General features: G+C 48.9%; 7 protein-coding genes and 2 pseudogenes across 12 annotated transcripts; 6 read left to right on the top strand and 3 right to left on the bottom strand.

Annotated features, from left to right (window-relative positions):
- The first annotated feature begins 6,920 nt into the window (after nucleotides 1–6,920).
- Nucleotides 6,921–11,577, top strand: GCHFR (GTP cyclohydrolase I feedback regulator). The gene is made up of 3 exons (XM_080675841.1): nucleotides 6,921–7,468; nucleotides 9,636–9,730; nucleotides 10,990–11,577. Exons 1-3 carry the CDS (start codon nucleotides 7,433–7,435, stop codon nucleotides 11,111–11,113), a joined length of 255 nt encoding a protein of 84 aa, XP_080531967.1. The 5' UTR covers nucleotides 6,921–7,432; the 3' UTR covers nucleotides 11,114–11,577.
- On the bottom strand, nucleotides 10,545–52,614 carry DNAJC17 (DnaJ heat shock protein family (Hsp40) member C17). Of its 2 annotated transcripts, XM_080675770.1 has the most exons (12): nucleotides 52,429–52,614; nucleotides 21,487–21,556; nucleotides 21,140–21,198; nucleotides 20,829–20,916; nucleotides 19,356–19,447; nucleotides 19,016–19,112; nucleotides 18,475–18,518; nucleotides 17,964–18,038; nucleotides 17,410–17,490; nucleotides 16,796–16,906; nucleotides 11,698–11,802; nucleotides 10,545–10,662 (listed from the first exon to the last, which is right to left on the bottom strand). In XM_080675770.1, exons 1-12 carry the CDS (start codon nucleotides 52,504–52,506, stop codon nucleotides 10,573–10,575), a joined length of 990 nt encoding a protein of 329 aa, XP_080531896.1. In that variant the 5' UTR covers nucleotides 52,507–52,614; the 3' UTR covers nucleotides 10,545–10,572. The 2 variants fall into 2 exon arrangements, with proteins under 2 accessions (XP_080531896.1, XP_080531897.1); XM_080675771.1 differs by lacking the exon at nucleotides 10,545–10,662 and having other exon boundaries at nucleotides 11,622–11,802.
- LOC308252001 (uncharacterized protein C15orf62, mitochondrial) lies at nucleotides 12,689–15,985 on the top strand. The gene has a single exon (XM_080675816.1). The coding sequence runs from the start codon at nucleotides 14,057–14,059 to the stop codon at nucleotides 14,582–14,584; it is 528 nt and encodes a 175-aa protein (XP_080531942.1). The 5' UTR covers nucleotides 12,689–14,056; the 3' UTR covers nucleotides 14,585–15,985.
- LOC308254185 (TATA-binding protein-associated factor 2N-like) lies at nucleotides 42,215–45,194 on the top strand (annotated as a pseudogene). Its single transcript has 2 exons — nucleotides 42,215–42,250; nucleotides 44,110–45,194. The product of its transcript is annotated as a TATA-binding protein-associated factor 2N-like (transcript).
- Nucleotides 52,615–52,702: 88 nt separating the features above from the next.
- ZFYVE19 (zinc finger FYVE-type containing 19) lies at nucleotides 52,703–58,833 on the top strand. Its single transcript, XM_080675725.1, has 11 exons — nucleotides 52,703–52,944; nucleotides 53,962–54,083; nucleotides 54,251–54,304; nucleotides 54,690–54,808; nucleotides 54,985–55,130; nucleotides 55,463–55,571; nucleotides 57,006–57,215; nucleotides 57,609–57,688; nucleotides 57,979–58,077; nucleotides 58,211–58,338; nucleotides 58,422–58,833. The coding sequence occupies exons 1-11, from the start codon at nucleotides 52,891–52,893 to the stop codon at nucleotides 58,498–58,500; spliced, it is 1,200 nt and encodes a 399-aa protein (XP_080531851.1). The 5' UTR covers nucleotides 52,703–52,890; the 3' UTR covers nucleotides 58,501–58,833.
- An 883-nt stretch (nucleotides 58,834–59,716) lies between these two features.
- PPP1R14D (protein phosphatase 1 regulatory inhibitor subunit 14D) lies at nucleotides 59,717–70,135 on the bottom strand (the record flags this gene model as incomplete). The annotated part of the gene is made up of 4 exons (XM_080675825.1): nucleotides 59,717–60,040; nucleotides 60,229–60,261; nucleotides 60,460–60,543; nucleotides 69,881–70,135. The coding sequence occupies 4 exons, from the start codon at nucleotides 70,133–70,135 to the stop codon at nucleotides 59,975–59,977; spliced, it is 438 nt and encodes a 145-aa protein (XP_080531951.1). The 3' UTR covers nucleotides 59,717–59,974.
- A 9,355-nt stretch (nucleotides 70,136–79,490) lies between these two features.
- Nucleotides 79,491–80,089, top strand: LOC308235893 (small ribosomal subunit protein eS6-like; annotated as a pseudogene). The gene has a single exon. The product of its transcript is annotated as a small ribosomal subunit protein eS6-like (transcript).
- Nucleotides 80,090–87,847: 7,758 nt separating this feature from the next.
- SPINT1 (serine peptidase inhibitor, Kunitz type 1) lies at nucleotides 87,848–100,258 on the top strand. 3 transcript variants are annotated; one of them, XM_080675669.1, is made up of 11 exons: nucleotides 87,848–88,082; nucleotides 88,328–88,867; nucleotides 95,957–96,084; nucleotides 96,289–96,427; nucleotides 96,515–96,733; nucleotides 96,862–96,888; nucleotides 97,227–97,352; nucleotides 97,469–97,519; nucleotides 98,511–98,681; nucleotides 98,883–98,930; nucleotides 99,362–100,258. In XM_080675669.1, exons 2-11 carry the CDS (start codon nucleotides 88,411–88,413, stop codon nucleotides 99,577–99,579), a joined length of 1,584 nt encoding a protein of 527 aa, XP_080531795.1. In that variant the 5' UTR covers nucleotides 87,848–88,082; nucleotides 88,328–88,410; the 3' UTR covers nucleotides 99,580–100,258. The 3 variants fall into 3 exon arrangements, with proteins under 3 accessions (XP_080531795.1, XP_080531796.1, XP_080531794.1); XM_080675670.1 differs by having other exon boundaries at nucleotides 88,076–88,156; nucleotides 96,515–96,685; XM_080675668.1 differs by having other exon boundaries at nucleotides 88,076–88,156.
- A 12,213-nt stretch (nucleotides 100,259–112,471) lies between these two features.
- RHOV (ras homolog family member V) lies at nucleotides 112,472–114,511 on the bottom strand. The gene is made up of 3 exons (XM_080667021.1): nucleotides 114,220–114,511; nucleotides 113,989–114,047; nucleotides 112,472–113,787 (listed from the first exon to the last, which is right to left on the bottom strand). The coding sequence occupies exons 1-3, from the start codon at nucleotides 114,425–114,427 to the stop codon at nucleotides 113,344–113,346; spliced, it is 711 nt and encodes a 236-aa protein (XP_080523147.1). The 5' UTR covers nucleotides 114,428–114,511; the 3' UTR covers nucleotides 112,472–113,343.
- Nucleotides 114,512–115,696: the final 1,185 nt, after the last annotated feature.

Here is a 115,696-nt window from a genome sequence, read left to right as displayed (position 1 = left end):
AATTCATTTCCTCTGGTGGAATTAATCTCTGTATCTTTCTTTGCTTCTGAGGCTCAGTTACCTCATTACACTTGCTTCCATGATTACTTGCTTTCTGCTCTATCTTGTGGACGAAAAGGGGCCACTTACTAAACCTGGCAAGCCTGGAAGCCTGCATGGTGGCCTTACAAAGTCAGAGACCTAAAATAACTACAAAGGATGTTCTGAAATGAAAACTTGTTAGCTAAAAGCTGTTTATGGAGGCTAGTCATGTCCTAGGCCAGCACCTTCCCTGCCAAGGGCCAATCTTTACCCTAACTGAGCCTGTCTATTGTCTTTTTGCATCCACGATAACATATCGCTGGAATGTCAAAGTAATTTTCCTTTTTCTGAACCTCTCAAAGCAGACACTGCTCTGCAGAGACCACAAATCCCCTCATTGTTATTGAGTTAATTGCCGGCTGTTAACTATCCTTCACCCACCTAAGTAAAAGAAGCATGTGTCTATCGTTCTACTTTTTATCCAACCCCAAAGGTTTCCCCACTTTGCCTTCTCCTGCCTCCCTAATCTATCACCAGTGGATTTCATGTAACCCACATACTTCTCCTCTTTTGATGGTAATGTATAAAATAAGGTGCAAAACTGCCATTCTCCAGAGCATTATCTCAATCCATTGAGATTTCGCTTCCTGGCAATTGTCAACAGTTTGGCTCAAATAAACTCACAAAAATCCTCTATCGGTTTGAATGTTTCTTACATTGACAACCTCACTGGACTGCTCACTGTTCTAGGACGGAGTGCATGCCTGATTCATCTCCATGTCACCCGTGCCTAGTACAGCTCTAACGCATAAGCCATCCATAAAAGCTGAATAGAGGACGGAAGGGAAGAAGGAATGACAATACCCAGGCCTTGCCACTTTAATGAAAAGCTGTGTTGTGAAAGAACAATTTCTCCTCTATTTACAGGGGAGGAAGATCTGCCAGATAAACTGACTATGGCAGGAGGCAAGGCCAGATGGGCAGACCAAGTGAGGGAATTCATTTCCCTCTGGATATTAAAGATGTTATCTGGGCGAGGCTGCCAGGGCAATCAGCAGAGGGGTGGGAGGTTCTTGATAAAGCTCCCTATCTTACGCTGCATCTGCAGACCAGTTTTCCAAGTGTAATAAAGCCCTGGCAGCCTGAGATGTGCTGGCCTCTGTCTCCTCCCCACCCCCCACAGACCAGCCTGAGAGAGGAGAGGAGAGCAGACAGACCCCAAACTCCTATTCTGCTCTCAGAACGTGACGCCTTCATTTACCTGGCTCATCCAAGAGAGGCAACACGTCCAATGCCTTGGGACAGCAATTTTCACCCATGAGCCACAAGAATTTTTAAAACCTGCGGTACCTGCCCTAGCTGGTTTGGCTCAGTGGCTAGAGCATCGGCCTGTGGACTGAAGGGTCCCAGGCTCAATTCCGGTCAAAGGCACATGCCCGGGTTGCCAGCTCCATCCCCATTGGGTGTGTGCAGGAGGCAGCCAATCAATGATTCTCTCATCATTGATGTTTCTCTTTCTCTCTTCCTTCCTCTCTGAAATAAATAAAAAATATACATATCTATTTTTTTAAAACATGCAATACCTGACTATTTAATTAGGAGCATTGACCTCTTTTCCCTTAGATTGTCAAATACAAAATTACAACAGCCAACACAACAATAGCTGTCCAGTGTGAATGAAGCAAAATTATACCTATTTTTTTTGCCAGATCGACCAAAAATATAATATGTTATTTGGGGTGCTGCAGAATCTTAGTACTAGTTTATGTGTGTGCATGAGATAAACAAGGGTGACAGCTGCTGCCTTAGAGGTTAGACACAGGGGTAAGGCCACCATCCAAAGGCAATAGCAGGAGGGTAGCCAGATCGACCAGGTGTTCTAACTACATCCTTTTAAAGGTGATTTAGGTTCGAGAAACTTAAGGCCTTCTGAGGACCCTCCCTAATGTCACTGAGAGACCAAAGGTAGTTTCCCATTTTCCTCAACCCAGAACAGTAAATATTGCACAAGTCTACGGACAAATTTGGATTGCACTGAGAGAGACAGCCACCTCTCCCAGGGGTGCTCTGAGCAGCAGGGGAAAAACAGTGCCCAAGGTTTGGTTTGTAGTGTCAGCCCTGCAAGAATACCAATTAGGCCGAAACCGGTTTGGCTCAGTGGATAGAGCGTCGGCCTGCGGACTGAAGGGTCCCGGGTTCGATTCCGGTCAAGGGCATGTACCTTGGTTGCGGGCACATCCCCAGTAGGAGGTGTGCAGGAGGCAGCTGATCGATGTTTCTCTCTCATCGATGTTTCTAGCTCTCTATCCCTCTCCCTTCATCTCTGTAAAATATCAATAAAATATATTTAAAAAAAAAAAAGAATACCAATTAGTCCTGCAGAACTTGGGGGTTTCTCCCACTCAGCCAAGGGATACCTGCAAGGCCGAGCAGCCAGCCACAGGCCTGTGGGCAGAGAGGCAGCTCCCTCAGCCCACCAGAGCTCAGGAGGTTCTGAGGGCCAGTTCTACACACACATACACACACACACACACACACACACACACACACACACACACACACACGGCAGCAGGAGGCCATATTGCACAGTGACCAAGAACTCGCCTTCTAGAGAATAGGGTCGCTCCTTGACCCAACCAGAGCAGAGAGGAGTGGGGAGAGTTACAGAGAAGTGTTGTGCTTTAAAAAGAAGGCAGTAATACAGGACCTGGAGCTCCCTGGAGCTTCTGTGCCAGCTCTCAAAGGGATAATAGCAGCAGCATTAGGACTTTGATGTGGTTCCAAAAAGGAGGGTTTGGGCCTAAAAAAAAAAAAGTACCCAATGGATACTCTGTGGGTCCTAAAATTCTGTTGTAAATCACCCCGAGTTATTCACCACACTTGCACACGGAGCTGCACGTCGCAAAGCAAAGGTTTTGTGCAGGTACCCTTCCATCGCAGCCCGAGTACCTCCAACCCTGCCCTACTGCCCCGACCCCTAAAACCAAAAGCTTTAGATTCCTAGCTGGGAAGCAACATCTACAGGCCCCTTAGCATAGAATTAGAAACACGTGATGATTTGAAGAAACACTGCTTAGGACAGAAGAAATCACTCTCTGCCCAGGATCTCCTCGGAAAAATAAAAGTGAAGATTAGGCAACAGGAGCTAAGTCCAGGCTTGAGCGCCCCTGAGGTCAGGGGTGCAGGTGTTCTGGGGGGAGAGTGAGAGGTTTGAATCAGCCCTTCCCCCCTTACCAGGCAGATCCTGATCTCTCTCATCCACAGCTGCTAACCATGTTTGCTCCCTCTCACATCTTCTTCTTTCTCTTCTTCTTTTTTTATTTTATTATTATTATTTTAAAATATATTTTATTGATTTTTTACAGAGAGGAAGGGAGAGGGATAGAGAGTTAGAAACATCGATGAGAGAGAAACATCGATCGGCTGCCTCTTGCACACCCCCTACTGGGGACATGCCCGCAACCAAGGTACATGCCCTTGACTGGAATCGAACCCGGGACCTTTCAGTCCGCAGGCCTATGCTCTGTCCACTGAGCCAAACCGGCTAGGGCCCTCTCACATCTTCTTGAGGTGCTGGCCAACCTTCTCCCACCTCACTTGGTCGGGCCCAGCCTTAACTGCTCCCCCTCCCATAGGCAGACACTGGCTCCCAGATTGAAGGCACAGTTCTCTCCAAAGGCACCTGGGAGGTCGCTTCCAAGCAACAACTTAAAGAACTTTTTTCTTTTAAAAATCTTCAGGTTTCTTTTTTTTCCCCTTTTCTTAAAAAAATCTATATCTATATCTATATCTCTCTATCTCTATATCCTAACCAGTTTGACTCAATGGCTAGAGCTTTGGCCACAGACTGAAGGGTCCTGGGTTCAATTCTGGTCAAGGGGACGTGCCTCGGTTGCAGGATCGATCCCTGGCCCTGGTTGGGCCCAGCCCTGGTCGGGGCACATGCAGGAGGCAACCAATCGATGTGTCTCTCTCACATTAATGCTTCTCTCTCTCCCCCTCCCTCCCACTCTCTCTAAAAATCAATGGAAAAATATCCTCAGATGAGGATTAACAACATCAACAAAAATTAGATAGATACTGGTAGACAGACAGATAGATATAGATATCTATAGCTATATCGATATTGGTATATGAATAGCTCTTCATGTAAAGTACAGTTCCCCAGGTTGAGGTATGCTGTGGCCTGGCCTGCTGTCACGGCAGGATGAGTACAGCGGAGGGCAGGGTGGGGCTGGCAGGGGAGCTAACTGCAGAGGCCACCCCATAGTTCTTGCAGGGGCTGCTCCTGCCCAGCATCATTTCGTTCTTGCAGGTGAGGAACCCATAGGAGGCGATCAGCGGGCCTCCATACAGGACGCAGATGAGCCATCCTCCCGCATTCGGTAGGACACCTCATAGGTGTTCACCCACAGGGTGCGCTCTCAGGGCAGCAGCCGGGCAGCTGGGGCTGGCCGAGTCGGATCTGGCTGGCCACCTTGCTGGTGGCGGACGCGGATGCAGCGGTAGCCAGAGGCCTTGGACAGCTTCTTGGAAAACCAGGGGCATCTGTCGTGCTCTTAGTGCCTCCTGGAGAGCCGCACTGAACACCTGTCTCTGCTCGCTCAGGCAGCCCGGGTCCTCAGAGGCTGGAGAGGAAGCCTGTGGGGTGATCCCTGGGAGCATGTTTGTCCTTTCCAGCCCAGCTGGCCTGGCTCCGACCAGCCGTGCGGGGGTGCGGGGGTCTGGCACCGGTGCTGCGGCCAGGGGCAGTGAGAGGTTTCTGGGGGTCCTGCCGCTCCGCAGGATGCGCTTGCTCAGGGGCTCTTCACTTTTGCCTTCTAAACGCCTGCGTCTTCCCGTCCCATCCCTTTCCCTGCTCTTCAAGATAACCCCTACCCTGAATTAACAATTACCATTCTCTTACTTTCTTCATAATTTGACCAACTCTGTCTTTATCTCCAAACAGTATATTGCTTAGTTTTGCAAGTTTGTGAACTTTATGTAAATAGAATTGTTCTATATGTTTCCAAGGTTTGCTTTTTCACTGAGCATTTTCATTGCTATGGTTTCCATCTTATGGATTGAGGGCTTATATCATAACCGGTGGCCCAACATTTGGATTTTTGCAGTTTGAACTCTGAGGCCGCTTCTAGAGCACGGCTCCAGTCCTTGGATTTGAAAACTGCCTGCAGAACGAAGTCTTTCCGTGCTGTTTGATTTCTGTTGATAAGTAACCCAAAGGCTTTTGTTCTATAAGTAGAACACTGACAAATGCCTAAACTTCAGCTACCCGTTATTCTTGTATCACAGCCCCACTTGCTGAACACGGAGTTGGCCACTGTTGAAAGTCCAGTTGCCTCCACCAACTGAGAAATGAATGATGTAAGTTTATGGTCTTGTTTCTCCTAACAACCCATCTCTTTGATGATCAGCTGCTAGCAGCTTATATCTTTAAAAACTCTGTTCTCCTCCTCCCACCTCAGAGCGTGTCTTTGGTTCATACCTAGGGCTATGTTGTCTGATTTGCAAATCACACAGGAATAAAATTCTCTTAATTTCTTCTGGAATTTTTGTTAACAGAATCAACCAAAAACATATTCCACTTTTGATGGACATAGAACTGTTTCCAGTTTTTTGCTAGTTACAAGCAGTGTTGTTATGAATATTCTTGTACATGTATTCCCATGATGCGTGTCAGTGAGTGCTCCTGAGGTTTTTGTAAGAGAGGTTAGGCTGGGTTGTAGGGAATGCACATCTTCAGCTTTACCAGATGATGCCAAATTGTTTTCCAAGGTGCAAGGTAATTGTAATTTGCAGTCCCAACGGCAGTGTTTCCGTTTGTTAGATATCTTCACCAATACTTGATGTTTCCTTATTTTTTTGCAAATCATTAAAATAGTATTGTGGTTTAAAGTGTAGCTTAATTTGCATTTCTAGGATTTCTAATGATATTGAACATCATGCTATATGTTTACTGGCCATTTCCATTCCCTCTTTTAAAAAGTGCCTATTCTAGTCATTTGCTCAATGTTTCTTCTATTGATTTATCTTTTTCTCATTGATTTGTAGTTCTTTATATGTCCTGGGCATTCATCCTTTGACAATTTAACAAAACCTTTGTTAAGCATGAATATGTCTGTCTTATCTCTCTAGCTAGATTATTAACCCTGGGGGATAGTAGAGAGTACAGAAAATAAATTAGACCAATAAGAATCCTGTAGAATTATAACTGCCTATTTCTCTTACAGTTCTCTTCACATTTAAGAGCCCTTCAGTAAAAGTCAAGGTTTTTCAATCGCTGGCCTGGAAGGTTACAGGCTGTTTTTGTTTTGCTTTTTGTTGTTAATCCTCACTGGAAGGTATTTTTTCCATTGAGGGAGTGAGGGAGGGGGAGAGACATCCACGTGAGAGACACATGGATAGTCTGTCTGTCCCCCAATCGAACCTGCAACCCAGTAGGTTGACGGGGAATCGAACCCACAATCCTTCGGTCAGCGGGGCCGACCCTCTAACCACTGAACCGCACCAGCCAGGTACGGTTTGCTTTACTTATTTTCAAAGAACCAATCACAACAAGACAAAGAATGTTGAGTTGTCAGATTTTGCTACATCCAGATGAGGGCGTGGGTACCCGGAGGTGAACTCGCTGCCCTCTCGTTGATGACTGGTGCGGGGAAGTAGTTTCCTTTGCCCCATGCGTTGCCTTCTGATCTCTGCTTGTGCCAGTCTCTCTAGCTTCGCAGAAATCTCTCCGAATTGAAGGCCAAAACAAATTCTGTTGGTTCAAGTCCCTCCGGGCTTGGCACGTAGCCAAGCGCTCAGTTCCTTTACAGATTTACCTATAGCGCCCCAGAAATGCAAGGTCCAACCACTGTGCTAGGACTTAGGGCGGCGGAAACGCTCAGCGCACCCCAGGTGGTACTTTAGCTGTAGCCACAAGCCTCCTCTCCCTGTATTTCCTCCGCTGAACACTCTGGGGAACGTGTCTTGCGGATGGGAAGTGAGAGGCGTCCCTTGGTGAAGTGGGCCGGAGCTTGCGAGGTTTCAGCGGGGTCGCTGTTTGCTCCCTGCTCTGCTTCACTGGAACGGAGAGGGGACCAGCAGGACTTTGGGACCTGTTCCTGGAGGCGTTGCAGTAAGAGGGTGCAAGGTCAACAGACGCGTTTGGCGCCTCCATGCAGCGGGTGCCCGAGTGGCCACCCACAGCCCCGGGATAGGGGCGGGCCCTGAATCGCCGGGTGCTGGGGCGTCACGGGCGGCCGCTCCTGATTGGCTGCCGCCACGGTCACGGGCCGGGCGCTCCGAGATTGGCAGAGCCAGAGGCCGGAGCCGGAGTAGCGGGACCCGGGCGTCTGGTCGCAGTTCGAGGGGCTGCCGTCAGCACCAAATCCAAAGCCCACGTTGGGAGTCTGGCCGGGAAGCGCGCACCATGCCCTACGTGCTCATCAGCACCCAGATCCGCATGGTGAGTACCCCGCCTGGCCAGTGGAGTGGGGGCCGGCCGGGCCTCGGGGACTGCGGCCGCACTTTGGCGCCTCCCTCTTGGGCAGCGCCCGCGGTGCAGGGCCCGGAAAGTGTCCGGACACGCCCCCTCGGGCCTCAGGGAGGGAGGCTGGGGATCCGACTCTGCCCAGATCGCGGAACTCGTAGCTCTGGCCGGCTTGGCGCCTCCGAGGACGCGAAGGAGGCCAGATGCGTGCGTCCCTGTGACCCAGCGAGCTTGGGCGCTTGCGGCTGCTCCCACCTGTCCACGGGAAACCCTGGCCTCACACGTTCAACACCCACTGCCCTACAGGGAGCCGCTCCGCAGGGGATTGGGGGGGAGGGGGCGGGGATGTAGTAACCTGAGGAAAAGAGGTTTGGAAAAGGATGTGCTAAGATGCTAAAACAGCTATGCCCAGTGCCTGACCCACCCACAGCCGCTAACTGCACCCTTAAGCACTTCCAGGAAGAGTTGTCCCTAAGGCCTTAGGAAAGGAAAAGAAAAAAAACACACAAAAAAACTCTTCCTGCTCAAGAAGAATAGGGCGCCCTAGCCAGGCCTGGGGACTGAAGAGTCCCGGGTTCCTTCAGGTCAAGGGCACATACCTGGGTTGCGGGCTCCTTCCCAGCACACCCTGGTCTGGGCGTGTGCAGGAGGCAACCAATCTGTTTCTCTCACATCAGTATTTCTGTCTTTCCCTCTCTCTTCCACTCTCTCTAAAAATTAATGAAAAAATATCCTTGGGTGAGGATATTAAAAAGAAAGAAAGAAGCCCTAACCGGTTTGGCTCAGTGGATAGAGCGTCGGCCTGCGGACTGAAAGGTCCCCGGTTCCATTCTGGTCAAGGGCATGTACCTTGGTTGTGGGCACATCCCCAGTAGAGGGTGTGCAGGAGGCAGCTGATGGATGTTTCTAACACTCTCTCCCTCTCCCTTCCTCTCTGTAAAAAATCAATAAAATATATTTTTTAAAAAAAGAAAAAGAAGAAAGGGGAGAACGCCGCCCATGGTGTTAGAGGTGGGGAGACCACCATTCCGGAGTCAAAAGTCACCCTCCTCTGGGTGCAGTTTCCTAAGAAGGTGCTGGTTGCTCCAGGGGCCCCCTTTTAGCTTCAGAATTATATGACTGGGTCCCCCAGCTGGGCAGCAGGATGCTCCTCTGCCTCTTCTCACTCCCCAGGGCTGAGTGACCCATCAGAGCGTAAGCAACTCCCTGGGGGCGGGAAATGAGCAGCTCACCTCAGCATGGGTCCTGGCCATGCCCAGGGCAGTGGTCTGAGAACCAGTCACTGGAGCAGTTGTTAAATGTGGGCTCCTGGCCCCTTCCCAGACCTCTCAAAACACTCTAAGCCTGGGGCATGGGAATTCGGTGCTCCTCAGGGGGTTTTAAAAAATAGGTCAGCTGTACTGCTATATAATACACAAACCACAGAATTCACCAAGGTAAAGCGTACAATTCAACAGCATTTTTTTTTAGCATGTTCAGAGTGCAACCATCATTCTAATCAATTTTAGAACATTTCCATCACCTTAGCAGTCACTTCTCATCACTGCCCGCCCCCAGGCCCCCAGCCCCAGGTAACCACTAATCTACTTTCTGTCATAATATGTGGTCTTGTAACTGGCGTCTTTCACTTACATAAGGTTTTCAAGATTCTATATTGCAGTATGCATCAGTGCTCATTACTTTTTATTGCAAATATGATTCCATCATATGGATATGCCACATTGCATTTATCCATTCAGCAGCTGAAAAACATTTAGGTTGCTTCTACTTTTGATTATTATGAATAATACTGCTACCGACATTGCCATACAAGATCTTATGTGGACAGGCTTTCATTTCTCTGCTCTCCAGCTGATTGTGACACACATTAAACACGGTGGTGGGTGGTGCCTGGCACGTAGGTGCTAGTTCAGACAGTGCCCAGCTCCTCTTGGGAGGGGCTAGAGAAGCCTCACATTGTTTGGTTGGGTCACTGACTGGCCTCACCCTTTTCAAGAGCATTCTCAGCCCTCAAGGTCCCTCACCAACCCCTCCAACCTTTATCTAAACTGGCTCAGCACCAGCAGGCAGGGAGGAAGGAGAGGCAAGACTGGCTACCTCTACCTGGCAGCCAGCCAAGCATCCACTGTGGCTTACCTTGCAGGAGGTGGGTCCCACCATGGTGGGCGATGAGTACTCCGATCCAGAGCTGATGCAGCATTTGGGGGCCTCAAAAAGAGGCGTCCTGGGAAACAACTTGTAAGTAGTGGCATTCTTAAGTATCTTTTCCCCTGGATCCGTCCCTGTTCCCTTCACACACCACCAAGACCAGGGACAATGCCACTACCCAACCTCAGAGCTCCCTGCCTGCCTCCTGGGCTCTGTCCTCTTATAGGGTCAGTCCTGTCTGCAGCCTCACAGCCCCCCAGGCTTGCTCTGAGGCTTTCCCACTGCCCTCCCTTCATAAGAGAGCTCACTGACAAAGTCAAGTCCCAGGACAAAGTCCCAGGACAGAGTCCAGTCCCTAGAGACGGGATTATGAAAGTGCTCTATTCCTTGCTCTCCCCCCTATCTCCAAGCTGGACCTTATCGTGGCAAAGACAGGCACAGGGAAAAGGTTTCTGTCTTTAAGAGCTGGCTGATTACAAACCTAAGCCCCCAAAGCAGGGAGCAGGCAGCCTGGGTCCTACTTCCAGCTCAGCCAGCAGCCTGGTACTTGGCCACTTCCCTTGGCTTTCTTCACACTAGTTCTGAGCTTGAACAGTGAGTGCTGCTTCCTTTTCTGCCCCTCCCCGTTCATGCCCTACAGGCAGGGAGAATCCTGCGCCACAGGCTGGAACTCCTTAGAAGGGTCCCCAGAATGAGCCCCATTCAAAGGGGGCAGCTAGGAGAGGCGAGCTGGTGTCAGCCCCTTGGGTCAGGGCTGGAGGGCGGAAGCCAACCCCATCCATTTGCCATGCTGCATTGATCTGGAGATGCCCGGCTTGGAGCTTGTGCCCTTTACCTATGTGATGGCCCTTTAGAATCCGTTCACCTGAAAGAAGGAACACAAGCCTTCACTGTGCTAGGAAGAGGCGCCCAGAGTTACAAACTGTTGGGGGTCAAGCTATGGCCCCAGAACTGCGGCAGGAGGGGCAGGAGGCTGGGTGAGGCCCTGGGGAGCAGCCATTCTTCCTGAACAGTGCAGCAGCCTAGGGCAGGGGGGGAGGAGGGGTGTGTCAGCCCGGTCTTATGACACTGGGAAAGCAACTTAAGCACTCTAAGTTTTCTCATTTACAAAATGAAAACAATGATGGTGCCTTCCTCGGGCTGTTGGGAGGAATAAGATGATGCATGGAGAGTGCTTAGCAGGGGAGGGTCAGGGAATGTGCACGCAGCCCGGCACCTGGAAGACACCAGCAAGTGTCAGTCCTTGTTATGAGCATTCCTGCCCAGGTGTGGTCTTCAGCAGACACTAGCTTTGTAGGGGAAGCTCGCACTGTGACCCCCTCACGCTGCCCCTCTCCATCTGTTCGCAGTTACGAGTACTACGTCAATGATCCTCCTCGAATAGTCTTGGACAAGCTGGAACGCAGGGGCTTCCGTGTGCTGAGCATGACAGGCGTGGGCCAGACGCTGGTGTGGTGCCTGCACAAGGAGTGACCCTCACTGTGAGGAGCGGACAGGGCACCCCTTCTCTGAGTGGTTGCCTATGGGTCCTGATCCCAAGCCCTCCTCACTCACTGCCCTGCCCCTCTTCCCAAATTGTCCTTTTCCCTTGGACCAGCACCACTGGGCAGTGACTGGCCCTCTGAAACCTGCTCCCAGCTGCCCCTCCACCTTCCAGCTGGGTGAGGGTTCTGGAGGAGTCCATGTTCATGGGCAGGCTGAGGGGCTGGCAAGAGCTAGGCTGCCTTTGTCAGGAGCACTGGCCCTGACAAAGACTGGGCGGGTGGGTCCTGTGCTGCTAATCTAAGCCAATAAAGGGCTGTGATGATTGGTTGATTCTAAGCTGTGTGTGTGCAGAGACTCTCAGCAAGTGGAGCACCTCCCTGGGGTCTGTCCACTGCCAAGGGGGAGAGCCAGCCTGGGCGGAGCCTCTGAGGCAGAGCCCAGGACCCAGGGCCACACTGGACAGGCCAGCTTCCTACGCTTATATATGCAACAGAGGTAGACTTAAAAAAAAAAGTTTATTAGGGAGAGGGGCTGTGGGGTGGTAGGGCTGGATGCTACGTGAGCTGCCCCACCTTATCCTCCTGCTGCATCTGGGCGATCAGCTGCTGCCGCTCAGCTGCTTGGCGCATGCGCATCATGACGAGGCTTTCGTAGTCCCTCTCGGACACCACTGAGCCCTGGGGGACAGAGGAGGGAGAGGGAGATCAGGGCCTCGGCAGAGCTAGGCAAGAGTCAAGAAGAACGGTGCCCAGGAGGAGAAGGACCGGGAGCACCTGCAAGCCCAGTTCATCATGTCCTTCCCTCTCCAGTCCGCTCTGGTCCAGCTTTCCCAGGGGATTCACTCCCTCCATTCCTCTCAGCCCTCTACCCCAGCTTCTGCTTCTCACCAGTCTCCAGTGAAGGGAAGTTGTCAGTCAGAAACCCACTCTGCTCTGCCAGGTGGAGGCAGGAGCACTGCGCCCTCCCAGCTGCCCATCTTCCCTGTGGACCGGCTCTTGCTGAGGTCACAGGAGAAGGAAGCCCTGCCCTAGACACAGCCTCGATCAACCTCAGCCTAAAAAAGAGAAACAAGCACGAAGCTGGCTTGCCGCCTAAAAATACACACCAGGGTTCTTGGAGGGTAGGGCCTGTAGCTCTTTCTTGTATGATCTTGCCAGCAGAGTGCAGGGGATTAAAGACTGCTATATTTTAATCATCAAAAGAATAATAAACAACCACCTCAATGGGCGAAGGCTGTGGGGTGGAGAGGCGGCTCCACAGTGCCACGAGCCGAGCTGCCAGCCCCACGCCCTGATAAGGTCTGCAGCGGGGATTAAATCACTTCCTCCTTTGGGGCAGCTGAAGCCACGTGGAGTGTGAGGCCCACCTGAGTTGGCACAGAAGCAAGGCCAGGGGGCTACGCAGCGGGCAAAGGTGCGGCGCCCTGTTCTGTGGTATGCCAACCTGCTGCACGCTCATGGAGTAAGTCAGGAGGCAAGTTTAGTGGTCAGTGACACAGGGAATAAGAAGGAAGTGGCTGTGGTTAAGATGCCAGACCCTGGCCAACTGGTTTGTAGTATTGGGGGTTCGGAACAAGGAAGTGTTATTCAGACCAGATCCCCCTGCTCCTCCCCCAGCTCCACCCCTCTCTTTCTCTCTCCTGGGCTGCAGAAGCTCTGAGCAGAGTTGCCCTCCCAGCCAGGCCCACCTATCTCAGCTTGGTCAGAGCTCTGCTGACAATCCAGGCAGTCTCATGTGACCCAGCCCCCTCCACATAGGAGGGGCCTCAAGTGAGGCCCAGGCAGCCCACAGGAAGGACTGTAGCACAGGGTGCAAGGCAGAGGACCCTGCCCCTCAGCTGCTCTCTCCTGCCCTGAGGCCGTCTGGTAAATGGATGAAGGATGAGGAAACAGAGCAGCTTAGATTGGGTGTCAGGCCAAAGGGAGGGCAATTCTCCCCTCCCCAAGGAAATACTGCTCTGCTGAGAAAACTCGAGTCACCCTGGCATGCCCTGAGCCCAGCCCTGGAAGCAGCCAGCCCTTTATTGGCATGGGGCTGCTCCCTGTTAACACACCCTCTGCCTCCTTCCCCCATACCTGTGGGCTCTGCTAATGAGGGCCTGTCCCCAGGCTGAGTCACCCACACTAGCAACAGGTCTCTTCTTCCTCCACAATCGCTCCCCACGCCTGCACTCAGTTAACTCACACCTCCCTGGGCGCCTCTCCCCCAGACACACAGGGGGCTGGGGAGCTATGCCTGCTGCTACAGCCCAGGATGGTGGTGGGGAAAGGAGACAGTGTGCTGACATACAAGGCAGGGCTGCCCCAGACAAGTCCCCAGAGGAATCCTTGGTTCCCCAGTGGCCCTGGGGTGTTGGCCACGGCTGCCCCAACTCCTGCATGCGGATGCTGCAATTACCGGAGCATGAAACCTGGCTTCCCACCTGACTGAGTCAGCTGAGAACAACAACACACCTCCACGCCACACCAGCACAACTAGCAGGGCACTCATCAGAGGCAGGGAGCCACGGCAGACAGGCAGGGCCAGGGAGAGGGTGAGCTGGGGCCGTGAGGAGCTGGGGCAGAGACCGCTCCTACCACCTGAGAAGATTCATCCCTCACCCCCTGGCGCTCCTCTCACTCCGGCTCCAGTAAGTGCTGCTTCCTCCTCTCGGGGTTTTTCCATTGCCCTATCAAGTAACCAGGCCACTCTTGTCCCTCTGGAGACTCCCTGTGCCAGCAACTCGTGGCCCTCTGCTAGCCTCTTCCGGGGACGTTGTCTCACCACCCAGGTGCTGGCCTGAAGTCTGTGCTGAGCAGAAAGCTGGAGGCCTCTGCTAGTCGTCCACGTGGGCTGTCTCCCATCTCTTGTCATTCACTGCTCTGGCAGAGACCAAGTGGTCCCTAGCCACTGCTGTACTGGACTTCTAAGGTGTGCTGGCTCCCTGGCCCCATGGAGACCTGGCGGAAAGGCTCCTTCCGCAATGCCTCCTTCTTCAAGAGGCTGAGCCTGGGGCGGCCTCGAGGACTCCGGCGACAGGGCAGTGTGCTGAGTCAGGCCAGCATGGCTGGCGGGGACCATGAGGAGTACAGCAACAGAGAGGTCGTCCGGGAGCTTCGAGGGAGGCCGGATGGCCGGCGCCTGCCACTGTGGGGGGACGAGCAGCCCCGGACCACCCTTCTGGCCCCACCCAAGCCCCCTCGCCTCTACCGAGAGAGCTCCAGCTGCCCCAACATCCTGGAGCCCTCACCTGCCTACACTGCTGCCTACTCGGCTACCCTGCCCTCGGCGCTCTCCCTGGCAGACGCCCTCCACGAATACTCCGAGGAGGACCTTGTGGACACGCCCCCCTTCCAGAAGACACCTGCTCCGGACCTTAATGATCCCTTTTTCTCCTTCAAAGTGGACCTGGGGATTTCACTTCTTGAGGAAGTTCTACAGATGCTGAGGGAGCAATTTCCCACTGAGCCTGGCTTCTGAATGGGGTGAGGGTGTGCAGAGGTGTAACTGGAAGAGACGAAAGCCTGGGGACCCAGGGAAGGAAGGTAGAGTTGTGGGTTAAGAAAAAGGTGCGGGTGGGAATCCAGGGCCCTGCCTGCCCTCTGGGTCCTCAACAGTCCTCCAGGTCACCCCGGAGTGGAGGGACAGAGGTGTGGAGGCAAGCTGGAAATGTGAAGGGGCACTTGCTATCAAGAGCCCTGAAGGCAGCAGCGAGGCTGGGAAAGAGGCCACACGGCAACTCCAGGGGCCAGGCAGAGGCCAGCAGAGGGGGTGGGTGGCACAAGGGGTGAGTCAGGGAGTGGAGGAGACACAGACTGGACAGATCTACCCTCTGAAGCTACTCTCCACAGCGAGAGGTTACAGGACAGGTTTAGGCAAAAGTGGTCCAAATCAGACCTAAGGGGAAAATGAGAAGACCTGAGGGGAGAGGATGAGACAGGCTTGACTCTGTCCAGTGTAGTAGCCACTAGTTACATGTGGCTGTTTACATTTAAATAATTGAAACTAAGTAAAATTAAAAATTTAGTCCCTCAGCTGCACTAGCTGCATTTCAAATGCTCAATCGTCACACATGACCAACGGCTTCTACACTGAACAGTGGAGGGTGAACTTTATTAACATCACTGGGGGAAGTCCTACTGGGTAGTTAATAGGACCACAGTGCCCCTAGACCGTGGCCTTGAGGCAGCAGAGGCATGGGGGAGGGGAGCCCAGGGGCCTGCACAGGAAGGGAGGGGCTGGCAGAGGAGGAAGAGGGAGGCACAGAGACACACATCATGAGTAGGAGAGGGGGCATGAGAGACTCCAGCTGCCAACACAGCTGCCTGGAGCAGTCCCCAGGGCCTGAGGAAGGTGGATGCAGGGACTGCCAGCTGAAGGCACAGACACAGCGTGGGAAGGGCTGTGTGGGGAGTTCCCAGAACTATTGCTGATGGGAGCCCTTGGGATATGCAGCAACAACAGTGGCAGATTTCCCTTCATCCTTCCCCCAACGAGAACACAAGAGGACCAAACCAGGGATGGACATGGAACTCATGGCCGTTACCATGAAGAGGCACAGCTAGTCTACAGAATCCTCCACCAGGACTGGGAGCTCTCCTGGACCCTCACCGATGGGGCCTGCCACCCGGGGCCAAGCCCACTGGCTAAGGCCACATGCTGTGCTATTGCCCCACACTGTGGCTTGGCCAGACTTTAAACTAGAGCTCAGGTAGGCTGGGTCATGTGGTTCTGAGTTCCAGGCGTGAAGAGAGAGGGAAGCTTCGGCACATACTGCTTCCACAACCCAAACCCGTGGCCTCCATCTCCCCTCCTCCTGTGGATGTGCCCAGAGAAGGCTCCTCCCCGGATGCAGGAGGCAGTAAATAAAGTTCTATATAGCAGCCTATGCAATGTCATCTGGGGCTGTGAAATGCTGGGACTTAACGGTGAGGGAAGGAGCTCTCTAAAGAAGGGTCATCAGTTGGACAGTTCCTTTTCCTCCTTTGTCCATGGTCCGGGACACCTCCCAGAGCTTCGGTTCTCACGGGGGGTGGTGGGGGGTGGTGTGTGTGTGTGTGTGTGTGTGTGTGTGTGTGTGTGTGTGTGTGTGTGTGTGTGTGTGTTCCTAAATAGAAGCCTTCATGGAGCTGTGAGGACCAGTAGCCTGTGTGGAGAACACACCAGCTGAGGCCTGCTTCCTCATGAGTCGACCAGGCAGCGAGCGCCCAGTGTCGGCAGGGTCACTAGTGTTATTTCTGAGGAGGAGATAGCACTTCTTGAAAGCAGGTCCTGCCTGGGGCAGCCGCAGACACACCTGAAGAATGAGTTGGGGACGCAAGTGGAAGTAGCTGCCCTCGTCCTCTACCCCTTCCTCGCAGCACCAGGTTGTCTAAGAGCCAAATGCTTCACATCAAAACCAGGCTGCCTGCAGGCCAGGGAAACCCCCCTGGGTGAGGATGGTCTCCAGCAGGAGCCCGGGATGTGGAGGGAAAATAAGGTCTAAGACTCTTTGTAGGGTGGGCCGCTGGCACCCAGAAAGGAAAAGGGGTCGGCACGAAATCACAGTCCCCTGCTCCGGTTGGCAGACCTGCCAATCTCACTCCATCAGGATGAGCTGCATTTGCGAGCAAAGAGCCCCGAGAAGAGCCCAAACAGGAAAAGGTTCCCCAAACCCTGGGCAGGCACCCTGTGTGAGGCCTGGCTCCTTACCTGTGACAGTCCTGGGTGGCTGGGGCCGTCCTTGCCCTGGGGCCGTCCCTCCAACCAGGAAATCTTCAGAGGATTATCGACCAGGCCCACTTCATTCTGGACAGCCAGCTCCTGCCAAACACAGCCTCCAGTTAGTCCTATCACTCCGAAAATCAGCTATGGAGTGGCTCTCTCTACCCCCACAGAAAGTACCAGAACCAGCAAACTCATCCTCCAAGCAAAACTGAGCAACCTTCCCATGATGGTGTGCCGAGTAGGGTACTTGGAGAAGGGGGAAAGGCAGGGTAGGGCCCCAACCTGGAGGCGCGCCAGCTCCCGTGGCAGAGTGGAGGGGTGGAGCCAGCAGCAGGAAATGCTGTTGGTCCACGTTCTCCTTTATCCCAGAGCATTCTCCCGCCCATCCCTTCCCTCGCTATGCCTGTACTCCTCCCAGGATTCTGGAGTCAGGAGTCAAGCACCTGGGTGGGTGTGGGGGTGAAAGGGCTTGGCTCTGAGCTGCCCCAGAGATTTCCTGGGAGTGTGGATGCCTAACCGCAGGGTACCCCCAGAATTGAGTCCCTCCCTGGAATGGCAGGGCCAGCAGTGGCTCCCCCAAAGCCTCAGGCAGCACTCACCGCAGCCTTGATGGTCGCAAACTCCACCACAGCGGTGCCTGCCTTCTTACTGGAAAGCACAAGGTTGAGCACCTCTCCATACTGTGGGGACAAGGAAGGCCGTCAAGCCTGGCTGCCCGGAGGCCCCCGGGGCGTGTTCAGCTGGGGACAGCTTCTTGTTCCCAGGTTCCCAGAGGGGAGATCAGAGATAGAAGGAAAGGGTTTTTCCCAGGAATACAGGAGAGAAAGGAGAGTCGGACAAAGGGCTGGGACTTGGACTGGCAGAGTGGCAAAGCTGCCTCAATGACTGAAGATGGAGAAGGAGGCAAGGCTTTTGTGCCAGATGCCCACCTCCTCTCCCCCATACACTCAGCCAAGCCCTCTGCTTCTAAGGGTGACGGGCAGGGAAGGTGAGACAGGCTGGAGGGGAGAGGAGGGCTGTGGCCTGGAAGAAGCTAAGCTGTCCTAAGGTCCATGACAGAGAATGAGGCAGGGAGGGCGGTGAGGGAGGTTTAGGCATGGAGATCCTGGGGTTTGGACTGAGATGATGGGAGAGGGAAGTCAGCAAGGCAGACCTTTTGAAAAAGCCGCAGGAGGACATCTCTGGAGTAGCCGCCTTTTGACCCGTCCTCTCTGCACTTCCATTTTAGCTGAAAAGACAGCAGCGGGCATCACCAGCGAATACCAGCCTTCGCCTGAACACCACCAGACCCCACACCTGAGCTTTATAGTCTGAACAGACATCCTCCACTAGCAATCTAGGGAGAACCCTCCAAAATGTGTCCCCCTTGAAAACGGACAAGCAGGGTGGCCTGCTCACTGCAGCCATTCCCCAGCCCTGTGGGATGCTCTCTTCGAGGGCCTCTGGGGCGTGCTGCCTGCAACAGTCAGGGCTAAGAGCAGCCTTCCATGGCGAGCTCTAAGGGGCTGTCCTCCCCGGGCAGTGGGAAGGTAGAAGGCTGTGGAGAGTGGTGCTGGCTCCCTGAGATCCAGTGTCCCCACCAGAAGCCCTTGAGCCACAGAAAGTATCTGTTCTTGCTGAGAGGAGGTAGTGCGAGGTGACCCATGGATCCCCACAGGGCTCACCTTTAGCTTGGGAGTTCCTTTGCCTTCAGGATTTTCTGCCTTTCCTGGAAAATTTGGGGAAATTAGAAAGTAGAGTATGAGGGGGAGAGAAGTTCTCCCAAAGGAGATGCAGCCCAGGCCCAGAAGGACCTAGAAAAGGTCACTCTGACCAAGGGCAACAGCTGCCCCTTCTCAGAAGCCCCTGAAGCTACTACCCCAGGGGGGTCTGCCGGCCGCCTGCTGAAGGGCACTGAGCACTCTGCCGGCGCAGGGCTGTGAACACCTTCTGGGGGCAGGACACAGAGGTACAGACCACACAGTTCTACTAAAACTACAGCTTTTCTCCCGGTTACCTGCTCCAAAATAGAGCCAGCCCTACTTGGGACTAAGGTATATCAGTCTAGGAGATCGAGGGCAGAGGGAAAGCAAACAGGCCCAGAGAACTGGTAGGAAGGACAGGTGGCATGTGTCCACGTGGGGTGCCCCTGGGATTGCAGCAGGTAGACGTCTCCACAGAGAGCTTCCTCAGAGAGGGAGGCGGGTGAGGGTGATGGACTCTCACCTCTTAACCTCTGCTCCCGTTCCTGGCGTATCTGCTCCTGCATCAGCCTTTGCTGTTTTTCCAGCTGCCGGGAACCCTCTTCTCGCAGGCGTTCGATCTGCAGAGCAGGGGGTTGGGAGGTGACAATTCTGTGCAGATCCCATTCCAGGTTGACTCCCGCTGTAAAGGCCCCTGGGAGGTTCCACCTGTAAGCTAGGGCTCAGCAACCTGCAGGTGGGACAGATGGCCCAGATCCCACAGAAGGTGGGGAAGGCATGACCTCCCAGCCACCACACCCAGCTAGGTCCACCTCTCCCCAACTCCTGCAGATGGCCTCAGGCCCTCATGCCCAGTCACTTACCTCCTGCTCTAGTGTCCTGGTGCTCCGTCTCTCCTCCTCCTCCTCCTCACCCTGGGCCTGGGCCTGAGCCTGCCGCTCCCGGGCCTCCAGGTCTAGACACAAGGGTTGAATGACCCAATGGCTGGTCTAAGCAGTTTCTACACGGCCTCAGCTCCCCCAGCTCTGGCTGCTTCCCCAGCTTCACACAGGATGAAACCGTACAGTGACTCTGCCCCCACCCTCCATGCCCATGTGCTCCCAAGTTTATTTCCATTGAGAAAAAGTCACAGCACAGAAGTACAGGCTCCAGATGAGTGGCCAGGGTCTGGAAGAGTTAAATCAGCTCATACTGACCGAGCTGGCTGTCTCATCAGTGAACAGGGCGTGGGTAGTTGCTTATGTTAGCCACCCAGGGCCATGTGTCAGGGATGCCAGTGGGAGGAGCTGTTGGCCCCTGTTCCTGCGGTTTGGCACCACAGCCTGACTGTGATCTTGCCTTGGCTTTGATGCATTTTCCACCAAAGAGCTCAGGTTGTCACTGTCTCCTTCACTTCTCTCTCAACTCACATTTACCAAGCCTCACTGCGACCTGGCTACCGCAGCTCCCACAGGGATGGCAGATTCTGTGTGAGGACATCACCCAGGTCACAGAGCCCTTCCCACCTTCCAAGGGAAAATTGCTTGTGGCCCTGTTCCAGGCGAACTGCTGTGACAAACTCTTCTCTCGGGCTCGGGACTCAGTGCTTTCTTTTCTGAGCACTTTACTTACCTTCAATCTCCAGAATTTTTGTTTTTGATAAAGAGTTGGATGTACTGGGCTGCCATATGTACATATCAAATGTACGGGTATCAAATAGGCAAGAAGATGGAGGAAAAATCGAGTGAAGAATGTATGGACCAATCTTACTGGGGTGATGAAATTGATTTACAGTCATAATTACACCATTTGGTTAATTTACTAAAAATCACTGAATTGTACACTTGAAATGGGTGGATATTATAATATGAAAAATATACCTCAATAAAGCTGTTTAAAAAAAATGCCTGGACCTCTCTGGATCCTTCTGAGGGGACTTCGCAGAGTGAAAGCTCTGTGCAGAAATGAGGCTGGGACGAGTAAAAAGGCCCCGGATGGCATGGTGAACAAGAACAGATCTACGTGGACTGCGGGTTTAAAGCATAGCTCCAGCCAGTTCTCATCTTAGCTTCTTTGTCTACAAAAAATGGGTTTAGTAATACCCACCTCCTTTGAGCACTGTGACAATTAAAAGAAACAATAAGACATTTGCCACAGTGCCTGGCTAATAGTGAGTCTAGTCACTGCTGTTATTCTGGGTGTCCTTTAGGATCCACCCGAGGACAGGGTTCTTCCCAGAGCTGGGCCAAGAGGCTCTGAGTTGCTGGAACTGAATGAGCTCCAGGAAGGAAGGTGAGGTTGCTGCATGAAACGGCCCAGGGAAACTGCAGGCCACCCAGCACCACCATCTCACCTACCAAGCTTCACTTTCTTCCTTCTCTCATCTAGTTTCTGGGTCCTCTCTGCTGCCTGCTTCTTGGCTTTCCTGATCTTGTCATACGCGGCCTGGCAGGAGAAAGGAATGTCGAGGAGCAGTCAGCGGGGAACAAGCAGAGGGCCCAGCCACCTTCCTGTCCCCGCCCCGTCCCCCCCCCCCCCAGCCCTGGGAGGGTCGCTAGGCTGGGACAGCTGGGACTGTGCTCATGGCATAGTACAGAGGACCGAGGCTGAAATACCACACGGTGATCTCTAACCATGAGGACAATTCAGACAGAGGAGGATGTCTTACCCTGGCTGCAACGTCAGTCAGTACCTCCAAGGCCTGAGAAAGCTGGTGGAAGAGTTCAGCTAAACAAAAAGATAAAAAAACAGAGAGAAGGAAAATTAAATTAGACTTGGTGATGTTGTGCTCCCTCAGAAAAGCACCTCAAAGAAGCCACAGGCTGGCAGAAAAGCTGACATCAGATGACAGACCAGCAAGGAAGGGTGAGTACATCAGCAATGGACCTGACACCCCCAACATGAGGAGCCGGGCTGTGTGCACCAGCATTCCATAGCACTCCCCCAGGAGCACAGGTGGGAACCACATGCCCAGGTGGCCTTGCCTTCTTCTTCCCACACCCAGGAGAGTCTCACCTGCTCTGGGATTATCCGGATTTTTGTCTGGATGGCAGGAGAGGGCCTTCTGCCTATATGCCTTCTTCACCTTGAAGAGTCAGAAAACATGATCATTCACTCTTTCTCACCCATGGCAAACAGGAAAACCTTGCTAAAGCGATAAGGGAAAGCCCTATAAGAGAGGCTGCTGGCTCCCACACTGAGACAGTAACTCACAGCCACTGAGGAGATTTGCAGTGGAGGAAGCAAAGGCCGTGAGGGAGCCCAGGACCTCCTGGAGCAGAGGGGCTGGGCTTACTTCCTGCCCAGTCCCCAGTCTCATCACTTGGGATGCCAAGGGCTCCTGGCAGGGGCAGGTTCTCTGCAGCCACTTGGAAACAGGCACTCTCACACACCTTGATGGGCATGGGAACTGGGGTAACCTTTCTGGAGGGAAATTCTGCCATCAAAATTTAAAATATACTTTCCCTTTAACCCACTCCTAGGAATTTGGACTTGTAGAAGTATGCTAACATAAACATACAAGGATGCCCACTGCACCACTATTTATATTAGGCCCCAACTGGAACCAACCAAAATCTCCAACAAAAAAGAGCCATTTAAAAAGATAGATGGGAGCCCTGACTGGTTTGGCTCAGTGGATAGAGTGTGGGCCTGCGGACTGAAAGGTCCCAGGTTCGATTCCGGTCAAGGGCATGTACCTTGGTTGTGGGCACATCCCCAGTGGGAGGTGTGCAGGAGGCAGCTGATGGGTGTTTCTCTCTCATCAATGTTTCTAACTCTCTATTCCTTTCCCTTCCTCTCTGAAAAAAAAAAAAAAATCAATAAAATATGTATTTTTTAAAATAAAAATAAAAAGATAGATGGGAACCTATATGTGCTGACTAGAAAGATCTTCAAGCCCTCATCCCAAGGCAGGGAGGGGGGGAAAGCCCTGGCCAGGTAGCTCAGTCAGTTGGAGCGTCGTCCTGTATACCAAAAGGTTGTGGGTTTGATTCCGGTCAGGGCACATACCAAGGTTGTGAGTTCGATCCCTGGTGCAGGTCAGGTGCATACAGGAGACAACCGATTGATGCTTCTCTCTCATATTGGTTTCTCCCCTTCTCTCTCCCTTCCTCTCTTTCTGAAAATCTATGAGAATATGTCCTTCGATAAGGATTAACAAGAAAAAAAAAAAAGATTCTGTAACTATATGTGGTAACAAATATTAACTAGACTTACTGTGGCGATCATTTCATGATACTACATACAAATATCGAATCATGGTGCTGTATACCTCAAATATAATGTTATATGTCAATTATACCTAAATTTAAAAAAAGAAAGATCTTCAAGATAAGGTGTGTGAAAAAAAAAGGCTTAGAACCGTTATATAATATGATCACTTTGGGGTTTAAAATAAACAATCAAACAAATGAAATAAAAATAGTTCGAGATACTCTGGCATGTGCATAGCTTCTGTTTTCTTTTCAAATATATTTTTATTGATTTCAGAGAGGGAGAGAGAGAGAGAAACATCAATGATGAGAGAGAATTGTTAATTGGCTACCTCCTACACACTCCCTACTAGGAATTGATCCTGCAACCCAGGCATGTGCCCTTGACCGGAATCGAACTTGGGACCCTTCAGTCCGAAGGTCGACACTCTATCCACTGAGCTAAACCGGCTAGGGCAGCTTCTGTTTTCTTTTTTCCTCAAAGCAATCATAAGAACCATAACAGTTGTTTCCCTTGGAGAGAAGCTAAAGATGGAGAGGAAGGAAACATTTACATCTCATTTTATGCCATTCTGGTAGTTCAAATTTTCAAACCTTAAATAAGTCTTATTTTACTATCATTGTTCATTGTCAACAGAGGTTATCTTGGTGGGGAGGTTATGGCCCATTTTTAGTTTTTATCGTCGCATATCTCTGATTTGAAAAGAAGAAAAGTAGTATTTTTTTTCTATTAGTAAAAGTAAACAGCTACCAAGGTTCTCTTTCATCTATTACCCACTCATTTGTTTTAAGGGAAGGCAGAGCACAAAATCCCAGATTCTGCCCTCTGCTTCCTGAGGGCTTGCCCTCACTTCTGCCTACATACCTTACCTGCTGCTCAAACCTCCTGGGTGGAGAAGCCTCTGGACCTAGAACTTCCACATCTCAGAGGGAACCAATAAATACTTCTTCCCAAAGTGTGGTAAATGAGGACCTTCAGAGGCAAGTTGCCAGAGGCCCTAGGGGACTCAGAGGGCCTGTAGACAGGTGCCTCATTCCACTCCCACATCTGCTAGACCTCTGGGCTGTGCTGCCCCCTGGTGGACCACTGCCAGCACCACACCTTCACCTGCTAGGGTAACCTGGCCCATCTGGCTCTGGTGCAGGTCAGGTGCACACTCAGGACAGGAGGCAGGAGGAACCACTCAGGACAGGTTGTGAGCAGCAAAGGCATAGACATGCCTCCCTGCCCTCCCACCTTCCCAGTTGCACCCTATGTTCACCTGGCCCACCTGTTCACCTCCCTACACCACAGAGGTCTTCACCATTAAGCAACAACAAAATCTAGTTCTGTTTTCACTACACAAAAAAAGGAAAAAAAAGGGTAATTCTAAGAGAATGGGCCTTAGCCAGGTAGCTCAGTTGGTTAAAGTGTCATTCCTATATGCAAAGGTTTTGGGTTCAATCCCCAGTTAGGACACATAAAAAAATCAAACAATGAATGCATAAATAAGTGGAACAACAAATCAATATTTCTCTTTCTCTCTCTCTCCCTTCCTGCCCCCCCCCCCCCGCCCTCTCTCTCGTCAACTGAAACTAAAAAATAAAAAGAAATTGGGCCCTGGCCAGCGTGACTTAGTTGGTTGAGTGTTGTTCCATGTGCCCGCGCGCGCACGCGCGCGCACACACACACACACACACACAAAGATAAGGGAATGGGAGGTGCTAGTTTTATATATAGTCTTACATTTGAAATGTCATCTTCATTCTTTAGCCCCTTATCTACCCCCCTTTTTAAAGATTTTTAAAAGTGATTTTGAGAGAGAGAGAAAAACATCAATGAGAGAGTGAAACATCCATCGGGCTGCCTCCTGCACACCCCCTACTAGGTACTGAGCCCACAACCCGAGCATGTGCCCTGACCAGGAATCAAACCAGCAACCTTTCGGTGCCTGGTATGACACCCAACTCATCCCGCCCTCTATCTGAGATAGGTGACAGGAAGAGGCAAGGAGAAGGTGTCTATCACCTTACCTTGCAACACTGCCCTCAGAATGAACTTCCTTAGAACAAGGATTAGCTGACGTGCCTTACTGATATTGGGGGATTTTGTGGAAGATGGTTTATTTTGTGTCATGGGGCTCTTTTAAAGTGTTTTATGTTCTTTTTTTGTAAATCTGAAAGGAACAGTAGAAAGGAGAGGGACAATAAGGCCCAGTAAGAAAGCAAGATAAAAGAGCCATGAGGTGGGCTGGGTGGCATAAAGAGAGCATTATTATTATTTTTTTAAATATATTTTATTGATTTCAGAGAGGAAGGGAGAGGGAGAGAGAGAGAGAAACATCAATGATGAGAGAGTCATTGATTGGCTGCCTCCTCCATGCCCTCCACTGGGGATGGAGGCTGCAACCCAAGCATGTGCCCTGATGGGAAATCCAACCATGACCTCCTGGTTCATAGGTCAACGCTCAACCACAAAGCCACACCGGCTGGGCTACTAAGAACTCTTTTTAAATGTGGTTTGTTTGCCCTAGTCAGTTTTGCTCAGTGGTTAGAGTGTCAGCTCTTGGACCAAAGGGCTGAGGGTTTGATTCCCGGTCAAGGGCACGTACCTCAGTTGCAGGTTCCCCAACAGGAGGCAACCAATCAATGTATCTGAGCCTCTTGAGTCAATGTTTCTCTCTCTCCCCCCACCCTCCCTCCCTTCCACCTATCTCTTCTTCCTCACTTTCACTCTCTAGAAATCAATGGAAAAAATATCCTCAGTAACAGAGCACCCAAACCTTTGCCAGGGTGCAGCCAGAGAAAGGTGGAGCTCATCCTCAACAGATGAAAATATAAAAATATCCTTGAAACAGAGGGTTACAGTTGATATTTACTTTCCTACAATGAGCTCATATTACGTTTCACATCAAGAAAATAATTATTTAAAAGAGCAAACAGAATTAAATTCTTCCAATCAAAAGACAAAATGGCTGAATGGATTTAAAAGAATAAGACCTATCTATATGCTGCCTACAAGAGACTCACTTCAGGTGCAACGACATACAGACTGAAAGTGAAGGATGGAAAAGATATTCCATGCAAATGGAAACCGAAAGAAAGCTGGGGTAGCTATACTAATATCAGACAAGACAGACTTTAAGACGAAGACTATAATAAGAGACAAAAAAAAAAAAAAGAGTTCAATCCAACAAGAGGATTTAACATTTGTAAATATTTATGCACCCAACATAGCAGCACCTAAATATATAAAGCCACAGACCTAAAGGAAGAAATAGGCAGCAATGCAATAACAGTAGGAGACTTCAATACCCCATTTTCATCAAATGCTTAGCTCATCCATCATCCAGACAGAAAAATCAGTAAGGAAACATTGGCTTTAAACAACACATTAGATCAGATGAACTTAACAGACATATATGGAACATTTTACCCAAAACAACAGAGTACATGTTCTTCTCAAGCACAGGACAGATCATATGTTAGACCACAAAAGAATCCTTAATAAATTTAAGAAAACTGAAATATCAACCATCTTTTCTAATCACAATGGTATGAAACTAGATATCAATTACAAGAAAATTCACAAATATGTAAAGATTAAACAAAATGATATTGAACATGGGTCAAAGCAGAAATTGAGAGAGAAGAAAAAAAAAATGAAAATAGACACACAACATACCAAAATGTAGGGGATGCAGCAAAAGCAGTTATAAGAGAGAAGTTCATAGCAATAAATTCCTACATTAGGAAACAAGAAAACTCTCAAATAAACACTTTAACTTTACACCTCACACAACTAGAAATAGAATAATAAATGAAGGCCAAAGTTAGTAAAAGTAAGGAAATAATACAGATTAGAGTGAAAATAAATGATGTAAAGAGTAAAGGACAATAGAAAAGATCACTGAAACTAAAAGCTGGTTTTCTGAAAAGATAAACAAAATAGACAAATCTTTAGATTCACCAAGGAAAAAAGAGAGAGGAGTCAAATAAGTAAAATCAGAAATAAAAGAAGAGATGTTACAACTGATATCACTGATGTCTGTTGACTTCAACATACATTAAAAAGATGAAACACCATGATCAAATGGGATTTATTGCAGGGATGCAAGGGTTGTTCAACATCTGCAAACCAATTAATGTGACACATCACTTTAAGAAAATAAAGGGTAAAAATCATATAATCATCTCAACAGATGCAGAAAAGCATTTGACAAAATTCAATATCCATTTATGATTAAAAAAAAAAAAACTTTCAACAGAGTGGATATAAACAGAATGTACCTCTACATAATAAAGGCCATATATGACAAGTCCAAAGTTACCATATGTTGTGGTGACAAGTGAAAGCTTTTCCTCTAAGATTATGAACAAGAAAAGGATGCTCACTCTTACCACTTTTTTTTAGGCTATGATATTGTTTGTATTCAATTTATGGGGGTTATACTGGTTAATAAAATTATATAGGTTTAAGGTGTACAATTCTATAATACATCATCTATATATTGCATTGTGTGTTCACCACTCAAGTCATGTCTCTTTCCATCACCATTTATCCCCTCTTTATCCTCTCCTCACTCCCTTATTCTCACTACTTTTATTCAACACTAGTATCCCAGTGCACAGATTCGTGCACATTGAAAGGAAATTAATTAGAATATTTTAATAGCGCTATTTGCCCTTTCTCTATAATAGAAGTGTCAACCAAATTCATGATAGACAATGACAGATTGAAACACATGTGTGCAATTGGCACAAGCAAGAGCTTTATATGTATTGCGCATGTGCGAGTCAACTTAGCCTTTTATATCTATAATCACGCAGGGGAACAAAGGGTAAAATATTTAACTGCAGCAGTGTTTGACTATATTCTGCACAGTGAGAAAACCTGAAGTTATTTTCAAGGTCCACCATTTCTTACTTCTTTTCAGTTGGGTCAAGTTTCTAAACTTTCTAAATCTCTGTTGTCTTGCTAATGAAAAGAAAATAGGATTTTCCTGAGTCTCCTATCTACCTACTCCAGGACCTCTGTGAGGATCAAATGAGATGAGGCACATGAAAACACTTCACAAACATTTGATTGAACTGTAAAATGTTTGCACCTGGCTATAAAGCAAGTCGTGTTCCTGGGCTGCAGAAACTCCAAGGAGGCTAGTTGCTAGGGAGAGGAAGCGGGCATTGCTATGTGACATCATTACCCAGCACCCACAGTGACCGTGTCTGGGCTGGGCTGGGCTGTGGGCTGCATTTTGCGCCATGGGGTCTTGGCAGCGTTGCTGCGATTTGGTGGGGTGTCGCTCCGGGGAGGTTGGCTGGGCCTGTGTCCCACTTGGGGGAAGCTGAGTGTTGGTTTGTCAGTGCCAGGTCCATGGTGCTGTTTCCTTTTTTTTTTTTTTTTTTAATATATTTTATTGATATTTTACAGAGAGGAAGGGAGAGGGGGATAGAGAGCTAGAAACATCGATGAGAGAGAAACATCGATCAGCTGCCTCCTGCACGCCCCCTTCTGGGGATGTGCCCGCAACCGAGGTACATGCCCTTGACCGGAATCGAACCCAGGACCCTTCAGTCTGCAGGCCGACGCTCTATCCACTGAGCCAAACCGGTTTCGGCGGTGCCGTTTCTTTTTATTTTTTTTATTTTTTAAATATATTTTATTGATTTTTAACAGAGGAAGGGCAAGGGATAGTTAGAAACATCGATGAGAGAGAAACATGGATCAGCTGCCTCCTGCACACCCCCTACTGGGGATGTGCCTGCAACCAAGGTACATGGCCTTGACCGGAATCAAACCTGGGACACCTCAGTCTGCAGGCCGATGCTCTATCCACTGAGCCACACCAGTCAGGGCAGTGCCGTTTCTTTTTAAATGGCCAATGTGCATCGTGGCAGCTCCTGTGTTGAGTGTCTGCCCCCTGGTGGTCAGTGTGTGTCATAGCTTACTGGTCAGAGGAAAGGACAGACACTTAGCCTTTTATATATATAGATAGAAGCCCGATGCACGAAATTCGTGCACGGGTGTACGGGTGTGTGTGTGTGTGTGTGTGTGTGTGTGTGTGTGTGTGTGTGTGTGTGTGTGTGTGTGTGTGTGTGTGTGTCTCTCTCAGCCCAGCCTGCACCCTCTCCAATCTGGGATCCCTCTCACAATCCAGGACTGCTGGCTCCCAACTGCTCGCCTGCCTGCCTTCCTGATTGCCCCTAACCGCTTCGGCCTGCCAGCCTGATCACCCCCTAACCCAGCCATAGGCAAACTATGGCCCACGGGCCGGATCTGGCCCGTTTGGCTGTTCTATCCAGCCCGCGGAGCCGAAAGAGCGGAGGGTTCTCTTGCTCTCCCCTCCGCTCCTTTACTTTGAATTTATATTAGTTCACACAAACACTCCATCCATGCTTTTGTTCCGGCCCTCCGGTCCAATTTAAGAACCCATTGTGGCCCTCGAGTCAAAAAGTTTGCCCACCCCTGCCCTAACCACTCCCCTGCCAGCCTGATTGATGCCTAACTGCTCCACTGCCAGCCTGATTGCCCCCAACTGCCCTCCCCTGCAGGCCTGGTCACCCCTAACTGCCTTCTCCTGCAGGCTTGATCGCCCCCAACTGCCCTCCCTTGCAGACCTGGTCCCTCCCAACTGCCCTCCCCTGCTGGCCATCTTGTGGCGGGCATCTTGTGTCCACATCTGGACATCCATCTTGTGTGTTGGAGTGATGGTCAATTTGCATATTACTCTTTTATTAGATAGGATAGAGGCCTGGTGCATGGGTGGGGGCCAGCTGGTTTGCCCTGAAGGGTGTCCCGGATCAGGGTGGGGGTTCCCTTGGGGCATGGGGTGGCCTAGGCAAGGGGCCTGTGGTGGTTTGCAGACCGGCCACGCCCCCCAGCAAACCAAGCGGAGGCCCTGGTATCTGGGATTTATTTATCTTGTATAATTGAAACTTTGTAGCCTTGAGCAGAGGCCTGGGCTGGCCAGGAAGCTTGGCTTCCTCCATCGCCGGGGAAACCCAAGCCTCCTGCTCCCTCCATGGCCACAGCCGTTTTTGTTGGGATTTATTTATCTTCTATAATCAAAACTGTGTAGCCTTGAGCAGAGGCCAGGGCCGGCCAGGGTGTGTGGGAAGCTTGGCTTCCTCCATTGCCAGGGAAACCCAAGCCTCCTGCTCGCTCTGTGGCTGTAGCCATCTTGGTTGGGTTAATTTGCATACTCACTCCTGATTGGCTGGTGGGCGTGGCTTGTGGGCATAGCAGAGGTATAGTCAATTTGCATGTTTCTCTTTTATTAGTGTGGATAGTATTGGAAGTTCTGGCCACAGCAATTAGGCAACAACAACAAAAGAAAAGACATCCAAATCAGAAAGAAAGAAGTAAATTTGTCACCATTTACAGATGACATATATAGAAAACCCTAATGACTCCACCAAAACACTATAAGAACTATTAAATGAACTCAGTAAACTTGAAGGTACAAAATCACTATAAAAAAATCAGTTGCGCCCTAGCCAATTTGGCTCAGTGAATAGAGCATTAGCTGGTGGACTGAAAGGTCCTGGGTTCGCTTCCGGTCAAGGGCACATGCCTGGGTTGTGGACTCAATCCCCAGCAGGGGGTGTGCAGGAGGCAGCTGCTCAATGATTCTCTCTCATCATTGATATTTCTCTCTCTCTCCCTCTCCCTTCCTCTCTGAAATCAATAAAAAATATATATTAAAAAAATTAGTTCTGCCGAAACCAGTTTGGCTCAGTGGATAGAGCGTTGGCCTGCGGACTGGAAGGTCCCGGGTTCGATTCCGGTCAAGGGCATGTGCCTTGGTTGCGGGCACATCCCCAGTGGGAGGTGTGCAGGAGGCAGCTGATCGATGTTTCTCTCTCATCGATGTTTCTAACTCTCTATCCCTCTCCCTTCCTCTCTGTAAAATATCAATAAAATATATTTTAAAAAAAAATTAGTTCTATCCTCTACACTAATAAAAGAGAAATATGCAAATTGACCATACCTCCACGATGCCCACCAGCCAATCAGGAGTGAGTATGCAAATTAACTCAACAAAGATGCTGGGTTAATTTGCATACACAGGCACGGAGTGGCCGAGCTGGGCAGGACACCTGCTATGAGGGGGAGGGCGGGGGGCGGAGGAAGCTACAGGAGCAGCACTCTGGCCAAAGCAGAGAAGATTGAAGGCTCCGGCTGGAGCGAACACTGAAGGCGGCAGCCAGAGCCAAGGCCTGGGTCCCGGGTGCCGGAGGAAAACTGGTGCCAGCAGCCAAGGGAAGGAAGGCCTACTGCACGAATCTTTGTGCAACGGGCCTCTAGTATCCTATCTAATAAAAGAGTAATATGCAAATTGACCATCACTCCAACACACAAGATGGCTGCCCCCATGCGGTCAAAGATGGCTGCCCCCATGTGGACACAAGATGGCTGCCACAAGATGGCCAGCAGGGGAGGGCAGTTGGGAGGGACCAGGCCTGCAAGGGAGGGCAGTGTGGGCGATCAGGCCAGCAGGGCAGGGCAGTTGGGAGGGACCAGGCCCACAAGGGAGGGCAGCTGGGGGTGATCAAGCATGCAGGGGAGGGCAGTTAGGGGTGACCAGGCCTGCAGGGGAGAGCAGTTAGGGGTGACCAGGCTGGCAGAGGAGGGAAGTTGGGGGCAACCGGGCCTGCAGGGAGGGGCATTTGGGGGGGACCCAGGCCTGCAGGGGAGGGCAGTTAGGGGCAAACAGGCTGGCAGGGGAGCAGCTAAGCATCAATCAGGCTGGCAGGGGAGTGGTTAGGGTGTGATCAGGCTGGCAGGCAGAAGCAATTAGGGGCAATCAGGAAGGCAGGAAGGCGAGCAGTTAGGAGCCAGCAGTCCTGGATTGTGAGAGGGATGTCCGACTGCCCGTTTAGGCCCGATCCCAGTAGGCGAGCAGTTAGGAGCCAGCAGTCCTGGATTGTGAGAGGGATGTCCGACTGCCCGTTTAGGCCCAATCCTACTGGGATCGGGCCTAAACGGGCAGTCGGACATCCCTCGAGGGGTCCCAGATTGGAGAGGGTGCAGGCTGGGCTGAGGGACACCCCACCCCCGTGCATGAATTTCATGCACCAGGCCTCTAGTATGTATAATAAAAGCCTAATATGCAAATCAACCAAAAGGCGGAATGACTGGTCGCTATGATGTGCACTGACCACCAGGGGGGCAGACACTCAACACAGGAGCTGCCCCCAGCCCACAGGCCCCAGGCCAGCCAAGGCAGGTGTCAGTGGGGGCCCCCCCGCCGATCGCCCCGCTGGTTGCCCTACAGATCGGCCCTGACCGCCTGCCAGGCCTAGGGACCTTACCCATGCACGAATTTCGAGCACCGGGCCTCTAGTACACTAATAATAAACAATCAGAAAGAGAAATTAAGAAAACAATCCCATTTATAATTACATCAACAATAAAATACTCAATGCCGAAACCGGTTTGGCTCAGTGGATAGAGCGTCGGCCTGCAGACTGAAGGGTCCCGGGTTCGATTCCGGTCAAGGGCATGTACCTTGGTTGCGGGCACATCCCCAGTGGGAGGTGTGCAGGAGGCAGCTGATCGATGTTTCTCTCTCATCGATGTTTCTAGCTCTCTATCCCTCTCCCTTCCTCTCTCTGTAAAATATCAATAAAATATATTTTAAAAAAAACAAAAAAACAATAAAATACTCAAGAATAAATTTAACCAAGGAGGCGAAGGAACTGCACACTGAAAACTGTAAGAGACTGATGAAAGAACTTGAATAAAACACAAATAAATGGAAAGATATTACATTCTCATGGATTGGAAGAATCAATATTATTAAGATGTCCATCTACCAAAAGCAATTTACAGATTCAATGCAACCCCTGTCAAAATGTCAATGGCATTTTTCACAGAAATTCAACAAGCGATCCTAAAATTTGTATGAAACCACAAAAGACTCCAAACAGCCAAAGCAATCTTGAGAAAGAACAAAGCTGGAGGCATACACTTCAAACTTTATTACAAAGCTATAATAATCAAAACAGTATCGTTTGCCCTGACTGGTTTGGCTCAATGGATAGAGCGTCGGCCTGCGGACTGAGAGGTCCCAGGTTCGATTCCGGTCAAGGGCACGTACCTGGTTGCAGGCATATCCCCAGTGGGAGGTGTGCAGGAGGCAGCTGATCGATGTTTCTCTCTCATCGATGTTTCTAACTCTATCCCTCTCCCTTCCTCTCTGTAAAAAATCAATAAAATATATTTTAAAACAAAACAAAAAACAGTATGATTTACAGGCACATAGATCAATGGAACAGAATAGAGAACCCAGAAATAAACCCACAAATTCATCATCTATTAATTTACAACAAAGAAACCAAGAATATAGGGTATTCCCAAAAATGTATACACACACTTTGAATAATTATAAAGACAGTGTTTATTAAAATACATTTCATTTTCAACACTGAGCTATCAGATATTAAAGTGTGTATACATATTTTTGGGACACCCTGTATACTTAGGGAAATTACAGTATCTTTGATACTGTTGGGAAAACTGGACAGCCATATGCAAAAAAATGAACTCTTACACCAAGCACAAAAATGAACTAAAAATGGGTTAAACACTTGAACGTTAAGACCAGAAATCATAAATTCCTAGAAGAAAATAGGAGGTAAGCTCCTTGACATCAGTCTTGGTAATAATTTTTTTGGATTTGACACCAAAAGCAAAGGACAAAAGCAAAAATAAACAAGTGGCACTACATCAAACTAAAAAGCTTCTGCACAACAAAGGAAACCATCAACAAAATGAAATCAGCCTACAGAATGAGAGAAAATACTTGCAAATCAAAATATATAAAAGTTAATATTCAAAATATACAAATCAACAGCAAAAAAACCCCAAACAACCTGTTTAAAAAATGAGCAGAGAATCTGAAGAGACATTTTTCCAAAGAAGACATATAAATGGCCAACTGTTACATGGGAAGGTGCTCAGCATCCCTAAACAACAGGGAAATTAAAATCATAACCACAATGCGATATCACCTCACACCTGTTAGAATGGCTGTTGTCAAAAAGACAAAAAATAATAACAAGTGTTAGCAAGGATATGGAAAAAAGGGAATCCTGTACACTGTTGGTGGGAATGTAAATGGTGCATCCACCATGGAAAACAGTATGGCGGTTCCTCAAAAACTTAGAAGTAGAACTACCATGTGATCCAGCAATTCCATTTCTGGATATATATCTGGAAAAAAAAAGTTGAAAACACTAAATCAAAAAGATATATACACCCCTATGTTCACTGCAGCATTATTTATAATAGCCAAGACACAGAAATAACCTAAGTGTCCATTGATGGATGAATGGATAAAGAAAATGCGGTATATACATACAATGGAATATTATTCAGCCATAAAAAAGATTACAATCTTGCCCTAACCAGTTTGGCTCAGTGGATAGAGCGTCAGCCTGCGGACTGAAAGGTCCCGGGTTCGATTCCGGTCAAGGGCATGTACCTTGGTTGCGGGCACATCCCCAGTAGGAGGTGTGCAGGAGGCAGCTGATCGATGTTTCTCTCTCATCGATGTTTCTAACTCTCTATCCCTCTCTCTTCCTCTCTGTAAAAAATTAAAAAAAAAAAAAAAGATTACAATCTTGCCATATGTGACAACATAGATGGAGCTTGAGGGCATTATGCTAAGTGAAATAAGTCAGACAGAAAAGAACAAATACATATGATCTCACATATACGTGGAATTAAAAAACAAAACAAAATGAAAAACAACCCAAACTCATAGATACACAGACTGGTGGTCATCAGGGGTGGGGGGTTAGGGGTGAGCAAAATAGGTGAAGGGGATCAAAAGGTAGAAAATTTCAGTTATACGATAAATAAGTCCTAGGGATGTAATGTATAGCACAGTGACTAGAGTTAAAAATACTATACTGCAGCCTATCCGGTTTGGCTCAGTGGCTAGTGTTGACCTCGGGGCTAAAGGGTCCTGGGTTCAATTCTGGTCAAGGGCATCTCGGTTGCAGGATCCCAGCCCTGGGGTGGGGCGGGGGATGCAGGAGGCAACCAATCTATGTGTCTCTCTAACATCAGTGCTTGTCTCTCCCTTCCACTCTCTTAAAATCAATGGAAAACATATCCTAAAGTGAGGATTTAAAAAAAAAAAATACTATACTGTATATTTGAAAGTTGCTAAGAAAATAGATCTTAAAAGTTCTCATCCCAAGGGAAAAAAATTTAACTATTGGTGATGAATGTTAACTAGACTTATTATGATGATCGTTTTGCAGTATATACATGTCAAATCATGTTGTGCACCTGAAACCAATATAATAGTACAAGTCAATTATGTCTCAACAAAAAAACATAGGCATGTTTAGCTTCTTTCTACTGGTCCGAGCTAGGAGGCAACAAAGAAGGAAGGAAAGAAGGGAGGGAAGGAGGGAGGGAGGAAGGGAGGGAGAAGAAAAAGGAAGAAAGAGGGAAGGAGGGAGGGAGTGAGGGAGGGGAGGAGGGAAAGGAAGGAAGTTCTGAGCCTAACAGATGGGTTTTCAAATTTTGAGTCTTCCACATACAACTAGCATGATCTAGGGCAAATTACTGAATCTCACTCATCCTTAGGTTCTTCAACTACAAAGTGAGGAAAGTATCCCCTCCCATAGGGACTGTTGTGAGGATTATATAATTCATGTAAAGTACCTGACAAAATAAGCACTCAATATAAGTTCCAAAACTCTTGCTTATCCATTCCTGGGAGGGAGGTAATTGTAACACCAGCCCAGTATGATGCCAACCTGACAGTAACTCCAAGGATGGATGTCAGTCCACAGTGGGCCAGGTCAGCCCAATTTGAATTCTTTTTTTTTTTTTAATATATTTTATTGATTTTTTACAGAGAGGAAGGGAGAGGGATAGAGAGTCAGAAACATCGATGAGAGCGAAACATTAATCCTGCACACAGCTTACTGGGGATGTGCCCGCAACCAAGGTGCATGCCCTTGACCGGAATCGAACTTGGGACCCTTCAGTCCGCAGGCTGACACTCTAGCCACTGAGCCAAACCAGTTAGGGCCCAATTTGAATTCTTGAGGTGGACAGGACTGTTTTCAAGTTTGCTGGAGGGCAGTTCTAAAACTCAATCCTTGGTTAGCCCCCAGGGGCTCTGAAATACTCTCATTCAAAGGGTGGCGGTGTCCTGAGATCTTCCAGAGACTGTGAACCAAAACCCAGCTGGTCTAAGTGTGCTGGTCAAGTGTGTTTGTCCTGATTAACCAGTTATTACTATCTTTAGCTGCTAAGCCTGCTCTGGGTGGGGCTCATTCCTGGGTTTTAGCCTGGAAGGTCACTTTTGACTTTGAACCAGTTTGGCCTAGAGTTTGGTGTTTAGTGTTACAAACTGGATTCCCAGCTTTGCCCAGCCCTCCTGAAGTGACTGTTGCCTGAAGAATTTCTCATCATGTAAACACAACTCTCCTAAAACAGGCCTTTGAAAAAGCTCCCAGAGTCAATATTGTTTATTTTGAAACTAGAGGTGTTATGGAATACTAGGGGCCCAGTGCACAAATTTGTGCACCTTGAAAGGAACTGTGGGCTGCAAGGCTGCGGTGGGCACAGGGGCAGATCTCGGCCTATCCTCCACGCCCCCGCCTGGCCCCTCCCGCTGTGGCCCTGGGTCCCTTGTCTGCTGGCAGCCCCGTTCCTGCCACCACTCCCATGTGCTGACGGCGCTAGCCCTGCTCTCACCCGCTGATGGCACGGAGCGATTGGGGCCGGCGCTAGCAGTGGGTACAAGCAAGCCAGCGCTGTCAGCAGGTGCAAGAGGTGGATGCTGCCCCAATCGCCCCTCAGGAGCAGGGGGAGGTGGAGAAGCCCTCAACGGGCAATCAGGACCGGCAGCCGCTCGAACCTGCTGATGGCGCCAAGCGATCAGGACCAGCACCGGGCACCGGGTGCAAGCTGCAGCTCCAGCGCCAGCAGCGGGTGTAAGTGCTGGGCGGGACTGTGGTACGTGGGAGCATAGAATTTTCAGTAATCACCAGAGGCTCCCCCGATGACAGTAACTGGCACCCCGCCTTGGTCTGGCGCCCCCGCTCATCTGCTCCACTATCCTGCCGCGACCGACGCCCACCATATTCCACACTCTGCCGCCTGCTGCTGACACCCTCCATGTTTCGTGCATGCCCCCTGGTGGTCAGTGCACGTCGTAGCGACTGTTGTTTCGCCGTTCGGTCTATTTGCATATTAGGTTTTTATATATATAGATGGAATTTATGGAATTGGCATGAAGAGACAGTTGGGACACTGAGGTTTCAGGAAAAGCCTTTATTCAAAGCAGCGCTGCTGGTTCAGGTGGACTCCAAGATCCAGATCCTGAACCCCTTAGACAATGAGATTTTCTCTTTATATATTTCTGAGTTTCTTTGTTTCCTACCAAGCTTCTGTAGTGGACTCTCACAGCACCCCTTGAGTCAGTTAGAATGGTTAACTTAGATTGTATCCAATGTCCATCCTGGATGGTGCCAGTGACCTCCCTCTAGTTAAGCTGTTACATACTTGGTTTACGGCCCCTTGTAAATTGGAAGTATTTAGGTAAATAGCTCTTGCAAGACCAGATAATTAAGGAAGGGGCAGTGACTTCAGGAATGTGCACTAGGGGCATTGATTAACTTAGGTACAGAGTCCAGCTGCTAGTCTCTTACATTCATTCACAAATGGAGTTAATTACCAGCTAGCAAGAGGGTGCAGTAGAAAGCAGGTTACTGGAACAAATTCAGATTGCTAGCCCCAAAAATGTCTTATGCTCCCCATCAGAGGCCCGGTGCACAAAATTTGTGCACTCGGGGGAGTCCCTCAGCCTAGCTTGTGCCCTCTCGCAGTCTGGGAGCCCTTGGGGGATGTCTGACTGACAGCTTAAGCCTGCTCCCCAAGCAAGCCTAAGCCATCAGTCAGACATCCTTAGCACTGCTGTGGAGGCGGGAGAGGCTCCAGCCACTGCCACCAGCTCAGGGCTTCTGGCTGAGTGGCACTCCCCCAGTGGGAGCACACTGACCACCAGGAGACAGCTCCTGTGTTGAGCATCTGCCCCCTGGTGGTCAGTGAGCATCATAGAGACCAGCCGTTCGGTCAATTTGCGTATTAGCTTTTTATTATAATAAACTAGAGGCCCGGTGCACAAAATTCGTGCATGGGGGGGGGTCCCCCTCAGCAGAGCCTGCACCCTCTCCAATCTGGGACCCCTTGGGGGATGTCCGACTGCTGGATCGGGCCTAAACCGGCAGTTGGACATCCCTCTCACAATCCTGGACCACTGGCTCCTAATTGCTCACCTGCCTGCCTGCTTGGTCACCCCTTACTGCCCCACCCCCGTGCTGGCCTGGTCGCCCCCAACTGCACCCCCCGCCGACCTGGTCACCCCTAACTGGCCCTCTGCCGGCCTGGTTGCCCCCAACTGTCCCCCCTGCTGGCCTGGTCGCCCCCAACTGCTCCCCCCTGCTGGCCTGGTCGCCCCTCACGGCCCCCATGCCAGCCTGGTCGCCCCACGCAGCCTGCTGTTCAGTCATATGGTCGTCCCTCACTAACTCCCCTGTTGGCCCCGTTGCCCCACGCAGTCTGCTTGTTCAGTCGTTTGGTCGTCCCTCACTAACCCCCCTGCCGGCCTGGTCGCCCCACGCAGCCTGCTTGTTCAGTCATTTGGTGGTTCCTCACTAACCCCCCTGCCGGCCTGGTCATAGGCAGTCATCTTGTGAGGGCATGAGGGTCAATTTGCATACTACCTCTTTATTATATAGGATAAGCCTACCTTATGAGCAATTCAAGAAACTAGATTCAGGGCAAAAGGATGCAACAATATTTTTCTGAACTCTGATAAAGCTGGGAAGGAAAAGGAACTTTCAGAAGAACAAAGAAATAGAGGGACCTGGTGTGGAATGATGTGGGGTAAACATAGAACTGCCTATTCCAAGCATCAAGGTTTAGCGGCTCCTCTATGAAACTGGGTTTTGCAGGTGTTGGGATCTCTTAGGCAGGGTTGAAGTAGCCACAGGAAGTTGCCAAAGGCTACTGCATTGTCTTAACACGTGCAGTTTCCTTCTTTACCTCTAGGTTTCCCCTAAGTCCTCTGGTCTCCTTAACACATGGAAACATTCATTTGCATTTGCTGAGGCCTCAAAGAGAGGAGCTAGGTGACAGTTGAGAGACTTCCCACCCAATGCCTCCTGACCAGACCAAGGTTTTTCAGAGGATGAGGCTGTCTCCAAGGCCCAGTCCCAGATCGACAAAGATCTCAGATGAACATAAGCTCTGTGAGGACTTTAAAATCCAGTTTGCAGAAGTGTGTGTGGCCTTTCTCCTGTTGTCTTTCTAAAATGTTACTGCCTACCCCGCCCATCTCCATCCTAGGACATACTTGAGTTTAATCTGTCTTTCATGTCTCAGGATCATCATCCAGAACATAAACTACTGAACAGTAACAGCACATTCAGATGCTACTGAGGGCAGAGTCAGGCTTTTCCTATGCTTGGGTGGTGATGATCTTAAATTCGACTCTTTTTATAGTTTTTCCATCTCTTCCCTAATCAGCCTCTACTAGACTATGCCAGATGCCAGCACTTCTCTGGAATCTGCAGTTTTTTTCTGGTATGGTCTGGAAAAACATGTAATTTGGTCATAATTGTACCTCATATGAGAGCATACAGGTATAAGAAATTATGTGGGTTCCCCTTATAAAGGGAATGCACTTTAGGGGCCAGGGCCCAGAACAGTGCACTGAACACCACCTGGCACTTAATGGGCACACAATAAATACCTATTGAACGAAGGGGGCAAACATTCATATGTTCTCAACCAAAACACAATTAGGAAGCCTCAACTATGTCAATTAGTTCAGGCCCACTGAGGAGTAGAAGGAAGTGGGTGCTGCCCCGACTCTAGGAGACCTTACCACTTTTTCACAATTTCCCCTTCTACCTAACACCTCCTCTTGAGAAATCAAGTCTGGGAAAGGGAAGAAATCACTACAGCAGACTGCAAAGAGAACCACTGTGAGAACTAAAATGTCATCTCCCCAGAGCCCACATAATAGAGGAGAAGAATGAGTCATGAATAAACAGCCACCCAGCCCTTCCTGGAGTCTTCATAACTGGTTCCACCACTTGCTGCAACCTGAGCCCAAAGCAGGAGAGGGGACAGGGAGCTGGGTCTCCTGCCATCTCCAATGGGCTCTGCACCAGGCACAGAGCTGGGGCCTCTGACAATCCACCTGCCTACAGTTTTACCTCTTTAGGGGAATGAACTCCTGATTTACCTAAAAAAGCAAGGCTCTCAGGTGTCCAATAAACATAAAATAGCCATAATTAACTTAAAAGAAAGGTGCCCTAAAAGAGATCATTGTTTTTTAAAAGGCTACAGCCCTTTTTTAAAAAAATGTATTTTATTGATTTTTTACAGAGAGGAAGGGAAAGGGATAGAGTTAGAAACATCGATCAGCTGTCTCCTGCACACTCCCCACTGGGTATGTGCCCACAACCAAGGTACATGCCCTTGACCGGAATCGAACCTTGGGACCCTTGAGTCTGCAGGCTGACGCTCTATCCACTGAACTAAACCGGTTAGGGCCTACAGCCCTTTCTTATAATAAAACTTGGAGCCAGGTAAGTAAGTGGTACAAGTAATTGGGCCCAGTTCTCAAAAGCCAGACTCATAAATGGGAGTCAAATATGAAGATTTATAGATAGGACTCAGATGTGGAGAACACATAGGGAGGCCACTCAGTGTGACCACAGGTATTGAATGAACAAACCACTTCAGTGAATCAGCTAGAAAGACTGGGTTCCAGGAATGGGACCCAGTAATCAATGCCCAGCAGTAATTTCTCCGCAAGACTGTGAGAGGCAGACATAGCCCCAGGAATACCAGAGGTTATGTGACTGCCTGATGTCAGAGGCAGGAAGTAAACCACAGAGTTCTGGGCATTTATCTAGAAGTCCGCTCTGCCTGAAAGATTGATCCCTTTCATTCCTTATAGCTTATGGCCCACGCTGCGACAGCACTACCTAGAAATTCCTAAATGCCTGGTCACTACAGAAACTATGGACTGCTCATAAGTCTCAGTGCAAGCAGGGTACCAGCCAAGCCCCAGACCAGCACCCTCAGCTCAACACTCCCAAAATGTGGGCCTGCTGGTGGTACCAGGATGATTCTGGAGGGACCTGGACCTCACACCATCTCTCTCAGGTTGCTACCATACCCATCATCAGACTCAGGGTAGTAACCTATGTAGCCTGGACCGACTGGGACCATGTACAGGATCTGGCTCGCTTCTCTCTGTAAGGTTTGAGGGGCAGGAAACGGGAGTCGGAGACCAAGACATATTAAAGGGGAGGTTTATTCCGCAGTAAAGAGCAAGATTCATTACGGAGGAGGTAGAGAGAAACCAGGATTGGAGGAGGGGGAGGAGGGGAAGGAGGGACCCAACCGGGCTGTCTCCGCAGATGAAGAGACAGAGAGAGAAGAGAACAGCGGCAATGGAGGGGTGGAGACGGCCTTTTGAGGGAAGGAACAGGAAGGGGTTGGGCCCAGGGCTGAACGGGAAGGGGTGGGCCCCAGGGCACTCAGCACGTGCTGACTGGTGGTTCAATGTCTCGGGGGCAGACCCCGGTAACATCATAACTCCACCCACCAGTTGGGGGGAGGGAGGACCTATCACTCTCCAAATGCTGTCCATGTACCCTTTGGGATCTGGATCCTCAGCCCATCTCTGAGGTCATTCTTCAGCTCCTCCCATGCCTTGGTCCTCACCTCTGGGTTCCTCCTTCCCTTAGCCCTCCCGGCACTCTCTCCTGGGCCTCAATATCTGCCCTACCCTCCTTCTCAGCCCCACTTCCCCAAATCAGCAATTCACCTGGAGCCCAGTGTACTGCCATTCTCTTCCTCCCCACTTCCTCAGATACCCACTTCTCTCAGGCCCTGCCTCTACTATCCCACCCTTACCCTAAGTACCCCTATATCAGGCTCAGACTCCAAAATCCTTGCCCACCTTCTTATCTCAGGTTACAGATTCTCGCCCCTCAGGTCTAGCTATACCCTGGGTCTGGCTGTCCCTCACCTCTCCCCACTGCCTGCTGTCAACCTCAACTCTTGGAGACCTGAGTCCCCAGTCTCCGCCCTCTCCCGGAGTGCACACCTCCTTTCTGGGCCCTGGTACTTCCGACATCTCATTCATTTCTTTTTTCCTTTAATGTACCAGTTTCCTTTATAAACAAATTTATATTAGTAAAAAGAAGTGAGCCAACTTAAAACAGCAAAACTAGGGAAGCTGCTATGGGTATGGAGAATATTTTTAGTACTGCCTCAGTTGAAATAGAAACTCTGCTGTGGTAGTTTTAATGCAAATTTTGACACATATTCATCCAACTTTCCAGACCAGTTCAATACCTGTTGGGGTCAGCCAGATTGGGCAACTTTATGTAGTCAAATCTCCATCTGTGTCACACTGTTGGAGTCCCAAGGCTCTCAGAGGCCCAAAAACCTGTCTTTTGTCGCCCTAACTGCTCCTGAAGTATGGGTCATGGAAAAAGTTCTGAGAGAGGAGTGGAAAATTCAGGTTTGGGCAGGTGCTTTGCATTTACTAGCCACCCTATGCTGGGCAAATCAATTAAACGCTTCGTCTTCTCACCTATAAATTGGAGCTAATGGTCATTGCCTACCTCACAGGCTTGTTTTGAAGATCACATCAAATGAGATTAATTTATGTGAAAGCAATTTGGTGTCATATAAATGAGAGGTATTATCTTGAATGCTAATGAAGAGCTTACAAACACAAATGAATCATTCCATTTGACTTAACAGGCAGCCAAGTAACTTCAAAAACCCAGAGCTTCAGCCAGACAATTAAACCCAGGAGTGAGTTAACCATCAGAGAGATAGGGAGAAGTCTTGGAGTGCTGATCAGGCCTTGGTGAACAAACGACCGTCATCAAGTGAAACCAGGCTCGGTGCCCAATCTCAAGGACTTAGTGCCTGTTCTGGTAAGAGGCTCCTCTCATAGACAGTGACCAAGTCAGGTACACCTCAAATGCAGAAATGGCCCTGGATGCCCATAGAATCAGGTCCAACCACACTAGAACCTAGAGGTCCAAAGACACCACGTTTTTCAGATTCATCTCCTGCCATATCCTTAAAGAACCCTAAGCAATGCCCCATTCCTTGTCATGCCAAGTACTCTTACTTCTACTTCTTCATGCTCATGCTGTTCCTTCAAGCCCCTGTCTGTCCTCAAAAACTTAACGCTTCTTAAATCCGTAAGAAACAATGTCAGTGGATCACATTCTGGGATATAACAGAAATACGTGGTTTAAGGAAAGGTATTAGCTAGCATACAGGTAAAATAGCCTTTTTCTTAAAGCAGTAATAAAATATATCCACCACCCCCAAATGTCAATATTAAATTTCCATGGTAGTTTTCCTGGTAAATACACTTAAAATTTGAGTCTTCGAAAAGTTGATCAAAATGCATTTCAAGCTGGCTTCACCAAGTAATACCTGCCAAGATAGAGTGAGTTTGAAGCCTTCAAAGGGCTTCAAATGAAAGGCGAGGCTGCTATGGACAGGAGAGAAATTCAAGTGTCAGCTGCAGAGGAGTGAAGAGAATATTAAACTGGGGCTCCAGTCTGGCCTGACGCTCGCTCACTGGGTGACCTCTGGCAAGTTCCATAACCTCTCTGGACCTCCATCCTCATGTCTATAAAATGAAGAGAGTAGAGGACCACGAAGATCCCTTTTAACCCTGCTGTGATATATTCTTTTCTCTCCTCAAGGTCTTGCACAATAACACCTCCTGAAGGATATCTTCCCTGATCCTGCTAATCGTATGAGCAGTGTCTCCCTTTTTATTCCTACATTTTCCTTATATACTTTCATTGAACCTCCTGCACTCTACCTCAGAATTCATTGCTTACTATACTGTGTGAGCTGTCAGAAAGCAGAAGTAATGTCTTATTCAACTCTACAAGACCCACAAGGCACTTGTTCATGGTGACATACTCCATTCATTTGTAGATTTGAACAGTGGACTCTGCTGATTCTCAACTTTGTTCTGATTTCCCATCTCCTTTCTACCCTGACCACTGCCTTAGTCAAGAATCACTGGTGTAGTGTTGGGTGAATCAGCACTGGTCTGTCAGGACTGGAATGAGTGAGAGGGGCAAGGGGTAGAGTACAACCTCAGACATGAGTTGTGGACAGCATGTATTTGACTTTAGCACTCACAGTTAAGGAAGGTGGAACAACAATGATAACAGCAAGAGCTAACTTGTAGTAGGCAGGTACCCTGTACCAGGCCCGGTGCTAAGTGCTTTACCTGGACCAAGCTTCACAACAATGTTGGCAAGGAGGAACTGCCATCATTCCCATTTTGCAGATGGGAAAGCCAAGGCACACAGAGGTTAAATATTTGCTCAACAGTCTAGTTATGATCAGCAGCATGATTCCTATAATCAAAACCAGTAGTCTTACCATTCACAAAGGAAAAATTACAGCCACCACACACAAGATGACTGTCTGATGTGAGTAGGTATAGAGAAGATAATAGGGGATGTGGTGGGTCATAGGGAATAGGCAGAGGGCGTGGGAAATATGATAAGGATGAAAGAAGTCCTATGACAGGATCAAGTGGTGGTGATTGTAGTAGCTTCAAAAATGTTGGTGGTCACAGGGATTATGGACCCAGACCAAATGCTGATTAAGAATCTGATAATTCAGATAACAAACACAATCTTTGGACAAGGACTTGGGGAGGGTGTGTCTACAGATCAAGTAGGGGAGTTCTTTAAATGAATAGGAATTATCAAGACAAAAAAGAAGACCTGAACAGATGATAAATCTGTACACAGACAAGGAAATAGGGAAGCCAAAATGGGAGACAACAGAGTATTTGATAACTCTCTTTCAGCTAAGGCAGCCATTAACTGTTTTGATGGAAAAGAATTCCATGGTAACATCATTAAAGTGTTCTTTGCCACCAGAAGACCTGAATTTATGAGGGAAGGTGGGAGTGGAAGTGGGTGGCAAGGCCACGGGGGATATAGAGGTCATGGAGGCTTTCAGGGAGAGATGGAGACCCCAAAAGTGGGGACTGGTTTTGCCCTAATCAGTCATGTGGAAATATGAACTTTGTTTGAAGGAATCCCTGCAATCAGTGCAATGAGCCCAGACCAGAGGATGCTTGTCCCTCAGGAGGAGATTTCTGGGGAAGAGGCTATGGTGGAGAGAGGGGCTATAGAGATTGTGGGGGCAGAGGTAGATATCGAGGCAGCTATGGTGGAGAGAGAAGTGATTATGATGGGGACAGAGAAGATAGCTATAGAGGGGACAGAGGAGGTGGTTATGGAGATAAAGGAAGCTATGGTGGGGACCGAGAAGGCCACGGTGAAGACTGAAGTGGGAGTGGCTATGGTGGAGACAGGAGTAATGGAAGCTATGGAAGAGACCAAGGTGGCTATGGAGGCAAAATGGGAGGAAGAAATGACTACAGAAATAATCAGTTTTGAATGTTCCTTTGTCTGTGACATGATCCATAGTGAAATTGCCTGAGTTTTGCTTGCTTCTTTCACCATGGCCTCTTCTTGGGTAGTGAAATGAAGTGGCATTTGAAATTTTATTTGGGGCGGGGGGAGGGCTTGGACAGTTTTTCTTTTAGTAATGTCCATTGAAATTTCCCTCTTTAATTTCCAACTTTCGCCTTCCCAACCCTTGTAAAATATTGCCAAAATGGAGCCCTAGACAGTTTGGCTCAAAGGATAGTGTTGGCCTGTGGACTGAAGGGACCCGGGTTCGATTTCAGTCAAGGGCACATGCCCAGGTTGTGGGCTGATCCCCAGCAAATCAATGATTTGGCAGCCAATCAATGATTCTCTCTCATCATTGATGTTGTTTCTCTCTCTCCCTCGCCCTCTCTCTTCCTCTCTGAAATCAATAAAAATATATTAAAAAAATATATTGCCAAAATGGAAAGTGTTTTATAATACTACAATAAATGCTGCTTGTATTATGGGAGAAATATATATTTTCTTTTCTTTTTTCTTTCTTTTTTTGCTTAAAGTAACAAACTAGGTAAGTCATGGGACCCATATCCAGGCAGTCTGACTCCAAAGTCCACTTTCTTAACTATCACTGGTAGTCAGTACAATGGCTATTATAAAGGCACTAGAGGCCCGATGCATGAAATTCGTGCAAGGGTAGGCCTTTGCAGCCCTGGCTTGGCCCTCACAGCCCTGGCTTCGTCCAGAAGGTCATCCAGAAGGTCGCCCGGACGGTCGTTCAGCTGTTCGACCATTCGGTCAATTTGCATATTATGCTTTTATTATTACAGATTATTATAGGTATTTACAACTGCCAACATTGCTTAGTGCTCTATATTATGAGTCCTATCCATTCTCAACACACAGTTGATGTACAAAGCAACCATTCTTGGCCTTACTTGTTAAGATTAGTTATAAACACTGTTATTTTCTTTTATTTATTTATTTTTTTAATATATTTTATTGATATTTTACAGAGAGGGAGAGGGATAGAGAGCTAGAAACATCGATGAGAGAGAAACATCGATCAGCTGCCTCCTGCACACCTCCCACTGGGGATGTGCCCGCAACCAAGGTACATGCCCTTGACCGGAATCGAACCTGGGACCCTTCAGTCCGCAGGCCCACGCTCTATCCACTGATCCAAACCGGTTTCGGCAACACTGTTATTTTCTACACTACTTCTCTAGGAAATTATCATCTGATTAGAAAACTTCATCTTGTAGAATTATCAACGTTAACCCCTGCATTTCAAAATGATGAGTCACAGGAGCAAGAGACAGAGAAAGTGAAAACAGACAAGCTGGGGGTGACCCTACAGGGATATTCTCTTCACATTTGTATCCCTAGCACCACGTGGGATGGACACATGGTAGTCACTTAAAAGTCTGTGGAATCAAATGGTGTTTGTAAGAAATGTTTCTACCCTCATGTAAAATACTCATGGAGAAAGGAAAAGGAAACCAAAAGGTAGCAGGGGAACTAAAGTGAGTGTGTGTGTGTGTGTGTGTGTGTGTGTGTGTGTGTGTGTGTGAGAGAGAGAGAGAAAGAGAGAGAGAGAGAGAGAGAGAGAGAGAGAGAGAGAGAGAGCGCCTGCTCTGGGCAAGGCACTGGGCACACAGCATGCTGATTTCAAGAATCAGGGTGGGGACTCCCAGCAGAGATGGGCGGTCTAATATTTAATGGCTGGGAGTGTACCACCTTTCTGAAAGACAATTTGAAAGAGCTTTTAGAGGGGCTGCTAAGGGAGGGGAGGAGGACGGTGATGGCAACTGCAGCGGAGCAGGGATTGTCAGTAACGAGGATTTTAATTATTTGATTTTAGAAGAAAATATAACTGCAAAATTCTTGATTATGTTTATACAACAAGGGATCAAGATATATTATAGCTGAAATTTGATGTTGAATACCTAGCAATATAGCCTTCAAAACAGCTTCCTTTTGTAGCCTTCTCTGTTACAGCTCCGCTGTAAAGACATCAAAATCATATTCACCTCCTCCATGAGTGTTCCTTGTCAAAGATACCTGCCTATCTACCAGAGTCCCTCCCAAGAGGCCCCAGAACACACCCAGAGGCCAGCTTCAAACAACATCAGAGCAGGATCTAATTAGCTTCACAAGTGGAATATACAAAGGGAGACCTTGGCAGGCACCAGACCCAGCTAAGGAGAATTCTGCTTCATATGTACAGCAGTTCATACACTGTGGTTGGGTTGATCCTCACAGTCAGCCAGCCTGAGGGTTGACCCAACACACAAAAGGGCAAATAAAAACCAGGTTTCAATTACAACAAAAGGGCCCACAAAACCCACACAAGGGACATTCACAGAGCACACAGTTTAGGTGACCAAGGAGACAACGCCCATGGGTTCCACAGGACACCTACTACAAAAAGCCACCCTACAAAGACTGGGACTCATAGCAGATTTTATTAATACATAGAAAAAAAACAGGCAGCCCAATGATGAAGACAAAGAAACATGCCCCAAATGAAAGAACAGGTGAAATCTCCAGCAAAAGAGCTAAATGAAAGGGGGCAAATGATCAGATATAGAGTTCCAAAAATGGTTATAAGGATGCTCAAGAAACTTAGTGAATACTATAAGGAACTTAGAACTACAACAGCATAAAAAAGGGCCAGTCAGAAATGCAACTTCATGGATGGACCTGGAAAGTATTATGTATGCTAACTGAAATAAGCCAGTCAGAGAAAGACAAGTACCATTATGATTTCACCAGGTAGAATCTAATGAACAAAATAAACTAATAAAGTAGAAACAGACTTATAGAGTCAATACTAGACTGACAGCTGTTGGTGGGGAGGTGGATTGGGAGGCTGGGTGAAAAAGGTGAAAGGATTAAGAAAAAATAACAACTACAAAACTCGACCAGCCAGTGTGCTCAGTAGTTCAGCATCAACCTATGAACCAGGAGGTCACAGTTTGATTACCAGTCAGGGCACATGCCTGGATTGTGGGCTCCATCCCCAGTGGGGGTTGTGCAGGAGGCAGCTGATCAATGATTCTCTTTCATCATTGATGTTTCTATCTCTCTCTCCCTCTCCCTTCCTCTCTGAAATCAATAAAAATATATATTTAAAAAAAGATATAAATCACAGAAAAAAGAATATCCCCTTAAAAAATAAATAAACAAATCATAATATAAGAATGAGTTAATTCTGATACATGCTACAACATAGATGAATCTTGAAAATATTACCTTAAGGAAATAAGCCAGTTACAAAAGGTGAAATATTATATATTTGTATGCTTATTTATATGAAGTACATAGAATAGTTAAGTTCATATAGAGAAACAATAAGAAAAACAGTAGAAGAATAGTTACCAGGGAGGGGTTGAGGGGAGAGGGAATCGGAGTTAATGTTTAATGGATTGGAATTTCAATTTAGGATGATAGAAAAGTTCTGGACATGGATAGTGGTGATGGTTGCACAACAATGTGAATGTACTAATGCCACTGAACTGTACACTCAAAAAGGGTTAAAATGAGAAAGGCAGTGACTGTCTCCTGATTCTCAAGTCAAGTTGCTGTAGTGGTTTCTGAAGACACTGTTTTATTCATTAACAAATACAGGGTGAGGCAAAAGTAGGTTTACACTTGTTCGTATGGGAAATAAATATTTAATAAATAATAATACAAGATTAACTCTGTAAATCTTTCACATACTCACAACTGTAAACCTACTTTTGCCCCACCCTGTATTTGTTGAGAGCCTACTCTGTGCTAGTCACGAGGCAAGGGACTGCTGCAGAAGTAAATGGACTAGATATGCTCCTTGCAGTTCCTTGAATATACAGGGGAGTAAGACACGAGACAAATAATCACACAAATGCATAAATAATTGCAAAATGAAATAAGTGCTGGAAAAGAGGAGAACCAGTTGGTATGGAAGAATAATCAGCAAGGCCTCTCTGGGGAAGTACTATTGAAGCTGAGTTCTGAAAGAAAAGGAAAAGCAACCCAGGCTAACAGAAGGGGGAAAAAAACATTTCTGGCAGAAGGGACAGCATGTATGAAGGGTAAGAAATTCTATTGAGTATTTTATTAAAAGCACAATATGGTTTCAAGGGAGTGCCAAGATCATTCCATTTTCTGCGAGGAGAATAGATTGGAGAAGTGCAACAGAGTAGACTAGAATAGATTGGAAGCAGGCAGACAAGCTGACAGGCTACTCTAATGGTTTGAAGAAAGTTGATGGGGCTTTGGGCAGAGTGCTAGTGGTGGCGATGGAGATAAGCGAACAGGTTTGAGAATTATTTGGGAGGTTGACTCATTAAGACATAGTGATGGCAGGGTTAAGAGGATAGGGAGGTATGAAGAATGACTCCAGGTTCCTAGCTTGAGTGGATGGATATTGGTGCCATTTACTGAGACAGGGAAGTACAAGGAAGGAGAGGTTTGGAAAGAGAAGTTCAAGAGTTCGATTTTGGGTGTAATACAATTTAAATCCCTGTGAAGCATCCAAATGGCGAGATTGAATAGGATGATGGATATACAGATTTGGGATTCAGAGAAGTGGTATGAATGAAATTAAAGCAGATGTTGATGCGCATCACTACCACTGAACTGTATAGTGCTGGACAGGGCTAGAGTGACACGGTGTGGAAGGGAGCAGTGACCTGGGCTGGATATCTAGGGTATCCAGGTTCTAGACCCAATTCTGTCACTAACCACTCTTGCTGAACTTCAGTAACACAGTGGGTTGCCCTAGTTTGAGACTTCTTTAATCTTTTCTGGATAAGACTTACCTCTTCTCAAAAATGAATACACACACAAAAAAATTACACATAATTTCCAGGGTTTATTTAGTTCTTGGCACCTTTTTGTGGACCCCAAATAAGGAACTCCTATCTGACCAGACAACCAACATTTAGGAGGCCTTCCTTGTACAGACTTTAGGTATCTGTTGGTCCTCCAGGCACCCCTAGAAAACGATAGGCCTTGAACCCAGGAGAGGGGACACAGGGCCTATGTCTCCTTGTTCTCTGCCAAAAAATATCCATTACTATGAAGCTAGCCAGTATATCCAAAGGCCCCAATCTACTTTTCAAGGCTTATCTTCTTTTACCCTTCCTTTCTTCTTGGCCTATACTCCACACAAATTGGACTACACACATTCTCCCTTTTCTTGGAATATTCATTCCTCCTTATCCCCAGACATCCAAACTCTGCCGGTTCTTCAAGGCTTAAAATGCCTTCTCTATTTCCCCTATCCCTTTTCCCAAACGAGAAGCAACCTTAACCTACTCCAAACATCCACAGCACTTTGTCTGTGTCCCTCTTAAGGAACTTATTGTGTTCTATTACAGTTGTGTCTCTCCTACTAAAAGGCAGAAGCACCTGTTATCCTTTAAAAGAATGTTCTCATCTATCCCTTATCTCGTTTGAGTGAAAACTGGATCCCAACCACACTGGTCTGATTAGACCTTGGTTTCTGGCTAGACAACAGACTCACCCACCACCCACTTGTGTCCATTCTACACACTGATGTTTAATTTTTTAAATCTGATTACATCACTTCTCTGAGTAATATTATACATCAACAACTTCCAACTGCCTTCCTCAAGAGTTCTCAACTTCAGGGTTCCAACATACCTGCTAGATCTAGTGTGAAATGTCCCAAGTAGTTTCTCACTATTAATGAAGTACAAGTTAAACAATGTACAAATATGGAACTTAGAATAGTGCTCAGCACACGGTAAGTGTTATATGGGTGTTAGGCATTACCAATACTGAAATTTTAAGTCTTAACAAACAGATATAGCAGATGTTACACATCCCCCTGGCCCATTTCTTTTCTTTTTCTTTAAAAAATTGTTTTTAATCCTCACCAAAGAATTTTTTTCCCCATTGATTTTTTAGAGAGAGTAGAAGGGAGGGAGGAGGGAGACAGAGAGGGAGGGAGAGAGGGGGGGAAGGGAGAGAGAGAGAGAGATATTGGTTGCTTTCCCCACATGCCTCAACAGGGGCCTGGGATTGAACCGGCAACCGAGGCACATGCCCTTGACTGGGAATCAAACCCGAGACCCTTTGATCCACATGCCAGCGCTTTAACCACTGACCCAAACCCAAACCAGCCAGGGCCCCATGGTCCATTTGCGATTTCAGCCCAGCTGCAGGGGACAGTTGTGTGCAGGTTGACCGCAGCTCTTCCCAAGTCTGCCTAGAGTTTCCTCTTACAAGCTCACTCAGTTAATGAGCAGGGCAGCCTGGAAGTACAGGGGCATTCATAGGCATTAATGTTCTTTTTTTATTTTTTATTTATTGAGTTTTTGAGAGAGAGGGAGGGAGGGATATAGGGAAGGAGGCAGGGAGAAAGAGAGAAACACTGAATTGTTCCACTTATTTATGCATTCATTGTTTGATTCTTGTATGTGCCCTGACCAGGGATCCACTGGCAACCTTGGTGTATCTGTAGGACGCTCTAACCCTACCCAGCCAGAGCAGGCATTGATTTTCAGCTGATGAATTATCTGCCCCCCTTCCTACGTTGCTACAACTACCAACCATGATCCAGGGTTAGATAACAGAAATCTTAACTACAGTACAGTGTCCGAATCCCTGGCGCCTTTATAAACACCTTCCTGTGGAACTTCAGGCCATCTGCCTTACCCTATGATCCTCCTGCTTTGGGCCCACTAGCACATGTTGAAAGGACAACACCTGAGCATCTGCTACTTGAAAAGAGTCAATGAGCTGGGATGGAAAAGAAAACAGAGACGTCAAGGTCATAGGTCCCAAGGGGGGAGGGGGGGGTGCAAAGGGAGTGGAGGCGCCTTGAGCCTTTCTTTCGTCCTAGGCTCTAAGCGGAGTTAATCAGCCTTCAGGAGATTCAAGTACCTCCAGCCACACAAGCTGAATTAGAGGCTGACCCTGCTGCGCAGGCGCAGGGAGGAGGCTAGCATTCCCTCCCAGGCTCACCCCACAACCTCTCCTAGACTAGGGCCAGAGGGAGAGCACAGTATCCCGCACGAGGAGCCTCTCTTCTGTGACCCCTTCTTCCTCGTGAGGCTCTCAGACCGCCCTAGAATGGTTAGGGAGCCCAGCTTCTGAGGCCGTCAGGCCGCCCCTCGCTACCAGCCCAGGCTCCGTCCGAACCTCGAAAACGGGTGCCAGTCTAGGCGCCAAGATAGGAAGGGCCGCCCGACCTCTCGGGACTGACCCTCCTCGCCACCATTCTCACCTCTTTGTCCGCCGCCTTCTCCTCAATGCCTAGCAGCGCGTACAGGTCCATCTGTAAGAGCTCCTTGGCCACCGACATGGTTCCAACCCTGACTGGATTGGTACTACAACTCCCAAGAGTCTAAACGTGCGCGGGACTCTTCCCGAAGACTGTCGGTCCCGAGCCGCTAAATGGCGCTTAGCCCCCTGGGAAATGTCGTGTTCTGTGTCAAGCTTGATTGCCACTGAGGGAAGCGGGCTGTCGTAAATGAACTACAACTCCCAGCAGCCCTCGCGCCCGCCGCTGTTGCTCTCCGACTAGGATGGCCGGTCGCGATTTCCCTGCGGGAGGCCGTGGCAGGCTCGCGCGAGTGGGTGTGGGGGACAGGGGCGGAGCTGGGTGAAGGTCCACGGGGCGCCGTACCTCACAGGCGTGATCTCAACTCTGCTGACGGTGCCGCGCCACGCCACGCCAGGAACCAGGATGGAGAGTAGGTGCTACGGGTGCACTGTCAAGTTCACCCTCTTCAAGAAGGAGGTGAGTTTTCTCTCCCTGTGGGCTAGAGGGCCAGGGAGAACGCAGAGTGGAGAGAAATACACTGGACTTGCAGCCCACAGACTGCTTTTACAGCCTTTTCCAGCAGTATGGTTTTCAGTCACTGCGCCTTAGTTTCCATTTCTGTAAAATGGGGCTAGTTCTCCCTCGCTTGCCGATTGGTGTGGGTCCAGTGAAGTAAAGGAGGGGAAAGCTCTCTATAAACTGTAAAGCGCGCTCCTGTGGGTTTTGGAAAGCTAGACTTTTCTGTCTGCCAAGTGTAGGATCCGGCTGTTTTCTCCCCCTCAACCCAGCTTCTCCGCAGCCCCTGTGACCACTCTCCATCACGCCTTGTCCCGTTACTCTCTGCTCTGAAACCTTCACCATCACGCAGCCTGCCCTTCGGGTTTCTTCAGTTAGGTTACCAACCTTTCTCCTGCCCGCAGGGCTCCATGGCAGAGTCTCTCCGCTCTTCAGCACAGACCCCTCAGTTCCCTTGGTAAACTGCAGGCTTCCTGTACCTCAGCAGTGACTAGGAGATAGGAACCACATAGGATGAGTGAAGAGCACGTAGGTCCGTGCAGTACTAGGAAAGCTGGGTTTGGGAGTCAGGGTGGTCAGAGTTCAAATTTGAGCTCTGTTGTCTTGTTCATAGAGTGACTTTTGTTTGGGCAAGTCATGTAACCTCTCTGACCCCACCTAAAATAGGAACAATAATGCTGGACATCAGGATTAAGTAAAATAGTGTATCGAAACTGTGAGGATTAAATCAGCTGATGAATGTTAAATACTGAGCTTAGTGCCTGACGCACAGTAAGTGCTTAATAAATGGAGGCTATTGTTATCATCCCATCCTCAGCCAAAGCCTCCCTCCATCGTTGCTGGAGCAGAGATGGTGTGAGCTCCGCACTTTCTCTGATTCTTCTTTGTTGAAGAGTCAGTGACCAAGGGGCTTTGCCTGTTTGTCTTCTATACCCCAGTGGTTGAGAGGTGGATAACTCTGCTTCATGTTTCTTGTAGATTGGCTGTAAGAATTGTGGCCGGGCCTTCTGTTCCAGCTGCCTTAGCTTCAGTGCAGCAGTGCCCCGGGCTGGGAACACTCAACAGAGAGTCTGCAAACAGTGCCACGAGGTCCTGACCAGGTGAGAAGCTGACAAGGGCGAGGATTCAGCCAACCATGGCAGCAGGCAGCTGGCCAACCCTTGTAGCCTGTGCTCTGTGGCCTGAGGTCAACCCAGGAAGTGTTTGGGATGGGGGGGCACTGATTGGCAGATGTCAGGACTTCTGAAACCAGATTTCTTCTCTATAGAGGATCTTCTCCTGCCAATGCCTCCAAGTGGTCACCACCTCAGAACTATAAGAAGTAAGTGCTGAAGGGACAGAGACAAATGTGGATGGGGGAAAGGACAGGGAAGCCCCTGGGTAGGACTCTCTTCCCAGCCTCTAGATCAAATGAACACAGGGTCAGGAGAATATCCATCTTGAAGGCTCCTACCTGCCCTCTTGGGATCATAAAGCAGCTCATTAGCCCTCTCCCCAGAAACAGTTCTTGATACACATCCTTTCTGTTGGACCCTCTGGCTGGGCAGTTGGGTTGAGCTGCAGGCCAACATGCATGAGGACCACAGAAGATTGTCCACTGGAGGCCTCCCTAGATGCCTAGAAATGATTTGAATGGGGAAGAGTGAGTGGGTGCCTTCACCCCTCCCTTTGCCTTCTTTAAGAGCCTTTATGTCATATCCTGCCAGGCGTGTGGCAGCCTTGGAAGCCAAGCAGAAGTCCAGCACCCCCCAGAGCCATGGACTGACCCAACAAGACCAAGTCATTGCTGAGCGCTTAGCACGGCTCCGCCAGGAGAGCAAGCCCAGTGAGTAGGGGCAGGCAGGGTGGCCTAAAGCAGCGGTCGCCAACTGGTGGTCTGCAGACCACTGGTGGTCCACGAGGTCCAAAAGGTTGGCGACCACTGGCCTAAAGGACACTCTCGGGTGCTCCTGGGACTGGGATTCCTCTGGACCTTACAAATTTCCCCCATGCCAATTGCAGAGTCAGTGCCCTCACAAGCAGAGATTGAAGCCAGGCTAGCCGCACTGAGGGGTGAAACCCAGAGTTCCATCCCTTCCACCCAGGAGATGGAGGCACGGCTTGCCGCACTGCAGGGCAGAGTTCCACCTTCTCAGACTCCCCAGCCGGTGAGTGCTGTGGCTTGAGAGGGAAGGGGGTCCTAGTACATGTGTGCTTATGTACTCTGTAGGAGTTGGCAAGCCTCTGACTCCCACCCCCTCATCCTCGGGTCTGCTGCCAGGCCAAGGAACCAGGGACAAGCAGGATTGGATGGGGCAGGAAAGAGTGGCCCCAGTCTGGTTGGGACGGTCAGACCTATTCAATTATGTGGGCCCTGGATTAGCCCCTATTTCCCTGAACTTTGGGAACTCCTCAGCATTCACTGACATAGACTTCTCTGGACCTTATGGTGTGGCTTCCCCCTGTCCTGATCCCCACTGAGGTTCCCTCCTCTGAGCAGGTACATCAGCCACCAGATACCAGGACCCAGGCCCAGCAGGCGCAGGATCTGCTGACACAGCTCACAGCAGAGGTGGCTATTGATGAGAGCTGGGAAGGAGGAAGCCCAGGTAACTTCTCCACCTGGGCCCAGGGACCTGCCCTCCTTTTTCCCCAGGTGGGAGAGGCTCCGCTGCCCACTGGGAGGTGAATATATGTAAATCAGAGAATAATCAACATTATAAGAGCTACCATTTATTGAGTGTCTACTTCTCTGGGAGCCAGTGTAAGCCTAGTGGATACTGTGTGGACTTTAGAATCCATCAGTGATTCTCCTACCACTTACCAGCTGTGTGATCCTGGGAAAGTCTCACTTTCTTCATCTGTAAAATGGAGGTGTGTGTGTTAAAACCTACCTTGTGGGGAAGTTTCAAGGAATAAATGAGATTATCCAATTAGCTCTTAGGACCCTGCCTGGCTGTAGTAAGTGCTCAGTGAATGTTCTTTGCAATGATGATGATGAGGAGGAAGAGGCTACTTAAATTTAATTAAAATTAAATTTAAAATTCTGTCCCCTCAGTGGTACTAGCCACGTTTCAAGTGCCCAGTTCCACATGTGGCTCATGGCTACCATCTTGGACTGCACAAATATAACCATGATATGGAATGTTTCCATCATTATAAAAATTATATTGGACTGTGCTCTTCAAAGGCTTCAGAGCAGTGGTTCTCAACTAAGGATGATCTCTCCTCCTTGGCCCATTTGACAGTGTCTGGAGGCTTTCTGGTTGCCACAACTCGGAATTTACCACAGGCACCTAGTGAGCAAAAGCTAAGGATGCCGCTAAAACATCATATAATGCACAGGACAGCCCCACAACAAAGAATTATCCTGCCCAAAATGTCAATAGAACCACCATTGAGAAACCCTTCTTTAGAGACACAATCTCATTGAACATCCTCAGTAATCCTATGAGATGCATACTCTTATTATCCATATTTTATAAATGAGGAAACTGAGGCCTGGTGAGCTTAAGGAACTAGATCAAGATCACATAGCCATTAAGTAATAAAGCTAGGACTTGAACCCAAAGCTGTCTGCTTTCAAACCTCTTGGTCTGATATTGAGCTTAAGGGAACATGTCAAAGCCACACCCACTCTGTCAAAATTCTTCCAGTCTAGTAACACATAAGACCTCAGGTTCTGTCATGTCCTCTATGTGCTGGTCCCTGGAAATGCTGATTCAGCCTGTAAGGCAGAGAACTTTGGCCTCCCCATAACCTGATTATTTGGGGCACTGATTCTCATACCATTTTTTCCCCCAATATAAAACACTGGTAATCGTAGAGGTTTTTTCCAACTATATCCATCCCAACCCACCTGATATTTTAACATGCTGTTCTTAGGATGGGCATCTCGTTTGTAATATAAACCATGGAAGCAAGTGCTGAACAAAAAGCTGATGCTCTGTAGGTTTTTATAAAATGTTGAGAAATGGGCTCAGTGGCTTCTGATGAGAGATCTTGGAATAGCTCTGCCTCCCTGACTGCATTGCTCCTTCCAGCTGCCTCTATTCAGAATGACCTCAACCAGGGTTGGCCAGGCGGCCTAAGTGCAAATTCCAGGGGGCAGGCCACCTGGTCCCTGGATGGGGAGAAGAGCAGGCTGCTGGCTGAAGCTGCGGTCGAGCTGCGGGAGGAGAACACGAGGCAAGAACGGATCCTGGACCTTGCCAAGCGCCTGGCTGTGCTTCGGGGACAGGACCCTGACAGAGGTAGAACCTGGGGAGCAGCCCCCACTCTCAGGGCAAGTTCTGTGAAAGGGCTGCCTGGCTCAGGCAGGTGCTGGGGGTCTCTGCCCGGGGTTTATCAAGCTCTGCCCAGAGCCACAAGGAAAGTACTGGAGCAAAGCAGTGGCTGAGGAATCAGTGGCAGCCATCAGGGGGCAGGGGACCCTCAGTCCCTTCAGGTGCAGAGCCTTCTGTTCCTGACCCCAAGCCCTGCCGGGTGGAGCAAGGAGTGGGAGGCCTGATCAGAATGGCTGCAGAGACTGCTCAGCTCTGGACCAAGTGCCACTGGAAACCAAACCAGCTCCTGGGAGCAAGAGTATAGCCGGTGAACTCTCTCAACTCACTCCTCCCCTGCTCCTACCTCTCTCCCCCTTCAAGTGACCCTCCAAGACTATCGCCTCCCAGACAGTGATGGCGAGGAGGATGAGGAGACGGCCATCCAAAGAGTCCTGCAACAGGTGGGCCTGCCTTACCCATTGACCACCCTTTGTCCTGCCCCTACCTCACTATCCCACCATGCACCTGGCCCCATTCATCCTGCCAGTCGCTCTGCAGCTGCTGTTCCTGCTGAGGTCCCTCTGTCCCTATGACCCAGACCTGCCCCCTGGCCCCTTGAGATGGGGTGACAGCAGCCATAGGCAACAAATAAAGGAAGATTGGTTGAGAAGCTAAGGCCACAGCACCTTCAGGGGCAGAGGGGAGGACCTGGGCCACGAGCAGGGAGCTATACTCTTTGCCCTGTCCACAGCTCACTGAAGAAGCTGCCCTGGATGAGGCAAGTGGCTTTAACATCCCCGCAGAGCCAACACTCCAACCCCCGGCCAAATCCTGCAGGGCAGAGCCTAAGGTGAGAAAAGCCCCAGACACAGACTGAGGGGCCTCCACAGCCTCCCCCCTGAATGGCTGATGCTCTGGCAACAGCCACCCCACCCATACTCCCTTAGGGACCTTACTTCCCCCATTCCTACTGCTCCCCGAAGGCACAGGCTGTGGCCTCCAGGCCTGAGGCTGAGGAAGAGCGGCTCCCCTGGTGCTGCATCTGCAATGAGGATGCCACCTTGCGCTGTGCTGGCTGCGACGGAGACCTCTACTGTGTCCGCTGCTTCCGGTGGGTGCAGGGAGAATGTTCTGTGGGACTGGGAGTGCCCAAGGGCTACCTGTGATCCCTGACCTGTTTCTCTTTTTCCACAGGGAAGGCCATGAGGCCTTTGACCTTAAAGAGCATCAGACATCTGCTTACCACCCCCCACATGCAGGCCAAGAACACTGAGGAAACCCTGGTCCTCCCAGGAAGGTCGTCCTACAGGCAGTCACACAGGCTGGGGCACCCACCTCTGGGCCCAGGCTCGGGGCATCTGATGGGAGAGAATTTCAAGCTAGACTGCTCATGGGTGCACCCCTTCCTGAGCCTTGATGTCCATGAAGGGGGAAAGATTCTGCATTGGAAATGATGACTGGAGGAGCCAGAGGAAAGGCAGAAGTCAGGAGCCCTCCACCAGCAAAACCTGGACTGGAAAGACCAGACTGAATCTAAGAATGAGCCTGAAACCTGCTCAGGGGCCCCAGCACTTAATGTATCAAATAAAGTATGTTGAGTCCTTGGGCCCAGCATCGTTGATCTCTAGAACCTGTGGGCCCTGAGCCTGGGTCCTTGGAGAGGTGGCAAAAGCAAAGTAGGCTATAAGTCCAGTCCTACGGAGAGAGGGAAAGGATTGAGCCTCATGTAAGGTTCTCCTGTCAGGAACAGTACCGCCTGTCTGGGAGGCCCCATAGACCATGGGCATCAATGTTTGTTCAACTAAACAGAAGTGTGGGTCCTGCTCTGGGCAGCCCAACTTAGCCCCAGCCCCCACTGTCGTGGATTCTCGGCCTCTAGTACTCAGATGCTGCATGCACAAACAATGGAAGCACACCTGCTTCCTGCCTTATTCCCAAAGGGTACTAACTTCCAGGGCTCCTGTCCCAACCTGCCTGCCATTCTGACTCAGTGTCTGTTGCTAGCAACTCCCTCCTGACTTGACCCCTGGCCTCTTAGCCTGAACCCTATCCCTCTCTGCTTAGCCCCTGCTTTTCCTCTTCCCCTGGCTGGAGCCATCTCTGAAAAGAGTCCTCGGCCTGGGGCCTCCTGCCTCACCTAGCGGGGGAGGAGGTTTCAGCCTTCCCTGATGTCCCAGACCCAGATTGCTTTTTCCTGTTGCCTCCTCTGGGATTCAAAACTAGTCTTTGCCACTTGGGCTCCTGTTGATGATGACAGGATGCTTTGTGTCTTAGCCTCAGGGCCTTGCTAGAATTGTGATCTCTGAGGCAGAACTCTGACCTCCATTTTTAAATTCTCAAAGATCGGATGGATGGATGGATGGATGGATGGATGGATGGATGGATGGTAAGGTGTGAGGATAGAGTGTACCAGGATGCTCGCCTCCTGGTAAAGCACTTCACCCTCTCCCTCTCCCACCCCTCAGCACAGATATGCTCCACACTCCATTCAGCTGGGACTCCTAAAGGTTTTATCCACTTGGCTGTCAAGGAAAACACTGGGCAACAGCCATGACTGGCCCCCAGAAAGCCCAACTGACGAGAACTAGCTGTGATTGTACATACAACAGGGGTGGCCACATGTGACCTCCTCATCTTCCAATGTTCCTTGTCCATGTCCCAAGGATCCACTTCCCTCTTAGCCCAGGATCCAGAGGCTCGGGGCAGGCCTGACAGTGCTGAGGCTGCTAAACATAGTCTCACAAGTCTTATTTCTGAGGCCGACTGAGTCTCCGGAGTTTCTTGAGTTGACTGAGCAGTTCTGAGATAAAAGGCTGAAGAAGAAATGGGTGAGATTAAGGCATGGAGTCACACCCACCACCATACTGTCCTCCCTAATATCTCCCTTACCCCACCTCCTAGAGCCAGTGAAGGGGGGAAAGATGCAGGCCCAAGCTTTCCTTTCATTAGTTTCCTCCCCACTGGGCCTCCTCTTACCCCCAGAAGAGCAAAGCATCCTTACCTCTGTGGGGCTGGGACAGTCTCGGAGAAGAGCCTGGGTAGAAGAGAGCAGACAGTGGGTCCTGAGCCACCGCACTTTCCCACAAGCCCCCACTCAGTCTTCCAGGAATTCCCTCTGATTTGGTTCTCCCACTCCACCCAAGGAGGCAGAACCTGGGTTCCTAGGTTCCCCTTAGTCCAAGCCCAGCTTCCAACCCCAACCCCTGGCCCCAGGGCCCAGACCCCATTCCACCTCCAACTGAGTTTTCTGCTCCTCTGTGGATAGTTCCATGAGAGCTTCCAGGTCAATCTCCAGATCAGAAGAGGTTGGTTGATCCTGTTTGGGAATCACATGGGGCTCAGAGAGGCCTGGCCAGCTAGTGCTGGAGTGAAAGTTACTGTCAGGGGCTCACCCATTCCCCACTCTATTTTCCATGTCCAGTTCCTCTCATCTTCAAACCATGCATTCATCCTTCCATAACAGTTACTGGACACCTACTGTGATCTACCGGAACAGCCCTAGAAGTCTTTAAAAAGAGTGTCTGTTTTAATTTCAACAGTTTTATATATATTGTTGGTAGAGATGTAAATGGTGCAGCTGCTTTGGAAAAGTTCCTTAAAATGTTAAATATATCTTTATCATCTGACCCAGCAATTCCACTCCTAGGTGTATTCCCAAAAGAAATGAAAACATATGTCCACACAAAAAATTTTCTCATGAACATTCATAGCAGCATGATTTATACTAGCCAAAAAGTCTAAAACAACCCAAATGTCCACCAACTGATGAATGGATAAATGAAATATGATGTAGCCATGCAATGTTACTCATCAATAAAAGGAACAAAGCGCTGATTCATGCTACAACATGGATGAACCTTGAAAACATTGTTAGTGAAAGAAACCAGTTATAAAAGGCTACATATTATGATTCAATTTGTATGAAATGTCCAGAATAGATAAATCTATGGAGACACAAAGTAGATTAGTGGTTTCTTAGGGCTGGAAATGGTGGCGGTAGGGAATGAGGTATGACTGCTAATGGATCAGGGTTTCTTTTAAGGGTGATAAAAAGGCCAAAAATTAGATTGTGGTGGTTGTACAACCATTTGAAGATATTTAAAATATAAAATTTCCCACTTTGAGTGGTGAATTATATGGTATCTGAAATAAAGCTATCTTTAAAAGTTATTATAGTCGCCCTAGCTGGTTTGGCTCAGTGGATAGAGCGTCAGCCTGTGGACTGAAGTGTTCCAGGTTCGATTCTGGCCAAGGGCACATGCCGGAGTTGCAGGCTCGATCCCCAGTAGGGGGTGTGCCGGTCAATGATTCTCTCTCTCGCCATGCTTCTCTCTCTCTCTCTCTCTCTGTCTCCCTCTCCCTTTCTCTCTGAAATCAATAAAGATACATATTTTTAACATTATTATAGTCATTGAAAAAAATTAACTACTGAGATTATAAAATTGATGATGAAAGAAGCTCAAAAGAATAAGAAGACAAGCCACGGGTTGGGAGAAAATATTTGCAAGAGATATATCTGATAAAAAAACACTGTTACCCAAAATATACAAAGAACCTTAGAAACTCATAAATAAGAAAAGGACAATTTAAAATGGGCAAAAGATCTGACCAGATGCCTCACCAAAGAAGATACACAGATGGCAAATAACAGCTGAGAAGATACTCAATATTACATGTCATTAGGGAATTGCAAATTAAACCAACCATTAGATACCACTGCACACCTATTAAAATGGCAAGAAATCTAAAACGCTGACAACACCAAATGCTGGTGAGGATGCAGAGCAACGGGAACTCACATTCATTGCTGGTGGGAATACAAAGTGGTACAGTCACTTTGGAAGACAGTCTGTTTATTACAAAACTAAACACAGTCTTACCATACAATCCAGCAAGTGTGATCCTTGGTATTTACCCAAATGACTTGAAAACATTGCCACACAAAAACCTGCACACAAATATTTATAGGAAGTTCATTCATAATTGCCGAAACTTGGATGTTACAAGGATGTCCTTCGTTAGGTAAAAGGATAATAAACCGTGGTACGTCCAGACAATGGAATATTACTCAGCATTAAAGCAAAATGAGTTGTCAAGCCATGAAAAGTCATGGAGGAACCTTAAGTGCATATTACTAAGTGAACGAAGCCAATCTAAAAAGTCTACAGATTGTATAACTCTAACTATATGATATTTTGGTAAAGGCAAAACTATAGAGACAGTGAAAAGGTCAATGGTCACCAGGGTTGTGGGGTGGCTGGGATGAATAGGTGATACACAGAGAATCTTCAGGGCAGTGAAGCTATTCTGTATGATATTATAATAGTGGATACATGTCAATATACATGTGTCAAAACCATAGAATGCATAACACCAAGAGTGAATCCTAATATAAAATATGGACTTCGGGTGATTACGATGTGCTGGTATAAATTCATCAGCTGTAACAAGTGCACTGCTCTCGTGGGAGACGTTGATAGTAAGGGAGACTATTCATGTGTGGGGACGGGGAATAATGGAACTCTGTACATTCTGCTCACTTCTGCTGTGAACCTAAAACTGCCCTAAAAATCAAAGTCTATTTTCTAAAAAAGATGGGAGCTCAAGGGCCAAGATGTAATAAACTTAATAATTTTTACTGCTTCATCAGGACTTCCGTAAGTGAAAGTGGTGTGGTGGTGAAGAACATGATTACTAGTACAGGTTGGTGTCACTTTTTAATGTATTGAGGTGACATGGGTTACCAAAATTAAATAGATTTCAGGTGTACAATTCTATATTCTGTGTATTGTATTGTGTGTTCAAGTCTCCTTCCATCACCATTTATCCCCCCCTTTACCCTCTTCTATATCCTCCCATCCCTTCTCCCTTTGGTAATCACCATACTGTTGTCTGTATCTATGAGGGTTTTTTTCTTTTTTTCTTAATCCCTTCACCTTTTCACCCAGCCTGCCAGTGCCCCTCCCCTCTGACATCTGTCAGTCTGTTCTCTATATCTATGAGTCTATTTATATTTTGTTTGTTAATTTTGTTCATTAGATTCCACATATAAGTGAACTCATATGGTACTTGACTTTCTCTGACAGGCTTATTTCACTCAGCATAATACTCTCCGGATCTATCCATGCTATTGCAAAAGGTAAGATTTCCTTCTTTTTATGGCCAAGTAGTATTCCATTGTGTAAATACACCACAGCTTCCTTATCCACTCATCTACTAGTGAACACTTGGGCTGCTTCCCGATCTTGGCTATTGTAAATAACACTGCAATGAACATAGGGGTGCATGGTGTCACTTTATTGATTCATTCTAAGAGCTGTCATTGCTTTTGCATCATCAGTACAAGTGTCAACATAGTGAAAAAGGCGAATATCATCTTAGTATTATTGTGAAAATAATCATGGGCCCCCTGAAATGGTCTTGGGAACTCCTGGAGTCACCAGAACACACTTCAAGAACTGCTGCCTTATCCATTTTTCTATTAGGTTTGTTCAGTTTTTTCTTACTGATTAAAAAAATAAGATTAACCCTAGCATTCCACATATGATAGAAATATCATTTGTTCAGAAGGGTTTGGGGAAATAGTGTATGTGTTGAAATAGTTAAATCTAATGATCTTTTCCAGTTTAGGTTTTGCTTCCTTTTTATTTTATGCTTAACAAGTTCTTTCCATATTGATTTGGATATTTTATATTCGCCTTTACAAACTTCACCTTTTTCATTTGATTATTAATCCTTTGGGATAATAATAAATATGTGTCAAGTGGCTACTGTGAACTTGGGAAATTCAGTGAACAAAACAAAGAACCTGCCCTCAAAGAGCTTACATGTTACTGTGAAAGGGCTAACTTAGAACCCTGGCACTGTTTTCATAGACATAATAGAAATAGATGTACTAAGTAATCAAGTTGTGTAATTTAACTAAAGGTAAAGGCTATTGGAGGAACTTTTTGGACTATGGAAATGTCCCATATCTTGATTGGGGTATTGGATACATTATAGCAAAGTACATTCATATGTAGACTTCATTCTATAATTGATTTTTTAAAAATATTTTTTATTGATTTCAGAGACAAATTAACAGTTTTGGTCCTTCCATTCCTTTTTCAAATTAAACAGTGCTAGGTGTCTAAGACAGCTCTTTCATCCTAAGCTCCAGACTTTCCCCTTTGCTTCCTTGGTTTCTAGCTCATCTGATTCAGCATTCATTCATTTAATGCATATTTATTGAGAGAATGCTGTACACCAAGCATTGTGATGAATACTGGGGTTATAATTGCAGGACAGACAGACATGATCCTGTCCTTGAAAAGCTTATCGTCTCCTGAGGGATACAGACAGGTGAAAAGGCAGTTGCAATAGGGTGGTAGGCACGCTGAGGAGATACTTTGGGAGAATATGGAAGGGGAACCTAACCAAGCCTGGGGTTTAGGAAGGCTTTCTGGAAGGAAGTGACCTCTAACCTGAGACCAGAAGGCTGAGTAAGAGTTAGCCAGATATTTAACTTCTGGTCATGATGGAGTAGCAGGGACCAGATTTATTCTCCCAACATAAGCACTAGAACAGTAGACAAAAATATATGAACAGTGTTTTCAGATATTGGACAAGAAGTAGTTCAGAAATACCCGAGAGAGAAGGGAAGTGAAAGAGGTAACCTCTATACTTGCCCTGAATGCTTTCTAGAGGCAATTTCCAGAAAACAGAGCTGAGAGGGAGATTCCAAGCAGAGCACAGTGGTCTTGCTAAGTTGATATGACAGAGATCAGAATTCAGGGTTGAGGTGACTGGAATTTGCTGGACAAAGTTCTGGAGAGGAGGGAGTTATAAAGAAAATAACCTTCAGAAATCTACATAAGAGGGTCTCTTAAGTCTGCTGAACACAAGATGCACATTCGTAGGGTAAAACTTCACAAAGCCAGGCTCCATGAGATACCGAAAGCACAGAGATGAACAGTTCCCAGACCTCACAGAGGTGTGGAGACAAATCAAAGTCCACCCAGCCAGAGCAGATAGTCAGCACTGATCATGCAGGGATTCAGTAGAGACCTCAGAAGGGCCACGCTTCACTAGGGGGGAAATTATTCTCTAGATTAAAGGCAACTCTAGACTAATGCTAACAGAGCTTAAAAACAAGCCTCAGCAGAACCACAAGTAACTAAACTACCTACTAGGATAAAGCCCAACATTCTTTAAAGGAAGAAAAAAAAATCCAGTTACTCAACAACATAAAATTTACACTACAATTCAGTATCCAGGCAAAAATCACTAGTCATGGCAAGAAGCAGAAAATGTTCCCTATAAACTAGGAGGAAGATCAATTAATAGAATCAGACCCAGAAATGACAGAGATGATGGAATTAGCAGACAAGGAAAACATGAACACAGTAATGATGAAAACAGAAGATCTGAGAAAGAACCAAACATCTAGAGATGAAAAATACAATATTTTAAATGAAAAATTTACTGGATGGAAATAACAGCATACTTGCAGAAAAAAGGATCAGTTGAACTAGAAGATATAGCAAAAGAAACTAGTCAAAATGAAGCACAGAAAGAAAGAAACCTAGGCAGTGGGAGAAAAGGAACAGAACAGAGCTTTGGTGACCTGTGGGATAATATCAAGTGGTCTAGCATACATGTAATTTGAAATCCCAGAAGTTGGGGGTGAAAGTATTATCCTATCTAATAAAAGAGTAATATGCAAATTAACCATCACTCTGCTACACCCACCAGCCACGCCCACCAGCCATGCCCACCAGCCAATCAGGAGCAAATATGCAATTAAACCCAACCAAGATGGCTACGCCACAGAGAGCAGGAGGTAGGCTTGGGTTTCCCCGGCAATGGAGGAAGCCAAGCTTTCCACTTGCCCTTGCCGGCCTAGGCCTCCACTCAAGGCTACAAAGTTTCAATGATAGAAGATACATAAACCCAAACAGAAATGGCGGCAGCCACGGAGCTGGAAAGAGCAGGAGGCTAGGGTTGCCCCCGGCGATGGAGGAAGCCAAGCTTTCCCCACACCAAGGCTGGCCCAGGCCTCTGCTTAAGGCTACAAAGTTTCAATTATAGAAGATACATAAATCCCTAAAAAAAATGGCTGCCACCATGGAGCAAGCAGAAGGCTTGGCTCTGCTCCAGGCTACAAAGTTTCAATTGTAGAAGATAAATAAACCCCAGATACCAGGGCCTCCACTTGGGTCGCCGGGGGGCGTGGCCGGCCTGCAAACCACCACAGGCCCCTCACCCAGGCCGCCCCACGCCCCAAGGGAACCCCCACCCTGATCCGGGACACCCTTCAGGGCAAACCAGCTGGCCCCCACCCGTGCACCAGGCCTCTATCCTATCTAATAAAAGAGTAATATGCAGATTGACCATCACTCCAACACACAAGATGGCTGCCCCCATGTGGTCAAAGATCCTGCCCCCATGTGGACACAAGATGACCACCACAAGATGGCCAGCAGGGGAGGGCAGTTGGGAGGAACCAGGCCTGCAAGGGAGGGCAGTTTGGCTCTATCCACTGAGCCAAACCAGTTTGGGCATGACTCTATATTTCATGTGGCGGTACCCTGCCAGATGCTGCCAGATATGGCCCCTTTCTCAGCTCCATTCCCTACTCAGGCCCTTCCTCCTGATCTCTCTGCCATGGGACTAGCCATGGAGTAAGGTTCAGAGATGAACTAACAATGTCTGTTTTCACAAATTCATTGGCAATATTTTTTTAAAGTTGGAAGGTTAATAGATTGTTTCTTAAAATCTCACCACACTAAAAGAGCTGCATCAAGCCCTAGGCGGTTTGGCTCGGTGGATAGAGCGTCGGCCTGTGGACTGAAGGGTCCCAGGTTCGATTCTGGTCAAGGGCACATGCCTAGGTTGCAGGCTCAATCCCCAGTGGGAGGCATGTAGGAAGCAGCCGATCAATGATTCCCTCTCATCATTAATGTTTCTATCTCTCTCTCCCTCTTCCTTCCTCTCTGACATCAATGAAGTCAATAAAAATATATATATTTTTAAAAAGAGCTGCATCAAAATGCTAGCTGCCACCAGGAAAAGCTAGTGTCATGAAATCCATAGGAAAGGAATGTTTCAAAATCTGGGGTGATCAACAGTGTCTCCCCTGCTGCTGTGTGCATTAGATTTAAGATTTAGCCCAAGGTAATGACTGGTGACCTTGGCAGGAGCTCTCAATAGAGTTGGGGGAACAGAAGCCAGATTTTGATGGTTTGAATGGTGATAGGAGGGGGAAAGGTAAGTAAAGGATGTGAGTATGGACAAATCCTTTAAGTAGTCTTATTGTAAAGGAGACAGGAACTATGGGATGGTAATTAGAGTGGGGCACATTGATGAACGTCAGTGTTTTTAAAATAGGAGAAACTTAAAAGTGTTTAAGCCCCTGCTTAGTAGCCAAATCCACACTCCCCCTCTGGACAACAGGAGCGCCAGCGCCCCAAACCTGTTTGTTTGGGTTGGATCCAGACTTGCTTCCTCTAAAGACCCCAAAGCAGGCTGTACACCCTGTGAGAAGAGGTGGGGCCCTTCATCAAAGGAAGGTTGGGTCCCATTAAAAAAACTAAACAAGTAGTGATGCATCCCTGGAACCATTTCCAGTTGTGCCGTTTAAGGTGGACATGTAAGGAGAGCCCTGGTGGGTGGCGAGGGGCCCTGTGAAGTTAGAACTGGGGTCGGGTAAGTCTGGAGGCTCTGTTGCTTCTATCTCTGCCCAAGGTGATCAGCCACTTGGGGCTTCCCCAGTCACTTGGCTGCTTCCGGATGAAAAGAGCAGGGATTGGGAGAGGAACTGCCACCTGCACCTTTGGACAATCACCATGGCAACTGCAGGCCAGGTATTTTTTTTCAGTCATTGCCTGGGAGCGGTCCTCCTACATGTCCTGTTGGAAATGTTATAAACTCATTATTGTACAGCTTCCCACCCACCCCCGCCTGACCCCCCCACCCCCAGCTCCCTTAATCTTGCAAAACAAGTTTTGGCTAGTATCTTCCTTTGATGCCCAGAAGGACTTGCCCTGAGGTGTCTGAAATATGAGACTTTTCATGCAAGTGCACAACAATCTGAAATTGAAACTGATCCAGAGAGAGGGTGCTGGCAGTAGTGACCGGCAGGCGAGGTGTCCTGCAAGGTCAGAGCAGACTCAGGCCAGGAAAGTTTGCCTCTCCCGCTCCCAGCGTCAGGACATCTGCAACCTGCCCCAGGATGCAGCAGGGAACACGGTCAACACCTGGACCAAGCAGACACATGACCCAGGGAGCCTCACAAGGCCGCTTGGGCCACATGGACGACTCCTCCCCACCCAACCACAGAGCTGCTGGCACAGCCCTTTCCTGGAAGAATCACAGGCCCTTGCTTCCCACAAGAAAGAGAGAGGGGAGAGAGAGAGAGAGAGAGAGAGAGAGAGAGAGAGAGAGAGAGAGAGAGAGAGAGAAAAGGACTGAGTCAAGAAAGAGGAGAAATAAGGATCACGGTATGAGGACAAGGAAGACTTCTAGTTTCTGGCTTGGTGCAGTGGCTCTCTGCCAGCCACACGCTAGTCAACTGTGGAGCTTATAAAAAAGACCAGTGCCTGGGCCCCACCCTAGCAGATTCTAATTAAATTCAGTTGAGGTGCAGCCGGGGCACTGTTTTTTTTCCTGAAGTACTTCAGGTGTGTGGAGAACCACTAAATGCACAAGTAAGTGCTAGGCTCTGCGGGCAGAGCCCTGGCTGCAGCCCTGAGTACCGTAGCTTCCTAGCTACTCAAGATCGCTAAGCTTCCATGTCCTCCAGGGTGAAATAGTAGCTACCTAATGGAGTCGGGGGCGGGGGCTGAATGAAATAACGCACATCAAATGTTGGCACTGTGCCTAGCAGGTGCTTAAGTGCTCAAAATGTTTTCTTGTTAAAGCAGTGGTTGCTACTACATTAGGATCCCAATGTGGAGCTAGCTAAGTACTTCCCATGACAAGGGGCTAAGACAAAACCCATCCTTTGCCCTGGGTGGAACTGAGGGTAGTCAGTGAGAACCAGGACGAGCTAGACCAGCTGCTGGTGTTAGTGCCGGTTACTCTAATGTTCTGGTCCCGTTCTGTTCATTCTGAAATGAGTAAAATGTTCTATATCTGTGCTGACAGATATATCTGTAGCCACTAGCCACATGGGGCTATTGGGTAGTGTGACTGAGAAACTGAACTTTTAATATTATTTAATTTTCATTAATTTGAAGTTAAATAGCTACACATGGCTGATATCTACAGTATTGGACAATGTAGCTCTAGACGTGTATATATGTTGAGGATAAGAGTAAAGAAACACATAAAAGAAAAAAAATAGCCCTTCTATTATCTTGCTTGGGCATCAAAACGTCGTAAAAGGAGGTGTTGACAGGCATTTACAGCCCTGTTTTACCGATTAGGGAACCAGGTCTCAGATGGTAAAAGACATGCCCGGATTATGAAGAGAGTAAGAGGCAGAGCCCAGACCAGAGGGGCCAGATTTCTGGGCTGCACACTCACGCTTCACCCGTTGGGAAAAGCGTTCTCTCCATGGGAGCATCTCACATCCACCCTCCAGCTCCTCCTGAGGTTTCAGAGCAGACTTTTCCTCAGCTCACTGGCCAGGCTTAAAGCCCCCACCTTCCTCCCTCCCCCACGCTACCCACCTGGAAGAGCTCCTGAACCTTCGCATCCACCCACTGCTCCATGTCCACCCAGCGCTGGAGCTGCCCGCGGTCATACTTCACCGTCAGCCGGCTCGGTCTCCGGGACCTGGACACTCTGGACGGGTCGGGGTGGGACTTTGACTCTGAGTCTGTGGATGACGTCCTCCTCTTCCCAGAAGCCCACTGGACCTTCTTACTTGAGTTCTCCCTGTCAGGGTTGGGAGAGGTGCAGGTGACAGGGTTTGAAGACAGCATGGAAGGAATGGCCTGGGCAAGGAGCTGGGATACACTGCCAGTCAGAGCCAGGGTGCCAGGGAACTGAGGAAACCGAAAACAGGAGAGACCAGCAGGGAAGAAAGGTGGGAGGGGCGGGGGTCAAAGATCAACAACAGGTACTGGAAATGCCAGACTCCTGGCTCCTGGCTGCCAGTGAATGGCACTCCTGAGCTGAGCTGTGCCCTAGCCTCCCTTTCTAGCAGCTGTAGAGGCTCAATGTGACATAAGCAGCAAATGAGCAAAGGTCAAGAGGGTGCCATGCCTCAGGAGGGGGAAGGGGCCCTTGGGCCCTGAGGGATGTGGGGCTGTGATCTGTGCTCTGTGACCAACTCTGAGACAGGACCAGAGTCACACTCATCCGAGAACCTGCTGCATTCCACCGCCTGGGACCTGATCTACCTGGGGTCGGACGGAACCTGCAGGAGCAGTGTCCCTGGCAGGCAGGAGCTCCTGCTCAGAGTATGGCACTGCTCAGAGGGGTGCTTATCTGTGGAACTCATGGGGTCAGTGCCCTCTTGTGTCTGGGTGTGTCTGCATGTTAGCTGCCTTTAGGAATATGTGAGGGGAGGGGAGCTCTTGTGTTAGCCGGGCCCCGTGTGCTTGCAAAGGCAAATTTATCAAGCTTGTCTCCAATTCCCTTTTCCCAGAGGCAACTGCTTAGGAAGCCATGTTTATCATCACATGACCCTCCCCTGACTCACGTCCTTCCTGACAGAGGAAACCTGCAGACTTACTTTTACCCAGGTGTCAAGGCCTACTACTTCTACACATGCTTGCATTCTAAAGGAATGATGTTTTTGTTTGTTTACTCCTTTGTAACAAAAATATCTAAAATTTTTAGAAAAGTTACAGAACACTAATTTTTTTAAATTGATTTTTAGAGAAAGGAAGGGAGAGAGAAACATCTATTTGTTGTTCCATTTATGCATTTACTAGAGGCCTGGTGCACGAAATTCGTGCACGGGGGGGGGGGTCCCTCAGCCCAGCCTGCACCCTCTCCAGTCTGGGACCCCTCGAGGGATGTCCAACTGCCCATTTAAGCCTGATACCAGTGGGATAGGGCCTAAACGGGCAGTCGGACATCCCTCTCACAATCCAGGACTGCTGGTTCCCAACTGCTCGCCTGCATACCTTCCTGATTGCCCCTAACTGCTTCTGCCTGCCAGCCTGATCACCCCCTAACCACTCCCCTGCCAGCCTGATTGATGCCTAACTATTCCCCTGCCAGCCTGTTTTCCCCTAACTGCCCTCCCCTGCAGGCCTGGTCACCCCTAACTGCCCTCCCCTGCAGGCTTGATCGCCCCCAACTGCCCTCCCTTGCAGGCCTGGTCCCTCCCAACTGCCCTCCCCTGCTGGCCTGATCGCCCACAACTGCCCTCCCTTGCAGGCCTGGTTCCTCCCAACTGCCCTCCCCTGCTGGCCATCTTGTGGTGGCCATCTTGTGTCCACATGGGGGCAGGATCTTTGACCACATGGGGGCAGCCATCTTGTGTGTTGGAGTGATGGTCAATCTGCATATTACTCTTTTATTAGATAGGATAGAGGCCTGGTGCACAGGTGGGGACCAGCTGGTTTGCCCTGAAGGGTGTCCCGGATCAGGGTGGGGGTTCCCTTGGGGCATGGGGCGGCCTGGGTGAGGGGCCTGTGGTGGTTTGCAGGCCGGCCACACCCCCCAGCGACCCAAGTGGAGGCCCTGGTATCTGGGGTTTATTTATCTTCTACAATTGAAACTTTGTAGCCTGGAGCAGAGCCAAGCTTTCTGCTTGCTCCATGGTGGCAGCCATTTTTGGGGGGATTCATGTATCTTCTATAATTGAAACTTTGTAGCCTTAAGCGAAGCCTGGGCCCGGATGTGCGGAAAGCTTGGCTTCCTCCATCACCGGGGCAACCCTAGCCTCCTGCTCTTTCTAGCTCCATGGCTGCCGCCATTTCTATTTGGGTTTATGTATCTTCTATCATTGAAACTTTGTAGCCTTGAGTGGAGGCCTAGGCCGGCAAGGGCAGGTGGAAAGCTTGGCTTCCTCCATTGCCGGGGAAACCCAAGCCTCCCTCCTGCTCTCTGTGGCTGTAGCCATCTTGGTAGGGTTTATTTGCATATTCGCTTCTGATTGGCTGGTGGGCATGGCTTTGTGGGTGTAGCGGAGTGATGGTTAATTTGCATATTACTCTTTTATTATATAGGATTGGTTGATTCTTGTATGTGCCCTGACCAGGGACCAAACCCACAACCTTGGTGTATCAGGACAATACTCTAACCAACTGAGCTACACGGCCAGGATTAATTTTGTGTTTTTTTTTAATGAAAAGCTCAGAAGGACAAACAAATGAAAGTGAAACTTTCTGTTCTTTCTCCAACTCCTCTCCCCAGAGGCAACTGCCATCAACAGCTTGTCTTTAGTTCTCCTGTGATCACCATTATCCTTTTATGCAACACCATAAATTTGTCCATTTTAGACAGTATCTCTTCTCTCCTTAATCTGAAGGATGAGAAATTAACCCCCTCACACTAACTCCATCTCCTTTACTTCCACATTGCAATTTTTGTTTATATATTACTTTTGAGGTCTGGTAGCAGTTGCCTTTATGTTGAGTTTCTGTTTCCAATGTATGGGCTTCAACCATCATACTGTACACGGACTCCTAAAAGACAGCTTTAGACAGAGGCCAACCGATGAGTCTTTAGGTCCAATTTTAGGCCCTGGAAAAACCCAGGCATTGAAGGAAGACTGACAGATCTGAGTTCGAACTCAGCTTTGCCTTGCATCGGTTTCACAAGCTCTTTAAGTCTGTTTTCTCATCTGCAAAATGGGGTTCGGGGAGGATTAAATGAGATGATAGATACAAACATTTAGCATGGTGTTCAAAAAGAGTCCCTTCTTCGTAGACATCCATTCCCTTCCTTTCTCCGCCTTCCCATTCTCCCTGCCTTTCTGGTGAGGCTCTGCATCAGAAAGGCTGGCCCTGGGACTTCCCAGTGACTTCCTTCCTGGGCCTCCTTGGAAAAGGGTGGAAATTAGCAAGGATAGGGAGGCCTCTAAAGTGCATCCTGTAGACTCTCCTGTTGCTTTGACACTGTGATGGGCAGTCATTATGATAGTCCCCTCTCTCTGCTGTTTCCTGTCTTCTGAAGGATTTGAAGGCCCTTTAAGGAAAAGGAAGCAGATCAGAGGAGTCAGTGGGTTTTGTTCATTCATCACCTCATTCACTTAACAAAGACTTTATGAGCTCCTCTAGCAGGCCAAATACTATGCTCAGCACCAGGATGGGTGATCCAAAAGAGACACAGTTCCTGCCTTTATGGAACTCACCATCTAGTATAAAAATAAACAAACATTAATCAGCTAATAAATAAATATAAAATGGCAACTGTATTTAGTGATCTAAAGAAAAAGGTGCTATAAGGTGTCATGTAGTGAGTAATAACATTTGAACTGAATTCTAAAGGATGAGTAGGCGTGAACTAGGCATAAGGGCCAGCAGGAGTGGACCTGGCAGAAGGCAGACCATATGCAAAGCCTCTGTGACAAGAAGGACAAAGGACAGAGAGTCCAAGGGATTGGAACAGAAAGGAGGGGGGCCATGAGCAGAAGGTGTGAAAGTATCTACACAGGGCCTGGTGAATCATGTTAAGGTGTTTTATCTCTATTCTAAGAGCCTTGGGAATCACTGCAAAATCTTAAGCAATGGTGGTTGGGCAGGCTGACATATTCCGATTTAAATTTCTAAAAGATCACCCTGGCCATTGAATAGATAGAGGATCAGAGGGTGCCGAAGTGCTGGAGGAGACCAGTTAAGAGGCCATTGCTGTAAGGCTTGACGAGGGGAGGTAGTGTTGCTGATAGTAAGAAATGGAGAGATTAGAGAGGTATTTAGGGGGTAATCTTTAACAGAACGTTAATTGAGAACATAAATATGCATGGATGCCTATACAGACATAGAGACATAGACAGGTTCACGGATGGAGCCTCTCTGAACATGTTTCCTAATTTGTAAACTGGAGGTTGGTGTGATTCTGCACCAGCAAACAGTATGGACCTGGTGAAACTCGAGGGCACACGAATGAGTTATTCCCATCCTACATAATAAAAACCTAATATGCAAATTGTCCCCTCAGGTGGTTGTTTGACCAAGAGTTGACCAGGAGACTGGGAGTTCGACCGCTTGCTATGACGTGTGCTGACCACCAGGGGGCGGCGCAGAACATGGCAGGTATTGGCGATGCAGCGCTGGCAGCGGGCAGCAGTGGAGGCACTGCCAGCCCCGATGGGGCCCCGACGAGAGCGGGACCTCTGCGGGATGGTGGAGCAGGTGAGTGGGTGGTGCCAGGCCAAGGCGGGTGCGAGCAGGGGCCCAATCCCCCTACCGATCGTTCCACAGATGGTGACCAGCAGTGGCAGTGACGGGAGGCAGGGCCGCCGCTAGCTCCCAGGCACTGAGGGAGCCGGGCAGGGATCGGGGGACCCCCTGGCTACAACCGATCGCCCCGCAAGCAGGATGGTGGAGCAGGTGAGAAGGTGGCGCCAGGCCAAGGGGGGCTGCCAGGCAGGGCTGTGAGGCTGGGGGTGCAAGTTGGGGCTGCGAGGCTGGGGGCACAAGCTGGGGCCCGATCTCCGCAGGCCACCCCGAGGGACCCCACCTGTGCACGAATTCATGCACTGGGCCTCTAGTTATTAATAATGTGAGGCTCCTCAAGGTATTCGCCAATGATACAACTGATAAGGGGTTAATATACAAAATGTATAAAGAACTCAAACAACTCAACACTAAAAACAAACAAACAATCCAATTAAAAAATGGACAGAGGACGTGAATAGACATTTCTCCAAAGAGGGCATACAGATGGCCCATAGACATATGAAAAGATGCTCAAAATCACTAATCATCAGAGAAAGGCAAATTAAAACCACAATGAGACATCACCTCACACCTGTCAGAATGGCTATCATCAATAAACCCACAAAGTGGTGAAAGTAGTGGCATTTGAATGGTGGAAATATGGGGTATTTTTAATTCTATTCCATGTTATTATTATTTTTTCAAATGCTGAAAGCAAGTCACTTTGTTTTTCAAGACTCACTAATGGAGTCCAACCTGTTCTGTTAGAGGCAATTCCATGATCTAGTTACTCAATGCCCTGTTATTAGATGTATGGGATTGCTACCAATTTTTGCCATTATAGTGCTGCTCTGAACATCCTTGTAACTATTCCTATGTTAGCATTTCATGATTTCCCCCCCGACTTAAGAGAAGTTCTAGAGATAGATCTACAAGGATAGAGGATGTGTAAAATTATAGGAGAATTGAATATTTATGGTCATATTAGCTCCCTGAAAATTGTACCAAATAAACTCTTTATAGTTTGATGTCCTAATATGTACAGTTAATGAATATGTTAGTCATATACACATTGCTGCATAATAATTATCCCCAAATTCAGTAGCTTAAAACAATAAGCATTTTTCATATATCACTGTTTCCGTAGGTTGCTTGGCTGGCGCCTCTGGCTTAGGGATTCTCAGAAGGCTGCAAGCCAGGTGGCGGCCACGGCTGTTGGTCAGAAACATTGTTTCTTGCCTTGTGGACCTCTCTAGAGCAGCGGTCGCCAACCTTCCAGACCTCACGGACCACCAGTGGTCCGCAGACCACCGGTTGGCAACCGCTGCTCTAGAGGATACTCACCACATAGCAGTGGCTTCCACTAGATCCAGGGCACCAAAAGAGGGAGAGGGTGTCAAGCAAGATGGAAATCACAGTCTTTTCGTAGCCTAATCTAGGAAGTGACATCCCATGATGTTTTGCTCAGCAGAAGCCAGCCACTAGGTCCAGCCACACTCAAGGGGGAGAGATGACACAACAGCAGGTGGGGACTACTGGTGGCCACTTATGGGCTATCCACCACACTGGAATTTGTGAACATTTTTGACATTAGGATTCTTCAAGTCTCCTGCCCTCAGAGCACCGTGTGGTGGCCTTGTCTTCCAGGGCCTGTGTGAACGCCCTGCAGTCCTAGTGGAGCAGCTTGGGCTAGAGGCCGGTGTGGAGAGGATCAACAGTACTGCAGGCAGCATGCCTGCAAGGATGCTCTGCTGGCCAGTGTTCCAGCTGCAAGCAACCCCTTCTGGGAACCCAGGTCCTGCGCTTTCCTTTGGAGACCAGGAAAGAAGTTCACTGAGGAATGCCTTCAGACGCAAAGTGATGAATGACTGCCTCCAAGTCTCAAGAAGACATTTTTCTCTAATCAAATGACTTTCAGATATTTCAGAACTTTCCTGTGGCTTGGTACCATAGCCAGAATTCTATAGAAATTGATGAGTTTGTACTCAAATAAAGAATCTGGGGGAGCCCAGCCTGACAGTTCAATTCCTAGCCTGGGCATATGCCCGGGTTGCAGGTTCCATCCCCAGTGTGGGGTGTGTGGGAAGCAGTCAATCGATGATTCTCTCTCATCATTGATGTTTTTATCTCTCTTCTCCCTCTCTGAAATCAATAAAAATATATATATTTTTAAAAAGAATCTGGGGGAAAGGAGTAGACCTTTTTTTTGAAATGTTTTTTTAATATATTTTTTATTGATTTTTTACAGAGAGGAAGGATGAGAAATAGAGAGTTAGAAACATTGATGAGAGAGAAACATTGATCAGTTGCCTCCTGCACACCTCCTATTGGGGATGTGCCTGCAACCAAGGTACGTGCCCTTGACTGGAATCGAACCCGGGACCCTTTAGTCTCAGGCTAATGCTCTAGCCAAACCAGTCAGGGCTGAAATGATTTTTAATTGATTTGAGAGAGGGGAGGTTGGGGGAGAGGAACTCAATTGGCTGCCTCCTGCATGTCCCCTACTGGGGATCGAGCCTGCAAACTAGGCATGTGCCCAGACTGGGAACTGAACCAGAGACCTCTTGATGTACGAGACAATGCTCAACCAAATAAGCCACACCAGCCAGGGCAAGGAGTAGACTTTTAAATAATAATGGCCTGGAGAAACCAAGATGGCGGCATAAGTAAACACCTAAACTGCTGCCTCACACAACAATTTCAAAACTACAACTAAAAGACAAAACTGACATCATCCAGAACCACAGCAAAGCTGGCTGAGTGGAAATTCTACAACTAGAAGGAAAGAGAAAAGCACACTGAGACTCAGAGGAGCTGCGGAGGGCAGAGGTGCAGAGGCGCGTGCACGAGGAGAGGGCGGGCAACTGAGTGCGCGGCTGGCTTTCTCAAGCGGGAGAGAGATAGAAGCTCCCAACTGCTCTGAACTCCAGTTCCGGGTGAGACTCTGGGGACCCAGACTCATTTGGGGAGAAACTGGACTGTCTGGCAGCGGGCAAGGCTCGAGGGTGGCTTTCTCTCAGAGGTGCTTGCAGCGATTGCCAAGGGATGCTGAGAACCAGGGGCCTCTTGGGGCAGGGCTGACGGGAAGCCATCGCTGTTTGCTCCGCCCTGAGATCCCACCCCACGAAGCCATTGCTGATTGCTCTGCCCTGAGACTCCGCCCCATCCAAGCTGAACACAGAGGCTTTTGAAAGTCTTGTCCCATAAGGGTGTCTCTAGCACAGAAGTTCTCCCAGCGTAGACATAGCTGATCCTCACAGCCAATTGGCCTGGAGGTCAATTCCTCCCAGTGATACCAACAACAATCAAGGCTTAACTACAACAAGACTGTGCACACAGCCCACAAAGGGGTGCACCAAGAGTGTCCACCTCAGGTAACTGGGGAGGCTGAGTCACTGGGCCCTATAGGACACTTAGCACACAAAGCCACTCTATCAACTCAGGGAAGCAGCCAAAATGTGGAGACAAAGGAACAGATCACAAATGAAAGAAATGGAGGAAAGCAAATGACTAGATATAGAGTTCAAAACCACGGTTATAAGGTTTTTCAAGAATTTTCTAGAAAAGGCTGATAAATTTAGCGAGACCCTTGAGGATATGAAAAAGGACCAACTAGAAATTAAGCATACACTGATTGAAATAAAAAATAACATACAGAGATCCAACAGCAGACTAGAGGAACGCAAGAATCAAGTCAAAGATTTGAAATACGAAAAAGCAAAAAACACCCAACTGGAAAAGCAAAAAGAATCCAAAAATATGAATCTAGTATAAGGAGCCTCTGGGACAACTTCAAGCATACCAACATCAGAATTATGGGGGTGCCAGAAGAAGAGAGAGAGCAAGATACTGAAAACATATTTGAAGAAATAATGACCGAAAATTTCCCCCACCTGGTGAAAGAAATAGATTTACAAGTCCAGGAAGTGCACAAAACCCCAAACAAAAGGAATCCAAAGAGGACCACACCAAGACACATCATAATTAAAATGCCAAGAGCAAAAGACAAAGAGAGAATATTAAAAGCAGCAAGAGAAAAACAGTTACCTACAAGGGAGCACCCATACGACTGTCAGCTGATTTCTCAACAGAAACTATGCAGGCCAGACGGGAGTGGCAAGAAATATTAAAAGTGATGAATAGCAAGAACCTACAACCAAGATTACTCTACCCAGCAAAGCTATCATTCAGAATTGAAGGTCATATAAAGAGCCTCACAGATAAGAAAAAGCTAAAGGAGTTCATCAACACCAAACCAGTATTATATGAAATGCTAAAAGGTATTCTTTTTTAAAAAATATATTTTATTGCTTTTTTACAGAGAGGAAGGGAGAGGGATAGAGAGTTAGAAACATCGATGAGAGAGAAACATCGATCAGCTGCCTCCTGCACACCTCCTACTGGGGATGTGCCTGCAACCAAGGTACGTGCCCTTGACCGGAATCGAACCTGGGACCTTTCAGTCCGCAGGCTGACGACGCTCTATCCACTGAGCCAAACCGGTTAGGGCACTAAAAGGTATTCTTTAAGAAGAGGAAGAAGAAGAAAAAGGTAACGATAAAAATTATGAACAACAAATACATATCTATCAACAAGTGAATCTAAAAATCAAGTGAATAAAAAAATCTGATGAACAGAATAAACTGGTAAATTTAATAGCATCAGGGGCATAGAAAGGGAGTGGACTGACAATTCTCGGGGAGAAAGGGGTGTGGGGGGTACAGCAAGAGACTGGACAAAAATCGTACACCTATGAATGAGGACAGTGAGGAGGGGTAAGGGCAGAGGGTGGGGTGGGAACCGGTGGAGGGGAGCTATGGGGAGAAAAAAGAGGAACAACTGTAATAATCTGAACAATAAAGATTTATTTTAAAAAAAACTAGCCAGAAAAGAAAATAATAATAATGGCCTGGTTTGTTTGGTGAAGTGCTTTATACTTAAACAAAAACTTTACCACCACTCTCTTCATGGGGCCTTGGAGCCTGTCGGATGCTTTAGGATGAAGTTGAACTTCTCTTTCCCAGCCACTGGCTCTCAGCAACTCAAAGTGGACAATGATTGCAAACTTCATGTCTTTTATGAAACGTGTGTGTCCAACGAAGTTGCTGCTGATGCTCTGGGTGAAGAATGGAAGGGTTTTGTAGTTGAAACCAGTGGTGGAATGACAAACAAGCAGGGGGTCTTGTCCCATGGCCGTGTCTGCCTGCTGCTGAGTAAGGGGCATTCCTGTTACAGACCAAGAAGTGGAGGAAGAAAGCACAAATTTGTTCAGGGTTGCCTTGTAGATGTCAATCTCAGCGTTCTCAATTTGGTTAGTGTCAAAAAAGGGGAGAAAGATATTTCTGGCCTCACTGATAACTACTGTGCCTCATCGCCTGGGGCCCAAAAGAGCTAGTAGTATCCGCAAACTTTTCAATCTCCCTAAAGATGTCTGCCAGTATATTGTGAGAAAGCCACTCAACAAAGGTGAGAAACCTGGGACCAAAGCACCCAAGATTCAGTGTCTTGTTAGTCCACATGTCCTGCAACACCAACGCCGGGTGTATTGCTCTGAAGAAACAGTGTACTAAGAGGCCACAGAATATGCTGAGAGAATGAAGGATGCCAGATAAAAATGCCAGGAACAGATTGCCAAGAGCCATACGCTGTTCTCTCTAAGAGCTTCCACCTCTAAGTCTAAGTCCAGTCAAAGTGAGATTTTCTAAGAATAACAAATAAATAAGATCAAACATCAAAAAAAGAAAAAAACCTTATCACCAAATATACCAAAATGCACCTCTTTCACAAGTAAATTACTAGTTTCTATACCCGGGATAATTATGTATGTTTTATTTATTGGATGTTCACATGTGAGGAAGAAAAACATTTCTGTTTATTGAAAAATTCAATATTTGTAATTTGTTGTTCCTAAGATTTTTTTTCACCATAACAAAATTTGTTCTTTTCTCAAGAATTTACAATATCTTTTTTTGTTGTTGTTAGTCCTTACCCGAGGATATTTTTTCCATTGATTTTTAGAGAGTGGAGGAGACTGTGAGAGAGAAACATCGGTGTGAGAGAAACATTGATTGGTTGCCTCCCGCACGCTCCCCGACGAGGGCTGGGGGTCGAGCTTGCAACTGAGGTACATGCCCTTGACCGGAATCAAATCCATGACCCTTCAGTCCAAAGGTCGATGCTCTAACCACTGTGCAACCAGCTAGGACACAACATTTAAATGAAGATAAGCCAGTGTAAAATTGGGAGGGGTTAAAATAGGCTTTATTAATCAAACTAGGGGCCCAGCCTGCACCCTCTCCAATATGGGACATCCCTCTCACAATCCAGGACTGCTGGCTCCCAACTGCTCGCCTGCCTGCCAGCCCGATTGCCCCTAACTGCCCTCCCCTGCCAGCCTGGTCACCCCTAACTGCCCTACCCTGCAGGCCTGGTCGCCCCTAATTGTCCTCCCCTGCAGGCCTGGTCACCCATAATTGTCCCTCCCTGCAGGCCTGGTCGCCCCCAACAGCCCTCCCCTCCTGGCCCTGTCACCCCTAACTGCCCTCACTTGCCAGCCTGGTCACCCCTAACTGCCCTCCCCTGCCGGCCTGGTCCCACCCAACTGCCCGCCCCTGCAGGCCTGGTCCCCCCCAACTGCCTTCCCCTGCAGGCCTGGTTGCCCCAAACTGCCCTCCCCTGCCGGCCTGGTAGCCTCCAACTGCCCTCCCCTGCAGACCTGGTCCCCCCAACTGTCCTCCCCTGAAGGCCTGGTCATCCCTAACTGCCCTCCCCTGCAGGCCTGGTCCCTCCCAACTGCCCTCCCCTGCTGGCCTGATCGCCCACAACTGCCCTCCCCTGCTGGCCATCTTATGGCGGCCATCTTGTGTGTTGGAGTGATGGTCAATTTGCATATTACCTCTTTATTATATAGGATTGTTAGACAGGACAAGGGTCTCAGGGTCTGAGCAGTTCTATATGTTATTTCTTCCTAATGTAAAAATGTAGCACAGTATTTTTCAGATGCAGCTATAAACAGGATGAGCTGCAAGGAACTCAAGCAGATAAATGTTGCCAAGAAATCAATAAAATTATATATTTTTTAAATCTTACAAATTAAATGACTTCTTAATGTTGTATTTTACTTCAATGATCTGACTTTGATTTAATTTGGGTCACTTTTAAAAGGATGCTTTGTGTTTGTAATTATGTTTAAAGAGTTTGCAAATAGCTTGGCTGAGTATGGCTCAGCGGTTGAGCACTGACCCAGGAACCAAGAGGTCACTGGTTGGATTCCCAGTCAGAGCATATTCCTAAGTTGCAGGCTTGATCCCCAGTAGGCAGCCAATCAATGATTCTCTCTCCTCATTAATGTTTCTATCTCTCTCTCTCCCTCTCCTTTCCTCTCTGAAATCAATAAAGATATTAAAAAAAAAAGAGTTTGCAAAGAAAATTTCTGCTAAATTAATCATTTTCTATGATTAAAAAAATAATTCTTGCCCTGGCCAGTGTGGCTCAGTTGGATGGGCGTTGTACTGTACACCAAAAGGTTGCTGGGCTGGGTTTGGCAGGTGCAGCTAATCTCTGCTGGGGTGACTAGATTGGGACTAATAATGTTAATGCAGCTCTTCAGCTGGACCCCCCTCTCTCCCTGATAAATCTCTCCTGCTCTCTTTGGGTGGCCTCTCTCCTACAGGGTAGTCAAATTTCTTTACAGCACAAATGGTTCTAAGAGGGAAAAATGGAAGCCACAAGGCTGAAGCCTAAAAGTCATGTGATACCACTTCTACTATGCCCTATTGGTCAAAGCAAGTTGTAGATTCAAAGGGAATGAAAAGGTAGATGCCCCCTCTTGGTGGGAGGGGCAGCCTGCACATATAGGAAGATGAGAGGTCTGGTCTACCATCTTTTTTTCAATCCTCACCAGGGCATATGTTTCTAGTTTTTATTTTTTAAAACTTATTTTTATTGATCTCAGAGAGGAAGGGAGAGGGAGAGGGAGATAGAAACATCAACGATAAGAGGGAATCATTGGATCGGCTGCCTTCTGCACGCCCCACACTGGGGATCGAACCCACAACCCAGGCATGTGCCCTCCCTGACGGGGAATGGAACTGTGATCTCCTGGTTCATAGGTCGACGCTCAACCACTGAGCCATGCAGGCTGGGCTGTTTTTATTGATTTTAGAGAGAGAGGAAGGGCGAGAGAGAAACATGGAGTATGCACCAACCTAGGTATGTGCCTCGACCGGGAATCGAATCCACAACTGGACGATGCTCCAACCCATTGAGCCACACCTGCCAGGGCATACTTGTTTGATCTCAAAGGGAATGAAGGCTATAGCATAAACCCAGGTCTTCTATTCTCCAAGTTCACAGAGGGGAGTGGCTAACAAAAGAGCTAATTCATCCAGACACCTGGCCCTGGGCCTGCAATATAGATTTAGAAAACAATACCATCTGGAAATGCTTTGTAGAAAGGCAAGTCATAATTATCATGGAAAGGGCCCAAGATTGGCAGTTAAGAGACCTTAAGTCTAGGCTGGCCTCTGCCACATACTAGCTGTATGTCTCTGAACAAATCAAGGTCAAATCTCTGGGCCTCAGTTTCCTGTATATAAGGCAAAGGCCTTTAACTAAGGCCCCCAACAGTTCTGACATTGTCTCTTCACAGACAGAACTTCATGAACCCATCCAGGTAACAGCTGGCTCTATATACACTGCCAGAGAGGCTCTTGGGGTCAATGAGGGTCTGAACAAGTGAAGGGCAGATGAAGGTAGGGCTGGAGGAGAGAACCTTATGCAGTGTGCAGGGTGGCTGGGGGTCCATGTGGAAGCTGGCACAGAGCCCAGAACAAGGGCAGCAGTGGCAACAGGCAACAAGGGGTGGATGTGAGCGAATACCAGGGAAGGCTGTCAGGACCCAGGGGCTGTCTGGATGTTTGCAGGGAAAGCCCAAGGAAAGGCAGGGGGTACAGATAACTCCAAAGTGACTGGGACAATGAGGCCAGAAGAGCAGAGCAATTCTGGGGTTAAATAGGAGGAATATAGAGGTTATCATGACATATTTCTCTCTTCATTATAGAGGCATTCCATGTTCACTAAAGGGAACTTGGAAAATAATTTAAAAACTAAAAAGAAATACCCCATATTTCCACCATTCAAATGCCATTACTTTCACCACTTTGTTAAACCATCTTTTTTTCCTCTCATGTGTAGTTTTTCTTTTTATCAGAAGCAGCTTAAGATAGTGGGAAAAATGTAGTGTTTTTGTTTCTTCGTTTTTTATTGATTTTTAGAGAGAGAGGAAGGGAGAGGGAGAGCCTGCAACCCAGGCATGTGCCGTGGCCTGGAGTGGAACCGGGAATCTTTTGATGCACCAGAGAGTGGGACGACACCCAACCACCTGGGCCACAGCCAGGGTGGAAGAGTGTAGTTTTTAATGTCAGAGAGATGGGATAACATTCTGGCTCTGTCCCTTTCTTCAGATAACACTTATTGAGTACTCAGTGTCACATATTTTTTCTGTATTAATTCATTTAATCCTCATAATAACCCCACGCAGCCCTATTTTGTAAAGAAGGAGACTAAGGCACACTGATAGTAAGTGGCAGAGAAGAGAATTAAACCCAGTAGTCTCGAGAGTGAAGCTTACCAGATCTGAACGCATAATAATCTGGCCACTCAGTGTATATCCTATGTAATAAAAAGCTAATATGCAAATTTCCCCCTCGACCAGGAGTTCGACCAGCAGGCAGGCCAGCCAACCGCCCATGTCTCCTCCCCCTGGCCAGGCTGGCCAGACCCCACCCATGCATGAATTCATGCAGCGGGCCTCTAATATATATATACTGAGTGGCCAGATTATTATGCATTCAGAGATCATAATAATCTGGCCACTAAGTGTATGTCCAGTGCCTGCAACACAGTAAGTCTCTCATCTAATGGTGGCTGCTCACCACTTGAAAATGAGTTTTTGTTTCAGTCAAGTTGAATCTGTGGTGAAGGTGGAACTTCCATCTGAACTCAGAATTCTTAAGTGTGGAAAAGCCCACCGAAGCAATAGAAATGCTTGCTGGGACTCCAATCCCCACTCTGCTAACTGCCACATGATTGACAAGTTAGTTAACCTGTCTGAGCCTATTTGCTCATCTGTAAAATGGGGATAGAAATAGTACCTACTTTCTCGGTTTGAATATATGGGGCAATATGTGGGAGATACTGAGGAACAGGGTTTGGGCACTGTTGGTGCTCGATAAAAGTAGGTTTTGCAATGGTGTGTATAATGGATGTAATGATAAATCTGTGGTAATATAGTATTACCATAAGGTAGTAGTCTCCTTGTTAGGATTCTTGTATGTATAAGGTGTTGGGGGGGAGACAGGAATCCTATCTAATAAAGAGGGAATATGCTAATTGACCATCACTCTGTCACAAAGATGGCTGCACCCACAGCTGAGGCCAAGTTCCCATAAGGAGCCTTAATGAGCAATCAGCAGGGACCTGAGGCTACGCCCTCCCCCTCCCCCGCCCCCATGGGGCTTGACAGGGGACCTCAGGCCATGTCCCCCACCTGGCAGGGCTTGACAGGGGACCTCAAGGTGCGCTTCCCGTCCTGGTGCTGGGCTAGGGGACCTCAGGCTGCTCCCCCCGCCGCAGTGCCAGGCCGGGGGACCTCAGGCCTCGCCCCCCACCAGGTGGGGCTTGACAGGGGACTTCAGGCGGTGCCCTCCGCCCCAGCACCCGGCCAGGGGACCTGAGAATGAGCCCCCCTGCCTGGCAGGGCTTGACAGGGGACCTCAGGCCGTGATCCCCACCCAGCGGGGCTTGACGGGGGATCTGAGGCTGCACCCTCCTGCTGGTGGGGCTTGATGGGGGAATCTGAGGCTGTGCCCCCCTCCCGGTGCCGGGCCGGGGGACCTGAGGCTGCACCCCCCCCCGCAACCCAGCAGGGCTTGACAAGGGATCTCAGGCCATGTTCCCCACCTGGCGGGGCTTGACGGGGGACCTCAAGGCACACCCCCTGCCCCTGTCTGGGCTGGGGGACCTCAGGCTATGCCCCCCATCCTGGCGCTGGGCCAGGGGACCTGAGGCTACATCCCCTGCCCAGCGGGGCTTGACAAGGGTGGGACTGGCTGGGGGGGGTCTGGATCTAGCCCAATTGGGGGGGGGGACAGCTGGGTCTGGGTCTCACGCGATTTTGAGGCGCATGTGGGTGGGCGGGGACTTGACTCTGGGTCCCGTGGTGCACCCCAGACTCTGACAGGAGGAAGGTTTTCATATACATTTTACTAATTTTCTTTCATCTCTGACACTTCTATTATAGAGAAAGGGCAAATAGCAATATTAAATTATTTCCTCTAATTAATCCCCTTTTAATGTGCACGAATTTCGTGCACCGGGCCACTAAATCATAAAACCCTTTATTCCCAGCCCATGTGGCTCAATGGTTGAGTGTCAACCTATGACCCAGGAGGTCATGGTTCAATTCCCAGTCAGGGCACATGCCCAGGTTGTGGGCTTGGTCCCCAGTGTGGGGCGTGCAGGAGGCAGCCAATCAATGATTCTTTCTCATCAATAACGTTCCTTTTTTTTTTTTTTTAAGTAGGGCTTTCTTTATTTTTATTTATTTTTATTTTTTTAAATATATTTTATTGATATTTTACAGAGAGGAAGGGGGAGGGATAGAGAGTTAGAAACATCAGTGAGAGAGAAACATCGATCAGCTGCCTCCTGCACACCTCCCACTGGGGATGTGCCCGCAACCAAGGTACGTGCCCTTGACCGGAATCGAACCTGGGACCTTTCAGTCCGCAGGCTGACAACGCTCTATCCACTGAGCCAAACCGGTTTCGGCGGGCTTTCTTTATTTTTAAATATATTTTTATTGATTTCAGAGAGGAAGGGAGAGGGAGAGGGAGACAGAAACATCAATGATGAGAGAGAATCATTGGTCGGCTGCCTCTTGAGGCTCCACTGGGGATCAAGACTGCAACCCAAGCATATGCCTTGACCGGGAATTAAACCATGATCTCCTGGTTCATAGGTCAATGCTCAACCACTGAACCACGCCAGCCAGGCTCATCATTGATGTTTCTATCTCTCTCTCCCTCTCCCTTCCTCTCTGAAATCAATAAATATATATATATATATATATATATATATATATATATATATATATATATTTAAAAAGCCTTTATTCACAGTAACTACACAATCATTTACTTCAGTCCCAGCATACCATCATTGATTGCCCTATGTATAGCACTGTGCCAGAGGCTATGGTAAAACTCAGAAAATCCAGAGAAAGGGAGACAGACCCTAGATTCCCACCCATAATGTGGGCAGCAGGGAGATGTTGAGCTCAGTCAGAAAAATGACTAAAGGTTTTGCTACAAAACCTAGTAGGTAAAGCTGTTCTAGATAACAAATTGGGAAAAATTTTCCTGTGAAGGGGTCGGGGGTTAAGTCATCATGAAAAGATGTGGAGTCTCTTTTTGGAAGAGAATTAATAGGACTAATCTTGCTTAGTAAAGAATGGTCTTTAAGAGGAATTCTTCATTCAGGAAAAGCAATGAGCATGGCTTCAAGGAATCCACGGTTCTGTGAAGGTCATTAACTCAACTACTTTGGTGAGCTGGAACTTCTAGCTTCCAAGGATGACATTTCACTGGAAGAGAGTGGCCAACTCTAGACCAGGAGCATCCCCTGAGTGATAGAGAAGGGATCTGCGCACCAGGCAGGGAGCAGCTGACCCGTGAGCACCAACAGGGACTCAGCTCTGACAGAGACTCCAAAGTAAACAAACTCAAACAAAAGGGTACCACTGCAGTCAAGCAGAGAAGCCAGGCGGCGGGAAATCATCTGTTTCTCACTCTGGCAGAAAGAAGGGCTTCCCGGACTGGCAAGGGTGGTCACGCGGGTGCAGGCACACGGCTTCCGGGATCTCTCACCGCCAGGAGAGGGAAATGATTTCCCGAGGGCTGACGACGACGGCGAAGTCCTTTGCATCGGGCTTTCCCCGTTTCTCCACCTCTATCCCCTATCCAAGTGCCTTGAGCTTGCGGGTGGGAATGCTGACCCAGACCCGAAAGGGAAGCGGGAGGCAGCCGTCCCACCCAGAGCGCCCGACCCTAAGGTGCCCGACTTCACTGGAGCGTCCTGGCGCGTCTGGACCTCCGTGGCTCGGGGTGCTGTTCTGGGGCGCAGCTACCCCGCCCCCGCCCCCGCCCCGCCCGGCCGCGAGCTGGACTCAGTGGAGCCAGCGTAGAGCAGCCTCCGGGGGCGCGGTCGAGGGCCGGGCGCCTCCGGACTCAGCCCCTCGGGGACCAGGCTGCGGGGGAGGGTCGGGGATCCCGGGGCCGCGGGACAGGTGCCCCGGAAGCGGGGCTGGGAAGCGCCGGCCGAGGCGCGTGGGGCGTGGGCTGGGGCGGCGGCGCTGGGGTTAATGTCCGCCCCGCCCCGGCGCGCTGACTCAGTTTCACCAGAAACTTGGAGGAGGAGAAGGCGGATCTCCGGCGAACCCCGCACCTGGGCGGAAGCGGCGACCGGAGCCGCGCAGGAAGTCGGGACCGGAACCTCTACCGCCCCGGCCCCACCCCACTCACCTGCGCAGGTAACCGGGGCCCGGAAACGGAGCGGGCTCGGAGCATGTTTGGCCCTTTGTTCCACGCTCGTGCGTGTGTCCGGGTACGTGACCTCCTTCGCCGTCCTTCGAGCTGCGGGTTGGCGGCCGGGTGTCCGGGGCGCTCCGAGCTCCCCAGCACTTACTCGGGCCGGACCGCCTCCCTTGAAGGCTCCCCGGGCGGGTCCGGTTCCTGGCGGATCCAGTGCCGCCACCTGTCTCCTTCTCTCTCTCAGGTCGCGAGCGCCCTCGGAGCCCAGAGGCCGGCACAGTGAAGGTGACTCCCGTGGGCAGGAGGGCGACGGCCCCTGGGGAGACGATGGCTGGCGGCCCTCGCTCCCAGGCCCGCACCTCAGCGGCCGCCCTGTGGCTCCTGTGTGCCCTCGGCCTCGCTGGCACTTACGCGGGGCCGCCGCCCACGCCCCCCGCGCAGCCCGCCGGAGCCGCCTGCCTGGACCGCTTTACCCCCGGGGTGCCCGCTTTCGTGCTCGACACCGACGCCTCGGTCAGCAACGGGGCCACCTTCCTGGGCTCGCCCTCCGTGCGCCGCGGCCGGGACTGCGTGCGCGCCTGCTGCACCACCCACGGCTGCAACCTGGCCCTGGTGGAGCTGCAGCCCGCCGGCGGGGAGGACGCCGTCGCCGCCTGCTTCCTCGTCAACTGCCTCTACGAGCAGAACTTCGTGTGCAAGTTCGCGCCCAAGGAGGGCTTCGTCAACTACCTCACGAGGGAGGTTTACCGCTCCTACCGCGAGCTGCGGACTCAGGGCTTTGGAGGTAAGACGGGGGTGCGGCGATGGATGGATCTAGGGAGACTCCGAAAAGGAGATGGTTGTGGAGTCCTGGAAGAGGCGAGCTTCAGGGAGGGGTTACTGAGAAGAGCCCCACTCTACCCCAATTCCTCCTTAGACGTAGGCAGTATACACAGTAAACAAAGGACAGGCTTGGTGAGGAAGAAGGGGTGACATCCCAAAGCCCGGACTCGCGCCTGAATTGAGGGTGTTGAGTGGGATGGCGCTCTGGGCTGTGTGTATGGGATGGAGGAGGCAGCTCCTCGGGATTCTTGGTTTCTGGCCCTGATATGCTGCTGAGTCAGGGAGTGAGCTGCCTGGAGGCCGCCTGATGACTAGCGGGCACCCCCTGGGCCAGGCATCCCCAGGCCCAGCACGCTCTGAGGCACCAAGTGCGTCTGATGGAGGAGAGAATCCTCCTCCACTGATGGCCTCGGGGTTGGTTAGCATCTCTGCACCCTGCCCCCCACCTATTGGCCTTTGGTGGTCTGGGGGAAACTGCTGACCCCAGACACTAAGAACAAGTCTAGCCTCGGGTTGACCCAAAAAGGGAAGGGGAGGGGGCATAGCAGCCAGAAGCTCTGGGGTGGGAGCGAGAAGGGTTGTGGGTGAGTCAGTTCATCAGTATGTATACCTGGTAGGGCAGGGATGTCAGCTGTCCAGGCAGGTGTGTGTGCCCGCTGTGCCAGGCAGGGCTCTCTCTCCCTGCCTTAGGATCTGGTACCAAGCCTTCTGCTCACCTTGTTTACTTCTGGGGATAAGGGCAAAGGGGGCCAGGGCTCCTCTTCTTTACTCCTGGGACTGAGCAATTAGCTGAGATCAGGGCCCCTCCAGAGACCTTCGCTCCTCATTCTCTCCACCTGCTGTTCTGGCCAGGTGGGGCTCCAGGGCAGGGATGGGTCACAGCTGATAACCTCTGTTAGCACTTTACAGCTTTCTCATTGCTGTACCTTGCGCCCTCTTACTGAGGCCTCATGACAGCCACCTCTGAAAAGGGGGCTATTAGTAGTCATCCCACTTTTCAGATTAGGAAACTGACTCCCATGATAAATAATTTGCCCATAAATGGTAGACCTGGGACTCAACCCCAGGCAGGACCTCCAAACGTCTGTGCTGTTTTTCACACAAGACCACCTTCTGAAAGAAACAGCCCAGGGGGTAACAGAGCCCGAGCCCAAGGGCTGAGTCTGGGGGTGACCTCAATTCTGGAAAGTGGAGAAGAGACTGTCCTCTCCAGCCCTTTTCTAGACTAGTCTCTCTCCAGGTTAAGGACCTACTCTTCTCCCTGTCCTTCAAGGAGCTCTCCTGGGTCTCTGGGATGGGGATTCCAGGAGGGGGCACCATCTGTGGGCCAGGACCTGAGCCTGTTCCACAAGGAAGTGGCAGAGTGTAGGTGGTGATGACTAATTGACCTGAGCTGCCGGTGCCCTTCCTGCGCTGACAGGGGCAACCTTGGGAGTCCCACTCCAGGGCCAGTGCCTGAAACTCCGGAGTCTGGTCAGAAAGCTGAGCTGGACCGGGCCACATGGTCTTGGAACCAGCCTTCCTCATCTGGAAACTTTCCCACTCCAAACTGGCCTGTTTAGCACAAGACAGGATGGAATGGGAATTTCCTTGGCACTGAGGGAGCTGGGTAGGGCTTGGACTGGGTGTGAGCTCCAGGCCATTTTCAGGGTGTTGCAGTGCTTTGGGGAGTGGGGAAAACTGTGTGGTGTCAAGGAACCCATTCTCAGCTGAGTCCAGTTAAGAGAGATTGGAGGTAAGAGCCGGATAAAGCCACTTTGTCAGGCAAGATGGGCAGGTGCTTAGGACTTCTAAACCTTTGATTCTTGTATTAGGTAGAGAAATCCTCCCCAGGATGGGTTTGTTTGTTCCCCTTTCCTTCCCTGTGGCCAGGCCAGTCCAGTCCAGATTCCTGTGGCCTCCTGAGTACCTCACTCCTTCCTCTCCTGCCTTCTCCCCCCTTTCCCTTGGAGGAGTGGCTTAGGAGGTGGAGTCTGTGTTTGCCTGGAGATGTCCTGGGGCAGGCAGCTGAAGGAAGGGCTGGCTTTATCACCACTCTGGCCCTTTGCTCTCTTGGGGGTGGGAAGGAGGGAGTGGTAGGACAGGTCATCTGTCCCTTGCTCCTGGGCACTGGGGCTTGGAGACAACCAGCTGTGTGGGGGTGGACATGGCTGATTTGGCCCAAAGTCTGACACATCACTCTGCCTGCCACTTCCACCTTGGGTGCTGGTGGGGCTAGCCTGTCTGTCTGCTATGTAGACTGCCAAGTAGTCTGTCTTCTTTCCCTTTTAGATAGCTGGTTACTGAATGAGAAATGCAAGGAGGGAGGCATGGGCTCCTCCCAGTCACTGCCCCCTTCGCTTTGTCTCTCAGAGGTCACCTCTAAAGTATCCCTGTGACTCAGACTCCAGCCAGCTGTTCTTATTTCTTTACCTTCTCTTCTTCCTTCGAACTCCCTCTTACATTGGACATGCCCTCTGTAGATCCCCTGTGGAGGGCAGTTTGGCAATATCCACAAAAAGTGTAAATGCTTATTACCCACAGCACAATTTCCCAGGAATTCTTTCTGTGGCTATATTATGCATGTGTAGCACAACTTACCAGCCAGGTGTTCACTGTAGCATTGTTTATAATAGCAAGAATGGGAAAGGTCACCGTGTCTGCCAACACATCCTATAATTGGAAACTGTGGTGATATATTAATAATAGTAATAATAAATCCCGAGGCAGCATGGCTTAGTTGTTAGTAGAGAAGGAAGGGAAGGCCCTAGCCGGCTTGGCTCAGTGGATAGTGTCAGCCTGCGGACTGAAGGGTCCCGGGTTCGATTCCTGGTCAGGGCACATGCCTGGGTTGCGGGCTTGATCCCCAGTAGGAGGCGTGCAGGAGGCAGCCGATCAATGATTCTCTTTCATCATTGATGTTTCTATCTCTCTCTCCTTCTCCCTTCCTCTCTGAAAGCAATAAAGAAATATATTTTTTAAAAAAAGAAGGAAGGGAAGGAGGGAAAACTAAAGAGGAGACTGGTGGACTGGTTAAATAAGTTGTACATTATGGTGTATTTATACGAGTATGTGCAACTAAAAAAAAACTATGTTGCATGCTTAATGAGTTCAATGTCATCTCTGTTGATAGTCACACACACACAAACTAGCAAGAGTAGATGTCTCTGTAAAGAACCTGGGGGTTTAGGAGAAGAGGGAACTTAATTCTCACTATCTTTTTGTACTTCGGAATTTTATGTCATGTACCTATATTACCTAAACTAAAAACAAAAATCCCAAAATTATAAAAGCAATCAAAAGTACACCTCTAAGCAAGTGAGTGGCCTGCAACGTGGCATTTTGGAGAAAGAATGAGCTATGGAATCAGATAGAACAGGGTTCAAATCCCAGCTCTGCCATATAGAAACTGAACAACCCTGGGCAAGTCATTTAACCTCTTTGGTGCCAATTTTCTCCTCTGGAAGGAGGGATAAGAATGCAGTTGTAGCCCAGCTGGCATGGCTCAGCGGTTGAACGTTGACTTGTGAACCAGATCATGGTTCGATTCCCGGTCAGGGCACATGCCCAAGTTGTGGGCTCAATCCCTAGGAAGGGGTGTGCAGGAGGCAGCCGATCAGTGATTCTCTCTCATCATTGATGTTTCTCCCTCTCTCTCCCTTTCCCTTCTTCTCTGAAATCAATAATAATAAAAAAAAAAATTAAAAAAAAAAAAGAATGTAGTTGTAGCAGGTTGTTTAGGAAGGTAGGTGATGTAGATCAGGGGTGAGTAAACTTTCTATAAGCTTTCAAATAGTAAATATTTTATGCTTTGTGGACCATACAGTCTCTCTTGCAATATTCAACTCTGCTGTTGTAAGGTGAAAGCAGCCATCCACAATGTGTCACCGAATAGGCGATGCTGGTTTGGATACAAGTTTGATGTACTTTTCACGTCACAAAATATTATTCTTTTGATTTTTTTCAACCATTTGAAAATGTGCTAGGTGGTGGGCTGGATTTGGTTTGCAGGCCTCGTTTGCCTACTTGTGTTGTAGCTGATGCAGGTAAAGTACCCAGCGTGGTGCTGAGTACACATCCAACAAGTGGAAGCTTTGTTAATAATTATGACTCCAGATTTGTTTCCAACCCTGGCCTCTCTGGAGCTCCCACTGTGTCCCTCCCCTCTGCATGGTCTTACCTCCCTCAAATTTAAATTCTCTGTGACTGAATACACACATTTCCTCTGTATCTTATTTCCCTTCTGCCTTACCCCTTCCTCCCCGTTTCCCAGCACCTGTCAGACACAGGCGTTCGAAGCATATGCCCAACACTGTTGCTGACATCCTCCTTTCCATTCCCTTAGCTCTCCCTTAATTTAGGCCACTCTCATTGCATCTGCCCTGACCCACTGTACTGGTCCACTTGCCAGCCTCCTTGTTCCATAGAAATAGTTCCAGACAGATGGTAAACAGGAGTCCCTGCTCCCAGGCCCTTGGCCCTTGGCCCTGCCTTAGCTCTCCTGGGCCTCCATCACGCATCTAGAAGGTCAGTGTCTGCTGCCGCCAGGGCTACTAGGACTCTGCACCCTCTCTCACAGCCAGTGTCCCCTTCCTGTACCACCAGTTGTTAAACATTCAAATGTCACTCCTGTGTCCACATGCCCTGGCCCAGTATTCAGGGCCCTTTGAGGTCTGTCCAGGCCAGCCAGTCTCCTTAATGTCACGCTACCAGCCTTGCGAATCCCCAACTCCTTGCTTTGGCCCCTCATGTTTTCTTTTTAAAAAAAACAGTTTTTGTGTTTTGTTTTTAATTGATTTCAGAGAGAGGAAGGGAGAGGGAGATAAAAACATCAATGATGAGAGAGAATCATCGATTGGTACCTCCTGCAGGCCCTCTACTGGGGATCGAGCCTGCAACCCATGACCTCCTGGCTCATAGGTCGACACACTCAACCATTGAGCCACACTATCCAAGTAAGCCCCTCATATTTTCTGTTGTCATCAACAACATAGCACATTCTTCCCCACAACCAAACAAATAGAAACAAAAATAAAAGAATCAATACATTCTTTCTCCCTTCTCCAAAAAGACTTTTCTTTTTTTTTTTTTAATGTATTTTTATTGATTTCAGAGAGGGATGGAGAAGGAGAGAGAGAGAAACATCAACAATAGAGAATCATTGATCAGCTGCCTCCCACATGCCCTCCACGGGGGATCGAGCCTGCAACTCGGGCATGTGCCCTTGACTAGAATCGAACCTGGGACCCCCTTAGTCCACAGGCCGACGCTCCATCCACTGAGCCAAACCAGCTAGGGCCAAAAAGACTTTTCTTATTCTTCTAGTCTTTCAGAGCCTCTCCCTTCTCTAAATGTCCATCCACTTCCTTGTCCTGTATACATACTTCATATGGCTTCATCTTGTTGGGTCTTTTCTCCCATATAGCTTCGTGTGGTTGGGTCTTATCTGCCTAACTGGGCTTGCAGCCCTTCAAGGACAGTACTAATTTCCTGTGGCTGCTGTAACAACGTATTACAAACTGGGTGTCTTAAAATCACAGAAATTGGTTGTCTCACAGTTCTGGAGGCCAGAAGTTCAAAATTAAGGTGTTGGCAGGGCTATGCTCCCTCTGACAACCCTAGAAGAAGGTCCATCTTTGCCTGTTCAAGTTTCTGGTGGCTCCAGGGCTTCTTTGACTTGTGGCTGCTTTGGCGGTCTCTGCCTCTGCCTTCACACAGCCCTTTCTTCCTTCACTCTATATTCTTCTATCCTGTCTTTTTTTTTTTTTTTTTTTTTTTAAGGTATACTGGAACAGGAACTGTTTTTTAAAAAAATACATTTTTATTGATTTTTAGAGAGGAAGGGAGAGGGAGAGAGAGATAGAACCACCAATGATGAGAGAAAATCATTGGTCAGCTGCCTCCTGCATGCCCCTTACTGGGGATCAAGCCCACAACCCAGCATGTGTCCCAACTGGGAATCAATCTGTGACCTCCTGGTTCATAGGTCAACGCTCAACCACTGAGCCACACCGGCCAGGCTATCCTCTCTTTTATAAAGACACTTGTCATTGGCTAATCCAGGATGATCTCACGTGGAAATGCTTAACTTGATTACTTCTGCAAAGACCCTTTTTCCAAATAAGTTCACATTCATGAGTTCAGGAGGTTAGACATGGACTCTTTGGGGGGCCACCATTCAACCCACTACAGGCAGGAATCCTGCTTTGTGCTTTGTTTCTCTCTCCAGCTCCTAACCAGAGACCAGGGGAAGCCTCAGACGCAGGCACTGTCAGGTTGAGGGAGGACATGGTTCCCTTGGGCCCTCTCATAACTGGAGGCAGGGTCTGTCTGAGGTGGCAGAGGCACCCTCTTCCTGTGGCCACTCTCCCTGGGACACTAAGACTTGTCACATTGCTGCCTGGGGACTCTGTGTGTAGGGTCTCTATCAGCAGAGGGGGTGATGGATGTTAATTCCACATTTACTTATTTGGCTTCTCAAAAATATTGTTGCTTTAACTTTTTTAAAAAAATATATTTTCATTGATTTCAGAGAGGAAGGGAGAAGGAGAGAGAGAGAGAAACATCAGTGATGAAAGAGAATCATTGATTGGCTGCCTCCCGCACACCCCCTACTGGGGATCGAGCCCGCAACCCGGGCATGTGCCCTTGACCAGAATTGAACCCAGGACCTTTCAGTCCACAGGCCAACACTCTATCCACTGAGCTAAGCCGGCTAGGTCGCTTTAACTTTCTTAAGCAGTTAGCACAAGACCTACTTAATGTAGAAGATAGGACTAAACCTCCCCTAAAAAAATTTTTTTTCTTAAATGGGATCAGATGGCAGGCACATGATGTACAGTAATTTGCTTCAGAAAGTAAGTCTTACAACATAAAAAATGTCTTTAATGTACCAAAGACATAATACATATAAATAGAGAGCAAGAAGATGGTTTAGTTGTAAGTTCCCACCTGTGCCCCATGCTGGTTGCTGAGTCCTAGGTTGGTCTAGGTGTGGCCCATATAGCTCCTCATCCCCAGGAGAGATCTGGTCCGTTCAGTGAGAGTTGACCTTACCTCACCTTCCCCCCAGGGTCCCGGATCCCCAAGATCTGGGCAGGCATAGACTTGAAGGTACAGCCCCAGGAACCCCTGCTGCTGAAGGGTGTGGAGAACACAGATTGGCACCTACTGCAGGGTGACCCGGACGTCAGGGTAGAGGTGAGACATTGGTCTGGCTCCCTGATTGCACCTCAGCTCTCCAGGGCCCCCTTTCTTTCTGGGGCCATAGGCTAAGGTGGATAAATGCTGAGGATACATTTAATAGCAGGTCCCTCTGTTCTCCCTGGGTGGTTGTGTGCTGGGAGGGCCTGGAGTAGCCAAGGGCATCAGGGGTCCCAGCCTAATGGCCACTCCTATGTATAGAGGAAAGATCCGGACCAGGTGGAGCTATGGGGACTCAAGGAAGGCACCTACCTGTTCCAGCTGACATTGGACAGCTCAGACCAGCCAGAGAGCACGGCCAACATCACAGTCACCGTTCTCTCCGCCAAGCAGACAGAAGGTGAGGGGGGTGGGTAGGCAACATCTAGAGCCACCCCCATCTGTTGATTGGCCCCTCGGCCCCCCTCACAAGCTTTCTTCCCCACAGAATATTGCCTCGTAACCAAAAAGGTGGGCCGCTGCCGTGGTTCCTTCCCCCGCTGGTACTATGACCCCAAAGAACAGATCTGCAAGAGTTTCGTTTATGGAGGTTGCTTGGGCAACAAGAACAATTACCTTCGGGAGGAAGAGTGCAAGCTAGCCTGCCGTGATGTACAAGGTGGGCCTTTGCATGGAGGCTTTGGGGCGCAGGTGACTTTCCCTCAAGGTAGGTGGTCTCTCTTCACTAGTCAGGGAGGTGGGCATGAAAGTCCCCCATTCCCAGGCCCCCCAACAGCTCATCCCTGCTGGGGCCTGGCCCTGTCTCCTCTCACTTCTTTGTTTTCTCTTTCCCAGGTTCCTCCAAGGAAAGGCACCATCCAGGTAGGCTTTGCTCCTTTCCCTATTCCCCTCACTCCTGCCAGATCTCCAGCCCATATCATGTCCATGCCCTTGACCAAGCTGCTTTTGCCCAACCCATTCCTCCCCTCATAGTAAGTGGACAGAGCACAAGCACCCCACCCCTTGCAGCCTAGCATCCTCCTATCAGGATCTGCCCAGTTTGTGTGAGGAAGGGTTCATGGGGGACAGGTGGGGAAATAGTGCAGGTGTCATGATTCTATGTTGGGGCAGAGAGGGCCAGGTAGATGATGGACCCTTGGTACTTGCTGGCCTCTGTTGGAGCACGACCTCACCCCCCTCCCGATTCCTCCCCCACTCAGTGTGCTCTGACACCTGTCCCTCCTCCGAGTTCCACTGCAGCAATGGCTGCTGCATCGACAGCTATTTGGAGTGTGATGGCACGCCCGATTGCTCCGACGCCTCTGACGAGGCCACCTGTGAAGAATGTAAGGCCTGGGAGGTGGAGGAGTGGTGGGCAGCAGGGTGGGAGGTCCTGACAATTTACCCTGCATCCCTGGGAGACCATTGTTGGGGCTGTGCCTCTGATCTTCCATTTTTGCAGACACCAGCGGCTTTGAGGAGCTTCAGAACTTCCGTTTCCCCAGTGACAAAGGTGAGGCCCCCCCCAACGTCCTCCGGGTGAGGGCAGATGCTGACACTGCCAATCTCACTCATCCTATCACCGTGCGAAAGGGCCTGCTGTGTGTGCCAGGCTGTGGGCAGAAGAGCCAGGGTGGGCTTCCAGCTCTCTTCTTTGGCTGTTTCCCAAGCATAATCAGCCTCCTTTTTTTTTTTTTTTTTTTTTTTTAATGTTTTTATTGATTTCAGAGAGGAAGGGAAAGGAAGAGAAAGAAACACCAATAATGAGAGAGAATCATTGATCAGCTGCCTCCTGTATGACCCCTACCGGGGATCAAGCCCACAACCTGGGCGTGTGCCCTGACCAGGAATTGAACTGTGACCTCCTGGTTCATAGGTTGACACTAAACCATTGACCCACACCAGCCAGGCCATAGCCAGCCTCTTAACACCTTCAGAAATGTAGCCATGCCCACAGATCACTGAGGTAGTATTTACTTAATGTTTTTATTATTCAATTACTCTATTAATTTAATGTATTAAAAAGGAAATTTTACATCACTACCATAAGTGGAAATTCACTATTACATACCAAAGCTTGAATCTGACTATTTAAGTATAATAAGACAACATTAATAAATTTTAACTGGACATGGGTGTCTGCCAAGGCTTAGGCCCTCAGCCGCTTTTGTTAAAAGGTAGACCATCAGTACTAGAGAGGAAATCAAGACCTTGACACAATCAGAAAAGCTGAAAGAAGATTGAAAAAGAAATAATTATGTGAGTCAGGGTAGTTTACTTCTGTGCCTATGATTATAGTTCATGATATGTCTTTCTTGCTTCTGATAATACTGCAAATGGGCCAGATGTTTCTGGGGGCCCTGACGCCCTCACGGAGCCACAGCCTTCCTCAGTAGGATGTGGATTGGGAGGTGGCGGGCAGCAGCTAGGTAGAGCCTGGTAGAGGGCAACCAGGAGGCCCCGTGGGCTTGCTCAGTCCCCTTTGCCTGCTCCTCACCTCCCAGGGCACTGCGTGGACCTGCCAGACACTGGCCTCTGTAAGAAGAACATCCCGCGCTGGTACTACAACCCCTTCAGCGAACGCTGCGCCCGCTTTACCTATGGCGGTTGTTATGGCAACAAGAACAACTTTGAGGAGGAGCAGCAGTGTCTTGAGTCCTGTCGTGGCATCTCCAGTGAGCAGGGCAGTGGGCGGATGGAAGATAGGGAGGGGAAAGGCTTAGCTAGAGCACTGTGCTCTGTCCCAAAGCCTGGGCTGGTCTCCTCAGAGCACCTGAAATGGGGATGGGAGAGGATGGCGGTGGGGAGACAGGTGCTGGGGATCAGCTGAGTATCAGCCCTTAGTATTGACTTGTCTCTCCCCCATCATGTTGTAGAGAAGGATGTGTTTGGTCTGCGGCGGGAAAGCCCCATTCCCAACATAGGTAAGTCCAGGTCTGCCCTATTACCAATGAGTACTATCAACTCAAAAATCAACTCCACACGATTGGTTGTGACTGCCTAAACCTGTGTTGAGAAGGATCCTGAGGTTGGCTAGAGGGACAGAGTGTCACAAGCTATAGTTGTACCTACCATAGTAGGGGAGGCAAGCACAGTCAAGAGTGTGTAGATGTTTGCTGTCGGTCCCAGGCCTTTCTCCAAGCTCTCTGCAAATAGAGCAACTTGGAGCTGAGACCTGGGGCCCCATCAGAATCTGTCCCACTGAGCTCCCAATAGAGCCATTCAGCTGCTCATGTGCTGCAGGTCCTTCCACGTCTGGCATCCATTTGACTTGGTCCTCTCGATACAGAGTGGGGGGTGGGCATCAGAATTGAGCCGGTCCCAGGAGCTCTTCATTCTGCCTGTCTTGCCCTAGGCTCCGCGGAAGTGGCCGTTGCGGTATTACTGGCCGCCTGCATCGTGGTGGTGGTAGCCATCCTGGGGTACTGCTTCTTCAAGAACCAGAGAAAGGGCTTCCACAGATACCGGCACAGCCATCGCCACCCCCAACCTCCTACCCCCGCCAGCTCCACAGTTTCCACCACAGAGGACACAGAGCACCTGGTCTATAACCACACTACCCGACCCCTCTGAGCCTGGGGCTCTCATGGGCTCTCGCCAGCTCTCACCTGACCTGGCTTCCTCCTTGCCAAGAAGGAGGCCTGGGCTGGGAAAGACTTTGGGACCAGACCCTTCCTGCCTGTTTCTCAGGCCTCTGCCTCAGAGGCTTGTCAGAGATGTCTCAGCTAAGCTCAGACCACTTGTTCCTGAGAAGGCTCCATGTCTGAAAGGAAAGAAAGCCTTGGAGCCAGGAGTCCCATAGATGGACCTGCTTACCTTGGATTTCAGAGGAAGTTGGGGACCTGTTTCCTGTTCAAAGCTGCCTGCTCCACACCGTGGTGTTGGGAAGGGGACTGGGCAGCGTCAGAAGCTGGAGACCCAACCCTGTCCTCCAGCGCTACCCCTCCCACTCTGCACAGTCCAGAGCGGGGGTAAGGACCTCCTATGAATTTTGTGCTGTACAGAGTTGTTTTTGTTTATTTAATGCCCTGGGGGTGGATGAGAGGAGTGGAAAGTGGCTATCTGGCCTCTGCTGCCTTATCCCTTCCCCCATGAGTGAGTCCCAACTTGGCCTGACCTAGCACATGGAGCCAGAGCTGCTCCAAGCTCCCTGCACTCCCCAGGCCTCTCTGGCACCACACCACCTCCACGCCCCTACTTCCCACAGGCCCCAGTGCACCCACAGTGTAATAAAGTGGTTTGTTCTGTGGGGCTTCTGCCTCTCTCTGTGGGCCAGGAGAGGGACATGGCTGCTGGGGGGAGATGTGACCGCCCAGTCCAACCGGTTCAGGCTTTGGCCACCCTGTTGAGCAGGTTTCCACCCTTCCCGAAACTGCACCAGCACCTGAGGGTGGAGAGAAGTGCCAAGTTTGACCACCAGAGGGGAGGGGTGAGAGGGCCATGGGAGGAGGGGGCCCAGGGAAGCAGCAATGCTGCTGTGTAGTATTTCCTCCTGGTTTGATGCTGGCTGCAAGCCTGCTTCGTAGCTGGGGCAAGTCTTCACTGCAGTGTGTAGTTGAAGACAGGGAGGGTGGGCAGGCAGACTGGAGCCCTGGTTCTTCACTGCCCTTTTTGTGGGGCCTAGGGATAGGGGTCCCATCTGGCCCAGGTCACCACTGTCCCCTCCCCACCCACAGAAGCCTTGGCTTCACAGGAGCAGAGTGCTCCCCAGACTCTGGACTCCAACCCAGGAGCCTTTAGTTGTACTCCAGTCGCACCCACACCCTCTCTCCCTTTGAGCCACATCTTGGTGCAAAAAACAAGGCATGCTTTTAATTCGTTTATTCTTTTGTTCAACAAATTATTGAGCCCCTATGTGCTAGGTACTGCCAATCATTAGGAATTCTGTCTTGTCAAGATAAGCACACACAAAGCACTATGTAAATGCTTTACATGTCTCAAGTTACTGTCTCAGTACACAGTCCTGTAATACTATACAGGTATTATAATTCCCATTTTACAGATGAGGAAACTGACAGCAAAATTCTCAAAGTCTTAGCTGGTACGGGGAGACTGAATTTAAATCCTAACTGGCTCCAGAGTCTAGTCTTACAAAAGGGAGACTTGGATTGTGATAAGTGCTCTACAGAAGAATAAAATGGCAATGTGAGAGGTTGGAGGCTAATTTTAAACAACTGGAGTGTGACCCAGGTGATATGCATGTCATAAGTGCACAGCTCTGAATTTCCATAGCTGCGCACACCCAGAAGGTAAACACCCAGGTCAAGAAGCAAAGAGTCCTAGCACCCCAGGACGGGTAGCTTTCCTATCTCTATTTTTTTTGTGTGCCTATTGTTGTACTCAGCCTGGACCACCTCCCCCTTTCTCATCTTTCAGCCTAAACTCAAGTTATTCCTGAAATCCTCCTGCACACATTCAGTGGGTGACACTCCCGGTTTCACACCCCTGCGTCTGCTAACAGGACCCTGAGCACAGAGCACCCCCTTTTCCTTTCCATAACTTGTCTAGCTCCTTGAGACACAAATGGCGTCTTAGTCGTCTCTGAGTCTCCCCATACTCCATGACCGTAGTAACTAGTGGTGCGATACGTGTTGGAGTAGATGGCAGAGGGTTGGGCTCCTGACCTTGTTTTGGCTCTTCTCATCTCATGGGGCACTGCATTTTTGCTTCCGAATTTGCCAGCCACTCATCCATCCTTCAAGGCTCAAAACGGACTTGCTCCTCTTTTGGTCCACCCAGCATTAATCAACTCCCATTATCCCTTGGTTTTCTAAAAGCATTTCAAGGGCTGAGGTGATTAATGTCTCCTTAAACTCTGTGTCCCAATTCTTAGAGCAGTTATCAACAGAGTAAGTGCTTAATAAATGTTTGTTGGGCCGAAGGGAACATCCTCCACTCAGGGAAGGGTAGAGATGAAGTGAGACCATGCCAGGCAAAGCACCATCCCAGTAAGGGGCACACCTGGGTCAGCCACGGCGATAAGAGGTGAGTTCGCGCAAGGGCCACTAGGGGGCGCTCTCACCGCTATTGGGCGCTGTGATCTTTGCTGCAAGGGTTTGAGCAGAGTATACAGTCCCCGGCAGGGGGGGTCAGGTATGAAGCAATGAAAATTGAGATGCCACCCCTGTTCTCCTGGAGTACAGGCAGAAGAGATACTATAACACAAAAATTTGGTTTCAAATTGCTCCTTATCTCTGTGACTTCCCCAGCTGTCCTCTGTCCATCCCCATCCAAATGACTCCTTTCTCAGAATCTCATGCCTCCATTCCTTTGCACAGGCAGTTGCCTCTACCTCAAATGCCTCTTTTCCCTGGAAACTCCTGCTTACCCTGTCCTCCAGCTCAAAAAGCCTTCCCCTCTTTCCCCAGGCAGAATTCATTGCTGCCCTCCCTCCGTTCTGTCAGGCTTACACAGCTCTGCTGAGGAGGACACACAGCCGTTTAGTAGATGTCTGACTTCATGTGGGCAGGACTCCTCAAGGCAGGGATGGGGCCTTACCTATCTCAGCATCCCCTGTGCTTGTGGATATGAGGTATCCAGCAATGGCTGCTGAAGAAAGCAGAGCTGGTCAAGCCATAGAGATTAAGAAGGTTGACTTGGGGGTGGTAAACACACAATATAATATACAGATAATGTATCGTAGAATTGTGTACCTGAAGTCTATGTAACTATTACCAATGTCACTCCCAATAAATTCAATAAATAAATAAAAAGAAAGAGGTTGAGGCTTCATGGAGTAAGATGCACAGGCCCTGGCTGGTGTGGCTCTGTTGCTTGGAACATTGTCCCATGAACCAAAAGGTGGCAGGTTAGATTCCAAGTCAGGGCTCATACCCAGGTTGCAGGTTTGATCCCAGGTCAAGGCACATGCAGGAGGCAAGCGATTGATGTTTCTCTCTCTCTAAAAAAAAAAAAAAAAGTTAAAATGCAGGCTAGAAGGGGTCAATGGGGGTAGGGGGAACATATGTAATACTTTCAACAATAAAGATTTTTAAAAAATAAGATGAGCAGGTGTGTGTGGGTGTTCCAGGCATAACAAAATCATAGCGAGCAAAGCTAGGTAGTGGAGATTATGGATCTCGATTTGTTTGGAGACCAGTAAGCTGCTCAATTTGGCTCAAGCACTGACAGGGAGGTTGGTGGGTAGAGGCCACACTGATGGGCACTTGGGGATTTGAGCAGGTGAATGGGGTGATCTAAATTCAGCTTTAAGAAATAGACAAGTCCTGGCTGGGTAGCTCAGTTGGTTAGAGCATTCTCCGATATGCCAAGGTTGCAGGTTTGATCCCCAGTCAGGGCACATACAAGAAGCAACCAATGAATGCATAAATAAGTGGAACAACAATTGATAGTTTTCTCTTTCTCTCAAATGAATAAATTAACATTTTTTTAAAGTTGAAAAATAAATTTAAAAAAAAAAGAAAAAGAAATGGGCAGGTAAGCAGGCCATATCACTAGAGGTCAAACCACAGGGAGAGGGAGGTAGCCATGCCCAGTAAATAAGACAGTAACCTATGTGAAGTACATAGTAGATGTACAGTAAAGACCAGCTGAAAGGTTGTATCTGGCAGCCTGTAATCACACTTTGACCCAAACAGTGCTTTCTTTAGTTATCAACATTTAAAGAGTCAGGAAACTTCATTTAAAAAAAATCCTGCCCTAGCCAGTTTGTCTCAGTGGATAGAGTGTTGACCTGCAGACTAAAGGGTCCCAGGTTCGATTCCAGCCAAGGGCACATGCCCGGGTTGCAGGCTCAGTTCCCCCCAGTAGGGGATGTGCAGGAGGCAGCCAATCAATGATTCTCTCCTATCATTGATGTTTCTATCTCTCTAGTTCTCTCCTTTCCTCTCTGAAATCAATAAAAATATATTTTTTTAAAAGTCCTTTTCTAGCTTCTTGTGAAAACTTGGGGGACTGGCAATTGAGAACCCATATTTCTGCAATAATGCAGATGCCAAATTCAGGTCCTCTTTTTTTTTAAATATATTTTATTGATTTTTTACAGAGAGGAAGGGAGAGGGATAGAGAGTTAGAAACATCTATCAGCTGCCTCCTGCACACCTCCCACTGGGGATGTGCCCACAACCAAGGTACATACCCTTGACCGGAATCGAACCTGGGACCTTTCAGTCCGCAGGCTGACGCTCTATCCACTGAGCAAAACCAGCTAGGGCAAATTCAGGTCCTCATGAGGTGGGCAGGTGCTAACCTGTCCACAGCCCCCTCACAGCCTGTTGTTCCCAGACATTCAACTTTGGGACTCCCATCACCTTATCCCTTATAACCCATCCTGCCTTCCCTATATTGGAGAGTTTTCACCAAAACGTATTTGTCCTAACAGTTCAAATAAACACTAACAAAACCCGGATTGTTTCTCCCAAACCTATCCCTGCACACTTAAACAAACAGCCCTGAATGAGGAGTGGTTTGTCCTATTGCACAAGACCACTCCCTTCCCCACCCAACCACAACTAGACTAAAGCCTGGGAAAGTACTTTTCAGCTCCCCCTGGGAGGGGTTGTCATCAATAGTGCCGCCTGGAAGCCCCAAACCCGGAAGCTCAGCTGGCCCTGGGGGTGTCCAAACTCTCCTACAGGCTCTCTGAGAGCCTGCCTGTCCTCCCACCTGCAGTGGTTCCTGGGCGATCAGCCGAGCGCCAAAATCAGGAAGACCAAGAAAATAAACTTAGAAGCCCTTTGTTGTGGAGTTAAAAAAGACAAAACTGAGAAATATTTACCCAAATGTCCACAGTGTTCTCTCTCATGATAAAATGATAGGTGGTTTTTGTTTTCTTCTTTTTATCAACCTGCATTTTCTAAGTTTTCTACAATGAACATCTATTGCTTTTGTAATAATTATGTTTTGAGCAGGTATTCAGATATATTTTAGAAAGAAACAAATCATCAGTCCATGAAACTCTGAGATGGGATAGAAACAGTGGGGATGGAAAAGAAGCGAGTGCTCTGGAGATCTGGGGAAGGGACAAATTCAAAACTTGGTACCAAGATTGTGAAGAGGGAGAACCGGAGTCAGTGGAGCCTCCAGGTTTTCTGTCCTGGGAGTCTGGATGGGTGGCAATGCCACCAACAGTAACAGGGCTGACTGCAGGAGGGCCAGCTTCAGGAGAACCAGGCAGAAGGTGAGGGGCCATCAGGTACAGATGAAGACTGGTTGTATTGATGTTATTGTTGGCATCTTATTTTTTGTTTACCTATGACTTGCTTTACTGAGGAAGGATTTAAATATATATATATATATATATATATATATATATATATATATTTCAGAGAGGAAGGGAAAAAGAGAAAGAGAGAGAAACACCAATAATGAGAGGGAATCATTGATCAGCTGCCTCCTGCATACCGCATACTGGGGATTGAGCCCACAACCCGGGCATGTGCCCTGACCGGGAATTGAACCGTGACCTCTTGGTTCATAGGTCAACGTTCAAACACTGAGCTACACTGGGCTGAGGAAGAATTTAAAGGCAGCTTAAAGGGGACTATAAATTATGACATGAATATAAAGTAGGACAAAGAATAAAAAGAGCAAGAAGGAGCATAAAATGGGCTAGGAACAAAGCAAAACCACAAATCTTGTAGTCTTTGGGCCATATAGTTAGCTCTGAGGATTCCAGTTGTGGTGCGTTCTCATGAGGCTCAAACACATTGGAGGTGAGTGGGTCTGGGCTTGGTGGAGAGTATCAGGATCCTGGATTTGGGCGTAAGCCATGTAAAGGCGAGGAGTGGGGAGTTTACGGTGAGAGAGAAGCAGAGCAGACCTAGGGAGGAGAGAACAGTGAGGACAGAGCCTCTTCTTGTTGACTAACTCACTTGGAGTTATCTTCCCAATGGGTTTTTTTCTGATCCACTTACTCTCTCCTGCATGATCCCCTTTGCAATCAGTTTATGATCTTGGGGTAATCAGGCTGACCAGGGTTAGTCGGTGGCTGCCAGACAGATCTATAAGAAGTAAAGGACTTGGACTAGATGGCAAGATCTTTTCAATCTTAAAATTATGATGTTATCTCTCGTTGCAGGTTCTAGGGCCCCTGAGTGCATAGCTGGGGGAGGCTATCAGAGCCATGTCGTTGAGGCCAGAGAGGGGCAGTAACTGGCTCAAGGTCACACAGCCAGTGGTTGGGGACAGAGCCTGGCCAGGATGTCAGCATTCCTGAACCCCAAATTTTTTGCTCTGATGTCTCATCTCCAGACGACCAGACTGCTGGGTTTGGTTTCTGTCCTTTCTCTGGAAATGGGACAAAGGAGCCAGAAGCCAGGCCAAGAAGCTGTCAGGGCTGGTCCCAAGCCCCAGGAGGCTGGGAACCCAAGGTCCACACCCATGTAAACACAGGCCAGCACTGATACTTCTCACTTGGCTCTTGATAGCTTCCTCTAAATCAGTTCCTCGCTATTATCTTGCTGATTCCTGCAGGTGCCCTGGGAGCCAGGGAGGGGCAGAGAGTATTAGCCCCACTTCATAACTGGGAGAAACTCGGACTAGGAGGAAGGCAGTAATTTACCCAAAGTTGCCCAGCAAGTCAAGGATGAGGCTGAAACAGGAGGCCTGTGGAAGATGGAGTGGTCAGCACATGGCCTATTGGGTAGGGGTGGGGAGGTGCCATAGGTAGAAAATGCACACAGTTCCAGGTCCCTTGTCTTCACCAGGAGAGTGATCTTGCTGTCCCTGGAGGAATACCTCTGCGGACAAACTGTGCTAGCTTCCCCAACTGTGCAGGGTACTGGGCAGGGAGAGAAGATGGGCAGTGGCAGCAGCACATGGCCACAGAGAATACAGGTCTGAGGGAGGAGGCCATCACAGGTCAGGCATCCTTGAGTAAGGTCTGTGCTGCCTGATTTTCTTCCAACTTCAAATGGCCCCAGGGACCCCTAAGCCCAAACTAGGCCCAAAGGCTCCCCTGGTGCCCCTCACTACCAAGGGGCCATGGAGTCATCTGGACACCTGGGAACAGAGGCAGATTGGCACAGGTGAGGGTCAAGGAGACCATGGAGCTGGTGACAATGACTGTCTCTGCCTTCCAAAGGGGTTATAAGTAGGGTGAACATAAGCCCAAGTTATTAATAGAGCTCCCATTCAATTTCAAAAATATCTTGAGTCATCCCAGCTATGGGACAAATCCTATGTCCAATGGAGAAAGGCTTGAGAACATTCCACTAGAAAGGCAGGCCTGATTCAGTGCTGACATCTCTCCTCACATCCCACCTCCAGCCCTGTCTCCCTCTGCCTCACTACCCAGCCTACAACAACCTAGTCTGTCCCATAAGCCATGCTTCCCAGCCTTGCCCTTTAAGAAAACCATTTCTAGGGCGCCGGACCCCCCCACACCCCACCCCTGCCAGGTGGCACACTAGAAAGAGGCCTGGACTCAAGGTCAGGAAACCCAGGCCCAAAGGCCAGCTCTGCTTTCACCTTGGTGATGTGGCTCTGTGCTTCGGTCTCCTCACCTGGTAAGTGGAGCTAATAAGAGTCATCTGGGCCCTGGCCGGGCAGCTCAGTTGGTTAGAGTGCTGTCCCCATACGCCACGGTTGGGGTGTGACCCTGGTCAGGGCACATATAAGAATCAACCAATGAATGCATAAATCAGTGGAACAACAAATGGATGTTTCTCTCTAATAAAGAAATAAATGAAGCTTTTTAGAGAGCCATCTGGCCTATCTTGAAGTTCAGTTGTAAGAAGAGAAGAGGATAATAGAGGAGATCAGGCTGCCTAAGCATAGTTGCGTTCAGGGCCAGAAAGCAATGGTCCCCTGGGACAGCCAGCACTGCCCAGGCCCAGGAAGTCACTCCCTGCTGTTGCCACAGGGTGACTAATGTGGCCCCTCAGCTGGCTGAGCTCTGCTCACGGAGGATCTGGCCCAGGCCCAAGGAGGGAGCTGACAGCATAGCCCTGCTAGGAGCCGGGCTTCCTGGCAGCCAGGCACAGTGGGCAGGTCTGACCTGTGAGAGCCACAGTTACCGCCTGGGGCCTGGGCTGGTTGCAAAAGGGGCCCGAGCTCCTGACGCAGTCTGCTCTTGGTCTCACTCACTCTCCCAGGCTGGTTCCCAGGAGAACGGGGAGCTCAGGGAGGGTGTGTCACCTCTGCCCTGGGCTCTATTCTGCTCCCAGGGGGAAAGCAAGCAAGGCACACACCAACCCAGGCCCAGCACACACACCCAGCAGGAGATGCACATGGAGAAAGACAGCCACACAGAACTGACTTTAGGCAGACAGACTCATAGATACTCAGCCCCCAATATATATAGGATTATGTAGGCCCAGACATACATATAGGATTATGTATAATACACACTCCTAAGGGCAGACATCTGGCTATACAGACACACATACAGAGCTATACACATCTTCTATAAACATAGACATCCACATTTACAAACATAAATACACAGACTTGCATGAATATGGGATTATTCAGAGTTTTGCACAAAGACAATACATTCTTTAAATACACAAGAGCAAAAACAGGGACACAAAAAAATGCACATGGACACAGATATATAAATGTCGTCATTTAGTATTTGTGTTGATTGGACACCTGCAATCTGCTAGTAATGCTTCCATAGAAAGAGCCTCTCCACACCAAGTCGCATATACACGGACACCCAAGCTCCCTCAAGAGAAACTTGGGCCCAGCTGGTGTGGCTCAATGGTTGAGCGTCCACCCTTGAACCAAGAGGTTGCCAATTCAGTTCCCAATCAGGGCACATGCCCAGGTTGCAGTAGATCAATGTTTCTATCTGTTCCTCTCCCTTCCGCTCTCTCTAAAAACAATGAAAACTTTTTTTTTTTAAGAGTAACTTCGGATTGTATTGGGCCCAGTCTCTAAGTCAAAGACAATAACATCTTTTCTGTAGGTTGTCACCAACCAATGGTAGAAAAAATAATCAACTATTGATGTAGTCTTATTTATAATAGAAAAAAAAGTTAAAGAGCCTAAATGCCCCCAAATGGGGATCTAGTCGAAGAAGTTATTTATGGTCAGGGTGAAATAGCAAGCAAACAGACACTATGGTTACAGCCTCAGAATTTATAATTACATGAAAATTACTGTTAAGTTACTGTTAAATTTTTAAATGAAAAAAAGCAAAAATACAAAACTGTACATGTAACATGTCACAAAAATACTTCCAAAATATGCATACAGCCCTGGCTGGTGTTTCTCAGTGGTTAGAACAACGGCCTGGGCACTGAAGGGTCCTGGGTTCGATTCCCGGTCAAGAGCACGTACCTGGGCTGCAGGTTCGATGGCCAACCCTGGTCGGGACGAGTGTGGGAGACAACCAATTGATGTGTCTTGGGTGAAGATTAATAAAAAAAAAAAAAAAAAAATTTTGCAATATGCATACTAGGAAAGACTGGAAGAAAGTTTATCAAAATGTAATTATCTTGCCAGGCCGATGTAGCTCAGTGGTTGGTTGTTCACCCTTGAACCAAGAGGTCACTAGTTTGATTCCAGGTCAGGTCACATGCCCGAGTTGCAGGCTTGATCCCAGTAGGGAGCCTGCAGGAGGCAGCCAATTGATGATGTTTCTCTCTCATTGATGTTTCTAACTCTTTATCCCTCTCCTTTCCTCTCTCTCTAAAAATCAAATAAAAACATATTAAAGCCCTAGCTGGTTTGGTTCAGTGGATAGAGCATCGGCCTGTGGGCTGAAGGGTCCCAGGTTCAATTCTGGTCAAGGGCACATGCCCAGGTTGCTGGCTCGGTCCCCAGTAGGGGGTGTGCAGGAGGCAGCCAATCAATGATTCTCTCTTCATTGATGTTTCTATCTCTCCCTCTCCCTTCCTCTCTGAAATAAATAAAAATATATTTTTTAAAACCATATTAAAAATATTATCTTTGAGAGTTCACACTATGTAAATTTTTGATCTTCTAATTCTTTGAATTTTCCAATTTTTTCTGAGTATTTATATGGAAAAACTAAATACATATTTAAAATCCACTAAGGGTTGGTTACACACGTTAAAAATTTTACATCGATAAGGGCATATGTACAAATGTATATGTAAAAAAACAGTTAATCTAAGCAAAGAAAGGAGAGATAGAGATAAAAACAGTACCAGAAAAGTAGAGAGCCTTGGCCAAGTAGCTCAGTTGGTTAGATCGTTGTCCAAGGTTGCAGGTTCGATTCCCAGTCAGGGCACATACAAGAATCAACCAATGAATGCATAAATCAGTGGAACAACAAATTGATGTCTTCTCTCTGTCTGTCTCTCTGTTCCTCTCTCTCTAAAATTAAAAAAAAAAAATGTAGAGAGAGATTGTGTTATATAGAGAGACAGGAGCAGGGTTTGGAACCAGAGGTAAATTCCTTTGGTCCTGCACAGGCATTTCTAGCAAAGCCATGCTCTTAGGCCTTTCCCAGGCTTCAGTGACAGCTGAACTGGTTGGCTTCTTATCTTAAGCTCTTAAAACCCAGCAGCAAATATTGCTTGAGCCCAAGAACCTGTGAGAGCACAGAGGCATGAGTGGGACTTTCTCTCAGTGTAGCTGGGGAGATACAACTTGAGTGCATGACCAAATTCAGTGTCTTCAATGTGCTGAGAGAGCAGTGTGGCCACTGCTACAGGTAAGAGACATTTCCTGGAGAAGGGCAGTATTGGAAGATGACTAGAGGAGAAACAGGGCATGAGTAGGGGACACTTTCCAAACTAGAGGATTTGGCAAAATCAAAGACTTGGAGTCAGAATTCAAGAAATAATTGGGAATCAGGGAGTGGGAATCACTGAGACAGGCTGGCCTAGTCCAGGTTAGGTCAGATTTGAGCAGGCCTTGAACGCTGAAATGAGAAGCTGGGAGTTCATTGCTGGCAATGAGAGCTGGTAACAGTCTTGAGTCGGAGGTGCCAGAGGGAAGGCAGTAGTGCTGGAGGGACTAGAGTGGGGAGCGTCAGTGGCAGGGACATAGGGGTGAGGCTGATGGAGGTTCTGACCCGGCTCAGCGACCCAGCAGGAGAGGAAACACAGTGATGTGGATGGCTGGTACCATCAGAGACTAAGGGAAAGATTGGGGGGACGGGCAGGGCAGAAGTCATCTGATTAAGCTTCCTCTTCCAATCCTTGGTACATCTAAGGACCCTTGGAGCAGTTTAAAAAACCTCTAATTCAGAGTCCTGAATCTTTCATTTTGCAAATAAGGAAACTGAGGCACAGAGAAGGGAAAAGATTTGCCTAAGGTCATGGTTGATGTCAGACCCTATCTTGAACCCGGGTCTCTGCCCCAGCAGGGGATGTGTCAGGCTGGGCTGTGCAGCTGGAGTGTGAGACTCCCTCAGGACCTGGCTGCAGCTGTGCAGCTCAGCACCTCCACCTGAAGGGGCAAGGACACAAAGGGAGATGAGGTGGCTGGAGCTCTGGGGGACGCGCCCTGATGGGGCAGGAGCCGGACAGTCTTGGCTAAAACTAAACTTGGGGATTATCTGAGGTTTCACTTGGCTGGGATTTCTGTCCCTCAGCCATTCTCTTTTTCACACACATACACACACAAGCTGTAACTTCCTATAGAGGGAGCTGGACTGAGACAGGGTGAGTGCTCACCTGGCCCAGCAGTTGCTTAACAGGTGTCTGAGGTGTGCCTTAGAAATACCTCTCCACAGGAATAACACTTACCCATGTACCCGACTCTAGAGTGTGCAAAGTGCTCTTACAGCCACTTGGTAATATCAAGTGAGATATTACCTTTTTCTCTGGGCCTCACTTCCCTTACGGGTGAAATAAAGTGCCCCGCCAAGGTGCCCTTTAAAGTTCCTTCCAGCTCCAATTTCAGGGAATGTTCTCTGGATTCCTGCTCCTCTCAAGTTCCTCACAAAATGAATCCTCACTCCCATAGGATTTCTGAGCCCAAATTTCTATTTAAATTATTGACAATTGGTCCTGTGACTAGGTCCTTACGTGAGCTTTGAGTGCCAAGGCTGAAGACTGAGTCCAATCAACCCAAGTCGAAGCAGTTTGGCCACTTGCTGAGGTTTAGGCTGTATGGGATCCTTTTGTGCTCAGGCTCTGAAACAGAGCCCCCAACCTGAGCCCCTGTGCCCTGAGGACTGTTAGAAGGATCCCAGAAGGAGGGTTAGAGGGCTCAGGATTGCCCCAGAACTTAGCACTGAGCAAGGTGCTCTAGAAAGGAGGGGGTGAGGGGAGGGGCACCACCCGCCTGGTGAGGTCATGGGAAAGCAGCTCTGGCGCTGACACCTGGGGAAACCCGTTTCCAGGCTGCTTCCCACGCTAGCTCTCCTGGGAACCAGCTAAGCCCCAAGCGGGGAGCCCCAAACCTGCCCCCCCAGTCCGGTTCCCATCACACTGTCCCATCTAGTCCAGGCCCCACCTTTCAATCTAGTCTCAGTCCTTTGGTACCCAACCAGTCTCTATCCTCATTGCTGGGCCTTGAGGAGGGCTATGAGAGAGCAATGGGTTGATCATTCCAAGAAATGACACAGAGCCGGCAGCTTCAGAAACTTAAATCTTTATTTGCAGTCTGCATGGCCCTACCTTCTAGGCTGCGACCTTGGAGAAAAAGGTGATCCCCAGCCCCTTCTTCCTTCAGATTCTGGTTTGCAGCTTCTCCCCCTCCTCTGCTGGGCCTTGCCTCTCACTTCCTGCCCCACTCCTAGCCCAGCCAGTTTGGGCAGTGCCTAGGGAGCCTTGAGACCCAGTTCTTCCCAGGGATCAGCCCCGCCCTCCCTGGCCTTGGGGGTTGAGGGCAGCCCAGGTATCAGCCTTACTCAGCTGCTCCACTTCTCTGCTCTCCTCTTACTCCTTCCAGGCCTAGCTCTCTCATCTGCCTTCTCCTTCCCAGCCTCCAAGGCTCCAAGGCCTCGTTTTCTGCTCCCTCTTGATCTCTCACTGATTTCTACCTTACACAGTCCATCCCAAACTTTCCAAATAGGGCTGGATACCTTCCAGCTCTCCAAGATGCCCAGCTATTCCCTGGGCTCTTCCTCACCCCTGTGCCAAGGAGGAGGTGGGGACCACCACAGGGGGTCCTAATTCAGCCAGCGTGACCTGAGGGCCCATGATAAGAAGCTGGGAATTGGATCCCAAACTGCTTGGAGGTGGGTGACACTGTTAGGACCATCCCATGAAAATCAAAGTGCTGGGATTTCTCTGTAAGCCTTGAACCACAGAAATCCAAGTTACAGCCTTCCTTCTTCCAGGCCTTAGGCTCAACCTGGCATGAGTGGGCAGTTAGAGGCCCACATCCCCATAGTGTTCAGAAGGGAACTGAGTCTCATGGGGTAGCCTGGCCCTGCCAGTAGCCCCTACCCCAGGCTCCAGATGTCCGTGGCTTTATGTCTGTTGCTCCCTACTCGGCCATAGCTGTTCAAACAAAGCAGAAGAACTTCTTCCAGCGGCAGCGGGAGAGGGTGCGCACACCTTTGGCGTTCAGTTTCTTCTCCAGCCGGGCTTTGTGCTCGATGGCACTGAGAATGGCAGAGTCAAACACCTCCTTCAAGTTCTTCTGGGTCAAGGCAGAGCATTCGAGGTAGCAGCAGGCCCGGATCTTCTCAGCCAGACCCTGAGCCTGGGGCTGGGGCACGGGGCCCTCTCGGCCGCCCTGATCCAGCTGGATCAGGACATTGACATCGTCCCTGAGATCGGCCTGGGTGCCCACCAGCAGCACCGGCGCCTGGGGGTTGTGGGTGCGGATCTCCGGCAGCCATTTCTCTGTGATGTTTTGGAAGGAGCTGGGCTGCACTACGCTGAAGCAGGCCAGGAAGACATCGGTGTCCGGGTAGCAGAGGGAGCGCAGGCGGTCAAAGTCTTCCTGGGATGGGAAGGCCAGGTCACTCATTAGTAGGATTATTCCCCATCACAGGGAGCGGGAATTGGCTTTCCACATAGGGTTGGAAACCTGAGACTCGTAGCCGGGGGCCCAAGGCCTCCTCCATGCCTAATCCATCTGGGGTCCTCCCAGCCTCCGGACCATCTCCCCCCAGACCAGTAGCGGCCATTCCCAGCTTCTCACCTGTCCCGCCGTGTCCCAGAGCTCGATGCGCACCGGCGCCCCGTCCACCAGGACTTGCACTGTAGGGCGGGGCGGAGGGTAGTCCGAGTGAGGGAGGCGTCGGGGCCCACCAGGCCTCACAGCGCCACCTCCGGCCCGGCTCGCCACCCTCGTGAGGGGCTTCCCGCCCGCCCGCCCGCCGGCCCCAGCCCCCAGGTGCACAGCCCCACCCCAGGCGGCCGGAGAACCTACCGGAGAAGGTGTCCAGCGCCGTGGGTCGGTAGCACGCGGGGTACCCATTGCAGGTGTAGCTGACGATGAGGCTGCTCTTGCCCACGGCGCCGTCGCCCACCAGCACGCACTTGATGCCCAGCTCCGTGGTCGCGCTGCCCCGCCGCGGGGGAGGGGTCGGGGCCCGGAGTGGGGACGACTCGGCCTCGCTCAGCTCCCGCGGGGGCATGGCCCGCTGCGGGGACAGCCCAGGACCAGGCTCCGCTGCGCCGGGAGAAGCCGGGTCCGCCGCTGCCTCCGACTCAGTCCGCCGAGGCTCGGCGCGCCGCTGGCCGCTAACAGCCCTTATACACGGGCCCCGCCCACCTCATCTGCATATCCCTTGGGCCCGACCCCGCCCACCCGCCGGGCCTCCTCCCGCACCGCCCCCTGCGGGCGCTCCGCGGAGATCTCAAACCCGAGGAAGAGAGGCGGACGGAGAAATGACGCTCAGAGAATCGCACAGGTACAAGGACAAAGAATCGCCAAAATGAGGCAGGTCTAGGTGTTTTGTCAGAGAAAGATATGGAGGATGTATCTTTAGGAAGAGGAAGCAAGTTGTTGCGGAACACCAAGTGCAGCTAGTTCAAATGAAACGTATTCAAATTAAAACAAACCTGAATATGGTTGTACGGGTATAAAAAGTCTGGAAATAATTTTATTAATTAAAGAATGATTTTTAAAAATATATGGATCATGAAGAGGCAGAAAATACACTCAAGCGTGAACACAACAGTCAGGAATGTATTGTACTCCCTTTCGGGGCACAGCTTCCTCAGAAGGCAGGCCTTAAACACCACTCTGCGCTGCTAAAGGAACTTCGGGTGTTGGAGAGCCCAGCTGGGAGATCTTCAAGTACAATTCTTCATTTGAATATTTTCTAAGTCCGAAATGCCCCTAATATATTTTCTTCTTCTTCATCATCAGCACATGCGACTCTGGGCCACCCACTGTCCTTACCCTAGAAGGAGTTTATAGACAGACAAGATATGGCAGGTGGCCTACGGAGGTCACCAGGAGAGCAAGTGAGGAGTAACCTGATGCTAATTTCATCTCCATTGTAGCCACACCACCAAGTGACATGAGGCCCAGAATCCTTTCTCTAAACTCCAAGGAAGTCTTTCATTTCAGCCTATACAAAAATCATTCAAAATGTGTCCTTCATGAGTTGTTGCAGGGAGAGTGGTAGGATCCCCACTATCCATTTCTATATCCCCATGTCTACATCCTATTTCTCCTATGTCCAAACATCTGGGGATGCTAATAATCCTTAATTATAGTCCCAAAGACTTCTCAGCCACATCCATACATGTTTATTTACCTAGCAAGTGAAAAAGGCCCCAAGGTGTTGTCTTGCCATTGTATCCCACAGAAGGTCTGAAAAACTGTTCTTTTCACTGTCCTGGAAAGGGAGGAAAGAATGGGGATTTGAACATCAGAAGACCTGTCACAGTATTCC

The sequence above is a fragment of the Plecotus auritus genome (genome assembly GCF_963455305.1).
Source record: "Plecotus auritus genome assembly, chromosome: 1".
NCBI classification, from domain to species: domain Eukaryota; kingdom Metazoa; phylum Chordata; class Mammalia; order Chiroptera; family Vespertilionidae; genus Plecotus; species Plecotus auritus.
Note: the sequence above shows the minus strand (reverse complement) of the source record. Positions and strands in the feature narration are given on the sequence as shown.

Excerpts from the sequence above, each read along its gene's own strand:
- GCHFR (XM_080675841.1), top strand. The coding sequence starts at position 7,433 with ATGCCCTACGTGCTCATCAGCACCCAGATCCGCATG. Across the intron at positions 7,469-9,635 it reads TCAGCACCCAGATCCGCATG|GAGGTGGGTCCCACCATGGT; the intron begins GTGAGTACCCCG and ends CTTACCTTGCAG. Across the intron at positions 9,731-10,989 it reads GGCGTCCTGGGAAACAACTT|TTACGAGTACTACGTCAATG; the intron begins GTAAGTAGTGGC and ends ATCTGTTCGCAG.
- LOC308252001 (XM_080675816.1), top strand. The coding sequence starts at position 14,057 with ATGGAGACCTGGCGGAAAGGCTCCTTCCGCAATGCCTCCTTCTTCAAG.
- DNAJC17 (XM_080675770.1), bottom strand. The coding sequence starts at position 52,506 with ATGTCGGTGGCCAAGGAGCTCTTACAGATGGACCTGTACGCGCTGCTA. Across the intron at positions 20,917-21,139 it reads TGACTGACGTTGCAGCCAGG|GCCGCGTATGACAAGATCAG; the intron begins GTAAGACATCCT and ends TTCTCCTGCCAG. Across the intron at positions 11,803-16,795 it reads GCCACCCAGGACTGTCACAG|GGCTCAGTGGTGTCCGAGAG; the intron begins GTAAGGAGCCAG and ends TCTGTCCCCCAG.
- ZFYVE19 (XM_080675725.1), top strand. The coding sequence starts at position 52,891 with ATGGAGAGTAGGTGCTACGGGTGCACTGTCAAGTTCACCCTCTTCAAG. Across the intron at positions 54,305-54,689 it reads CCACCTCAGAACTATAAGAA|GCGTGTGGCAGCCTTGGAAG; the intron begins GTAAGTGCTGAA and ends ATATCCTGCCAG. Across the intron at positions 55,572-57,005 it reads CTGGGAAGGAGGAAGCCCAG|CTGCCTCTATTCAGAATGAC; the intron begins GTAACTTCTCCA and ends TGCTCCTTCCAG.
- SPINT1 (XM_080675669.1), top strand. The coding sequence starts at position 88,411 with ATGGCTGGCGGCCCTCGCTCCCAGGCCCGCACCTCAGCGGCCGCCCTG. Across the intron at positions 96,734-96,861 it reads GCAGGTGACTTTCCCTCAAG|GTTCCTCCAAGGAAAGGCAC; the intron begins GTAGGTGGTCTC and ends TCTCTTTCCCAG. Across the intron at positions 97,520-98,510 it reads CCGTTTCCCCAGTGACAAAG|GGCACTGCGTGGACCTGCCA; the intron begins GTGAGGCCCCCC and ends CTCACCTCCCAG.
- RHOV (XM_080667021.1), bottom strand. The coding sequence starts at position 114,427 with ATGCCCCCGCGGGAGCTGAGCGAGGCCGAGTCGTCCCCACTCCGGGCC. Across the intron at positions 114,048-114,219 it reads GGCGCTGGACACCTTCTCCG|TGCAAGTCCTGGTGGACGGG; the intron begins GTAGGTTCTCCG and ends CCCGCCCTACAG. Across the intron at positions 113,788-113,988 it reads TCTGGGACACGGCGGGACAG|GAAGACTTTGACCGCCTGCG; the intron begins GTGAGAAGCTGG and ends TTCCCATCCCAG.